This window comes from Molothrus aeneus, chromosome 10 (genome assembly GCF_037042795.1).
Source record: "Molothrus aeneus isolate 106 chromosome 10, BPBGC_Maene_1.0, whole genome shotgun sequence".
Lineage (NCBI taxonomy): Eukaryota > Metazoa > Chordata > Aves > Passeriformes > Icteridae > Molothrus > Molothrus aeneus.
In genome coordinates this window covers 6,898,010-7,019,905 of record NC_089655.1, presented here as the reverse complement: position 1 = coordinate 7,019,905, position 121,896 = coordinate 6,898,010, and the positions used below count along the sequence as shown (strand labels likewise).

Here is a 121,896-nt window from a genome sequence, read left to right as displayed (position 1 = left end):
GGGTGGGCAGGGAACCTTGTGCTTCTCCACACCTGGGCGTCAGGCTGGGGCTGCAGTGGGGCTGAGGCACTGAGTTGCCTTGTCCTTGCTTTGTCTCCAGCCATGCTTTGAGCAGGCACTTGGACTTGCGTCCTCCTGGGACGCCTTGCAGTCAAGTTCCTTGTGAGAGGGAAGAGTTGGCAGAGCAGGTTCTGCCCTCCCTGCTGTGCAGCATAGGCAGTGAGTGAAGTTCTTCCTCAGAGGAAGTGGAGGTCAGTCATTGGCGCGCCCTTGTTGTGTCACCTGTGCTTTGTCCTTGGTGCTGCAGCCCCTGTGCTGGGTTCAGCAGAGGGTCTTTGTAGAGCTTTGGTAGAGATGGGGCAAAGTTAGCCTCCGCATAGTCCTTAAGGAGCTGGAGGGGGTTGGTCTGGAGAAGAGAAGGCAAGGGGGCTTGTGGTGTGTGAAGGTAAGTTGGGAAGGTAAGTTTGCCTGCGTGAGAAAGGGCTTGTTGCAATTTGGGAAAGGGAAGATTTTGCGTGCTTTGAAGCGCAGCAGTTGTAAGAGAGGGCGCGTGAGGGTCGCAGGGAGCTGTGCTGCTGCGCTGAAGGGCGGCGCGATGGGAGAGGGTCTGTAGGGCGTGCAGGAAGGCTGCAGCAGGTGTGAGATGTGCAGAGCAGTGGAGAGGCAGGCAGGCTGAGCTGGGGCCATAAGGCTGAGGCAGGCTGAGCACAGGGGGCCCAGGCAACCTGGGCAGGCGGTCCTATGGTGTAATGGTGAGCACTCTGGACTCTGAATCCAGTGATCTGAGTTCAAATCTCAGTGGGACCTGAGCCTTTTGGTTGCCTCAGCTTGCTTGCCCTCACCATGCCTACACTCTCACCCCTCTCCTCTGCTGCTGCTTCCCTTCTGCACTCTTCTCGCAGCAAGCACACAGCACACACAGCACCTGAGCTGCAGAACTCCCACTCACAATGGGCCAGGCACAGGACTCTGCTCTGCCACCACTGCCTCCTCCTGTCTTGGATGCATCTCACTCCGGACACTGGGCTACACGCTCTGGGCACCTGTTTCCACCTTCAACCATTCCCACAGGAACAGCAGCTTACTCCGTGTGCCAGTACTTGTAGGCCCACTGCTGTGAATGTCTCCTTTCTTACTCCTTTCCTCTGCGGCTTCTTTTCCTCTTTTCCCTGCCTATCCCTTCCTATTGCTCTGCAATCCATTCCGGGAGCTCTACCAGCATTGGGCAGTGCCCCATCATTGGGGTTCCATTTGTTTCCATGGGAGAGGGAAGGATCTCCCTGGCAGAGCAGGTGGGAGGTGAGGGAGGAGGAGAACAAAGGACCACGACTCTCCAGCAGTGCTGCACAGAGGCTTTAATGAGAAGGAGCAAAAGCGGCGGCACAGAACAGAGACCAAGGAAGAGGTGTGGGGGGCCAGGGAGGGCAAGAGATGGGCCCATTTGCCAAGGAGAAGGGGGATGATGCCCCAGCCTCAGCAGATCTGACCTCAGCAGCGGGGGAAAGGCAGACACAGGCCTGAGCCCCCCAGGCCAAGGGAGCCCCCAGAAGAGATGGGAACCCCCGCGGTGCTGAGGGAGCTGCCCACAGCAGCTGACAGAGAGGATCCCACGGCTGTGCTCTGAGGGAAGGAGGTGAGGATGGGGCCCGGCATGGTCACCACCACCGGCGAAGGCTCGATGTACACCATGGAGTCAGCGCAGCGGGCGTTGCAGGGCTCAGTGCAGCTGCTGGCAAGGGGCGTTGGGCCACAGGGGCCGCAGGGCCGGGGGGGACAGGGTCTGCAGCAAGACATCTCTCGGTGCGGGAGGCAAGGCTGCAACACAGAGCAGGGAGCGGCACCCGGCCTCAGCATCGCTCTGTCTCTCTGTCCCTCAGCTCTCCCCAGGGACACATTTGGTCTCCAAAACACACTCTGTGCCCACAGCTCCCACCACCCTCCTGGTGCCCTCCCAGTGGCACGGCACGGGAAGGCCGCCCCACTTCAGCAATAGGAGCCAGCCCAGTGGCTTTAAGGGCCCTGTGGAAAGACTGGTCACAGCCCATCTGCAGAGCAGACATGGCTGTGTCAGACAATGTCCCGGCGTGCGCCGGCACATTTTGTTACACCACGGCAGGTGCAAATTCTGCTGGGCACATCCCCCTGAGGCTGAGCCCCATTGATCCCCTTCTGCTGGAACAAAGCCCCCTCTTCCCAGCTGGCCCCAGCCCCCAGCATGGAAAGGCTGACAGCCCTCCAACAGTTCTGTGCCAGGGCCACGCTCAGGCTGCCCAAGGATCAAGCCGGGCAGCCTCCATGAGAGCAGCTCAGCCCACAGGGAGGGATGGAGCGGGCTCAGGCTTACCTCGTTCCTCGAGGAAAGGGAGGCCAGAGACCAGGATGCAGAGCCTGCAGCAGAGCAGCCTTTTATGCTGGGTCCCAGAGCCCTGTGGGGCCACAAACATTCCTTGTTTGTGAAACATCCAAACTCCTGGGAGTGGCCACTTGCCAGGCCTCGCTGATGATCGGGTCCCTGCCTCTTTCATCTCAGGCACTTTTCACCAATTTCACAGCACCCGACTTGAAAATGATTCATGTGTGTCCCAGCTTCCTAAGGCAATTTCATTTGGAGGTCCCAAGCCAGTGTATAAGGTGTATTGAACAGTCTTTGTGTGGTGTCTCTAAGTTTCTGTTATTTGCCCTTTCTGATGTTTAATTGGGCTCCAGTTACAGTTAAATTCAGCCATGAAGTGATACCCAGCTCATCTCTCAGGAGCTTTCAGTGCAGACACTCAGGCTCATTGTGAGAGTCATTTCTTCCATGGGTCATCACAGACCTACAGAAGACTGAGGGTCACTTGAGGCACAAAGTCAACACTGCACAACCCCATAGTGGGGAAGGGACCCAACTCTGCAGGGAGGTGGCAAAGCTCAGTGGAAGGGAAGTCCATGTTCACCTGAAAGGATGTCCCCTGCAGGCCTGAGTGGCAGCCATGGGGAACTTGCTGACAGTCACAGGCTGTGCCACAGCCTGGTTTTGTGATCAAAGAGATGCTGTGTCCTTCCCTGAAACAGACCCACAGCCACACTGACCTGCTTTACTCAGTGTGCCCATCCCAGGGGCAGAGACCTGGCTGGTGGCTTTGGGGAAAAGGCTGAGGGCAGGGAGCCCATGGCTGTTTTTTCTGGGTCTGGCATGGGGTTTCCCATTCCATGCATTTTACATTTCAAAGGGACACTGGATCAGTCTCCCAGGGCAGAAGAGTAGGTGTCATTGTGATGTGGAAGAGCTGGGAAAATCCCTGAGCTCCAGGCAAACCTGAGTCACCCAGTGTGGACTTCAGTGGACTGGCTGCCACAGACTCAGGTGCTCAAGGGATAACAGAGCTCATACCCTCAATGTTCTGCTGCCATGAAGGATATTTCCCCACCTTGTGTTCCCAGTCAGGGATCGCCTGGTGCTTGTCTGCAATCTCCTGCATTTGCTGTCTCCCAAGGCAGGGTCTTTTGGTGGCAGCTCAAGGACTGTAGTGACCCAGAGTACCCCACATCAACCCCAGAAGGTCTGTGTGGAGCTCTGGAGGTCTTGTGCTCCTATCAACTGCTCTGGGCAGATCACACTGCCCCAGTTCCTCAGCAGACTCTGGGCCTTGTCCTGCCGACTTCTAAGCACAGACACAGCTTGCAAAAGAGGTCCCTATCACTTGTACAGCTCTCCCAGGCCTGTCCCTTGTCCTCCCCCAGGGAACTCTGGGATTTCCTTTCTTGTCACTCGTGATTGCTGCCTCTTGCCCTGTGACAGTGCAGCTCTCAGGAGAGTTTGGCTTCATTCTCTCCTGCACTGCCAGGAGGTGATGGAGGCGGCAGCTCCATGTCCCCCTCTACAGCTTGCTCATCAGTGCAGGCAGCCTCAGTGTCATCTCCTGCTGGTCCTCCCCATTGAGGTCCTGGAAGGCTCCTCTGTAGGAGCCCTTTCCATCTCCTGGTGGCCTCCTGGGGGTGCAGGGCATCCCTGGAAGTGCTGCTCAGGAGACAGGGACCTGTCTGACAGTGGCAGTGTTCAGAGGACAATGGGACAAGGCCCACCATTTATGGAGGCCGCTGGGAAGTTTGTTCTTCTCAGAGAGGGAGCAAAGAACTTCCAGAGGTCTCTCCCAGCTTCCATTATCCTGGGTCACCCTGCATCCCCTGGGCCCTTGAGCAGCCACCAAATGGCAATGGCTTTTGCAAAGCTGCAGCAGCAGCACAGGATTACATGGATGTACAAGGTGGTACCGGACTGGTCCTAGAAGGTCTGCAAGTGCCCCTGACATAGGCTGACATTTTGGAGGAAAGGGGCCATTTGCTGTGGTATCCCTGGAATGCCTGAGTCCAGGGCACTGTGTGCACTCATTTCCACATCAGCATGATTCAGGTCTGCCTGAAGCTCATGGATTTTCCCAACTCTTCCACATCACAATGGTTCCCACAAGCTCTGGGAGACTGATCCAATATCCCTTTGAACTGTGCTATTAGGTGAATGGGCAAATGATGCCTGCCCCAGGAAAAGGGGCCATGAGCTTTGGGCTTCCTGCCCTCAGCCTCTGCCCCAAAGCTGCCATCCAGATCCCGACCTCAGGGCTGGACACAGTGAGCAAAGTGGGTCAGTTTGTGTTTGGGAAAATGGGTCAATTTGTCTTTCAGGGAGAGATGTAGGCATGCCTTTGATCAGTGTCCTACGTGTTGAATTCCTTGTTTTCTGGAGGATCCCCACTTCCCAAGCTGAGGTCAGAGCTCTGGTTGTCAAATGCCAAGGTCAGGGCAATCCCAAACCTGGACACAGCCTTGTAGGCCTTGAGTGGGTGGAGAGCAGCCCTGTGGAGGGGAACGTGCAGGTTCTGAAATACTGAACATGAACCTGCCCTGCCAGCTAGCAGCCCAGTGCAAAAATCCAATCTTATTCTGGGCTGCATCTAGAGCCGTGTGGGCAGCAGGTTGAGGGAGGGGATTGTCCTGCTCTACTCGGCTCTCCTGACACCGTACCTGGGGTACTGCCTGCAGCCCTAGGACCCACAGGCTAAGAAACACACAGACCTGCTGCAGTGGGTCCAGAGGAGCCACAAAGAGCAGCAGGAGCTGGAGCCATCAGCCTGTGAGGACAGGCTGAGAGGGTTGGGGTTGCATAGCAAAGAGAGGACAGGGCTCCCAGGAGACATTCAATTAAGAAAGGGAAGGATACCTGGCTGGGGTGTATAGGGATGGCTCAAGGGCCACTGGTTAAAAATGAAAGCTGGTGTATTTAGATTGGACATTGGGAGGGCATCTTTTTCTTGGAGACGATTGATACACTGGATTGGGCTGTGCAGAGAAATTCTAGAAGCTGTTTCAGGGGGTTTGAGGTAGATGATTTTAAGGTCCATTCCATTCCAAAGTGATTCTAAGAGTTATCACAGAATGTTGGTTTCTACAAAGAGGAAGAACAACATTTGAGATGAAAGAGGCAGGGACCTGATCATCAGCGAGGCCTGGCAAGTGGCCACTCCCAGGAGTTTGGATGTTTCACAAACAAGGAATGTTTGTGGCCCCACAGGGCTCTGGGACCCAGCATAAAAGGCTGCTCTGCTGCAGGCTCTGCATCCTGGTCTCTGGCCTCCCTTTCCTCGAGGAACGAGGTAAGCCTGAGCCCGCTCCATCCCTCCCTGTGGGCTGAGCTGCTCTCATGGAGGCTGCCTGGCTTGATCCTTGGGCTGCCTCAGCTTGGCCCTGGCACAGAACTGTTGGAGGGCTGTCAGCCTTTCCATGCTGGGGGCTGGGGCCAGCTGGGAAGAGGGGGCTTTGTTCCAGCAGAAGGGGATCAATGGGGCTCAGCCTCAGGGGGATGTGCCTAGCAGAATTTGCACCTACCGTGGTGTAACAAAATGTGCCGGCGCAGGCCGGGACATTGTCTGACACAGCCATGTCTGCTCTGCAGATGGGCTGTGACCAGTCTTTCCACAGGGCCCTTAAAGCCACTGGGCTGGCTCCTATTGCTGAAGTGGGGCAGCCTTCCCGTGCCGTGCCACTGGGAGGGCACCAGGAGGGTGGTGGGAGCTGTGGGCACAGAGTGTGTTTTGGAGACCAAATGTGTCCCTGGGGAGAGCTGAGGGACAGAGAGACAGAGCGATGCTGAGGCCGGGTGCCGCTCCCTGCTCTGTGTTGCAGCCTTGCCTCCCGCACCAAGAGATGTCTTGCTGCAGACCCTGTCCCCCCCGGCCCTGCGGCCCCTGTGGCCCAACGCCCCTTGCCAGCAGCTGCACTGAGCCCTGCAACGCCCGCTGCGCTGACTCCATGGTGTACATCGAGCCTTCGCCGGTGGTGGTGACCATGCCGGGCCCCATCCTCACCTCCTTCCCTCAGAGCACAGCCGTGGGATCCTCTCTGTCAGCTGCTGTGGGCAGCTCCCTCAGCACCGCGGGGGTTCCCATCTCTTCTGGGGGCTCCCTTGGCCTGGGGGGCTCAGGCCTGTGTCTGCCTTTCCCCCGCTGCTGAGGTCAGATCTGCTGAGGCCGGGGCATCATCCCCCTTCTCCTTGGCAAATGGGCCCATCTCTTGCCCTCCCTGGCCCCCCACACCTCTTCCTTGGTCTCTGTTCTGTACCGCCGCTTTTGCTCCTTCTCATTAAAGCCTCTGTGCAGCACTGCTGGAGAGTCGTGGTCCTTTGTTCTCCTCCTCCCTCACCTCCCACCTGCTCTGCCAGGGAGATCCTTCCCTCTCCCATGGAAACAAATGGAACCCCAATGATGGGGCACTGCCCAATGCTGGTAGAGCTCCCGGAATGGATTGCAGAGCAATAGAAAGGAATTGGCAGGCCAAAGAGGAAAAGAAGCCAATGTGCGAAGCAGTCAGAAGGGAGCAGTGGACAGGGGTTGGGCTTATAAGTAATGACACAGAGTAATGGCACACGGAGTAAGCTGCTGTTCCTGTGGGAATGGTTGAAGGTGGAAACAGGTGCCCAGAGCGTGTAGCCCAGTGTCCGGAGTGAGATGCATCCAAGACAGGAGGAGGCAGTGGTGGCAGAGCAGAGTCCTGTGCCTGGCCCATTGTGAGTGGGAGTTCTGCAGCTCAGGTGCTGTGTGTGCTGTGTGCTTGCTGCGAGAAGAGTGCAGAAGGGAAGCAGCAGCAGAGGAGAGGGGTGAGAGTGTAGGCATGGTGAGGGCAAGCAAGCTGAGGCAACCAAAAGGCTCAGGTCCCACTGAGATTTGAACTCAGATCACTGGATTCAGAGTCCAGAGTGCTCACCATTACACCATAGGACCTCCTGCCCAGGTTGCCTGGGCCCCCTGTGCTCAGCCTGCCTCAGCCTTATGGCCCCAGCTCAGCCTGCCTGCCTCTCCACTGCTCTGCACATCTCACACCTGCTGCAGCCTTCCTGCACGCCCTACAGACCCTCTCCCATCGCGCCGCCCTTCAGCGCAGCAGCACAGCTCCCTGCGACCCTCACGCGCCCTCTCTTACAACTGCCGCGCTTCAAAGCACGCAAAATCTTCCCTTTCCCAAATTGCAACAAGCCCTTTCTCACGCAGGCAAACTTACCTTCCCAACTTACCTTCACACACCACAAGCCCCCTTGCCTTCTCTTCTCCAGACCAACCCCCTCCAGCTCCTTAAGGACTATGCGGAGGCTAACTTTGCCCCATCTCTACCAAAGCTCTACAAAGACCCTCTGCTGAACCCCGCACAGGGGCTGCAGCACCAAGGACAAAGCACAGGTGACACAACAAGGGCGCGCCAATGACTGACCTCCACTTCCTCTGAGGAAGAACTTCACTCACTGCCTATGCTGCACAGCAGGGAGGGCAGAACCCGCTCTGCCAACTCTTCCCTCTCACAAGGAACTTGACTGCAAGGCGTCCCAGGAGGACGCAAGTCCAAGTGCCTGCTCAAAGCATGGCTGGAGACAAAGCAAGGACAAGGCAACTCAGTGCCTCAGCCCCACTGCAGCCCCAGCCTGACGCCCAGGTGTGGAGAAGCACAAGGTTCCCTGCCCACCCGGCTGCATTGGCTCACCACTCTCCGGGAGTCTCTGCAGGATCCAGAGCAGCGCCTGCAGTCGGCTTTTGCCAAGGCTGACCTGGCTCACAACCAGCGGGTGCCTGCTGGGCTGGCAGGTCCCTGGTGTCCTGGGCAGGATCCCGGCTGAGGGGAGCAGGAGCAGCGGCTCAGCTGCTCTGTGGAAGAAGAACTTGTGGAGGGCATGGTCCGCGCTCTTTGGGACCAGGAGAGGCCAGGTGCTGTTATACAAGTTTTATGGTTTTACTAAAAGCAGGTAGCCGGTGTAGAGGCCAGAGGAAGGCTGTGGCCAGCGTTGGCCAGAAAGCTGGGGCCGGCCAAGCAGGGTCCAAGTTGTTGGGCAAGGCAGCCTGAGTGAAAAAAGCACCTTAGCAGAGGATGGTTTCGATCCATCGACCTCTGGGTTATGGGCCCAGCACGCTCCCGCTGCGCCACTCTGCTCCTCCCCAGGCCTGCCTGCCATTGCCCTCAGCCCAGCCTCATGCTGCCCGCCACTGCTGCCCCTCACTCCTTCCCTTCCTCTCTGATCTGCCTCCCCCACCCCACTAAATAGACACCTTCACCATGCACCTCCCTTCAGCCTGTGCTCGGCACCTCCACCGCCTGCCCTTGCCCTTCTCCCACACCTCCCGCACACACCCCTGCACACACCCTGCTCCTTCCACACCCACCCTGCCCCTGCCCCTGCTCAACACACCCCTGCACACAGCCTGCAGCCTTGCCATCCATCAGCCCACCTGACATCCACACACATCCTCACACCTGCAGCCCTCGCCACAAATACACATCTGCTCCCGGCACCCGGCAACACTGCACCTGCCCGACACTTCAGATCTTTGATGGCCAACCTGGGACATGGGTTGCCTTGGCTTGGAACTGCCACCAGAAACAATTCTCCTCTTTTTGCTCTGCAAATTCTGCTGCCTCAGCTCCATGCTCCTCATGGGTACTCTGAAGCAAAAGCTCGGATTTCTGGCCACTTGGTGCCAAGCAGGTTGTCAAGCTGAAGCTCCTTGCCTTTAACACTTGGTGCCACTGCGAGGAGATGAAATGCTCAGCTCCAGGAGGTGATGAAATGCTCAGCTCCAGGTGCCATCTGCATTTGCCCTTCCCTTCTTCATTGTTGGGGCTGCAAGTGCAGGAGCCCTGGGGCAGCTGCAGCTGCTGTCCATGGCACACGTGTGCCATGGTGCTCCCCGTGCCCCTGGTCAGCTGCCCGCAGCCCAAAAGGGACGCGTGCCCGTAGTTGGCAGGATTCGAACCTGCGCGGGGAAACCCCAATGGATTTCTAGTCCATCGCCTTCACCACTCGGCCACAACTACCTGCTCCAGCCCTGCCCGCCCTGCTCATCACCTGCCCTGGGCCACCACACCCACACCCACACCTACGCACTTCTGCACAAGGCTCCTCTGAACAAACACTGCTTCACATGCCTCAAAATCGCTCCCAAGGACAGCAGCAAAAAACACTTTTCATATTCAACCAAAAAAGACAACAAACTGCCTTGGCAAGACTCACTCTCCTACTTACCCAACACTTAAGGCACAACAAGAGAAAACAACCAACCACAAAACAAAACCAATTCCAACCAATCCAAACAGAAATCAACTGACAGCTATCGAGAGGCAGGGGGCGGGGGGGTGAGTGCATGTGTGTTTTATGTCTATGAGGATGTGTGTGTGTGTGTTTGTATGTCTATGAGCATCTGTGTGTGTCTGTGACACACGACCGTGAGGGCAAGCATACCAAGCATACAAAGGAACACGGCCTAAAAGCTTTACAGCACTCAAACTTAACAGTATTTTAACTTAACTTGTACCTTAAAACTATTTAGTATCTCACTCTTAAAATTTGACAGAGGAAAAGCACTTCATACCATTTACCCTAACTTACAACTTCAAAGTTATACTTAGCAACCTAGCAAAAGAACAACACTAAGCACCATTTAGGTAACTCTATAGCTGGAACTTAACCTTACTGACAGGCCTAACTTACTTAGATCTCCAAGGTTCTTGAACATCTAAGGAAGCAGTGTTTCTCCCAGATTTGCTATAGCAAATACATGCAGACGTGCATGCACACAGACATGAAGAGTCGGTACAAGCAACATACCTGTGAAAAATTCCCCTCAGTGGGCAGTGAAACACTCACTTTGGATGCCTTTGCATCTCCCAAAGGGGGAAGGCTCAGGCCTCAAGGAGTGAGGGTATCAGCCCGGGACTCCTCCTTGTTGGGCAATCCTCCAAGTACAGCGACCCTGAGAGTTCACTGGCTGTGAGAGCCGGCCCACTCAGGGCCATTGCTGGTCACAGCCTGCTGCGGTCCAGGACAGCTCAAATGGTCTCATTTTGGGCCACTCTTTATAGGGTTGTAAGAGAGTGGGCTTTAGTCCTATCAAGGTTTCATCCTGGCCGCAATTTTTGCTGGCACTTTCTTTGCAAGTGTGAGAATGGGGATGTTGTGTTCGGGAAACAAAAATATTTTCCAAGAGCGGTCATTTTCAAGGGGAATTTTAAAAAGGTATATTTACACCTAAATACTGAGTGTGTATGTGTGTTTGTGCATGTGAGAGAGAGAATTGATAATGGTATGAATGTTGTAACTTTGAGTTTGAAATTATTTTCTTGCTGTGAATGTGGACCCAGTGGTGGCCAACACTATTGCGCCCTCTTAATATTGTATCGATGATTGTTTGCATACTATAAATGTCTCAATGCACAGTCTCCCTATAAAACATTAAATATTGATTTAAAATCAATATTCTATTTATGCTTCATCCATTTAGTCATAAACAGAGTGAACTTTTCAGTAACACACTGTTGAAGCCACACTGCCGACATCCAGGCATGAAAATAAGAGCTTTTCTCCTTTCCAGCCCACAATCCTGTACTCACACCATTGACACATCCCAACATCACTAAGAGAAGAGAGAAGATTGATTTTGCTGCGCTTTTGTGAAGAAGCTTTCGCAGGAATGACATGTCACTCCAAATATCTGAAATAATTCTCACAGGGCACAAATTGGCACCGGGCCCTGCAGGGCTGTGATCTCCAGGTTCCAGACTCAAGCTCAGTGACTGAGGTTTGGTGCTCTGGTGTAATTTCTGGGAGTTCTTAGTGCAGCTGCTGGTAAGCTCAGGACAGCAGCCAGTGCTCACCCTGGCAGAGCAGGTGGTAGGTGAGGGAGGAGGAGAACAAAGGACCACGACTCTCCAGCAGTGCTGCACAAAGGCTTTAATGAGAAGGAGCAAAAGCGGTGGCACAGAACAGAGACCAAGGAAGAGGTGTGGGGGGCCAGGGAGGGCAAGAGATGGGCCCATTTGCCAAGGAGAAGGGGGATGATGCCCCGGCCTCAGCAGATCTGACCTCAGCAGCGGGGGAAAGGCAGACACAGGCCTGAGCCCCCCAGGCCAAGGGAGCCCCCAGAAGAGATGGGAACCCCCGCGGTGCTGAGGGAGCTGCCCACAGCAGCTGACAGAGAGGATCCCACGGCTGTGCTCTGAGGGAAGGAGGTGAGGATGGGGCCCGGCATGGTCACCACCACCGGCGAAGGCTCGATGTACACCGTGGAGTCAGCGCAGCGGGCGTTGCAGGGCTCAGTGCAGCTGCTGGCAAGGGGCGTTGGGCCACAGGGGCCGCAGGGCCGGGGGGGACAGGGTCTGCAGCAAGACATCTCTCGGTGCGGGAGGCAAGGCTGCAACACAGAGCAGGGAGCGGCACCCGGCCTCAGCATCGCTCTGTCTCTCTGTCCCTCAGCTCTCCCCAGGGACACATTTGGTCTCCAAAACACACTCTGTGCCCACAGCTCCCACCACCCTCCTGGTGCCCTCCCAGTGGCACGGCACGGGAAGGCCGCCCCACTTCAGCAATAGGAGCCAGACCAGTGGCTTTAAGGGCCCTGTGGAAAGACTGGTCACAGCCCATCTGCAGAGCAGACATGGCTGTGTCATTTTGTTACACCACGGCAGGTGCAAATTCTGCTGGGCACATCCCCCTGAGGCTGAGCCCCATTGATCCCCTTCTGCTGGAACAAAGCCCCCTCTTCCCAGCTGGCCCCAGCCCCCAGCATGGAAAGGCTGACAGCCCTCCAACAGTTCTGTGCCAGGGCCACGCTCAGGCTGCCCAAGGATCAAGCCGGGCAGCCTCCATGAGAGCAGCTCAGCCCACAGGGAGGGATGGAGCGGGCTCAGGCTTACCTCGTTCCTTGAGGAAAGGGAGGCCAGAGACCAGGATGCAGAGCCTGCAGCAGAGCAGCCTTTTATGCTGGGTCCCAGAGCCCTGTGGGGCCACAAACATTCCTTGTTTGTGAAACATCCAAACTCCTGGGAGTGGCCACTTGCCAGGCCTCGCTGATGATCGGGTCCCTGCCTCTTTCATCTCAGGCACTTTTCACCAATTTCACAGCACCCGACTTGAAAATGATTCATGTGTGTCCCCGCTTCCTAAGGCAATTTCATTTGGAGGTCCCAAGCCAGTGTATAAGGTGTATTGAACAGTCTTTGTGTGGTGTCTCTAAGTTTCTGTTATTTGCCCTTTCTGATGTTTAATTGGGCTCCAGTTACAGTTAAATTCAGCCATGAAGTGATACCCAGCTCATCTCTCAGGAGCTTTCAGTGCAGACACTCAGGCTCATTGTGAGAGTCATTTCTTCCATGGGTCATCACAGACCTACAGAAGACTGAGGGTCACTTGAGGCACAAAGTCAACACTGCACAACCCCATAGTGGGGAAGGGACCCAACTCTGCAGGGAGGTGGCAAAGCTCAGTGGAAGGGAAGTCCATGTTCACCTGAAAGGATGTCCCCTGCAGGCCTGAGTGGCAGCCATGGGGAACTTGCTGACAGTCACAGGCTGTGCCACAGCCTGGTTTTGTGATCAAAGAGATGCTGTGTCCTTCCCTGAAACAGACCCACAGCCACACTGACCTGCTTTACTCAGTGTGCCCATCCCAGGGGCAGAGACCTGGCTGGTGGCTTTGGGGAAAAGGCTGAGGGCAGGGAGCCCATGGCTGTTTTTTCTGGGTCTGGCATGGGGTTTCCCATTCCATGCATTTTACATTTCAAAGGGACACTGGATCAGTCTCCCAGGGCAGAAGAGTAGGTGTCATTGTGATGTGGAAGAGCTGGGAAAATCCCTGAGCTCCAGGCAAACCTGAGTCACCCAGTGTGGACTTCAGTGGACTGGCTGCCACAGACTCAGGTGCTCAAGGGATAACAGAGCTCATACCCTCAATGTTCTGCTGCCATGAAGGATATTTCCCCATCTTGTGTTCCCAGTCGGGGATCGCCTGGTGCTTGTCTGCAATCTCCTGCATTTGCTGTCTCCCAAGGCAGGGTCTTTTGGTGGCAGCTCAAGGACTGTAGTGACCCAGAGTACCCCACATCAACCCCAGAAGGTCTGTGTGGAGCTCTGGAGGTCTTGTGCTCCTATCAACTGCTCTGGGCAGATCACACTGCCCCAGTTCCTCAGCAGACTCTGGGCCTTGTCCTGCTGACTTCTAAGCACAGACACAGCTTGCAAAAGAGGTCCCTATCACTTGTACAGCTCTCCTAGGCCTGTCCCTTGTCCTCCCCCAGGGAACTCTGGGATTTCCTTTCTTGCCACTTGTGATTGCTGCCTCTTGCCCTGTGACAGGGCAGCTCTCAGGAGAGTTTGGCTTCATTCTCTCCTGAACTGCCAGGAGGTGATGGAGGTGGCAGCTCCATGTCCCCCTCCATGCCTTGCTCATCAGTGCAGGCAGCCTCAGTGTCATCTCCTGCTGGTCCTCCCCATTGAGGTCCTGGAAGGCTCCTCTGTAGGAGCCCTTTCCATCTCCTGGTGGCCTCCTGGGGGTGCAGGGCATCCCTGGAAGTGCTGCTCAGGAGACAGGGACCTGTCTGACAGTGGCAGTGTTCAGAGGACAATGGGACAAGGCCCACCATTTACGGAGGCCGCTGGGAAGTTTGTTCTTCTCAGAGAGGGAGCAAAGAACTTCCAGAGGTCTCTCCCAGCTTCCATTATCCTGGGTCACCCTGCATCCCCTGGGCCCTTGAGCAGCCACCAAATGGCAATGGCTTTTGCAAAGCTGCAGCAGCAGCACAGGATTACATGGATGTACAAGGTGGTACCGGACTGGTCCTAGAAGGTCTGCAAGTGCCCCTGACATAGGCTGACATTTTGGAGGAAAGGGGCCATGTGCTGTGGTATCCCTGGAATGCCTGAGTCCAGAGCACTGTGTGCACTCATTTCCACATCAGCATGATTCAGGTCTGCCTGAAGCTCATGGATTTTCCCAACTCTTCCACATCACAATGGTTCCCACAAGCTCTGGGAGACTGATCCAATATCCCTTTGAACTGTGCTATTAGGTGAATGGGCAAATGATGCCTGCCCCAGGAAAAGGGGCCATGAGCTTTGGGCTTCCTGCCCTCAGCCTCTGCCCCAAAGCTGCCATCCAGATCCCGACCGCAGGGCTGGACACAGTGAGCAAAGTGGGTCAGTTTGTGTTTGGGAAAATGGGTCAATTTGTCTTTCAGGGAGAGATGTAGGCATGCCTTTGATCAGTGTCCTAAGTGTTGATTCCTTGTTTTCTGGAGGATCCCCACTTCCCAAGCTGAGGTCAGAGCTCTGGTTGTCAAATGCCAAGGTCAGGGCAATCCCAAACCTGGACACAGCCTTGTAGGCCTTGAGTGGGTGGAGAGCAGCCCTGTGGAGGGGAACGTGCAGGTTCTGAAATACTGAACATGAACCTGCCCTGCCAGCTAGCAGCCCAGTGCAAAAATCCAATCTTATTCTGGGCTACATCCAGAGCCGTGTGGGCAGCAGGTTGAGGGAGGGGATTGTCCTGCTCTACTCGGCTCTCCTGACACCGTACCTGGGGTACTGCCTGCAGCCCTAGGACCCACAGGCTAAGAAACACACAGACCTGCTGCAGTGGGTCCAGAGGAGCCACAAAGAGCAGCAGGAGCTGGAGCCATCAGCCTGTGAGGACAGGCTGAGAGGGTTGGGGTTGCATAGCAAAGAGAGGACAGGGCTCCCAGGAGACATTCAATTAAGAAAGGGAAGGATACCTGGCTGGGGTGTATAGGGATGGCTCAAGGGCCACTGGTTAAAAATGAAAGCTGGTGTATTTAGATTGGACATTGGGAGGGCATCTTTTTCTTGGAGACGATTGATACACTGGATTGGGCTGTGCAGAGAAATTCTAGAAGCTGTTTCAGGGGGTTTGAGGTAGATGATTTTAAGGTCCGTTCCATTCCAAAGTGATTCTAAGAGTTATCACAGAATGTTGGTTTCTACAAAGAGGAAGAACAACATTTGAGATGAAAGAGGCAGGGACCTGATCATCAGCGAGGCCTGGCAAGTGGCCACTCCCAGGAGTTTGGATGTTTCACAAACAAGGAATGTTTGTGGCCCCACAGGGCTCTGGGACCCAGCATAAAAGGCTGCTCTGCTGCAGGCTCTGCATCCTGGTCTCTGGCCTCCCTTTCCTCGAGGAACGAGGTAAGCCTGAGCCCGCTCCATCCCTCCCTGTGGGCTGAGCTGCTCTCATGGAGGCTGCCCAGCTTGATCCTTGGGCAGCCTGAGCGTGGCCCTGGCACAGAACTGTTGGAGGGCTGTCAGCCTTTCCATGCTGGGGGCTGGGGCCAGCTGGGAAGAGGGGGCTTTGTTCCAGCAGAAGGGGATCAATGGGGCTCAGCCTCAGGGGGATGTGCCCAGCAGAATTTGCACCTGCCGTGGTGTAACAAAATGCGCCGGCGCACACTGGGACACTGTCTGACACAGCCATGTCTGCTCTGCAGATGGGCTGTGACCAGTCTTTCCACAGGGCCCTTAAAGCCACTGGGCTGGCTCCTATTGCTGAAGTGGGGCGGCCTTCCCGTGCCGTGCCACTGGGAGGGCACCAGGAGGGTGGTGGGAGCTGTGGGCACAGAGTGTGTTTTGGAGACCAAATGTGTCCCTGGGGAGAGCTGAGGGACAGAGAGACAGAGCGATGCTGAGGCCGGGTGCCGCTCCCTGCTCTGTGTTGCAGCCTTGCCTCCCGCACCGAGAGATGTCTTGCTGCAGACCCTGTCCCCCACGGCCCTGCGGCCCCTGTGGCCCAACGCCCCTTGCCAGCAGCTGCACTGAGCCCTGCAACGCCCGCTGCGCTGACTCCATGGTGTACATCGAGCCTTCGCCGGTGGTGGTGACCATGCCGGGCCCCATCCTCACCTCCTTCCCTCAGAGCACAGCCGTGGGATCCTCTCTGTCAGCTGCTGTGGGCAGCTCCCTCAGCACCGCGGGGGTTCCCATCTCTTCTGGGGGCTCCCTTGGCCTGGGGGGCTCAGGCCTGTGTCTGCCTTTCCCCCGCTGCTGAGGTCAGATCTGCTGAGGCCGGGGCATCATCCCCCTTCTCCTTGGCAAATGGGCCCATCTCTTGCCCTCCCTGGCCCCCCACACCTCTTCCTTGGTCTCTGTTCTGTGCCACCGCTTTTGCTCCTTCTCATTAAAGCCTTTGTGCAGCACTGCTGGAGAGTCGTGGTCCTTTGTTCTCCTCCTCCCTCACCTCCCACCTGCTCTGCCAGGGAGATCCTTCCCTCTCCCATGGAAACAAATGGAACCCCAATGATGGGGCATTGCCCAATGCTGGTAGAGCTCCCGGAATGGATTGCAGAGCAATAGGAAGGGATTGGCAGGGAAAAGAGGAAAAGAAGCCAATGTGCAAAGCAGTCAGAAGGGAGCAGTGGACAGGGGTTGGGCTTATAAGTAATGACACAGAGTAATGGCACACGGAGTAAGCTGCTGTTCCTGTGGGAATGGTCGAAGGTGGAAACAGGTGCCCAGAGCGTGTAGCCCAGTGTCCGGAGTGAGATGCATCCAAGACAGGAGGAGGCAGTGGTGGCAGAGCAGAGTCCTGTGCCTGGCCCATTGTGAGTGGGAGTTCTGCAGCTCAGGTGCTGTGTGTGCTGTGTGCTTGCTGCGAGAAGAGTGCAGAAGGGAAGCAGCAGCAGAGGAGAGGGGTGAGAGTGTAGGCATGGTGAGGGCAAGCAAGCTGAGGCAACCAAAAGGCTCAGGTCCCACTGAGATTTGAACTCAGATCACTGGATTCAGAGTCCAGAGTGCTCACCATTACACCATAGGACCTCCTGCCCAGGTTGCCTGGGCCCCCTGTGCTCAGCCTGCCTCAGCCTTATGGCCCCAGCTCAGCCTGCCTGCCTCTCCACTGCTCTGCACATCTCACACCTGCTGCAGCCTTCCTGCACGCCCTACAGACCCTCTCCCATCGCGCCGCCCTTCAGCGCAGCAGCACAGCTCCCTGCGACCCTCACGCGCCCTCTCTTACAACTGCCGCGCTTCAAAGCACGCAAAATCTTCCCTTTCCCAAATTGCAACAAGCCCTTTCTCACGCAGGCAAACTTACCTTCCCAACTTACCTTCACACACCACAAGCCCCCTTGCCTTCTCTTCTCCAGACCAACCCCCTCCAGCTCCTTAAGGACTATGCGGAGGCTAACTTTGCCCCATCTCTACCAAAGCTCTACAAAGACCCTCTGCTGAACCCCGCACAGGGGCTGCAGCACCAAGGACAAAGCACAGGTGACACAACAAGGGCGCGCCAATGACTGACCTCCACTTCCTCTGAGGAAGAACTTCACTCACTGCCTATGCTGCACAGCAGGGAGGGCGAAATTGAATACTGCATGGCAGTGTGGTGTTTTGCATTAGGGTACCTGGCTAACAGGTATGGACCGTGTCTGTACAGGTATGTATAGACAGTGATGGGCTGAACGACATACTATTTTAAATGTTTACTGTAGGGCTGAAAAATGAATTTGGACGCCAGAAAACACAGACAGCACAGACAGAGTTTCAATCCTCACTCTCAGAATGTAACAATACATGTAAGAACGGTGAGTCACATCATACTGGGCTATCTCACAAGATCAAAACCAAGTTTGAAATTGCTTTTCGTCAGAAGCTTCCTATGGTTTTTGGTGGTTCACTTTACATCAGAGTATGCTTGAACACGGTCAAGAAGTGATGACATGTTATCAAAAACGTCGCACTTGGAGGGGCCCTCCTTGGCGAGTGCCGTCCCTCATCTTTCAGCAGCAATGGTTGCCATGACCACTTTCTAGAAGCCTTCCAGCCCCCTCTTCTGCACCCGAAGGGTAAAACGCCAGAAAGCCACTTCCCCTCGCCGGGGGGCTGTATGCAGGGATGAGCAGCCCGCAGAACAGGCTGGAAGCGCGGCTGCTCCGATCTCAGGAACTAAGTCCCTGAGTCAGTGCGGTTTACGTGACTCCTCGCCAGGCAGCGCTGCCCCCTTCACCCCACACTCACAGCGCTGCCATGGGTTCACTGCCAGCTGGGGCGAAGCAGCTTCGGCGGCAGGGCAAGGGCAAACGCCGTGCCCGTGCCTGTCCCGCCGCCTCCCCCGTCCTTCCGCTCCGCAGCCTCGCCATTCCATGTTTCTTTGCCTTTATAGGAAAAGTATGCGCAGGTCCGGGGGGGCTGCCCTGAGTCACCGAGGGCTGCGGTGCCCGCCCACACCCAAGGGGCCGGGGCCGCCGCCGGGGCGGGGTCAGCGCTGGCCGCCGGGGCCGCAGCGCCGCGGCCGAGCCGCCCGTCCCGCCCCGGAGCCCCTCAGCGACAGCGCGGGGTTCGCCGCCATGACGGGCAGGTGAGGCCGGGCACACGGGAGCCGGGCGGGGGTCTGGGCCGTGTCCGCCTTCACCGCCCTGGCCCGGCCGTGACATGTGGGGAACAGCTCCTCCTGGCCCCGGGTAACGCCATGGGGGCCTGCGGGATGGGTCGGGGCAGAAAGCTTTGCTGCCGTGAGGCCTGGACGGAGCGGGGCACGCTCCGGCCTGGCGTGCAAGCGCGGAGCTGCTGGACTGTGCCTGAGCCCTGCCCGGGGACACAGCGGAGGGCAGGGCAGAGGCAGAGCTGGGCGAGCAGCTGTAGATGTGAGCAGCCGTAGGTGTGAGCTGTGCTTGCTCAGCAGCCGGGCTCTCTGGCAGCCCGTGCCCGGTGTGCCCGCACCGCTGCCCATCGGGACCCTCCTCACTGACCTACACGCAGCCCCTCTGCCCACAGATTCACTCTCCTCTTCTTCGAGCTGGCCTTGGAGTTAACATGTTCCAGGAACTGTTTAAATCTGGAGCTAGATTCTCCTCTCGTGCTATCTGACAGTGGAGAACTCTGTGAAGAAACTTAATTAACAGTTGTAAATGAGAAGAGGAGTGGGGAAGGCATTTTCTGGCATTTTGCGAGGGTTTGCACAAGTGCTGAAATGTCACTTTTTTGTCCCATCTGTAAAATAAAACCCAGACATTTTAAGCAGTTTGTGAAAATAAGCTTGCTTTTGTGAAATGTTTTGGAGATGAGAAGCGTGAAGATGTAATACTGCAATTAGTAAGGTGCCCTTTTTAGGACACTCATCCTTGTGAGTCCTACTATGTTACTGTAGTTCTGAAGGATTGTTCTTTGTGATTAGGAATACTGAGATGGATTCAGAGCACTTTGTGTATAAATATTCACTTTCCTTTTGTGTCAAGTCTTGATATTTGTATTAGGCATCTTTTTCTGATAAAAGTGGATCCTGATTAGTGGGTTGTTGGGTGTGAGAACAACCCACTAATGTGCTGAATAATTGTGTATGCTCATCTGTGATTTGGGAATGTATTATTTTTGGTCTCTGTGATGACAAATTTATGCTCTTGGGTGATTATACATGCTCAAAACTTCTGGGTTTTGCCTCATGTCTTTAATGGTCCATTTTTATTTTTCTGATGTGTGAAACAGGTGTGTATTTACAAGTTTACATTCATTTTCTTACAGGTAGAGGAAGACTCAGGAGCCTTAAATGCTCACAGGTCATGGGTACCCATCCAGCTCTTAAATGGAGAAAGGATGGAGAGGACTTGGAAAGAACTATGGCTATATGAAGCCAGCTGATTTTATTTTTTCAGAACTGTGGCATGGTACTGTTTAGAATGACAGCCTTATCTGGAGTGAAGGCACTCATGAGGACAGTGGGAAGTGCTGGTAGACAGTAATTGTCTTCTCTCCATGCTTCCTCTGAAATTTGCCTGTTAAAGTGTAATACTGCTCATTGGAAGCTCTGATGTGAAGCCTTGGCCTGGGTGGACAACTCCAGGGTACTGAGACACTGCAAAGTGTGCAGTTCAAAGTGATGCAGGACTTCTGTTCCCTTTTCCTTGGGTTTCCTTCACAGGTCTGTTAAAATGAGCAGGCCTTGGCTTTAGCTTGTGAAAAGTGAAGGTGGGTGTTATTTAATGTTTTTAGAACTGTTTGTGCTGGGAAGTTTGTCAGCTGTGAACATTTATTTCTAAAGTTCTGTCTGCTGTCATTCCCAGGACAGGACAGTTTACTGCAGTTGTTTGTCACAGCTGTAACTCAGCTGGCTGTTTCCTTGTTAATAGTATCATCTGTTTAGGGTCGTGGTTTCCCAGCAAAGCTTCACAGTGTCTGTGTAACTTGCACTGCTCAGCACCTTGCCTGGCCGATGCCATTGACAAACACCGTGTTCAGAGTTGTTTTCCAGGCTGGGACAGACTCCTATGGCATTGCAAAGAATTCAGCATTGAGAATGTTCTTCCTTAGATCCAGCTAGGGGTCACTCTGCTGAGTGGTACCCAGATGTTGTTCCCTCTTTGTTATCTGGTAGTTATTCAAGTCTGCTGACACTATGTAGTCAGATGTTCTCCAGCTTTTGGGACATGGGATTTTCAGGGTTCTGGGAGGAGATGAACTGTTTCACAGCTGGGGCATCCCCACAATATCCATCAGTGGGAGCCATCCTTAGCCAGGAATGGTCATAAATGTCCCTTTGGTCTTGGAACTGTTGACACAGGGACTGATTGTGTTGTTTTACAGTGTTCTAAAGTGAATAAGACTGGAAAACATGGGGTGCTGAAACAGTATTCTTTTTCACTTCACCTTTCTTATAAAGCAGAAATATGAAAGGACTCTCTTCTAGATACTGTGATTATAGATACGTTATTAATATTAAAATACATGAAAAATAACTCAATTTTCATTGTGTTCTGTTTCATTTGGCTGCAGAGAGCATCTCCTGAATTAAAAAAACTGCAGTGATTTGATTTATTGATTTTTAGCATTAGGGAAAAATATAAGTCCAGGAAAAAGAAGTACATCTTTCTTTTTTTTTACTCATAGTAAAAAAAATTACTAAAATTAGGTGACTATCTAGCAAATTAAATGCATATCTTAAACATATCACTAGTTACATTTTTACAGTGTGAGGATTATGCTTTGCTAGAGAAAACTGATAACTAGATAATTGGATCTTAGAAATAGTATTTGTGCCAGGTCTGGGCTGGGCTATTAGGGAAATAGAGGAGGAGAGTCACCTCCCTGACCTGCTGGCCATACTCTTTAGTTTTATGAGGTTACATGTTGTTTTAACTACATTTGAAAACTAATTCTGTGTAAGAGATAGTGTATTAGATGTAAGAACAGCGTGTTTCTAAGCAGTCTTTCTGTGATTTCCAGTGTTGCTAAATACAGTTGTTGTGATTTTTGGAGCATTTAGAAGTTAACTATGGTACTTCCTTACCAATAAATAAGGGAAGACTGCTTCTAGAATTGTATTTGATGTATTTAGTCCATCTGTTCATTTTGACTTTTGCCTTTTTGAGGATTGTTGGAGTTTGGGGTGGAGTTGATTAATTTTGTTTGGTTAGCTGGATTTTGTTGTTTTATTTTTCTTTGTGATGGGCTTATTCCTTAGAAAGAGGATCTGTGAATGACCAGTGAGCAAAATGTTGTCAAATGCCCAAAGTAGAAACTAAACAAGAATGGAAGAGAGTTTGCTTTGAGACTTTGCTGCTGTGATGTTGATCAGAAAACTCACAGGTGAAATATGCCTGGGCTGTTTTGTGTTGCCTTTAGAAAGTAAGCTAATACAAAGCCCAAGAAAAAATATTTCCCAAGTGCATGTTTCAGAGCATAATCATCTTCATAAGAAATTTTTGTTATCACTATACTTAGTCAAATTGGGATCTGGATACGCCTATGTACTTCCTGTAGTCAACAAAAGAAGAGCAGCTGCATTTACAGATATGCTTATTGATTGTTCTTAATCCAGTGAAGGTAAGAAATAACAGTATATTATTTTCAATTTGGCTAGCTAGTTAAATACTTTTTAATTCAGTAGAGAGCTGCTTCTGCATTGCATGAAGCAGTTGCAAGTAAAATGGGTTGAAAGAAGAGGGAGTATAAAGGACAGTATTACAAAAGGTTCTTGGTGCTGAATAGACAGTAGCTGCATTAAATAAGAGATGTTTTATCTCTCTGAGTTAGGAGCAGCCATTTCTGCTGTTTGCATTGAAAATGTGGTTTTAATCTTAATATTTCTTTCTAAATTTGCTCTCTGTTGCTCTCTAGATAGGAAGGTCCTTAGTGTATTCTGGGGCCATAGAGGTCCTTCTCTGAGGAAAACCTGAAATGTCTGAAAGAAGTCTGGCTGCTTTCTTCTCTGCTTTGGCCCAGAAAGTAACCACCTGTAAGAGTTTGGCATCAACCCTGTCTCTTAAAAGCAATCTGTCAAGAGGGAGAGAAAAACAAACCCATGCATTTTCACTCTGTGTGTAAGGTGGCAAGAGAGGAGTGAGTGAGTGAGTGAGTGAGTGAGTGAGTGAGTGAGTGAGTGAGTGAGTGAGCTTGTGTTGAAGGATGGGAAGACAGGAAATTTGCTGTTGAGATTTTGGTTTTTTTTTCCTTTAATTCCCTCATCTTCTCTTTTGAAGAAGACAGTCATAGTTTCCATGAAAGAGTGATTATTTGAAAAAAATAGAATAATGTCATATGAGTCATTTAAAATCTTAAGTGTTTGCGAGAGAAGGAGGGTTTTTGTCAGATTGCTTAAGGATGAGGGAGATTACTGTTGTGGTGATTTAATTTTTTGCTAGAAGTAAAAAGGTGATTTAATATTACATTTTTTAAATTGTTTATTGCCCTAAAATTTCAAAGATCAGCAGAGACACCCAGTATGGAGGACATTTTTATTTATTCCATTTGCATTCTAAAATAGAAATGGATAATCTACACTACAGTCTGAAAGAAATGGTAGTGGCAGATTGCTGTCAGGTCAGGAGCTGAAACTCTCAAGGAAATGGGGGGTGCATTGTAGATTTTAAGGCTGCTGATTTGTGATTTTAAAACTAATTTGTTCTTTATTCATGCCTGTTCTACTGGGCCCCAGTAAACCCTTCTGTTTTTCTTTAAGTATCAGAAGGGATTCCTGCTTGTTAATATTAATTTAGAACTCATGAAGTCATCAGTCTTCTCATTTTTTTCCTCTGTAGCTTGCCAAGTTGTATTTCATGCTCATGCTACAAAAATCCTTTCCCCTCCCTTTCCCTCCCCTTTTGTTTTCTTACAATTTACTAAAAAGTAATTTGTTAATAATGAATCTTAGGATATTTTTCATGGTAAGGCTTGAAGGCCAGAGAGCTCTAGAGCCTGGAATGCCAAGTATGTTCTTCCTCCCTGCTTCCTGACCCTCTGCTGCGAGCGGCTGCAATGAGGCCGGAGACCAGAAGTGTTTGCAACCTTGTTTCTTGGAATATGCTTTGTCCAAGTGGAAGGAACAGCTCTGTTGTTTACAGTATCTTAGGGCATGGTGTAGTACAGCAGCCTGCAGGGAAGTACTCGGAGATGCTAGGGTCAGATACTGATCTGCAGTAAACTGTAGTCTTTGCTATCAAAGCTCTAGTAATCTGCTTTGCCTTTCTCCATTTCGCTGTGTTTTTATCAGAAAGTTTTATTGGTTTAAGTGTCTTAATTATGTGAAGACTCAAGGTTTATTTTTTTTACCTCAGTTGTGACATTTATACAGATGCATTCTGCAAGGCTAGGAAAGAACGAGGCGCTGCTGTAGCCCCTAGTGTGCTGCATTAAGTAAATAATTCCTAGTGGAATACAGGAAAGAGGCTGTCACATCTTTAAGAATATGGCAGAATGGCAGAGAGGCAGTGCTTGATGGGGTGTCTGTGCATCCTGCTTCAGCTCTTCTGAAATGTAAACGCAGCAGCCCAGAGGAAGGTGACTCACTGAGTGTCGTGCTGCCGGTGTCGCTCCCGTTGTGTCCCTGCATTCCCTGCAGAGGGGCCGGGGTGCCATGGCCGGCCTCAGGCTCCGGGGGCTGGCAGCCTCCAAGCTCTACCAGCGCCGGCAGGATCGGCTCAGTGGCACGGGGTCACTGCTGAGCAGCAGGACAGACACGGCACCTGGCACTCCTGGGTATGTCTCCAAGATGAAGGGAATGGCGTTGTTAAAGCATTTTCCAGGATTTGGTAGATTTTCGGTTCTGGTGGTGGGGCTGCTTTATTTAAAGTGAGAATTGTTGGCACAGAGCCAGAAGGGAGGAGGTCAGTTTGTTTGCATTTCCAAGTAGATTAAGAAGGAAAGGACTTTCCTGATGAGAAAGCTTTCAGTTTTTAACAATAACAGGAAGGCAACAATGGAGAACCTTTCCCATTTCTGTGCTAGACTGCTCAGAACCAGCATTAGTGCTTGTGTTGGTTTTGCATGGCCTGGTTTTTGGTAGCGGGGGTGGCCACAGAGGTGGCTTCTGTGAGAGGCTGGTAGAAGCTTCCACCATGTCTGGCAGAGCCAGTCCCTGATGGCTCTGAAGATGGACATGGCCAAGGCTGGGCCACTTAGAACTATTGGTAATGCCTCTGTGATAACATTGAAGAAGAAAATCAAAAGAAAGTGGGGCACAATTTTTTTCTAGTCAGAGAAGAGAAGAAAGTGAGAACACGTGAGGGAAACAACACGGACACCAAGGTCAGTGGAGAAGGAGAGACAGAATGGGCTCCGGGTGCTGGAGCTGAGATTCCTCTGCAGGCTGTGATGAGGACCTTGGTGAAGCAGCTGTGGCCCTGCAGCCCCTGGGGATCTATGGGGGATGCAGAGATCCACCTGTAGCCTGTGGGAGAGGTGCCCATGCTGGAGCGGGTGGATGCCTGGAGGAGGCTGTGATCCAGGGGGAGACCCAGTGGAGAGAGGGGGCCCTGCTTCCAGGCTGGAGGAGGACTGCACCCCATGGAAGAGTGACCAATGCCACAACAGTTTTGGGAGGACTGCTTCATGTGAGATTGGAACCACGTTGGAGAAGTTCACAGAGAACTGTCTCCTGTGAGAAGGGACCCCACGGTCTCACAGGGGATGGGCTCCTCTCCCAGAGCAGTGAAAGAAACCATGGGTAATGAACTGACCAAAACCCCCATGCCCTGTGTCCCTACGCTCTCCATGGGAAGGAGGGAGGTGTTGGGAGAAAAAAGGTATTTTAAGGGCTTATTTTACTTCTCATTATCCTCCTCTCACTTTTTTAGTAAGAAATACACTTTGTGCCTCTAAGTTGAGACTGTTTTGCCCTTGGAATGTTTTCTCCCAGTCCTTATCTCAACTCGTGAACTCTGTTTAATTTTTTTCCTCTCTTCTGCCCAGCTGTAGCAGGGGAGGGTGAGTGACTGACTGACTGGGTGCCTGGTGTTTGTCCAGTGTCAAACTGTGACAGTGTTAGTGGTGTTAATGGTGAAGCATTTGGGCACTGTGGGAGTAAAATAAGGGTGAAATGCAGTAATTTTTCAAAATGTTGATAAAATTCTATCATTCTTTGGGTTTTAGGGTTCAGTATTCAATTCTTTACCTGTACTGTTAATAGCAAGTTCATTGATTTTAGGTTTTGTAAATAACTCTAAACCAGCTTCAGAAACCAAACCTTTCAACTGTAGCTGCTTCATGAGAACGTGTAAACCAGAGCTTCTTAAATCTGTCCAGGCAATTCCATTGCTTGATATGATCATTATTTTTTCCAGGCTTCACATTAAAATTTTCCCCTGAATTTTCATTAGCTACTTTTGTGCAGGAGGTAAGTTGTAGGTACACAGTTTGTGGTAATGGCCAAGCCTCATCCCCAGTGGGCACAGCTGTGAGCAGCACTGACAGCAATGAGCCATGGAGTGCCCAGGGGCACTGCCCAACCACCAAAGGGAGCAGAGGGCACACAGGTGCAGGGCATCAACAGGAGGGGATAAAAGGCTGGGCTAAAGAACAAGAAGGGCAGATGCTTGCAGCCTTCTGAAGAGGTAAGGTGTTACTGTGTATGGGTTGAAGCTTTCTGAAATTGTGTGGTGATACTCTGTGTATCATGGCCGTCTCAACTGCTGCATATGCTGTGGCAGTAAATTAGCAGGAGTTAAATCAAACTTAGTTTCTTCCATTTTGGCAGAACTGTGAGCTACAGCAGCAATATGGCATCTGAAGTCTGAGTGACTGGAGAGAGCAGTGAGTGTCCAGGAGAGATAATTTTCCTTTTCTAGCAGTCAGTTCTGACTTTTAGACTTTTCTTAGCAGTAAGTAGGCCTGATGCTTATCTGGACATGAGGAATTAGTTTGGCTGCTCAATATGAGTTGTGCATCCCTCACTAAAACCCTCCTTTTCCTGCTCTTTTCTTTTTAGCTAATAGCTCTTAGTTAGTTGGTAAGTTTTTTATTTTTCCTACAAGAAGCTGTGGGTGTGAATGTATGAGAATTTAATGAGGAGGGGGGCTAACAAGAGGTGAAGGAAATGAGGATGCCATTGAGTGGAGACAATGCTGGTCAGGAAAAGTGAGAAGCATGGAAGAGGCCTGTGAGAGGAAGGAAAAGCTCTGAAAAAGCAGATGTACAAGTAAACTGAGTATGTTTTTCACATCATAGTTCTTGAAGCACAGTAAGCATAGAGCCAATATATTTTGGTTTTATTGAGCAGGTCACAGTGCTGACAATTTTAATCCCTTTGAGATGTTGCTCTCCTGAATAATTTTATCCATGGGTTTTGAGTTAGTGATAATTTTTCCTTCTCCTTCCTGATAGGCCTTGATAGTTGATGTCTTTTCTTCAGGCAAAGGAGAGTCATCCAGCAGTAGTGCTGCTGCTAGTTGGTGGTAGTTGGTGAATACATGTGGGGAATGATTTGTGTTGTCAGTGCTGGTAAACAAACATCATAGTTAAGCTCCTTTGAGCTAGTGGAAGTGAAGAAGAGAAAGATTTAATGTGTGTAAGGAATTATTTCTCAAATAGACATTCTGGATGAAGTGGTACATGCTTGATAATAAAAGGGTGGTTTTCCTGTGTAAGAGGAATATTTTATTTAAAGCCTGTATATTTCTTTATGTTGTTGATACTTACCTGGGCTGAGTGGACTCTGCTAACTGTGTGTCTTTACAAGTAATTGGTCATCATTTACTGGCAATAAGTATATCTTGGTGTTGAGAGGGACTCTCAAGTGTCCATGGCATAGGACTTTTTTCTGTGTGAATACCAAGAGATTTTTGTTGGTCTCAAAAGTCTGCCTGATGTGCAGCTTCCTGCAGGTCAGCCATACAGACAGACCTTGTACTCTGGCCTCAGCTGCAATATGTGCAATTTTTTTTTAACCCCTCCAGTTTCTACTCGATTGCAAATTACTGTTGCTGGTAGGCCCAAGGAGAGATTGGGTTTTTTCCATATTGTGACCATAAGTTGCATTTGTATGTTTTTCTTAATTTTGGTTATCCCTGTGTTCTAAATAAGAAAGAAAAATGTTTATTTCACAGAGAGTTTGGTGGCTGCATCATCAAGGAAGATATACTGAGAGAAACATCCTTCATTTCTTACTTAGTCAGTGAAAAAGTATTCAGCATGAACTTAAAATTCAATGCAAGCATAAGGAGAAATGCTGAAAAGGTTAAGCTATGCACATAGTTTACCAAATGCACAACAAATCATGCATTAAACAAATGGGAAATATTTTTTTCCAACATTTTATGACAAGTTTAATAATAACCATACTAAAGAGGTTTATTCAGTTTGGGAAAGTTGTCCAGATAAGTCAATAGCAAAGAGATTTTGGAATGATAAGGGTAGCTGGGGGCTGTTTTTCAGCCCTAGTTCATGAACTGACACTCTTCCTCTTTCTTCTGGTCTTTGCATTAGTCATTATCTGTGAAATTAATCAAAAAGTCTGGTATTGTCTCAGCAGATTTCATTTGTATCTTTGGCAACATTGCGGGGTTTAAGTGAGTAATTCTCAGCTGTGCTGTGGGGGTGGGAACCATCCCCTCTCCTGGAGTGCTCTCATTTTTGTCTTGGCTGCTGCTGTCTGTGGCGCAAACAAGTGGCGATAGCTCTTCCAGTTTATCATATCTGTCTGTGCATACATACTGGAAATGTAATCATATTGTGATATTTTCTGTATACACTTGCTCCTACTGGTAGACCAGCATGAGCAGAAAACACATTTTTAGTGTTCCCCAGCATAGGTTTTGCTCTCTGCTGAGGTTTGGATAATGCCCTGGGTTCTTGTATCTCCAAGTATTGCCTTGCTTTCTTTTTGTAGTATCTGCAAGATTTTGAGTCGCTATTAAACAATTCTTCATTCAGCATTGTGAAGAAGAACTCTATGTGACACTTAAACCAAAAAGCTTTTGAAACCAATTAAAGAAACTTTTTTTTGACTGGGCTTTTCTGACAGAAGCGCTCCTCACTCCTGCAGTTCCTTTTCTTAGGCAAAATCTGAGACTGTTCATCTGTTCTCCTGATTGTCCAGTGTCTGGTTCATTGTGTCTTGTAGCCACGTTTAAAATAATGAAATCTGCAAGTGTGATGGTGAAGGCTGGAGATCCTCTTCTAATCTCTTAGCAGTGGAATTATTATATTTGCTTCTTTTTTCTTAATCTGTCACCAGTGGTAGATCCTAGTGAACAAATGTTTTCAGACAGAGTTAATATTGACTTCGGTGATAGAAGGAAGTAAAATGCTTTCAAATATTCCAGTAGTGTTTGTACCTGTGGCACAGAATGGATCTCCTAGATACTGTCCACTTCTTTTAAAGAAGGAATTTTTGTTTTTCTTTTTTTTTTTTTTTCTTCCATTCAAGACCTATGCTGGTACTTTAGAGTACATACTTCTGACAAGTCAAAGCATGAGAAACCAAGTTATAATGGTAAAAACATAATTTCTGTAAATCAGGTACCTTGTCAAAGATAATCTGTTTAAGATACAGCATGAACTGATGAAAGATTGGGAAAAGCATTGTTTCAATGCTGGTATTTTTTGGGTTTGTGCAGGACAGGATAACTTCAGGATGCTGATCTCATCGTGTTTTAACAGCCTTTCCTGTCTTTGTGTCACCAGTTTATTGTTAAAACAGAGGAAGATTCTTTATTTTACTGAATAGCAAAAAATCAGTGAGCAAACAGAATAGAAGAAGCACTTTATATTGGGGACTGTCCTTTTCCTTTGTGGGAAAGATTTGGGTGTAGATATCTGATGAGTGGCACAGCAAGTCAAACTTTTCAAAAGGATGGTTATGGTGTTCCTCTTCCTTTCCCTATGCTGCCCGCAGAAGTGCTTTTGCAGCAGTGTAGTAAGCTGAACCATAAAATTGCTGTGAATTAGCAAGGTGCTCCCTCTTCCTTCCAGCTTTGGTTAATTTTAACCTTGAGCTAGTTGAAAAAATGCTTGGTTTTGTATAAACAAGAGGGCATACAGGGGTGTGTACTTACTTAGGGGAAATTAAGAAATTGGCAAGTGTTGAAGTAAAACCTTTGAATAAATGCAAAGTCATATCTTTAGGGCAATGCTGAAGTGGCAAATTGTAGCTTGAGTGCAAAACAATAAAATGGCTTAAGTGAAAAGAGAAGCAGAGTTAAAAATGGAAAAAGAGCAAGGATGCAAAACCCTTGGTGTGGATTGTCAAAGAGCCACAGCTGCTGGTTTGCATTACAGGAGATACATTGGTCAGGAGCTGATGTGGTTCACTTGACTCCTGTAGTCTGGCTCTTCCCAAAAGTTTCAGCTGAGGCAGAGAACTGAGTTGTTATTTTTTTGTACTGGTTCTTTCATTTATATTTTCCTGGACTAATAGTTTCTCTCCTCTGCATAATGAGTCACACTCATTAGCTCATTTGGGTGGACAGCTCAGACTGTATCACAATCATCTTTCTAATGCCTTTGAGGAAATTTTGTCAGCAGCAGCATCAACATCAGGGGGAGTCCCTGTGTCATCATTATCTTTGTTACCAAGACAGTGGTGGGACTTGTGTGGGAATCCCTCCTGGGGTGGCTGGTGGGCAGTGTCTCAGCTGCACTGCATTTCATGCAGGAACATGGCTGTGTGCAGGTTGCAGGCTTGAGTTGTTGTGAAATGCCATTGTGGAGGTTGCTGCTCTAGCAGAGTTCACCTTGCATGTTGATACTGGCACTGGTGTGTCCCTCTGTAGGAAGAAAAAAAGAAAGAAAACCAGGGTTTTTTTAAAATGTTGACTTCACGTTTATAAAGGAAAAAACCAACAAACACAAGGTATTGCTTTGCTGTTAGTGTCTGAAGTGTAATACTTGCTGGTTTGCCTGGTTTTTTTCCTAGATGAGATTTTTCACTATGATGACATCAGTCTTTATTAATCTTGGCTGTTGGCTAGCTCAAGTCTTGGAATTTAGGAACTGAATTTTTCAACAGGGAAGAAGTACTTAAAGGGAAGATTATATTTTCAAATCCTGGTACAGATTTGTGTGGTGTAGCTGGAAGAGTGGTGACTGAAAACCAAGCTGATTAGGTGATGGCTTTGCTGCAAACACTGATGTTTTTGTGTTGACCCATTCCCTTGGTACTTTGTCAGAATAAAAAAATATTTCTTTAACCTATGATCTCTAGTTTATGGAATTACAGGATTTCCTCTTGTCCCTAATTCCAGTCCATGTCTGTTTTTTTACATATTCTTTGTACTGCAAGAAGGAAACAAGTTGTAACAAATTTTTGCTAGACTGGTACTCCATTCTTGAAACTATTGTGGTCTGTCTTGGTTTTTACCTCCCTTGGAACTGCAGCATAGAAAGAAAGTCTGGTTTTACTGAGAGGTGGCTCTAGGTCGCAGCCTAGGATGTGCCCTAGGTGTCCCCTGTGCAGAGGAGGGACACTTGGCTCAGCTCAGGCAGCTGGAGTCAGGGCTGGTTGTGCTGCCCCCTGCTCATTCCAGTTGTGCTCAGGGCATGAAGCCCTGGAATACAGACACTGGCCTGGTTTTGGGGGGGCATGTTTCTGAGCAGAGGAAAGAGAATCTGCTCCTGGAAAAGCTTCTTGAATTATTGTTCTCCGTGAGGAGGTGGGGAAAGTAGCATGTTGGGTTGTTGAGTAACATTAACGGTGGAAAATCAGTTCAGACTAACTTTGAATCTAAAAAGAAAGAAAAAAGCCTTGTAAAGCAAGCTGTCTATCATTTTATGCATACATTACCTACCTCAGCAGAAGTACTATACAAGTAGTTTGGAGATTTTTTTTAACATGGTAGCAATTTTTTATACTTCTACCTATAAAATTGCAGTCTTTCCAATCATGGAATTCAAAAGGTGTCCCGAAGGCATAAAACAATTTTTCTATAACTAAAGGTGTAATAATATTGAGGCTTTACACTATTGGATAGTCTGGTGGTTAAAAGAAAGATCACACTGCAACAAGAAACTGAGATGTACCTGATAGTTTTTCCCTCCTGGTTTGCACATGTGATATACATTTTAAAACTGCATTAACTTGCATTAGCATGCTGGCAAGCATGAGAACTTTGTGGGAGAGGTTAGGTTGATTCCTCATTCTAGGGTAGGTCGAGGAAATGTTATGTGATTTTTAAGTGCGGCTTGGGGAGGGGTTTAGCCTCGTGTTCTGTGGAAATGAAGCTGAGGTGTTGGCCATGCCAGCTAGAGGGACTTCTCCCTGCCCAGTTTTGTAACACTTTGACAGTTTGAACTAATTTGTCAGGAGGACAGGGGCCTGTAGAAGGGGAAATGGTTTGTTACTGCTGACAGTGAAGGGAAAAGTGCAGTGGGATATTAGTGCTTACTACACATCAGAAATCCATACCCTGAGACCAGAAGGCCCAAGAAGTCAGGATCATTGGGTTTGCTGCTCTCCAAACTGCTGATTTGTGAAAAATGGTCGGTATTTGCTATGAGCTATTAGCAGGATGATGTAATGGGGTGAAATTTTGGTGAAGTAGCCAAAAGCATGCAATAGGTACATCTGTTACTTGACCTCATCTGCCACGTATGAGCTGTCAGAACCTTATTTCTAACTGATGTCAGTGACTCATTGATCTTTTTGCTTTTCATGTAAAAAGGAGTTTAAAGCAGCTGGAATGTTGTGTTGGTAAATGTTCTTGCTCTTTATTGCAGTAACATGTCTGACGCTCTGGCGAACGCCGTGTGCGAGCGCTGCCAGGCGCGGTTCGACCCTGCTGAGAGGATTGTGAACAGCAATGGGGAGCTGTACCACGAGACCTGCTTTGTCTGTGCCCAGTGCTTCCGGCAGTTTCCAGAGGGACTCTTCTATGAGGTGAGTTCCCACACTGCTTGGAAGAGAAGAGAAATAGCTCTGGTAAAATGCAAGGAATTCTCAGCTTTCTTGCGTGTTTAATTTCTTAGCCCTAAATATTTGTCGCCATTTTTTTGAGGATCTTCCAACTTAATTTCCCTTTTTTTCTTCTCACATATTCCTTTCGTATTAGCAAAAGCTGCTCTTTGGGTAAGACACATTTCAAAAAGAAAATAAAAAGTGTTTTGTTAACCATCACAAAATGGTTTGGGTTGGAAGGGACCTTACAAATCACACAGGACCACTTTCCATTGGACTGGATTGCTCAAAGCACTGTCCAACCTGGCCTTAATATTTCATTAGACAAAAGTGATCTTTTATCTTTATTTTTAGACATATTGTACTAAACTGTTCCAGTTGGGCAACTGTAATAAGTGAACCCACTTAAAAACTGGGTTGAGTTTTTTTTACAGAATATGGACAAGCACATATTTTGACTAACACATTGGCTTAAACTTGCTGTATTTTATTTTGGCATGAGTTTTAGCCTTGTGTAGGAAGAATAGTAGTCCTGAACTAAACTAAAGCAAAAATGAAATAAAAGGCAACTATAGGAAAAGGATTGGGGTATTGTTCAGGATTTTTACCATATTGTAGCAACATTGCTATTAATTTAGCTGTGCAAGTTCACCACGAGGCTGAAGCTATATGTGGGTATTTCTTTAATGAGAACCTTTAGGAGTTGAAAAACACATGTATAGGGGGCTCGAACTGGAAAATGTGACTGACCTTGACTAAATGGTCATATCAATGGAAAATCATGCTGCACTGTCAAGGTGTAAAAGTAGTTCAGTTGTTCATGAGGGCTCCTTCTCTCTTGTTTTGTTTGCAGTTTGAAGGTAGGAAGTACTGTGAGCATGACTTCCAGATGCTGTTTGCTCCTTGCTGCGGGGAATGTGGTAAGAAGTGGCAAATATCAACACCAGGGCTTAACTGCAGGGCTGTGCAAACCTTGCAGCATTGCTGGAACATCCAGTCCCTTGGGCTGAGGTTGTTGGGGTTGTTTTAAGGAGTCAGGAGCTCTGGGTGAGAATAAAGCATGATACCAGCAGTGATTTTGGGTTACTCTGGTTGTGGGAATAATTTGGGGTTTGTTTTCCAAGTTAGACTGTAATAGTAATTATGGAATGAAAGTAGAAGGACAGTGGATTTTGATAAGACTGTTTTCTGCATGCATCTCATGGTTTCCTTTTGCAGGTGAGTTCATTACTGGGCGTGTTATCAAGGCAATGAACAACAACTGGCACCCAGAATGTTTCCGCTGTGAGCTCTGCGATGTAACTCTTGCTGACCTGGGTTTTGTGAAGAATGCTGGCAGGTAAGAGGGAGCAGGAGGTCAGAATGTTGTATTAATGTGTTATTGATGCGGCTGTGAGCTGCTGAGGGTGGTCAGCTAGTTTTACACTGAGAAGGATAGCTTGAAAAGGTACAGAAGAAAGTTTAGGAATAGCTTGTTAGGTGAGAAGTTCTTCATCCAATGAAACACGTTCTTGTTTCCAACAAGAAACTCAAATTTTAGTGGGTAGTGAATGGGTTCTGGAAAGGAATTTCAGGCAGAAGGCTGCATAATAAGTTAGAAAAAGGGATTAGGTGATCTCAGGCAGGCTGTTCATCAAGTAAGCTGCTGAGCAGGAAATCAAGTGTAGCAAAAGGCCACAAGAACAACACAATGATTACAGCAAAGTCTTTTCAGCCTGTGGTTCCACTGGTCTTCAGAAATCATTTATTTTAAATGCAGAAATACAAAATGAATCCTAGAGGTCGATTAATGCATTTAATTCAGAAACAAGAAATAAAAACACAAAAGAGAGCTTATACAAAAGCATACCATTATAAGAAAATAAAACAGTCCAGCAGTTAGCAGACAGTGTTGCGCAATTCAGAGTTAATTTTAGGCTTTCATATGTTATGAAAGCCATATGTTAGTAGTTTCCTAGAGTTTATATTTTCACTAACTAAATGGTGAAGGAAGGAAGAAAAGGTCATATACTTGTATCTGTCCAGCAGGGAGTCTTCTCAACTCCCTCTTATTTTTCATACTGCATGCAACCTCTGTGCCTTAGTTTTTTGAGCTGGGCATAATTGATTTTATTTTGGTGTCTCATCTTGCTAGAGTGGGCTGTTGGAATAGCACTTAGGGTGTTTTGGGGAAGCAGTCAGAATAAAAGCAGTTCAAGCAAGATAAAGTATGTTTGATTTTGTAATTTGTGGACCAAACCTCAAATGGTAAGGAACTCATCCCCAAAGCATAGCAGAGAGATAGGTGTGTGTATCTCTGTAACAATATATTTCACCTGTCACATGATTTCCTGTAACATTTATATCCATAGCATTGAAGCAGTCTTCTAGTAAATATTGGGGGAAACTCTTGTGGGTTTTTTTCCCTTCTCATTGTACCTGGTCTACCTGTCACTTCCAGGCATGTTCTGCTGGATGCAATTTGTATCAGTGAGAATAATAATAATAATCCCTACTCTATCCATAGTGAAGGAATAGTCTTATCCATAGTAAAGGAATAAGTCACAAAAAAGAACTGTAAACCATCTTAAAGCTAGGAATCTTTTCTGTCTTAATTCCTGTCCAGGTTGGGTTTATTGCTTCATTCTGATGTTTTTTGGGTTTTTTTTCTTGTCACCATTTAGTACCAGTTTTCTCTCTGTTACATATAAACACTTTGAATTCAGAAACTTGAACAAGATGTGCCAATGTGGAGGTTTTTTTTGTCAGGCAGGTCTGTCTCAGGAGTGGATCTCTACTGCTGGCACAATGTGAGATTTTAAATAAGGCTGTATGCATTGAGCAGAGGAAGCACTGAGTGCCTTGGGAATTAAGTTCTTTGAAGAAAAAATTCACGGGTCCATTTCCCTCACTGTCCCCCTTCCCTATTCCTAAGTGCTCAACCCTCAGTTTCATTTCTTGGAAACCAGAAGAACTGTCCTTCTCTTTGAAGTTTCAGCAACACAAACACATGTGTTCTCTATGGTCAAAGGGTTCTTGTTAATGGCAGCCCCAGAAAAACAACAGAACTTCCCCTTTCAGGATGAGTTTGACTCTGGTTGGACTGTCTTGCTGCATATTTGTGCTCTCAGCTGATTTTGGTGGAAGAGTGTTCTTAAAATGAAACACTGATACTGACAAGAGTCATGTTCACAGTTCAGATTTAGCACTTAGTGAGCTTTCATTTGTCTTACCCTCATATGTTTGAGGCAACATTATGGTCTTTTTAATACAAAACAGATTGCACAAAGCCTCACGGAATTTCTCAGCCACAAAAAAGTACATGATGGGGTCGAAGGCCCCATTGAGGCTGGTGAGGCAGGAGGTGACGCGGTTGCTGAGGGCCAGCAGACGCTGCGTTTCACAGGAAGCTCTGCTCCCGTTGTAGTGGAGAATATAAATGAAGCGATTGACGTGGTAAGGTACAAAGCAAATTAGAAAGATCATCAGGACCATGATGATCATTTTGACAGCTTTTTCCTTCAGGTGTTTCTCAACTCTGTTCCCACTCTTCAGGCTCTGGATGATGAGTAAGTAGCAAGTCACAGTAGTCACGAAGGGGAGGGTGAATGCCACGGCTAAGGACACGAGGGCGTGGCGTGAGGCCTTTTCTCTGTAGAGCTGCAGGCAGACAGTCGTGTTTTTCATCTGGACAGTCTGCACACTGAGCAGCAGAGGTGCCATTGCCACCCCAACGATGACCCACAGAAAGACACACGTCACGTGGGCATAGCGGGACCTGCGGAGCTTGATGGACTTCACTGGGTGCACGATGGCCAGGAAACGGTCAACGCTGATGCACATCAGGAAGTAAATACTGGCATACATGTTGAGGTAAAAAAGGAAACCAGTGAGTCTGCATGGGATCTCACCAAATGGCCAATGGTTACCAGAAAAATGGTACACCAGCCGCGTGGGGAGTACCAGCACAAAGAACAGGTCAGCCACAGCAAGATGCATCAGGAAAACGTTGGCAGGCGTGCCTGACTTCTGGTCCCGGATGAAAAGCCAAAGAGCCAGGGCATTGCCAGCAAAAGCCAGGATGAAGTCCAGAAAGTAGAATGTGGCAAAAATCATGTTCTCAAGGTGTGTTTCTTTGCCACATTGCTCTGATGTTTCCAAACTGAAATTTGATTGATTTGAGCAGTTGAAGAGCAGGCTTGAAGCTGCAGGCCCGTTCATTTTTCTCCACAGTTCTGAAGAGGAAAAAGCCCTAAATGTGAAAGAATTAAGACATTATATTACAGAAGAGCCTGGACTTGTGGAAAACAAAAGAAAAAAAAGACATTTAAAAACCCATGCATAAAAGTCAGGAATGTCTCCTGTTTGCTAGCATCAGTGTTTGGTATGACAGGTCAGTCTGAATTTAAATGTTATATTAGAACTCTGAATACCCTCTGCTCAGCTGGGTTTACCAGAGCAGTATCTCCCATGGAAGGAACTCCAGTGAAGAGCTGGCTAGCTGGTGATGAGCTTGTCTCTAGCCTGTGCTGAGGTCAGTTTTATAATCAGGTAGTGAGATGCTTGTGTGTCTGGTTAAGAGGTGTAGAAGTGAGTTCTGTATATCTAACTAGAAAGCACATTCCATGTTTCAGTATGAAAGCCTGATTCAGAACTTTAGAGTTCCTGATGAGTCGCTTTTCTGAGCACAGGTATCTGTTGCAAGGTGATCTAACGTAGAATATCTGTCTTGTTTTTAAAAGAGATAAAAGACAGGTCAAATATTGCTGTTATTAAAAAAACAACAGGGTTCCTGAAAACCTTAGAGCATTATTTTAGTTTAAAGTCCTGTGTTTAAAGCAAATGCACCTAGTTCCAATGTAGAAGGAAACTTTTCAGATGGGTAGCAACATCTCTTTTGACACCGAATTGACCCAGGGAAGATTTTAAAAAATGCCTGTGCTGTCAGTCACCTCTCAAAGTGTCATCCTTTCCTGCAGCTTTTATCTTCCACCACAGCTCTCTCTTTTCCTCCCTCAAAAACCTGAGCTCCACTGTAGTTTATCCAGGGCCTTTTCCAAGCAGAAGCTTAGCAAAACTGGTCTTAGCTTTGCCAGTCTCTGTTTGCAATGTCCTGAACAGCATCAACAAGAAGTGTGATAGGATTTTCTGAGCACCTGCCCATGGCTTTGGTTGTCTGTGGGTATAGGTGGTAGGGAAATGCAGGTGGTCTGAAATTCCAGCATTGTCTCTATTACTTGGATTTCTCATAAGTGTTCCAGTCTGTGCAGCAGTACCTCCACTTTGCTCACCCTTGCCTTTTGTACTGACTGAGCATTTCTCCATAATATTCAATACATCTTTAAATATATCCATTATGCGCTGCATCCAGCTCCCCAACAGAATTCATTGTTCACATGCCCAAAAATATTGGGATCATAAAGACCTGAAATGGGATTAAGGACAAACAAATATATTGGAAAATATAAGAAAATTCCAAAGTAATTAATATGTTCAGTTTAGCTGCTGTTAATTTCAGGTGAACAGAAAACTGGAATAACTGGAGACTAATGTGCTGGATCACTTCTGTTTGGTTCAAAATTGAAGAGACAAAGTCAACAGCAGGGAGACTGGATGAAATTCAGAAATTTGGAAGTTCTTCCTATGGCCACAGAGGGCCCTTCTTACTTCATGCATTGCCTGGATACCCTTCTGGATTTGAGTATTTTTGGCAAGATAGCAACTTGTTATTACTTGCAATTGCATGTGCAAGGATAACTGTACAGCCCTTTTGTTCTTATCTGTAAAAATACTTGTGAAATTGTGCTTTGACATACAAAAGGAAAATGCCCAGCTGATTTTTTTTTCTTTTGTGTGAAGGTCACAAGTTTACAGAGACCACAATTTTTTGTTTATATTATTCATTTGTCCCTTACAAAATAAAACCTGCAAGTATGGGTTGGCTCTTGTCTTACTGATAATGCTTTAAATCAATTCCCAAAGTGAAGGAGTAAGCAGACTTTTCCCTGTTTACAAGATGATTATTAGGGGTTTAACAACATGATACACTGAACCAATTCATTTGAATTGCTTTCCTAAGGTAGATCTTAGAAATTCAGATTCAGCTGCGTGTCAGTGCCAGACTTAGAATAGGCAAGACTTCAAAGTTAGGAGCTTTATGCTCACTGATGACAACATTGAGTTTGCTGTGGATTTCTATACAGACATGCTTTCAGTGCAGAATGCTGTGGGTTGGAGTACGAAGGAGAATGTCAGAGCTATCTGGAAGCCCAGTATGTCAGTGTCAGGAGGAGAGAGGCTTAGAACTAATGATAAAATTGAAATAGATTCAATCTTTGCAAATGACAGCCTTCATAGGAGACCTGCTGTTATCTAATTTACTTTTTAGAGCAAGGTGAAATTAGATGTTTTTCATTGTCTGATTAGAAGTTATAGAAAAACGAAGTGGTCCTCTTTCTAATTTTGCTTATGTTTTAAATTAAAAGGAAATTTTAATTACAGCTTTAATGGGTTTTTTTGTAATTCTAGTTAATGGGTGAAAATAGTGGTGTAGCACTTGAGTAGGTTGAGAAAAAAGCCAACATGTCACTAGAATTAATTGTTGGGCTTATTTTTAGACTTTACATGCTTTTGGCAAAATTCTACAGTTTTAGAAAAGTAATAATTCTCTGTGTGTTCTCTAGAATTTGTTGAAAGCCCTTTGCAGTTATTTGCAATTCCACTCCTATTCTCCTTGGGTTTATCCTATAGATTTAAAATAAATATGTTTAGTTTTTTTCTATTTTTACAAACAAATGACTGGGATTCCTATAGTCTGTACAAATGCTAAGAGCAAACTAGAAACCTTTACAAATTACCTATAATGTGTAGTCTCTGTTAAGCTGTATGGTGCAAGAGGCTTTCATTCTACAGACAAAAAACTCCTTTAGGAGTCTGGCTCATTATCCAGTAATTTCTGCTTGGACTGCACTCTTGATGTTGTGTGAATATTTAGTGATTTATGTATTGCTGAACAGAGCACTGTTCTGGAATGAGCCATTATCCCAGGCCTCCCAGGGCTGAGCTGAAATGGGGGTGTCACTGCTCATTTGAAATACATGCATGCACACTGACCATATTTCATGCCCTGTTTCTCTTCTGCTCAGAAACAAGCAAGAGAACAATCCACAAGGCTGGACATAATGCAGTCACTCTTTCAGCGGATGCTCTGTCTGTCATTAATGAAAGAACTAGCAGGAGAGAGCTTTAGCTCATTGAACACAGTTACCTGGCTAGTTTGGAGCTTTTGTTTGCCCACTGACCTGTATGTTAGGGTTTGAGGTAGGTCAGAAATTCCTGTTCTTGCTCTCAGCTAGAGCAGTTTCTGTTTGTGCATTTTTATGATTATGACTTTAGTGTCTTGTCAAATGAGTGTCTCCTATCCTTCACTCAAAGTACTCTTCATTAGAAATAGTCCTTTTCTGACTGAAGTTATTCTCCTGAAAATCACTCTCTGTTGAGCCTGTATTTCAGCTGAAATACTTGGTTATCGTGAGCATCAAAGCAGTGTCAGAGAGCACTAGATATACCATACAACTGGCACAAATGGATATACATTAGGTACAAAAGTTTGAAAACCTTTTTTGTTTTGAAAGAGTGACATAAAGATGAGGAGATTATTCTTTGAAGTTCAGAAAATGCTGCCTATTCTTAGATTACATTTCCATTATATTCATCCACCTCAATATGTGTTCTGCTCCTCATTGGCACCAGCTAAAACTAATGCCATTAGGAAAGCTCCTAAAAAAAAAAAAGCTCCTAGTAGCAAAAGTTGGTCTCTTACCTCTTCACAATGCTGTCCTGTGGGTGGATTATAGGATCCTTTTGGGAAATGTCTCAACGAACTCCTTCTGATGACAGCAGATTAGAAACAGCAGAGCAAACAAGATGATTCTGAGAGTTTGAAGTTGCAGAGTTGCTGAGAGCAGAGAGGGGAGCCCCTCTATATAGTGTCCTCCTTGCTCTGATAGCACATTATCAGCTCAGTCACACAGCAGAGCAGGGGAGAGGACACCCCAGCACTGAGGAGCTGTCTTCATCCCAGCTGACTCTTGGCACTGGGGCTGCTGCTATAGATATGAGTATCCTGCATGAATATGCCAGTGTTCGTGGTGCTTACTGAAGGCTGCTACTGAACCTCCAGCCCTAAACACAGAATCCTTGGAGTCCCCTGATTATTTTAGGAGGGTGGAGAGATGCATTGTTTGGGGGAAATCTAGTATTAACAGACACAACAGGAGACTTCAGAATGGGATAATTCCATAATGGTGGGAAGGGGGAGGGGGAGAGGGTTAGGGAGAGGGGAGGCTGCTATGGTAACAGCTTAGCCTGTCCAGCACTTCCCTTTGCTTCCAAAAGAGAGGGTCTGTGGGAGGGCAGAGGGTTTGTGAGTGGGGTGGGGGTTGATAATGGTTTATCAGTGCAAATGGCTGAAGGCATCTCATTCAGCTGAATGAGAGGGGTCTCTTTCAGGACTCTTGCTTCGGGGTCCCCATGTCCAGCCCTGTATAATTACTCTGCATTTGACAGTGCTGAGTAAAATTGATGCCTTTATGCTGAGATGAGCACAGCTGTGTGTTTCCTTATAATGGGGTGCTGTCTGCTTTTTCTGGACTCCGTCTGGGCGGACAGTGCTTCCAGCCCTGGGCAGAGACACTTGCTGACAGAAGGACTCAGATTTGGAGAGAATAATAATGATGTTTAGCACTTAGACAGGCACCTGCCAGCTGAGAGTCATAAATGTTTGAGGCCTCACAACAACATGTGTTGTATTCTTGTCCTCATTTCACAGATCTAAGGGTAAATAATTCGTCAGGGCAGAATTTTGGAAGGGGCCCTGTGAAGAACCTGCTACTTAATCTGTAAATCTGCCCTTTCCATTTGAACTTTTTCTTTTGTCTGATGTGTTTTGAGAATGACCTGTAAATCTCCATGAGTGTTTGACATATCACAGTGAGTGATACAGTGAAAGGAATGAAGCAGACTTGTTAGTTTTGGGACAAAGAAACCCACAGAAGTCATTCTCTGTCATCTTTCTTTTACCATGAATTCTTCCCCAGCCCACAGTGTTGCAGCTAGAGGGATAGGTAGTAGGCAACAGCTTCTCCTCAGAGCTCCTAAGTATGGGGATAAAACCGATGGCTTCCATCAGCCTTCACAAGTTTTTTTATGCCTTTGCCCAAGCTTTTCTACCATAAATTTGGTTTATCTGCCAGTTTAGAAGTGTACTTGTAATGTGTTCAAGAACATGTGCTAGGAATACAGCTGCTTTTACTACATAAAATTGCATCGTTCTTAATTTTCTTTGACTTAGGAGTAAAAGGAATTTGTAGGCAACAAGAGGTCTCTTGTTTTTCCTAGATACTGAAGACTAAGGAATCCAGCCATGGCAAAAGGCATTCAAGCAATGCACTTTGGTTTGATACATTTTATTCTCTTCTTGACTCCCTCCAGTGCTGTAATGCCTCTGCTATGGTTGGATCCATTAGTTATAGATAGAGGGTGTTGCTGCCTTTCCTTGCCCAGCTGTCAGAAAAGATCTGGAGGGTTGGAAAGGATCCCTAGAAGAATGACTGGGTGATACCTCTGATGGCACATCAGTCAGTGAATGCTGGAGTAGTCTTCTAAGGGAATACAACTTTGTGACTACTTTATGCACATTCTTCTCTGTGAAACTGGACACCAAACTTAATTATGTTTATTCTGACCTCATAAGTTCAGTTCTGTTACATAAAGTACTTCCTACAGTATGTATTATATGTTGTTTTAGGAGAAAGAGTTTTTTAATATTTTCTTTACTTTGTTCAACCAGGCACCTGTGCAGGCCATGCCACAACCGTGAAAAAGCCAAGGGACTGGGCAAGTACATCTGTCAGAAGTGCCACTTGATAATTGATGAGCAGCCTCTGATGTTTAGGAATGATTCCTACCATCCAGATCACTTCAACTGCACCCACTGTGGGTATGTTACCATACTGTAAACTCTGACAAAAAAGGAGGGAGACAAACAGTTGAGTCAGCAGTGCAGTCCTTCCCAAGGTCTAAACTTTGCTGCCTTCACATTGTTATTGTTGAGCAAATAGAAATTGTGTGAGGAGAAACTGAAATAAGTTTGGAAAAACTACAGGAATTTTAATTTTATTTTGCCACTTAATATTCTCTTATTCTGACACAGTTTATAATGAAAGTGAAAATAGTTCCTTGGCATGAGTTTATCTGAAAGTCTGTGTGCAGATTACCAAAGTAGAGTTTTCCAAAGATGGGAGTTACCAGGCTGTCCAAAATAGCTTAACTTTGAATTCCTGGATAGAAAAACAAAATGGCTTGATGAGCTGTGTCAGTCTTGTGGCACTGTCCATTGCCACACTGATACCTGTCTGACCTGAATTACTCACCATGCAGGCATTTTAACTGGGCACAGTGCTGCTCCAGAATGGATAACAGTGCAAGTAAATGTCTCAGTGTTGAGCACTGCTAGGATGGCTCTTGCACCTGAGCTCTCCCATTCAGAGATACCTCAAGTCTCAGCATGGCACTGTGGTGTCCGTGTAGGTGCACCTCGTGTGTCTGTGAGAGTATCCAGCTGCAGACATGATGGTCTGCATGCCTTCTTGTCTGGCAAACTGAGAAAGCAATTTTAGAAAGATGAGTTGACAATGACTGTATTTCACTAGCTAAAATGACTGTATTTGTCGTGTGAATGTTGCCTAAGTTAACTCTCAGGTTTAGTGTTGCAGCAGTTCCTCCTGGGCACTGCAGAGTTTCCCTCAGTGCCCTGAGCTGGGTTTGTTGCAGGAAGGAGCTGACGGCCGAGGCGCGGGAGCTGAAGGGGGAGCTCTACTGCCTGCCCTGCCATGACAAGATGGGCATCCCCATCTGCGGCGCCTGCCGCAGGCCCATCGAGGGCCGTGTGGTCAACGCTCTGGGCAAGCAGTGGCACGTCGAGGTGAGCCCTTCTGAACCTGAAACTGCCTTCAGCAGCTCCTCTGGAGCAGGGCTGGTGCTGCTGGGAAGCTGTTGACATGCAAGTCGTCTGTAATATATGGATTCAGACTACACTAAATTGCTTATGCTTTGGATTGTCTTCACCTTTTGTGAGTGAATGAGTTACAGCAGGGCCATCAGGTTTCCTAAGAAAGCTGTGTTCACAGCTATAATAATCTTAATTTTAAAATTTGTAATGATCTTTGCGGAAGAGGGCTCACCGAAAAGCATTTACTTACTGATAAATGTACATATTTTGTATGATGTACTCAGATATATCCTCTCCAATTTGAGTTACCAGGCACATAAGTGTTGGAATTTTTACTGAAAGCTGAGCAATGCTTGCTTTTTAAGTCTTTTCAGTCCATTGTTTCTATAACTTCCAGCTGAGTCATCACAACTTGCTCTGATGATTTTTAGTCATCTTTGTTTCAGTCATTTATGCCTCCTAGGGCTTGACCTGAGAGATATGCTGCTGCTCATTTGAGGTGTATTCATGCCAACTATGTTTATGTTCCTGCTTCTCTTCCCTGAAACAAACAAGATAGTAGTCCACAAGTCTATCAGGATAGACACAAGATGATTGCCCTTCCTGCAGGTCTTCCACCTATCCTTAATACAACTCTTAATCACTATAAATAGACTAAATATCTCCGTTTTTGGGGGGGGGGGGTTTGTTGTTTTTTTTTTTTTTTTCGCTTCCATAAAGATCTTTCCTGTCTGTGCTTCATTAAAACATTGGGATAACAGCTTTAAATGAAAAAATCAAAAGAGGTAGATTTAGGTTAGAGACTGGGAAGAAATTCTCCCCTGTAAGGCCCTGAGGCCCTGGCACAGGCTGCCCAGAGAAGCTGTGGCTGCTCCATCCCTGAAAGTGTCCAAGGCCGGGTTGGAACCAGATGAGCCTTAAGGTCCCTTCCAACCCAAACTGTTCTGTGATCAAGTATCATGTATTGAGCTAGGATTTATTGCTGTGTTTTTACCTGGTGATGGGAAAGTTGTTTTGCCTGCCATGGAGTGTTGGGGTGTTTTTTCTTCTACAGCATTTTGTTTGTGCCAAGTGTGAGAAGCCATTCTTGGGGCACCGACACTATGAGAAAAAAGGGCTGGCCTATTGTGAGACTCATTATAATCAGGTAAATTCAGCCATCTGTGATGTAGGTACTTGTTGTGTCTGGCAAATGCTTTTTCATGTTGTGTATATGCAAAGCTATGCAGATTTTGCATAATCTGAATTTGTAGATGCAATGGAATATTAAGAAATTAGTCAGATTTAACAGAAAAATAATAGTTTTTCTTGGCAGGAAAGTGATGCTGAAAACAGAATAGAAATGTCTTGGGGACATTGATTTTAATTTGTGCCATTGACAGAAAATCACTGACCATGGGTTGAGATTAAAATCCCTGTGGTTTTACTTCTAATGTATTTGTGTGGGCTTCTTTAATTACTTCTTTCTGTGGGCATGAGGCAACTGCTGTGTTGTCTAAAACATAGAAAAGTAGATTATTTAAAAAAAAAAACAAACCAAAAACAGAAAAATCAATCAAACCCTATTTTTTCTGTGTCATTTGACTGAACAATGTTTTGGTTTGGTATTTTCTTCTGTCAGATCAATAACTCTCTCATAAGAGGTAAGTGTTGCTGTTCTGACAGTGGCTGTATTTTAGCAATAGTTCTATTTTGGGGTTTGTACTTGAGCATCAGGAGATGTTTGTCTACACTAAGCATCTTACTCTACCCATCCTTTCTTCTCCACAGGACTTTAAGATCCCCTAACAGTGCTAGAGTGTGAGGCATCAACAAAAAAGGTTTTGTAGTGGTTAGTGGTATGAGATCCAAAGGAACATAGACTATTTGGCAAGTGTATGAGAAGTTATTCAGAAGATTTAAATTGGTATATTTGGGGGCCACTGCTGTATCTGGGAATTCTTTGATTATTAGTATTTAATGTCCACACCAGCTGTGTGATTTGGGGACCATGAGTAGTCAGCAACATGAGTTTGTATTCTTATTTCTTTTTCTGTGCAGCTCTTTGGAGATGTCTGCTACAACTGCAGCCACGTGATAGAGGGAGATGGTAAGAGTTGTTCTCTCCTTGTTTTGGGTTGCTGTCCTTGTTTCATTTGTTAGTGCAGCTGTTGCAGTCCCACAGTTGCAAGACAACAGTGCTTGTTTTCACATCTGGCCTCATTTGAATTTGGATATAAATCTGAATTCAAGCAATCCATCAGTTTCCTCTTACTTAGTGCTTTTACTTTTGCAGTGGTATCAGCTCTTAACAAGGCCTGGTGTGTGAATTGCTTCTCCTGCTCCACCTGCAACGTCAAGCTCACTCTGAAGTAAGTCAGTGTTTGTATTTTGGACCACGTGAGTGAGACATTTGCCCCTAAGGCAGAGTATCAGCCTGGAGGAGCCATGAGCCTCTGCCTCTCTGAAGGCCAATATACCTTTTCTTTGTGGGAACAGGTGCTTAAAATTCCACTGATTTCTGCACTGAAAGGGAGCTGACACTCAGCATCCTCTCTGATCTATTTTCCTTCATTAATCTATCCTGTAAGGAGGTTGGGTAAGAGGGGAGCTCATTCAGCAGTACAGAGGGAAGATTCTAAACTTTGAGGAACTGCCCGTCCTGAATAACCTGCAGCCTCCATGTCTCCTTAATTTTGGTTGCTCCCCTCAATAACAATGTTTGCTATTGCATAGATTATTTTGAAATAAATATTTACCTCACTTATGTATAGAAGAGGGACAGAAAAAAAAACAGTCCTGCATTTTTCCTTTCTCAGGTTCAAACCCTTATCCTACTCTGCTGGGTTGGCTCCACTGACCATATGAAGGAGCTCTAATTCATCCCAAAGGGGACCTCTGAAGTGACACTTGTATTCTACAGTAACAAAATTATTATTATAGACTGCTACATGTAAATATATAGCAAAATCTTGCTCCTTATTTACTTAGGAGTACTAAAGACCTCAGTTCACTGATAAGAACCCAATCTCTATGCTTGCATCACCAGATGAGGAAATGAGTTGTTTTATAAATGGAATAGAGCACTTGCAACAACACTGATGTAGCTGCATTGAGATTTTAATTAGTGAAGCATATAGTTTGCAAATACCATTTCAACAACTCTTCTTTGTGTTAAAGGAATAAATTTGTGGAGTTTGACATGAAGCCTGTATGCAAGAAATGCTATGAGAAATTCCCTCTGGAGCTGAAGAAACGTCTGAAGAAGCTGTCAGAGCTGGCATCCAAGAAGATCCATCCTAAAGCTTTAGATTTAAACTCTGCTTAAAGCAAACAGGTCTGTCAGTCTCCTGACTGCACACACAAGCTGCTACTCACTGCAGCTGTTGATTACAGAGGCAATTACTAAGAAGTGGAACCAAAGATAAGCAGTACCTTCCCCTGCTTCTGGTGATGTCTCTTGCATCTAGACTGTCCCTTTTCCCAAGCAATTGTCTACTAACACTGGCAGGAAGAGGAGTAGGAGTTCTGCTTGAGCAATGCACAGGCTGATTATTAATTTGCTACTAACATTGCATTTTGCCTTTGTGGAGCTATACACAATCTTTCCTTCTTCACTTGAGCTGTACTACTCTTTCCACTCCTCTAGTCCAAGGAATTTGGAAAGAGTGGTTAAATGTAGGGCTGAAAGAAATGTCAGATTTGCTCTTTCTCAATCAGAGTATCAGAATTTTTCTTCTTACTCTGGCTGAAGCAGTTTTTAGGTTTTTTAATATATAGGCAAACAGTCTGAAAGTTGTCATTCTTTACTACGTGCAAAAAGTTCTGGTCTTTCTCCAGATTCCTACAGAGAATATATGGGTGCCCTATCCCATATCCCAGTCCTTCTGGTTTGTAGGTTGACTGGGCAAGCCCAGGAACCAGTTGCTATGGCATCTGCACTGCCTGCTTAGGCCCAGTGTTAAGGCAGCTAAGAAGTTTCCTTTTGCTGCTTCTGTGCTCAGTACTAAGGAGATTTCAGCTGTCAAGGCCATGTCAGCCTCTTCAGAATAGTTGGGCTCTCCTTAAGGAGAAGGTGGCTATAGGAAACTAAACATTTTATTGGAACTGACCCTCATTTTCTCTGTTCTCTGTTACTACATGGCTGGTAGAGCTTCTGCTGGGCAACACAAAGCATGTCTTGTCCATTGACATAGCTGATATTTATTGAGGCAGTACGGCTGGAGCACTAGTTACACTTCTGCATAAGGAAATTGAATAAATAATATGGTACCAATTTAAGCACTTCAGTTTTCCCATTCTCACTTTATTTGCCAGCCAAGTATATGCTTGTTGGTCATGCTCCAGAAAGTCCACTTACATGAAGGTGTTTCTAATGTTTACAGTTTGTAGCAAATGTGTTATGCAGAAAAAACCCATTTTTCTTAAATTTTTTACCCAAATAAGAGTCCCATTCATCTTTCTTTTTGAGACCTGAGTTTACTTAAGGAGAGGATCTCAGACATGATGCTAACATCTCAAGCACATAGTTCTCCTCTGTAAGTTTGCCTGTCAGCAGTGAGGTTTCACTGGTCCTACAGTCTCTCCTACCACAAGCCAAGGTGCTGAGAAATTTACTGGTTTTGCATATTCTCAATACTTCTTTAGAGGTGAGCCATCAGCAGTGCTGTTCCTGAGCCCACCTGCACAATCTAAGATCCCAGTGAGCTTCTGAGTCCCCCAGAGGTGACCCCCATAGTTCCTTGTGCTGAACTAAGCTGAGCAGCCTGTAAATCCCTTTCCATGAACAGTTGTGAGAGTCTGCCTGCCCCTTTGCAAGGCTGACAAGCACTGGAGCACTACTGTCCTTTGCATGGTTTAAATCTTCCAAAAAGTGGCTGGTTTAGTCAGTCAAATGAACACAGCAGTTGTGCCTAGACAACACCCTGCAGCCACAGGTGAACTAGCTAGCAAGAAGTTCAAGCTTCCCCACTTCTTGTGTGTGTGAGCAGCAGTTGGATTGGGGCAGTACCTTAGAATTGTGTTACTGTGCTTGCTGGATCAGTACCCATGGAACTGCACCAGGGATACCAAAGCAGTGGTAGGAAATCCTGGATTGCTGATCAGAATCCCACACATGAGACCATCTCTTAGAGCTTCACTGCCTTTGGTAAATCAGTTTCCCTCAGCTGCTTTGCTTTTTGTTGCTGTAAGTCCATCATCTTTTAACTGGGTTATGCTGTATCCACTCTAACAATGCTGAGGGGTAGGTCTAATTTTAGCAGTAAACTCTTTCATCTTCTCCTGACCAGGTTGCACTGTAGATTCCAGTAACAGTAGCTGCTTGTGTCACTGCTTTAGGAGAACACGTGGCTATTCACTGTTCTCTTGTCAGCCTTAAAATGGTCTTTTAGTTAAGGGTATAAAGAACAGCAGGTGCTGTAGTGTGGCCCTGCCAAGACCCCAATTTTACAATCAAACCTGTTGTTTAGCATTTTGTCACAGCACAAAACACTTGAATTCTGACCTAGGTGCAGCTCAGTATGTTATGCAGATTCTTCTCAGCATAAAACATTCCAGTCTGTTCCTGTAATCTCAGTCACAGGCCCTGTGTAATGCTGAATCTGAGCAGCTGTGTATCCCCAGCCTCCTGGGAAGTGGTGGAGGAACACACAGCCACACATTCCTGGTAAATATGGGAGGACTAAGTAACTAGCAGCCAATAGATATTCTTTCAGCAGCCACTCACATTCAGCAATGGAAAATGCATGTATGTGAATGTGAATGACATTATTTCTGTACTGCCAGTGAAGATTGAATGAGTGCTTTCACCTTGTCTTGTGTTAGAGAATTGGCAGACCTAGAAAGCTTCAGAATTCTAAGGAGAGTTATCATTCTCTTTGATAAGCTGTTCAGTTCTCTAGGATTTGGAGTACATCTTTATCTTCAGGACATTTTGCAAAATTAGTCAGTGAACAAAATAATTGTGATCCCTGATCTCTATACTAATGGAGGGTGATACTCTCTTAAATTATTAATTTTTCACAATCATTTTTCTTATACTTCTGGTGCCCATAGCCTGCAATGTGCAGAGTTAAAGTAGTTTGTTACCAACGTCTTTTTTGGGAGAGTGGAGTTGAAGGAGTAGGAGAAATAACTATAAATGGCTTTAAAAAATGCATCTTCCTCTACTTTTGTCAGTCTATTTTTTAAAAACCAAGTAGAATATAGTGCAAACTCACAAGTTCTCCTTAGTGCCTTGGTAGGCTGAGAGGTTGGGTTTTGTTTTCTTTTTAATTAATATAGACGAGGTGTCAGTAAGAAATAAGCTGCATGCTTTTTCCATTGCTGTAAATAGACCTGCTGGCTAAATTCTTCCTAAGCATCACACCACTGGAGAGTAGAGATTTATATGAAGGTTGAGCTTCGCTCAGAAATCTACACTTAATAGAAGATGTCTCATACTATACATTTATATTTATACCTAATTCATATTTATACCTAATTAAAATCACTAACACTCACTGAGTACACTTGAAAATGGTTTTGCTTTTAGAAAGCATGGTGTGTGAAGCTTGTTTTCATGGGTATGCTAATCACTTGCAGTGTTTCTTTATGGCTCTAATCTTCTCTCTAGATTTGTGTCCTGGTGTTTTAACAGCAGTCTGTGCAATGCTGACAAACACTGGTCAGCCTTTTGTAGAGAGAATTCCTGATGTGGCATGGCTGGTATTAGATGATATGACTGACACTCTTTCAGAAGTGATTGGATGGGGAAGGAATAGATTGCAGGCAAGCATGTAATAAACATGGTTCTACTAGCCTGTAAAGCACTGTTAAGTGCTGAGGGTATTAGACTGAGAAAAGAATTAGCAGCTCCCTGCCTTGGTTCAGGCCTTGATGGGTTCTGCACTGTGTAGAGCTCTCACTTTATCACACATTTTTTGAGCTGTCTAACCAAAGCACATGATTGTGGATTGAAATGCTGTAATACTGTGCCTTTGTATGTTCTTGTATTAAAGTTAACTGTAATACATTTTAAATCTTTACACCAAAAAAAAAAAAATTGTACAGTGTGCAGTTAATGCCATATTTTCGGTGCTTAGCCAGAGACTGTTACCCACTCTGAGGAATACTGGGAGTGCTGAAACCTGAGGTGCTGTTGTGGTGAATTCATGTTTTGGACCTGTGCTGCTTCTGTGGTGATGTGTTGGTTGATGAGGATGTGCAGAAAGGGGTATCATCCTTTTAGTGGCTGTGTTGTACAAATTGTGTTGTGTAGGTAGTGAGCAGATGGGATACTATGATAATTACAGGATATAGTGGATATTTGGTTGATTTAGGTTACATTGATCTGGAGCAAACCTTCACTTGGTTAGAAAAGAGACATTGTGGTTGATTTTCTGCAGTCTTTTATTTAAAAACCAGAAACAATACAGTTTGGCTGCAAGATTTCTTTTTGTACAGGTGAAGTGTTGAACATTTCTCATCTATAGCTAGTTAGTTAGATCAGACACTGGGTGACAAAACCACTCTGGGTAATTAGACTCCAGCATTTCCATTGCCAGCAACGGACATTACAGCAGGAGCATCCAACTGCTTGCAAAAAGATCAGCTATTCTGACAGGTGTGGCACTCATTTGGATGCACAAAGAGTGGGCTCTTCCCTGCCACCATATACAAAACTCCCACCAGCGTTTGAATTTTGCACGCACATGTCTGAGGGAACAAGAGAACCATTGTGCATCCATTGGCAAAGTTGAGAGATCAGGCAGAGCTGCTTTCCCAGCACTGCCAGATTGTGTCTCAAGGAACTTGGTGTAAATGCTTTAAGACATGTTCTTGTTTCACTGGGAGTGAGGGAGGAGTACTTGATCTGAGGGTGAAGCAGCTAAGCTTGCTCCCACCATAGTCTGTATCTGCTTTACACACTCAGAGCACACTCTGCTTCCTGTGGCACCAAAGCTGTGTTTCTACAAAGCTCTTAGAGATGAACAAGTGCTGAATCGAATTTTACCACTCAAGCTGTCTGCTAAACAGGAAGCAGAAGAGATCAGGACAAATTAAAGCTATTATTCTTGTCTCTGAGGGAATGTCTGCATAACTCCAAACAGAACATTCCTGTGGAGCAGAAAAGTCTCTTTTCAACAGACCTCTGTTAGACTGAGTTCTTCAGTTCTGATTTGCACTGAATAGCTCATCTATATCTTGAAATAGGAGCAACTAAAAGTGATGGACCCAAACCCCAGACTAATTTCAGAGCTTACTAGAAACTGTACAGTAGAAAGTGGTTGTTAGTTTCCAAGAGCATTATAAGATGTAGAAGAAAGAAGACTATTTAATTTAAGCAAGGCTGTAGTAAGTCAGGGGACAATATCTTACCTTTCAAACTGTCCAGTTATCTACTACTAAAGGGCATTTCTCCCATCTTAGAATTACCAGTAGGAGGGAAAAAATTACATTACCTTTGTTTGCAAAGACTCTTGGGGTTTGTACATTTGGTAAGAGTATATTCAATAAGGGGCATTTTCTTTCCAAAAGGAAGACAGCTCTTCATGTGTGTCTGTCTTTGGATGGAGGAGATTCAGGCTATTAGAAGGGGCCCTCACTGGGATTCCCCACTCCCATAGAACATTAAAGTCCATCTAAACTTTCTTTAAATCCAGTATCTGAATGGAATTCTCATACTACATCTAAAACAGAAGTGTTACAGATAGTTGAAAGCACATGCTCACTTGAGTTTCTCTTGTTGTAGTATTTCAGCAACTCAGTTCATTCAGTGTGTGTTCAGAAGATTGATCAACAAGATTAATATTTTTTAAATGGCATTTCTTCTGGGATATGAAGTTACAGGTAGTTTGGCACAAGTACAGGTCATGGGCTCTATTTCCACTCTCAGGCTTGGAGGTTCTTTTGCTTGTTTACAGCATTCATGAGCAGGCGTACGTAGGATGTTAACAGGTCATCCATTTTGTAACCCTGTCAGGGAAGAAAAAGTCTTAAATCTCTCAGGGAGCTCCAGAAGCAAAAATAACTATCATTTCCTCCCTCATTTATCATCTTCTTAGGTTATTCCTTACATGGACATCTTTTCTTTCAATATCTGTCACTGGTTTAGTTATAGTTTATCCATTCCTTCCTCTGCTTTTTATAGATTTCAAAAACTTTATAGACCATAGCTCTGCTGTCTCCTTGGTATTCACTCTGTAGCTTGACTTGTACTTAAGATTCTTGCATTTAAGAATCTAAGCTTTTCTGTCAGAGTAGTTAGTCTTTAAATGTTTTTGTTATCTTTACAAACCTACCTTTAAATATGAATACAGTGATCTTACAGGGCTGGCATTACTGCATTACTGTAGGCAGATATGCAAGACAAAACACTCCTTATGTAGCTTTGCAGTCTTCTCAAACTGATAGAATTTTGATGTATGGGAAGAATTTGGGAAATTACTACTTTTCCATGTCTCCTATGTCATGCATCTTTGCATCAGATAGCATTATATATGAGCTGAACCAGTTCTAAATGGCAGCTTTATTGCCACAGCAGTGAATGCTTTTGGTATTTATGGTATAATTGGTATAATTATCATATATATGGTACAATTATTTTGGTATAATGCTGAACTGGTATTTATGTTTTCACACCATCTTTTGTAGCAATCAGGGTTGGAAAGGAAAAATTTGGATTTTGTTGTGTCTTAGTTGGCAAAACTCATCTTACCAGAGATGTCTCACATAAGAGCCGGTTTCCTCGTACCAGGTTCCCTATGGTCATGTGAAAATATGTGCTCCCACTGCTCCAGTTGGAGATCTTATTGAAGGGGTAGACTACTAAAATATCCTGTAAGGGGAAACAAAGTGATCCATGGAACATTTCTCAAATGAAAAGAGGCTGTTACATAAGAAAACCTGTAGAGCCAGAGAATTCTTGTTCTTTCCCACTTCATTTATAAAAATAATGGATCAAGGTAGTTCTTGAATCCAGGTTAGTGGTACATTGTATTTTCACCAAACAGGTAAATCCTAATCATACTAATGAGACTTCCTTTCATTATATATTGATCTTTGCCTTAGCACACTGCCATTAGATTTACAATAATCTAAACCTGTCTTTTAATTTGTTTGGTTATTGAAACCAAATAGTGATACTCCCTTTTCCTGAGACCTGGGTAAGACCAGACTGTTGGGGTTAGACTGCAGCTAAACATGGCCATTCAGCCTGATCTTTTAGACAGCTGGGGCTTCCTGCAAAGCATTTTTCTGAAGCAGGTCCCTGGGTGCACTGCCCATCCATCTTCCTGATCTTACCACCTTGCCAGGTCTATGATGATTCCCATGTCTTTTTTCAGACATGCTCTATCCTATTCCTTTCCAGAGTAGAAACTGCTAAGTGATTTGAAGCAGTAACATTTTCTTCAGTTTCCCACAGAAAATGAATAGAGAGCCTCTATTCTCTCCTACCATTCCTGGGCAAGGTCCTATCACTGTCCCTAAATTAGCAGGGTCTGTTCCATCCTTCCTTAGATGGACTTGTGAGAAGCAGCTGTTACCTTTGTCTTCTGATGTATCAGTGACACTCCTTGCTTGTTGATTGCAATCAGTACAATCTCTGGGAAATTGGGCTCCGAGGCTTGCTGTAAATGAGTAACACAGCCAGGTAAGCAGAAAATTGAGAAATTATCTGTATCAGGGGCCTAGTGACCTCTAACACTGTCCAGTGCTTCTTGTTCTCTTTCCCAAATGAATACTGAAACATTTTGGCTGTATATTGATGACTTGAGCAAATGCTACACAACAGCAGAATCAGGTCCATTATTTACTATGCTGTCTGATAACAAGTTTAATGAATGATTGCAAACCATTTAAGAGCCTAGTGAGGAGAAATCAAAGGTAACACATGGGAAATTATTCTTGGGTGATACCCACTCTAGAATGAGAGGATTAGTACCATTGTGTTCTAAAGGAAGAGCACCAAAGAGGTAAGATTTGGCAACATTTTCTTGTGGAGAGCAATGACAATTTAGCCCCCTACAGCTACTACACAATTGTAGTAGAGGTATTACAACTAGAGCAACAACATTGCCAGTAAACAACAAGCATAGTTTAGAATGGATAAAGAATCCATCTCCCAGTTTGGAAGGAACTGAGTTTTCCTCTATAGATTACAGGAATTCAGCTTTATAATATATTTTTACTTTCAGATATGGAGTCATAGTCCGTCTGTATCCCTTGGTACTGATCTACTACCAAATCCATCAGACAGGCCTTCAAACCTACCTTCACCTCAAAAAAGGCTGATCCAAATGTTGGCCACCGGTGTATCATTTTCAAGAAAGCAATCTTGGCCTCATCCACAGTTTTTCCTTCATGTTTACTATATGCTGCAATAATGCTCTGTTTAGGAGGAGAGGATACAAAGCCAGCTGAGTTGGAGACAGGCAGGTTTCCAAGGCTTAGCCTTAGAACTAAAGACAGCATCAGCTCATCACCACAATCAGGCTTTATGCCCCAGCAGCAGAAAACTGAAAATGAAGACAGCTGCTATGCCATGGGGCAAGGTGAAGCCAGAACCCTCCAGTGTTCCTTATTCCTCTGCTGGGTGAAGGAAGCCCAGCAGCCTGAGGAAATGGACTTCCAGGCACAGGGGCAATGTGAGATAAAACTCAGAAAGCCAGTGTTCAACACCCACAGACACAAATTATATCTTTGGCTGAAAAATGGAGGGTGAATTTTCCCTTTGCATTTGAAAGAATGTCCTGTGTTTTCCTCAGCAGACTAAGTGGTAAGTACTTGCTGAAACCTCGTTGCCCTTTTTGAGGATAAAAGAGCCTTTTGCTGTAAGTATCATGGACATGGTGCAAGGAGATTGATTTGCTGCCAAGAAATACTTATGAGACATCTTAACTTTCTATTTCTGTCCAATATCCTCAACTTCCAAGTCCCATCACTGGCTCTCCTATCTCTAACTCTTTTTCTGGGCACTAGAAATAGATTAGTATCTCCAAGAAAGATGCACACTTCAGATAAGCCATCCAGGCCTGCGGATATCTCTCAGAATTTTGGTAGAGTATGTAAAATTTGGATTGTAAAAAGCAAATCCTCTTGCTATCCTGCTGGCAAATCCAGCAATATCCAATACCATCCCTCCAGAGTACTTTCAAAGACCATCAGATCAAAAATGTAGTGTGGCTCAGCGTGTTTTCTCTACTAAAGCTCTGTAACTGTAACATGACTAATGAAGGCTGATGTTCTTACCTTCTTCCATTCATCTGGTGCCACTGCTCGGAGCAGATTGTCTGGCACCAGCTCCTTTAGGATTTTGGGGATGGCTGCCAGCTGCGTGCGGTCGTTGTTGAAGCGCGCTTTATAAATCAGCCCTGCCAGCTGCACAGCTTCATCCTTGGAGCACTTGTGGTAGCCTCTGAGGTACTTTGGCAGCTCCTGCAAGAGACCAGCTCTGAATCCAGACAGAATAGACTTAAACATTCTAAAGTTGTGAGGTCAGGACACAAGTCTTGCCAAACACAGTCCAAGGACATCCCAAGAACTTTTAGCTCCTTCTGAAGGTTCTCTGGATGATCTTTAAAGATCCAACCAAAACTTTCTGTGATTCTCTGATTTATGGAGCACAATGAGCATTTCCACAGTAGAGTGAGATAAAGGAGCTGTACTCTCCAACATGTTCAGTATATCTCAGGTGTGAACACTGGGAGAAATAAATCTGTTCTGAGGCTGAGCTGTGCCCCACTCTGGAGGAGGTATTCCTCTGGAGGCTCCATAATGCAGGCTTTCAAGAGGGAGACAGTAATACTCCTACAGACTTAATTTCTCACAAGAAATTAAGATATCACAAATACCTCTTCTTTAGGGAGCTGCTCACCTGGTGGTAGTGGAAAATGGTATCAGCTTTCAGATCCTTGCCAGGAGTTACATTCAGCCACAGCTTTCTCATGAAATACACCTCATAGGCCACAGACAGAGCAGCCCCTAAGGAGATCAGACCTTGTTAGTGTTCTCTGTGTCACTGATAGTCCTACAGTTTTTAAATGGCTTGTGAATTTCTTCATAAAAGTAATTATGGTTTTAATAGTAATGAACAAAATTATTAACAAAACAACACGAAAAGCCATTTTAGATGACAAAACGAATCAGTTTTCAGTTCCTGGACACTGCTTACACAATAATCAGATGGAGGAGAAGTTGAGGGACTACCATTGAGTGTTACGGGTGCTCATGACAGCTGCCTGCTGGTGTACAATACACCCAAATTCTCTTACACAGATGTGAATACATCTGATGGCTGTGCTTCTACAAATGAATTGTGATTTAGTGCACCCACATCTTTATACTGTGATTTTCAGAGCTCCTAGCAGCTACATCAGCTGAGGGAAGAGAAGTTAGAAGGTCTTAGATACATAGACAGAGCTTCATGGAGTTGAACCTCATCTGTCCTGAAATATGCAAAGGTGAGGACAAATTGATACAGAGTTTGATATTGGTTTCAAAATATGTAGTATCCATGGGTGGGGGTGGGATGGTAAGTGCAAGGAATTGCTATTATTATTATTATTCTTACATCGCTTTATTCAAACAAGTGGTTCCTTGACAACATAATGTGTCTGGGTATCACCAGGTAATAACCTGGTTAAAAATTTTCTAACAACTCAAGAAATCTGAGTCACACTCTGTAAAGAACCTATTTGCATGTGTCTGCTGATTCTTGGTATTTGAGGATCGACCTATCTAATTTGCATATATCCAGCTGTGTGTTTTGGATACAACAGGTCAAAAAAATCTTCTGTACCAATTTCAAATTTCTGGAGAGTTCCCCCCCCGCAGAAATGTTCTGGTGTTTTTGATAGCCAGTGCTTGGCTGCATCAGGTCACTGATCTTGCTGCTGGTGCAGGCATTAACTGTGTCTGTACAAACAAAAATGATACAAGACTCCACTAAACACGTCCCAAGATGGAGTGAATCCTACTGGATGAATCATCTGCTTTCCAGTTCAACACAGCACCTCATGCAGCTTCTGGTCATGCTGGCATTCTCCTTACCATCTTTTCCTGGCCTGTTCCTTTTGTTCCAGTCTGTCACCTGCCTTAGTGAGTCAAAGAAGTAGTCTGCTTCATTCTGACTGATCACCTGCAGAGGCCACGGAATGACAGAGAGAAAGGACGGGTTAGCGCATCATAAAATACTGCCTGTGCCACATACCCATGTATCAGGCTGAATTTTCTTTCCCTGTCTGCAGTGAGAGGGCAGAATTATAGCAGGAAAGAAGTAGAAAAATAAGAGGAGAAAGGCCCAATTTATTTATATTTCATATGGGGATCTTTATTGCATCTTCTGTTGCTTTTTGCTTTCCAGGTTGTTTATTGAAGTCAAGCTGAAGATGCCTACCTTATTCCCAGTCTTCTTCCCTTTGTAAAGTGTTGTTACATACTGGGTTTCTCTTTTCAGGAAGGCAGCACACCAGAACCTCCCTGTGCTAGGGCTCAGTGCTGCTTTTGCCTTAATCACAGTTTCAGAGAGAAGGGACCTATCAGTGAGACAGCCAGCCCAAGCTTCAGCTCAGGCAGGGCAGGCTCCCAACAAACCAGAGAGTGATTAACTGGTGCTGGTTGCCCCTCCTTTCCCTAATCCTAGTGGGCACTGTACATGTGCAGCACATCTGGGCAAAGTCTGGGTGAAAAAGGGTTGAATCCAGCAGTATGCAACCATCCTAGCAGCTGCTGGAAAGCCTACATCTCTGCTTTTAGTGCCACCTGGGCACTGGCAGAATGATAGAAGCTCTGCATCTCCATCCAGCTCCTTCAAGAGACTGAAAATAATTGTCAGGTGCTAAAAGTTCAAGTTTAGGTTGTATCCCCTCAGTAAGACAGAAGCAGTAATCATCTGCTCTGGTCCTTGGCTTTGTATGGTTGTTTAGGTGGCCTGGTAATTAAATACATATTACCTGGTAATAAAGATATATTAAGAGAGGAGGGGCAGCCTGGCTACCCTGCCAGAGTGAAGGAGGAGTTACCTTGTCTGCAATCTTCACAAAGAGGCTGAAACCTTCCCAGGAGTGCAGCTGCAATTTGGAAGCGATGTTCTGACACAGAGTCTGGATTTTGGTGTTTGTTCCCACATCAAATGTCTATGAGATAACAAGACTCTTGTTACACAGAGGAGAGTAAGAAATAAGAATATTTAATGTCTTCAGACATGCTCCTGGATGAGCACATCATGGCTGGAATAATGGTCAAGGCTGGGAAAACAAGTAAGTGCTCACCAGTTCTGTTTCGTTGGGGAAGCAAATCTTGTGTGAGATCTTAGTGTTGTTCTGTAAGATGGCCTCAACCTCCACAGGATGAGGTGCCCACTTCCTGCAGCCACTCCTGGAAAATGCCACCACCATCATAAGAGACATTAGTCTAATCACTGAGGAAATGAACAGCAGTATTCCAGCCAAACAGCAGGCACCCTCCAAAGTGCCAGTACTCTGTGATGGGGCCGGCTCCAATGCACCTCCACCCCAGTGCAAATTCAGTGTATTAACAGCAAGAAACTGAGGGTCTTATTAGCACGTAAAGTGAAAGTCTGTTCTGCTCTGCAAGGAGGTTGCATGAATAAGACACCTTCCAAACCAGCATCATGGCCTCTTCTGTGGATTCAGCATCATTTTTGCTTATATAACAGCTACAAGGAGAAATACATTTTATTAAATTCCTGCATCAGTAAAAAGATATGTGTTTGGATACAAAATGACTTGGAGCCCAAGTACCAAAAAGGTCTGGAGGGCTGCTTGAAACCATCTGATATAAGAGCTGGAGTGCAATCACTGACTTGGGAGGTGCTTAAGCTGTACAAGCCCAGTTCTTTGAAATTACACCTCAGAGCAGAGCTGCCTTTTACAGCAACAGAACTGGCCCTGGAGTCTCAGTCATGCCAAAATCTTGACATTAAAGATGTCAAGTTAAATGTTAAAGTGAGTTAAAGTGAGAACAAATCTGGCAAATTACCTCCTGGGGCTGGTAAGTTCCTGTCCTCAGTGGCACAGAGCAAGCTGCTCAGGTATTTTGAACACCATTGCTTATGGGCCTCTCACACAGGGTTGGTCTTTTAGGAGGAGGTTGGTCTGGATCCAAGCTTTAATTGTGTGCATTTGAAAACTAATTATTTTCCATCCAATGAAGAAGCATTTCCATTTGGAGAAGGAAGATTTGACTGTGACCAAGCTGAACAGCATGTGCTTTGTACTGTGCAGGCACTTACTAAGTGTGGAGCTGTCCTACTCAGTCACCTGTTCCTGACCTGGCATCAGAGGGAGGCCCTGGGAGCTCAGGGCATTGCAGCAGTTTGGCTTCAGAGGCACAGGGCTACCCACCTCTCCTTGCAGCCTCAGCTAGGAATTCACTGCCAAGGTGAGATCTGTTTAACACCCATCAGGGTGGTTCCCTGGCCAGGATTCTGGGGGTGAAGCTGTAAAGTGGTTTATGGCAGGAAAGGTGTGTTCCCCAGGGCTCAGTTGGGTTCCCCTGTGTGTACTTAGGTCAATCCTTTGAGCTGCCTGCTCTACCCTTTCCAAAGAGACCAGGTTACTTACAGGGAGAAGTTGGACTAGATGATCATTGAAGGTCCCTTCCAACTGAAATAGTTTATTCTGTTCTATTCTATCCTATCCTAAGCAGATGCAAGTTTAATCTTAGGAAAAGAACTGCTCTTAGAAGATAAGATCTGTCTTTGTTCCACTTCCCATCCTCCAGGCTCCAGATCTGGGGCAGTTTAGCAAATAAAATCCTCCTTCAAGCAGCCCATTCTGCTTTCCCCTCCCTCTTTGCTGTCTCTAAAGAAGCTCTGTACAGCTCAACAGGGCTTAGAGCATGAATAGCACATGATATAGGGCAGCAGGAATTTTTAAGTCTTCTCCATAGAAATAAACAATGAATAGCATTCCTTGCCATGCATTTTTCAGACACTTCAAAAGCGAGTCCAATGTGTGGTGACATTTCCCCAGCAGTGCCAAACCCCATCCACTGCAAGGGGGATATACACTGTGTTAGTGTTCCCCTAGAGCCTGACCTGTGGGGCTCACAGACAAACATGTGGCCCAGCCTGAGGGAAAGGGGAAGATGCAGGAGCTGGAAGGAGAAATCTTTGGGCAGATTCTTTACTGATGAGGTCTGTGGCAGGCAAGTGGTAAATCACAGCACCATCAAAAGGGAGAAAGCTGCAGTCAACCTTGGTGCCAAAGCTTTGTTCTCAGAGGGGCAAGCTGGGGTTATTCCAGTGCTTGGAGGAATCTAGGGAAACCTTTCCCCTGCAGTTGAGTTGATCCTTCCTGAAATCCTGTTAGCCCTTCTTCTCTCTCTGGTTTTGTAATGTCCCTTAGAATGACAACTCATTCAGAAGCTCAGGAAACACTGGGGTTTGGGGGTCTTGTTGCTTCAGCCTAAGTACATGGAGAGGTGCCTTGCTGTGAGCAGCCAGGTAAGAGTCAGGGCTTTGTTCATTTGGGGTTTTTTAAATAGGAATTGATTGTACTGATCCTTTCAACAAGGACATGCTGCCTCACCAAAAGTAAGGTCAGGCTAGTATCAGTGACATCATTCCAAGCTGCCTGCCTTTAGGATGTTTGAAATATCCAGCTCTGGGAGGCAAGTGATTATATGTGGTGGTTAACTTTTCAAAATGCTACTAACTCTGAAAGAAAAAAGTGAAACTGTGACATAGACCTCTCTTCAATGGTTCAAAGTCCATAAAGAAAGTTAAAAATAATGATCACTTAAAAACCCAAGATGTAAAGAGGAAAAGGAAAGCAACAGTTGTACTGTTTTAGTCTGTGTGTTTTTTGGGACCTGATTTTGCTATTTGAGCACTTTGAGCTGGTTGTATGCCAGATTATTTACCTCATTACTGTCTGAATCCTCCGACGGCACCCCAGGGCCAGTGTTTCTTTCTGGCGTGTCTCTATGAATTTCTGGGCGTGTTTGAGCAGTGACTTGCTGGGTGGGAAGAGGCCAGTGCAGAGCCAGAGGAGCTGCCAGCCCTTGGTCTCGCTGTACCTGGGAACACAAACCAACAGTTCTGCTACAGCCACATAGAATTCTCTGTTTGACCACACACCAGCTACAGGGAAGAGAAATGCACGCCAATCGTGGTCCCATTGTGCAGAGCTGCAAATCAACAGAGCCTTCACCCAGGTTCTGGCATTCATTTGCTGTACAGCAACCACAGCCTGCATGTGAAGATAATGCCAAGTCCTGCACGAGAAATACTCATGACAGATGCAAAACTTATGGATAAATATAAATTCCGGTTTAGAAGAAAGCAGCAGTGACCCTGGTGCCATCCTCTTAGAAAGCCACTGTTGATTTCATGTTCAAGCTCATATGTATTCAGATCCTGGTTTCTCAGTGGATGTATTCACCTGCCCTCTGCACTGGCCAGCTTTGCTCAGAGCATGAACACTCTGCATGCACTGGCTTCCCCTTACAGGTACTCCTGTTCTGAAAAATGAACATGTTGATAGCATCATGTAGTGAGGTAGATGCAGTTCTTAAATGTTCCAGATCAAGCTGGTACTATTTTTCAGGTGGAAATCCAGTTATTCCAGCCTGTGCATCTGTGAAATCTGCCAGTTGAAGCTCTTCTGGCACCTTGCCCTCACCATTAAGAAGGGCTGTGCAGCCCTGAGGTGGTCAGTCATTCTGCCTCAAAGCCAGGAACAGAACACACTTCAGCTGTGTGCAGAGATTGCTCTGAAATGCTTACTGGTGTGAAGTGGTTTTGGTTGGGAAAGTCAGCATGTCTGGCTCTGAAAGGGCATGAGACATTTCTGAATAAAGAGGTTCTGGCTTCTTTATTCTCACTTGCTGTTCTAATTTTGTAGATGAAGACAGACTATTTTAATCCCATTTATACTCTATAGAGTGGTGTTTGTGTCTGTGTGAGAGCAGGACATGGTCCACAACACAGCAGCCTGGGAAGGATGAAAGATTTGTTGCTCTGGCTGTTCTAATGAAAGTATATGCAAATAGCCACCTTTCAAGAGTTGTTTTTTCCACATCAGTGATCCCGCTCACATTGGTGGAACACATCAGGCATGGCACTGGCACCATGGTTACAGACTATGCATTAAATAGCCTGTAAGATTCACTGCCTGCAAGGGAATTTGCCATTCAACACTGGCACACATGATCAAAGTTCCACTACATGTAATAATTGAGGAACAGAAGAAAGAAAATAAATAAACAAACAGAATGCATCCAGAAATGGACAAACAATTTTGTTAATAATTAATACTATTTTAAGCTGCTTTTTACAATTCATTTTTTCCTGGAAGTAGATCAAATTATCATTTTGTGAATGGGGAAGAAAACACCAGCCCATTTCAGAGACTTTTATGTGGGCAGGTGCCTCTGTAACCAATCTGTTCTGCAAGGCAGTTTTGTAACCTAATTAATATAACTACTCAAAAGTGTTTATTCACTGGTGGTAAAAATCCAGTGTAAACTATGTTTTTGTGGGAGGGGAATGCTGCTGTTGGGAAATTTAGGTGGAGAGTTGCCAGGGCAGTCAGTGAAGGGATGCAAGGACTATGCAGTGCCATGTTTCCCCTACAGACTGTTTTGGGAGCAGGAGAGCCTCAGTGACACCTTGCCTGCCTCACAGCACAAAGAGATGGGCATGGAATGCTGATGGGAGCAAAGCAGCAGCTCAGGGGAGAAGATTGATGGTGTTCTCTGGCCTCTCCCTGCCAGGGAGTGGTCCTGAGCACTCCACAGAGGTAAGCACTGCCTGGCCAAAGGGAGAGGGGAACCTGTTACTCCAACATTTGTTTATCCTTCCCCTGCCCCCACTGCATCACAAATGCAGCAAACGTTCCTGATGCCCCCTGCACTTGAGGCCTGGCTCTGCAGGAGCAGGGTGTTTGCACCCAGGTAAATACCTGTTTCTGTTCTCAGTCAGTTGTTTCATAATCTGACAGTAAATCTCATCCCTCAGGACCTCCTCCTGGATAGCTGGCACAAATATCTGGTCAGTGACTTCCACAGAGGAGTGTGCCTGTTTTGAGGGGTAGTCTCCCATGAATTTCATGATGGGTGAATGTGCTGTTAAGGAGAAAAGCAGAAATTTTGGAAGGCAAATGGGAAGTTTCATCTGGATCCTAACATGTTAGTGACTTGGTTGATGTCTAAGTGGCTAATGCTGGGAGGAAGGTATGGAGCATGTTCCCTGTCTGTCCCTTACCCCCTTTTCCTTTGCAGCAGCAGCTCCTTGGCTGTGATTTGTACTGTGCTAATAGCTGCATTCTCTGGGCATATGCAGTAAATCTCTCTCACTCCTGAAACCAGGTTATTAGTTTAGTGAGCCATCAGTAGCTGTGGAGTACTGGGAGGAAATTGGAACATTTCCCTATAGACAAGGGAAACAGATTTGATCCACTCCATCTTTATGTGAATGTATCCCCTGTAAGGTGGCTGAGGCATCTCAATAGAGGTAATTTAGTGGACCTGGCTAACTCTTCCTTCCCCTTTAGTGTTCTCAGATCCCAAAGAGAGGAGAGAAAGGATATCAATGAAGGCCTGACAGGCCAAATCTCGAAGGTCAGGGTCTGTGCATGCTCTCTTCAGCAATGGCTGTTTCAGAGGCTCCTTGGAATGTGCCCACAGTTGACTGTGCCCACGGGATTTCTGGAGAACAGCTTTGCTGATGGATTCTTTCTCAGGAGTCCTGAACAAAGACAAGCACAAGCAATACAAAATTACTGGATCAGTATGCTTTGAACAAAGGAGGTCATTATCATAAAGTCATATCTCTAGACCTGTTCTTTCACAAGACAGTGATCTCAGATCTCCTGTGATTCTGTAGATCAAGAAGAGCTGGGAAATGTAGTTTCCTGTATATCCAGAAGGTAGGAGGCTTGCAAAAAACAGGTGGGTTTTTAGAAAACTAATTTTCCCCTTACTTTCTTTTCTCTCTGAGATGTTGTATATCCTCACTAGCTGGTAAGTGCTGAAGAAAGGGTGAGAAGTAAGAATAGAGCCTGCTGGAAGAAGTCAGCCCAGTCAGTCCTCCCTTTGCATTTCTGCAGACTTAAGATACAATAGCCATGGGCCAGAATCTCTGTATCCAAAGTCACAATTACAGGGAACAAAAAGAAGAAACAATCAGAAGTGGGAGATGCCATTGCATAATAGGTTTAAGGATTACTGATCAACAAGACCTTTTCTAGGGCATACTCTACACAGAGAGCTTCACCTGAAGTGTTCGTAGGAGAACTCCTCCAGGGTGTAAGGCTTCACCTTGATGTCCTCTTCATCAGGTTCCTCCATGAAGGAGTTCTGTGAAGCTGTCCTCCTCTGGTCTGGAGACATCATCAGTAAACTCTGCAATAACACAGCCACACAGAGATGTCACATGGAGACAGGTCTCTGCATGCACTGTCAGGGGTTACTCAGCATATCTGTGCAGGCAGCCCTGTGTGCTGCCTGAGATCTCCTGTCTCAAAAGCAGCATCTCCAGAGACTCAAGAATGACCTGGGAACAGCTGACTCAAAGAACCAATTTACACAGAGGTAACAGTAGTGGACATTGAAATGTATGTGATTATCCAAAGCACAGCACATGTTTACAATGCACCTGCTTCTCTCTAGTGTGTTTTCCCACCAGTTTTTCTGCTTTTTATCTGTTAGCACAGAGTCCAATATACTGAATCCTCATAACTGAAGACGAAATTATTAGCAGTGGTACTAATGAGAAACCTTGGCTCCCTCAAAGACTGTATTCTCTTTAAGTAACCTGATGCACTTAGAGGTTCTCTTGAGGCATTATGTGATTACCACTCAAGCCCAGAGTGAATGCAGGAAAATTCAGCTGCACACTCATACTCCTTAATTGCTACCAGTTCCAGGCACTGAAATCTCCCATGGTGATAGAGTGGTTTTTGGGGGTTTTTAAAGCCATTGCCTTTGTGCAGCTGCAGTCTTCTCCTTAGAGTCTGGGCTAGGCTTAGTTTTGTTTTGAGACAGGACAGAATTAAATGCTTTCTTTCAATGGGAGGTATAGAACTTGTCTGACTTTGGAGAGACAATTATCTTCCAGTTATAAATTCAGCCATATTAACATTTTTATCTTCCAGTCTTTTCACATGGAGTGCTTAGCTTTCCTTACCAGCACTTGACTAGAGGGTTTTGTGAGGGAAGGAATGATGTAGATGTCTTCCAAAAATACATTCCCTGTTTTGCCTGTCCTTTCATTCTGGGCACAGATCCAGCCAGAGTCTGCATCCAGCCTTTTGTCTTCGGTGAAGATTAGTAAGTCTCCCTTCTTGAAGGACAGGATGCCAGGATCATCTGGAAAACAGAATAAGGGGGTACTGTTCAGGCTTGACAGTCTGAGAAAATGTAAAGCAATGTGAAAGACAAGAAAATTGTATTTTGAAGGCCTGAAAACAGTTAGCAGTAGAAAGTGATTTGTGTAAATATGGCTAATTTTCCAGTAACACCAGAGAAATCACTTCTGTTTCCTCTGACACCCTGACTTTGATCCAATGAGGGCAATGGCACAACTCAGTTTGATTCACATGAATGCTGACTTTGTGTCCAGACTGGCAGCAAAGCATGGAAAGGAACTCAGTAGTTGTAAGTAGCTGAAGTTCATGTTTACATTTTAAACATGCATGTCTGCTTGAGCCACCTCTATTCCACAGGAAATTCCAGTTTACTGCTTCTGTGAAATTCTTCTGCAAAGTATTTCCAGAGAGCCCAGATCCAACTTCCTACTATAACCAAACTGAGTTCCTGGACACTATACTATCTAAATAAAATACATAAAGAAGGAGGAGGAGGAAGGAAAGGTTATTTGTGTGCAAGGGTACTGAATCCCATTGCATTATGCTTGGCATTGCTGTGCTGATGCATCCCCCCAGGAGCAAAGGGACTCTTGATGAAGTTCCCCTCTCCTCTTTGAGCACCTTCAAACAAGTGCTGCAAGTGCTGTGGATTCTTGCATGATTTCTCCACACCCTGTAGAAGAGTTATGAGACTCACCCTGGGATTTTTTCTCATGCATTGCCACAGCAAATTGTGATCTTTTCTTCAGTCCTTCCAGGAACATCACCACTAGTTCAGCAATGACAACGCTGTTTACAGATGTCAGAACAAACTCCTCGGCACGAAGCGTGATGAGAGTGCAGCTCTGTCCAAATGACTTCACTGCCCTAGGTATTATTGAACAATTTGTTACCAGAGCATCTGAAAAACTTACAGACCCATCTGTAAACACAGCCAAGGCACCCACATCTCCTTGCATATAACTCCCTTACAGTGAATATTGGTAGTTCCTAATTTGCCTTCCCATGACCTGGCAAGTGTGAAGGACTGAAGTGGTTCAGCTTTGTTCTGGACTCCACCATGTTTTGTACAAAAGTGCTTCCATACAGACACAAGAACACCCTTCTTTTCAGTAACTCAACAGCTAATTAAATCTCTGGCAGTCCTCACAGGGGGCTTTTTGTGTTTGTAAGACCCTTTTCTCCAAGTAACCTGATGCAAGGATGTGTGCCATGAGCAGGCAGTAGTTAACAGCTTTTCTCAGTGATCCTCTTCTGGTGCATGACACCTGAGAAAGATGTCAACTCCAAGCATGCACAACAGACAATGGCTTAACTGTGTCATTTATTTGGGCCATTCTTGTCTCAATGCCTGCCTTTGCTTCCTTACACCTTTCTGACTGAATAGGATCACTTGACACCAGCTGGAAGGATCCAGTCTTTTCAGTATTTCCTTTACAGGCTGCTCAGTTTTCCCTTTCTGTTTCTTGGACCTAGGCTAAACCACCTTTCCAGGCACAGATCAAATCACCTAAGGAGGTGGCAGAGAAGGTACACCCTTTCTGAGTATGGAAGAGATGCCATCTTCAGATCTTGTCTTTCTGGGGCCCTCACCTGTTGGTGTGGATGCCAGTTATCTCTGGGAAGGTCAGCTCAAGGAGCCGCTTTTCTGACTCATCCAAGAAGCAGATGCCTTTCCAATTTATAGCAATAATGAAGTGGTTCTTAGGCAAGCTGGGCCCTGAAAAGACAGAAAAAATCCTTATCAATGCTATGCAAGTCTTCTCCTATTGATCTTATATCTATCCTCTACTCCCAGGCTCCAGATATTACCTGAAAACTTAGTGACTTCAAAGAATCTGGAAAAAAGCAAAGGCCACTGAAAGCGAGCAAAATCTACAAGTTGCTCCTTCACAGTCTGAGAGGAGAGATGGTCCTGTGTGTATGGGGCCTGCAGGAAAAAAACACACCCAAGGTTTTCTCAGTAAAATCTGGTTTGCATGATCTGCAGACAATAAAGAACAAGCCTGATCCCAGAGATCCCAACAATCCTCTGCTGTTACTAGTGTCAAGGGAACTTGGAGAAAGTAAATCAGGAATGGTCTCCAGGGACCCACATGCAGCTAACAGTGCCCACAGGCATCTGGATTCCAAATTTCCCTCAAATCCCCACCGACCTATTCAAAGTCTAATGCACCTTGGATGCCATGGAAATAATTCAGGTAATCCATTTCCAGATCAAAAGCCAATACTTCATGCCATGCCCATCCTGACTTGGTTTTCAGATGGAAAATAGAGCCTTAAAGCTACTCTATTCAGAGATTTAAATGTACTTTTTCATTCTTCCCCCTTGCTCTTCATATGGAAGTGTGAGCAGAAAGGCTTTCTGCTCCCCCAGACCTAATGAGCTATTTGGGATCTCCAAACTGAGCTCGTTCTCCTTCTTCCCCTGCAGACTACTAATAAATAAAAATGGTGAAAGAAGCAGAAGCTGGTGCTCAAGAGTGGGTACCCAGCAGTGCCTGACAAACCTCTTACCTTAGCATGTGCATAGGTTACAAGGCTCACCCACTTTTCCAGGGGTTTGGACTTCAGCTGTTTTACTGGAATACAGTCATGAAGCACCTTCTGCACAAGTTCATTGTGGATGGTATCTCCAAATTGGATATAACAATATTTTGCACCTATCTCCACCAAATCTTCCTCCTGAAACAATTAATCCATTAAAAGAGGCCTAGAAGGATGTCAGAAAGGCTAGATAGCGTCTTTCAAACTTTGAACCATTTAGGAATTGGGTTTTCTCAATTTTTGTCTGGATAACTCTTAACAGTCTTCCAGCATGAGGAGGGATAAACTTCACACAATCATAACATCAGAAAGATTATTAGCAAAGATATTTTAAAGTACAACCCAATTTGGCCCTTTGGACATGCCTTCAAGCTCCCACTGAACTGGCAGCTGCATGGAAGGAGAAAGTATTAATTAAAACTGTCAGTGTGACAGCTGGCACAATCACCTGGACAGGGATTGTGCGTTAAGAAGGGAAGGGTCGTTCACATCCCTTGAGAGGAATAGTGGATTTGTCTTTACAAACAAGCTGTGGGTCTGCTGGTAGATAAAACTAGCACTGGGAGATAAAAGAAACAATGGGAAGGATTCCACTGATTGATGAATGGAAAAATATATTTGCTTTTACAAATAAACTTTAGGTTGCTGATAAATGAAATTAGACATTGAAAGATGAAAAAAACAATGGGGAAGAAAAACCCCTAAATTCCATAAGAATTAAAAATTGAAAAGGAGGGTTATATATTGGAGGGAAGTCTTTGGTATCGGGCATATTGGGAAGTCTGTACCTCTCAAGTACCTCAGCCAGTGGGGAAAGAGAGAGGGAAATGTGGCCAGGAAATTGGGATAAAAAGGAGGCTGCGTCCTCCAAAAATCTGAGAGATCCCAGGGGAATGCCCCATGGCCTCTCCCTTTATTAGAATAAAGTAACAGGACTCCTCTGTCTCCTTTTTGGACACAACCCTCGGGTGTTTGTGGATTAATTTTCCTAACACACTACAAACTCAATTCATATTCCTGCTTTGTAACGTGGGAAGCACTAATCCAGTTTTGTCTCTTTAGGAGGCTGAATCAGGAGCCCCACCTTGTCACAGCGGTACTCTCCAAAGCGAACGCCCCGGATGACCTGGTGGTAGATGAGGTCGGTGCTGACGGGATCCTGGCGGGAGCTGTGCCAGGGGGTGAAGATCTCCTTGCGGAAGTAGAGGCGCCAGGGCGCGTGGCGCTCGTGGGTGCCGCGCTCCTTCACCAGCTGCTCGCACTGCGAGATGGCGTCCAGCACGTGCTCCCGGCCCCCGCCCAGCGACCACACCTGCCACACAGGGACACTGCATTTACTGCCAGCCTGCCTGAAGGACAATCCACACAAAGCTCCTGGTCTCCTGAGTGCAAGGAAAACTCCAAAAAGGTAAGCAGATGAGTATGCAAGTTGTATGGGATAAGTGGATATATTTTTACTGGTCAGCTATGTGGCAAAGGAAACCTTACAGGGCTGCAGCAAGAATTGCTGAGTGATGAGCCAATAGAAAGGCAGAATAGGATTATCAGGTCTTGAGATCCAGCTGGGATTCAGAGCTGATTTGGTTTCAGTGCAGGACTGGGTTGAGGGTGTTCCAGAACTCAGGAATCCTCAGTGAGGCTGGGGGGCAGCAGCAACTCCACAGAAAGAGAAGGGAGCTTTCATTCTATTTTTCTACACTTTACCTTATCAAACACAGCAATGTAGAGTGAAAACCCAAAGATATCCTTCAGTTTGATTTTATCTGCTATGAACTGACAGATCTCTTTGGCAGTGGAAGCAGAGTCTGCAGGGACAGTGATGCTTTGGCCATTCATCAAGGTGACATTAAACATAATGGGTTTCTTCTGCTTTGTTGCCTGTAATTCAGAGTTAAATGAGAGAAAAAAAAATATGGACAAAACTTACTTTCTTCTGAAGAATGAAATAAGCTTTTAGATCTAAGAGCTACACACCCTGTACAACCTGATCAACAGTCTTTAAGTGAATCACCAACACCCACATAGTTTCTTCAAAGCATGGTGACTTGTAAATATAAATTACATCCCTGGAGCCCACTGGACTCAAGTTTTCTCCTCCTCACAGCTCAGTAGAGCTGATAATCACATAACAGTGCCAACTGATAGACTTTTCATGAGCCACATTTGTCCTGATGACTTCTGTGAACAGCAGTACATACATCAGTGGAGAGATGGCCTGCAGCAAGCACATTGCCCAGGAAGATGTGTGTTAAGCAAGAGGGTCCCTGAGATTTAGGGAGGAATTGAACTAAGGTCTTTATTTGAAAGGGGATGGGGGACAGATTTTTAATTGCTAGGGTGACATTTAAAGGAAGTGGAGGACAATATAGCACCATCATACTCCCTTCTTCCTTTCATTTTAAAAGCATAAGCTTTGCTCAGTTCTTTCCAAAAGTGATAGTAAAAGCTTTCCTCAGGAGATTGTTTCTGGCCTGTGGTTCCTGAGTGGATGGAGGTACCTCCCTGCAAATCATCTGCTGCTGCTTACGTACTTTTCTGCATTTAGGGTAACTGAATAGCCAGAAGAGGTGTATCCAAGAACCTGCCCCAGACCAAGGTGGCTGGTCTTCAATCCCCTTGTGCAATTGATTTCCATTATTTGATTTAGGAACGCCTGCTATTACAGGTTAGTGAATGTAGTATAACTGCAAAGTAAGCAGTATATTTAGAAAAAACAGTACAAAATATTCCAGATCAATATAATTAAGCCAAAAGGGAGTTGCTACCTGAAGTTCCAGCCAGCTGGGAGGTTCAGTCCGGGCCCCATTGCTGTAGGTGCGTCTCAGACGCTCAGCACAGTACGGAGCGTAGCCCGTAGGCCCGTGGTGGATGAAATTCAACAGGTACTGCATTCACAGAGCAGGAGAAGGAGTTAGGAAACATTAATCCTCAGAAAACATTAAAAACCTTCTGCAGCTGATACACTAGATTAGAGTGATCCATTAGCTTTCAGTTCACCAGAAAATATTAAAGATTAGGGTTGGAATTAATGTGTTTAAAAAGGAGGCTTGAGACAGTTTTCAATCATTCTTCAGAACTTTCAGTCCAAAGGGAGAGAAGATTTGTGTCAGTCTATCCACCATGTTTAACTACATGAGTAGTGGAGACTCTGTTCTTATGGTTAGGTTAGAGCAAGAGTTAGTGTTTTCAACCCAAGAGCCTGAAGTTTTATGACATGCTGTACAAATGGAAGAGCTGGGAAGAGGGCTAGTGGCAGATTAGCTCTAATGATGATTGATACTTTTAGTTCTACCAAGTTCTCTGGCAATATCAACTGAAGTCCATGATTAAGATGGGACATTTGAAGAGATGAATGGAACAACCTGACCTTTTGGAGTCTGTATGGCTCTTGGATGACACGGACTTGTATTTACGTATCTGTACTTAGTGCAAGCATGCCTCATTCACCTGGTTATTTTAGTGACTAAAAATATTCCTAGAGGTAGGGTATGGTCATGTCTTTCATGAATTCTGCATGCTTCCAAGTCTTTGGATGAAGACTGGTGTCAAAATATGCCTATGGCTTGTGACTGGTTTGTTCCAAGTAGGGCCCATTTAACAGCATTTATGATTAGATTGATTATTTGAACTGTAGTAAAGCAAGGCTGAAGTTTCATGCTCATCCATGGATCCTCTTTGCCTCTCAGATCTAGGAGGAAGCCTGATGTCAAGTTGGAGCCACAGGTTGAGTTTTTATCCTGTGGTGAAGTGGATTTATCATACATCTAAACTTGGAAATTAATAAATAATTAAAAAGTCCAAGTATCTGTTGGACTTTTTAGGGCCTAGAAATATAGGGTAAGGACTGATAAAACTTTGGGGTGTGATTTTATACTGGCCTCCTGAATGTATTTGATCACAAGGGTTGTAACTAGAGACATCTTTTGGTTGTCTTTGGCTGGAAAGGCAGAATTTGAGAGGTTAAAATTTGCCAGATCCCTTGCAGATTATAGATCTAAAATGAGAGCTGTGATGAACCACAGAATCCAAATTGTATGATGTGTAATGAAAAAGATAAAATATGAATGCAGCAATAATTTATTTAAATTCCTGGATAAGCATATGAGATGAGAAAGCTTCTGCTGAAACCGCAGCACCAGCTGCTCTGGAAGTCAAACATTTTATGTGGCTGTCAGCATCAAAACATCAAAATACACAAGACACCAGCTGAGCTGAGGTGTGTGAGCTGCTGTAGGAAGGGTTAACAGTGTACCTTCACAAACGTGTCTGAAGGAGGAAAGCAGCCAAGGCAAAGTGACAGAAGGATCCAGCCACGAGCATAGCTGCTCCTGTTGCTGTTTTCTGTGAGTTGTTTGCAAATCTGGCAGTAAATCTCATCTCTGTAACGAAACATGTGAGAGCAACAGATAATTCACTGTCTGAACTGTCTTTGGCTACGTTTCGACTGCAAGCTTGGCAGAATTGCAGCATGATGAGGTAGATCTGAGCTAGGTTCAACCACAACAGCTAAGATAGCACCTGTAATGCACCTCAGGAAATAGCTTTGATATGGAAAAGGCTCCAGGCATGCTTAGGACCTTTTGCTATCCCTTCTGACTCAAGTGCAATTCCCATGCTGAATTAACTTCTGTGAGAAGCAGGAGGCTGTGCAGGAAAAACAACTGGTGGGTCATCCAGCTGTGAAATGGCATTGCTGTATAAGAACCTTGATGTGTAACTTGCTCTGAGCTCTCTACAGCATGTGGGTTGTAGCTCATGGCTCTTGTCTGTCTGCTTGTAGGTGGATTTGGGGATAAGGATGGGGGACACCCTGCTTAATTTTATATCTATAAAGTCATTCTCCAGGACTGTGGAAAAAGGATGCTGGATTTCCTTGATGCAATGGGCACCTGGCCCTAGGAAGAGGGTACAAATTTCCTACCTGATGGCAGGACGCAGAATTGCATTGCCAATAATGAAGTGTACTTTTTCTAGGTTGGACATAGGTCTCTGAGAGATCGAGATGTCCTCTTGGAAAGCCTCTTCTCCACTTCGTAGCTGCTCTGTCACCTGAAAGAAACAGAGTAGAACCCCAGAGTGCTCTGGAAATCTCCCCTCTTAGCAGGCAGCTCCCCCATAAATGAGAGACATTCCTTCTCTATCTTACTGGCTAAAACTCTTCCTGCTCAGTGCAGGAGAGCCAGGCCATATTACCCCCTTCCCTCTAAAGGTAACTTATTAAATGTGCTGTTACAGCACTATCTCTGGCTAGGAGAACTTTTTTGTACTCTCCTGTACAGCCCTAAGCACATGGTTCTCAGTCTGCTCAGGCCTCTGGGCAAGCTGTTCTGTAATGCTAGCAATTCTCAGTAGTAAATTTCTCCTGGTGTTCTCTGCCGGAGAACAGACAACATGGGGATCATGTCCAAAGAACACTGCACCATGTATCCCACAAAGGGCTGCCCTGGCTTGGCAGGGGAACAAGTTCTCAGCTGGGAGGTTGCTCACATAACATCTATCAGAAGGTGAAGACAGGGTTTCAGGCAAGAAGAAAGGGAAGCAATTTATTTCCACCTCTTACCTTCCCTGTCAGCTTGGATGACCGTTTCAGTTTCAGGGATGAAATCCCCTTAGAAATCTTATTATCCCTTCTGCCTTCTCTCTGCAATACACATTACCATTATAGGAAATCAGATTAATGCACAGCAAGAATGATTCATTAAGGACAGAAAGATGCTCAAGTGAAGATGTTTTTGTTTTTTCTTCTCCTGCCAGAAAGAGCTGAGTGTCCTGCCAGGACTTCTGCACTTGTGGCATTTCAAGTGCAGCAGCATGAAGGAGTTCCTTTGCTTTTCTCACTCTTGGTAGAACAGCACAGAAACCAAGGAAAGCAAATGAAAACACAGACAAAGTCTGCTTGTCTCACCATATTTGGGCTGTCATTCTTCAACTGGACCTGGTTTTTCCTGCCAAGTGTGTCATATATCTGTGTCATCACGGAGCTGCTCTTGGTGGTGGCACTCTTGGCAAACATTGCTGGCTCTGGCAGGTCCCCCATGAACCTCAGGATGATCACCCACACAGCTAGAGAAGCCTATAATAGCAAAAAGCACAGTCAGACAGTGCCAACAGGACCAATGGCTCCATGCCATTTCTGCCTGTTTAGATTAAGAGCATTTTCTTCCTTTACTCAGTCCAAATTGTTAAAATTCCCATTTCCTCTGGCTACCTACATGAAGAGTTTAGTTTCATACCAAACAACAAGACAGCAAGACACACAAAACTTTCCTGCTAAAGGAAGAGGGTACAGCTCTGGTGGAAAGGTCAGATTTCCTCTGTGATTGCTGAGCCCTCACCATTCCCTTTACTGACACCTGGAGATGTATTGTGGCTGGAGGGAGGTGGAGAAGCCTTGGCTGAACTGCACTCTGCATTTGCTGACCTGGACAGATAAGCAGTGGAGTAGAGTCTGCCAGGACCCTCCATGCCCAGAACTATAAAGCCAAGTAATAGCAAAGTTCTTGATGCATGGGGTCCTCCATTCTGCCAGGCTATTTAGAATTAAGGAAAACACCCTCCTCAATCCCCCTCTGGTTCAGTGGGATATTGGAGGCCTGGCCCTTCTCCTTCTGTCCTATCTCACAGACCAGCAACCCTAGCAAGAGGAGAGACATGGGTAAGCTCTCATGCTTCTTCTCTCCAGTCGATTTTTGTCCCCAAAGAGTGTCTGGAGAAGTCAAAACACACCTGAGTTCCCTCTTTGGGTAAGAACAAAGTTGACCAGAGATCCTGCATTGGGCAGGTGTTTGTGTGACGTGTCTGCCAGCAAATTGCCCAAAAATGCTGATGGGAACTGCTGCTTTGAATACCATGGCTCAGGACTATCTCCTTGGCTCTGGAGGCTCTGGTTCCCAGGGCTGTGCCAGAGCCAGGACCCAGGGATGATGGGAGCTGTGAAGCCAGGGCTGTGGAGAGGGCAGGTTCAACATGAACAACAAGGAGCAAGATACCAGGACATTGTCCTTGTCATCATGGTAGAGCAGCGGGTGCCGCAGCTGTCTCCGGACGTGAGTATGTGTGGAAGACCCCTGGAAATAAGTAGCTGCAAACTTGGGGAAGGTGTACTCTTCCAAACCATGTGCTTCCTCTTCTAGCTCCACACTCATGGGAACCATGTCCAGGTCCACTTCCTCCAGCTTGTTAGGCTTTGTTTCCAAGTCCTGTGCAGAACATGAGGAAGAAGCATATTTTCTTTTACTGAACTCTGATATGCTTATGTTTAGTTTTGCCTTTTTTTCCCCTTGGCCATAGGTCTTCCAGAATTTGCCTTTCCAGCTAACCCCAAAGCCATTTACAGTTGCTACCAACAGATCATTTGGACTCAGAGCTTGTCCTTCTGAGATGCATCCATTCCATATGGTCTTCCTGTCTTGGTCCTCAGCAAGAATATTGCTCATGGAGAATCCAGGTGTTACTGTTCACATCCAGTACTTAGCCATACCATTCTATTCTGCCCACCTCTTCCTACAAAATTCTAACCTTCACAGCTATCAGGACAAGTATATCACAGATTTTGCCTTTAAGAATATGGTATAACTTGGGTCATGAACTTTCAGCTTGTTTCAGGCAGAAAATCACTGAGAGCACTGTCAGCAGAGCGTAAGATTGGTGCCAAAATGCAGAGGGTGGTACTGTTGGGCTGGGCCAAAGAAACAAATGCAAAGTTTGAAGCCATATAGGTCCTTAAACTGCATGTGACCAAAAACCTTTGGGAACTCACCTCTGCAAGAGATGCTTTAGTGACTGGATGAATAATTTGGGGGATTCTTTCACTGTACAGAAGTTCACTAAACAGAACTGACCACTGATGGAATTCCAGCAATCAATGGGCTTACACAAGGGATAATGCAGATTACCAGTCTGCAGCTCAGTACCTCAAAACCCAGAGGAGCCTGTCCTTCTTGGCCTCCAATCATAGAAGGTAAAAACCCAAAAATTTTGTCCACCATTTCTTGGTCGCTGATAACATCATGATTTGTTGGTTTATTGCCAAGCACGTTCCTCCCTTGTCTTGCTTCTGCCTCCCCTCTCTCCTGAGTTGTCTGGTGGTCCTTTAACACAGAAATAGGCATGACTTGAACATGAACATCATGAATGAACATCATTCTGCTAGAGTGAAGGGGTATGAAGATGAAACACTTTTACAAAGGTGTGTGACTGTGAGGTCCAGCTCTGCCAGTGCAGTGTTGAAACAGGAAGTCAAATGTTGCTTGTGTCACAAAGACCTGGCCCATGAGCAGCAGGGCCCTGCTCCTACGGCTGTCTTTATGGACTGTTGGCCTATTGATAATGATGTGCAATTATACAAGAACTTAATCAACAAGAGATAATACAGGAAAAGCACAGAATTTCTAACAGAAAACCCCACAATATTTAAAATTTTAAAATGTTTTGTGTCAGAAGACTTGTAATAGCATTGGGCATATTTGGCTAAAATGTCACCTTATGTTGCAATGAGAAACGTGTATGTGTTTGCCTTGTTATATTTTCAAACAATTTTTACAAATAGGGTTACGTCTTATCTTTCTTTAAATATAGCAGTGCTCAGAGGTTTGAGCAAGTCCACAGGTGTGAGCTGGGTAATGCTGGCCAGTTTCCTCCACCAGCGTACCTACCTTTCGTAATCTCATAGCTTCTTCCCTTCCTTTCAATGGTCCCAGGACTTGGATATTCCTGGCTTCCAGCTTGTTCTGTGGACAACAGGACTATTCTGTGACTGTTTGTACAACTGCTAAGCCAACTCCCTTCTGCCTTTAACTGACTGTCCACAGCAGGACTTTGTCCCAACAGAGGCTTAGTTCAAGATGTGACATTTTAGGGAACGGCCCGTAGGCAGAAATCTGCAAACTGGCTTAGTCTTGTTTGTACAGCATTAGTACAGAAAGGAAATCAGGGAGAGGCCTCTCCAGTGCTATGGACTGCCAAGGGTAGGACCTACCAAGACATACTGCATTGGGATTCCCTTCTGAATTGTTCCTTGAGTGCCACCCTGCTGTAGAAATTGATCTCCCCTTGCAGGACGGGCTGATAACACCGATCTTATATTTTCTCCCTTCTGTCACAGCCACTGCAGCTGTATCAGAGAAGTTTTGATCCATGATAATGATCACATAAAGCAAATGTAAACAAGATCAGTCTGCTGAACACTCTGCTTTTGTACTTGGCAAGAGTTCAAATTACAATACCCCAAAATGAATATCCACACCCAATGCTACCTTAAGCCGACACTTGCTGGTGATAAAATCTCCAGTGGAATTTCATAGAAACAATGTGTTCACCAGGTATCTGTGAGCATTACCTCCCTCTTCATCCTCTGGTAGGTCTGGCGAGTGAGCATGCCCCTTGCATAGGCCTGTATGACGCGTGCAGCTCTGTGCTGCTGTGCCAGGCTCTGGCGCAGCAGGAACCCGCGGCACCGCGCCTGGAAGGCCACGATCCGCGCGCGCGTGGCCTCGTAGCGCTGGGCCAGCTGCCGGCCGCGGTACAGTGCCTGCAGCCGCCCGAAGCCCAGCAGCACCTGGGGGTGCAGAGAGAAAAGGCATCATGGCTCAGAATCTCTGCTGGTCAGAGTGACACAGAAATACATACAAGTCTCTTTTTCCAGCCCAGCAGTCGAAGAAGGAGTCAGGATTCTTCTGTTCTCGTTCTCAAGGTTGTTTATAATTTCTTATCTAGAACATTCTTTCTCTGACTCGCTGAGGTCTGTCTGGCTGGTCGGGTTGAGGCATACTGACCACCTTGGGGTGGTGTTATCTTTTTATACTAAAAACTACATGTACATTATTTATAATAACTTCTAAATACTTATCACTTATGTTAGACAGTGAGTTTCTACCTTAAACTAATCTAAAAGTGCTACTACCACAGGAGAAGATGGAGGCCAAGAAGAAGAAGGAGAAAGACTGGACACACTTAGATTCTTCTATCTTGCTTTCTGAACCCTTATTCTAAAATCACAAAAAATCTATTTTTCACCTCATGACAAACTATTACTCTACTTAAACTCTCTTGATTTGTAATTCTTCATATAAAGGTGGTAATTTGCTTTATGGGTCAAAATCAAAGTCACAGGTGTCCTGGGCTTTGTGCCAAGGTCTCTGAGCCCCTTGGCAGGGGCTTGAGCCATCTAAGACAGCCAGAGAGATGTCTTGGCTTCCGACAGTTATGGTTCCAAACCATCGAGACAGGTAGGGATGTAAGGTGGGATGAGTAGAAGACAACAAATTCTGCTAACTGGATAAAGACACTGGAAGTGGCTAATGTAATAATACCCATTATGTTTTGTTTTCTACCAGTAATAGGCCTTTAAAACTAGTATATAGAGTTATTTGGGGGATTTGTTCTAGGGAGTGGCTCCAGAAACTGACAATGGTAGCCTGGGATTACGTCAAGAGAAGGAAAAGAGCAAAAATGATGCCAGGTGAATGGAAACAATCAGACAGGAATTGCATCACTGATGCAGAATATAGAGTGTTTCTGACTGAAACTGGCAATTTCTCCTCCTTCCCATCTCAAATGGGATATTATTATTATTATTATTATTATTATTATTATTATTATTATTATTATTATTATTATTATTATTATTACTACTACTACCACTATTACTACTACTAATAATAATAATAATAACAATAATCCCTGCCACACAAATATGTAATCTGTGAGCGGCCCCAGTTTTCCTCACCCAGAAAATCCACCATCTACAGAAGATCAGCCAATATTTTTCACAGAGAATCACACATAATCATCAAAGTTGGAAGAGACCTTCAAAATTATCTAGTCCAGTTGTCAATCCAGCAGCATCATAACTACCCCTAAACCATAGCCACAGGTGCCCCATTCAGATGCCTCTTCAACACGTCGCAAGATGGTGACTCCACCACCACCCTGGGCAATTTATTCCAGAGCCTGACCACTCTTTCAGTGAAATTTTTTTCCTAATATCTAATCTGAATCTGAATCTCCCCTGGCAAAATTCTTAATAATGTGAGATTGATTTAATGACTTTTCTGGTAATTTTTTACAAATTCCCAGTTTTCCTGCAGCTCATAGCATGGTGATGATGCACAAAGGCTAGACTTGTGTTTCTGATTATAAGAAGTGTGGGACCACTTTTATGTCAGGTCTCTGGATCTAGGCCTGCCGAAGGTGAGTTGGGTCCTATTTCATCAAAAAGCAGAAATGTCACAGGTTTAGCAAGCCCTGAGAGGTCCCAGAGCCCTCCTTGGACTTTATACCCTCCTTTACACCCTGTCATCTATTCTCCCTTCAGTTGAGAATATCTTAATTCCTAATACTCCACTCTGTCTGGCAGGGTGCAATATATAAACACACACACAAATGTAAGTTCATTGATTCATTCACCTTCACCTTACCATTCTGAACTCCTTCCGGCAGCAGTAGCCTCTCCAGGCTGACTGAATGGCTACAGCAGACCTCCTCTGGTTCAGGAACTGCTTCCTAAGCAGACAGACATGGGAGGTGACAAACAACAGGTTATCTCTGTTGCTTCTTACGATAGTAGTAGAGAATAAGGTGGCTTTTTTTCCCTTTTAGGGGATGTCCACAGTCTGATGTCAGCCTTGTTTGCTGCAAAAATACTCATAGCAACTACAGACCAAATTAATTGCTGTGGTCAGAGAGCTCTGTAAGAACTGAAAACCCCTCACATCAAGACTGTTAACTTCCCCATCTAGTAACCTCTTTCTCTCTCTTTTGCTGCCAGGACAAGGAGCCCATCTGAGCAAGATGAACCTCAAGATGGTGCAAACTGTCACACTGCACCTGAAAAAGGCTCTGGTGGATTAAAAGTAAAAGCAAGCTGAGGCTTTTAGTTTGGATACTCTGTTGGATAGCAGGCAGAGTCTGAAAAGAAAAGAGGGAAGTTTTGGGGCATTTGTGTCATATTTTTTAGTTCTTCCTTCACTATGGTCAAGAGTATTTCTAAACCAAGCCAAGACTCAGTCCTATATCATGGTTCTGGTTGAGGGGTTACAAGATCCATGAGTACAAATCATGATGTAAAGTGTGTAATGAGGACAGACATTTATTTGACAGTGACTAAATTTCACTTCTGAAGATAACTAAACCAGACACAATGCAAGGATTAGGCATCTTTGGCAAAGAGGAAGACTAGTTAGTTTCCATCTGATTCTTGTCAACATCTTGTATCCAAGAAGCACCTAAATAAGAGAATTCTTGTAGCTCTGAGAAGGACACAGATTCCATAGGGATTTCCTGCTTTCCAGATGTCTACTGTTTACTAAAAATATTAGGAGCAAGTCCTCCTTTCAAACCTTCCTTTACATACATGCCACAGCCCTGCATTTTGAAAAACATCATGAAAATAACAAAACTGAGCCAAAACAAAATCTTTGTCCAACATCTGTGTAGATACACTGTGCTTTATTACATGATAAGCATGTAATTTAGGGCTGGTGGAAGGTATAGCCTGATACATTTCATACTCAAAAATGCTGCACAGAGTGTGTTAAGCTGCACCACAAAGATTAGCTACTTCAAAATAACATGAATCCCCTTCTGTAAGGTCACTGACCTGTCCTTCAATCCTCTCATCACCTTCTGGATAAGAAGAACCTTATCTGTGAGTACATTTTGGAGTTGCAGCTCCAATAGAGTGTCATGATGATCCTGTTAAAAGAAAGTGTGGATATGCCAGCTTAGCAGACTCACCTAAAACCTCTGGAAATGGGACATATGGTATGAAAGAGACCCAAAATCAGCATGATGTAGCATAATGTGACTAAAATGCATTTATGGGACTGCAGGAGGAAGAGTGCATACCACCCGACCAGACTTGGTCTAGCTATAGCCATAAACAAGCAAGAATCTGCCTGCAGCAAGACTATTTTCAGTTGGGGTTATGCTACAGGCAAGGTGGTCCTCAGCAACAGTGCACTGGTATCCTGTTCTTTTTTATGCTTTAACACATTGCACTGTTCTGTTTCAGCTGCAACCCTGTAGCACAGGAACAAAACCAGCCTCTCCTACATCAAACCCTCTCCACTGAATTATTTGGCTTTCAAGAACAAAGACCCACCCTCAGATTCAAGAGAGAGTTTGTAAGTCAACCCAGTCCTCCTTGGTTGCTCCTCTTGCACAAGCAGGCCAAGCTGTACTGTGAAGCATCCAGTTTTTCATGAGAAAAGACAATAAACTGTCTTTTTTACTTACTTTAAGGAAAATCTTGGTCCTTCCAACTTGCCAGCTTTCATCCTTGCCCAGCACTGCTTGGGAGATGCTGATGCAGCTCTGTCGAGTATCGTTCTTCAGCTGATGTGCAAAAGCATCATGATGTTAGGGCTTGGCTGTGAAACACAGCAACTGCTATGCAAGGATCTACTGCCCTGCATTCCAAAGGGTGAAGAGCAGAAACAGATGAGGTCTTGCACACCTCTGGGCTGGCAGTACCACGAATGAAAGTGGTTCAACTTAAATGGACAGGAAGAGGAGGGATGTGATTGCATGACTAAACATTCCAGAGTCAAGGTGTGAGGAGGACATCAGAGGCCTGAGAAATGTGTGATCACAGTAAAAAGCCATCTGAGGGCAATGGGAATGGGGATGGTGCCCTGCCTGGGATGTCTGTGAGGAGCAGGCCAAGGACAGCTGGACCTCAAAGCAACTCTGTTTTCAGCTCAGGTTGAAGGGAGTATTTAACTATTTAGCTATAATTACTGTGATAACAGTTCCTGTGATGACTTCTGTGCTGACAGCTCCTACAACTCTGCCAGCAGTAATTCAAGAACTTTCTACTGTGGGAAAGACTAAAGCCTCATAAGGAAAAGTTAGATTAGCCCTACACCATGTTTTTGCTTGCACACCTTTTGTCGAAGAGACCATGGCAGAAGAAATCTGTATCTCTCAAAGAACTCCTCAAAGCTGTAGCGGATGGGGTACCCAGCTTTCCTGATCTGAATGGTCTCCATCATCCCCGAATAGCGCAGCTGCTTGATACACAGCTCCCGATCAAACAGCTGAAAGGAAAACAGACAGGGAGGAGACTTAGCACTGAGAAAAGGTACACATGCACTATCCCTCAGAACATGTCTATTAACCTCCAGCCTCAGAGGGCCTGCAAAATGGCATAGTGTGCTTTTTCAAATTGTATTTTTCTTCTGTGCACTAAATTAATTCATTACAAGCATAAACAAGTCACCCCAAAGGATCTTCAATTTTGTGTACGTCAGCAGTAGAAACAGTCTGTTAACTTCAGTCTGGCTACCATTTTTTGTTCTAAAACTGCAATTTCAGTTGAATAGTGAATTCATCATATAATTCTGTAGGTGTGAATAGATGCATTAGCAACTTAGGCCCTTGGGCATACCATGCCAAGCACAGCAGGCATGCTGCTCTTTTCCTCTTATTATTGTTTAATCTTATCTGAGTTTAAAAGTTGGCTCACTAAGCCACATGCAGTGCTTCAAAAATTTTTAAATCACTTGACCGACACCATACAAGGTTTTAGAGTAGAATCAGGTCGAAATCCTCCAAGTCCCAGCCACATGTCCTAATGACAAATGGACTCTTCCTGGTATGTCAGATTAAGCCAAATCACCCCTCTCACAAACTTCCATAGCTCTCCTGTTCTCTCTCAGGCTATTTCATAGTATGATCATTGTTGATCCTGATGTTTTTTTGTTTGTTCCTATGTTGAGACACTACAGACTTTTCAGTTTTATCTTTATTGAAAAGGTGTCCATAACTCTACTCAGGAATACACCAGTGTGCTTTTTTGCAATCCATTACTCTATGGTGCTTTTTTGAGATGCTTTTGTAAATTAACTATGCTATATCCTCCTATTATGTTTATTGCAGGAATACCCTGTACTCCAGCTCTCCTTAGATGCAGCCAAGTACAACTATAAAATGTTACACAAAAACTGAGAGCCTTTTCTCATAACAAACTTTAAAGGTAAGACTTTGTATTGTTAGAACATTACCAGTGGTTTCTTGTAGTCATTTGGCTTGATGCAGCGGATGAAGTATGGCTGGCACTGCTCCAGGATTTTCATGAGCTTTTCCAGGGATTGCTTGAACTGTCCTCCCAGTGTCGAGAGCCGCTTGGTGGTATCCAAGCCCTGGGAAGAGAAAGCACATGCTGACTGCAACATCATTCACTCTCAGAGGCTAATTAATAAACCTGTGTATTTTTGTAAAATCTAACAGCATCACACAACCATCAGGAAAAAAAATATTTACCTACATGGGAGCTACACTGGTCACCTGCACCGTATTAATTTATGTTTATTCTTGTAAAGAAACCCCTCACTAAGTGCTTTCACCTACTTAGGCACTAAGTTCTAGGAGCAGGGGTGGCTGTGGTGGAAGTAATTCCACCCACAGGAGCCCACATGCACCTGGCTGTTCCAACCAAGGCTGTGTTTAGTGCCAGGCCTGGTTGCCAAGCTGTGATTCCTGGGAGTGTGCCTGAAAGCTTGGTGAGAAACAGCCACTCCCAAAGGAGGAATAAACTCTAGGCCAGATATTTTGCTGCCATCATAGCTAGGAATGCTAAAGATCCAGAACAGCCCATTCCTTAGGGATTAGGATGGCTGATCACCTTGTTCATTAATACTACAGCAAGCAGTGAAAAGGCAAACTTTTACTGGAGTATAAGTTTTGAGGTACTCCAGACTTCCCCAGCCTCTCTGACAGCACAGTTCCACCTGTCTTTTTCACACAAATTAGGCCAAAGTTTCTACATCTCAGTATGGGCACATTAAATTGCAGTGACAAGAGTACAGATTCCAAGTAACAAAAGGACTGCACTGGCCTTTTACATACAGGCAATGTGCTGATCAATCAGGGCCTGTTTGTTCGTCAGTTTGTTTGGGGGGTTTGGTCCATTGTGGGGTTGTTGGAATTTTTTCAAAGTAAATAATTTAAAGTCCAGTGGCTCCCCCTCACTTCCACGATCGTTAGGGTACCTCATCCTGCTGTTCTTGCTTCTAAAGTGCCCTTTTGAATACTCAGATTTCCACCCTCTGCTTTAGCAACAGGGCAAGGCTGCCCTCCAGTGATCAGTCATTTGTGTCTTTGGAAAACAGCTCCTGTCTCATTGCAGCTCTGATGCATCTTAGGGCTAGCAAGCACCCAAAGTGGGTATAATAACAATATATACATATTTTAGTGATTTTTACTCTCAGACCTTAGAGGCCTTTCTGCTGTACCATCAGTGGGATGGCCACACAAGGTCAAAGCCCATGCCCTCATGATCTCACACATGCAACATTGTTACAGCTGAATTTGTTGTTATGTTAATGGTGACTTTTCTCTTGTGGTGTGTCAGGAAAGGAACTCTGAGACCTCAGGACAAAAGAGTGTTTTCTGGCACATTGCTCATTATTCTTTTTTTGTAGCCTGCTTCTTAGGCTTCCCAATGGTGGTCCCATTTATTTGAACACCAACAGCTAATTTCTGTGCATTTTGACATAGGGTAGCCCACATTTGGTATTTCCTTTCTTGAGATGCTGCTTTAATTTTTTTCAATAACACAGCCTTATTTATAGGGACAAGGCCCATTAGAGCAATGTAAATACACCTGATATTTAATCTGGAGGTATTCATAGCATTTAAGAGATGCTAAGCCAGTTATCTGCTGCTTATACCACTTCTGACATTCTTTGCCCCCAGGATGTTTACCTGTCCATGGCCAGGTGTTCTGGACAGCAGAAAGCCACACTGGGACAAAGACAGAGGAAGAAAGGACAAGATCAGAAAACAATGCCAGGAGAATAGACAGATAACAGGTAAGATAGCAAGCTGATAGTTCTGTATCCTGACAGAAAAACTCAAAGATGTAAACAAGCAAAAGTACCTTCACATACTGGTGACACTACATAGCTAAATGTTCAGAAATCAAGGTATGTGGAAGTTGGAGCAGGACAGAGAACCTGAACTGTGCCCCACTCTGTTTTCTAGTCCACTGCACTTCACATCCTTATTTTCACTAGGCACAGACACAACAGGCTCAGTGGAGTCTGTGATAGTGACCCATCATGAACTCTGTCACACAGTGACATCCAGTCAGTGACAACATGTGGGGAGGCATCAGGACCCATGGTTCTGAAACAACTGCAGGCATGGCTACACAGCTGTCCAGGGTGCACACCTGCCTGACAGGGCTGACACTGCACTTGTTTACAGCATGAACACCAGACCCTGACTTTTCCTGCAGCCCCCTTGGCAGAAACAACTTGAATGAAAGAGATAGGGATTTGCAGAGAGAGTGCAAAAGAAAGAGGAGATCAAGAACAGCCAGAGGTGTATGGAAGGCAGGGGAAACTGGTTGTTTCTGCAAGACAGTGCCAGTAAACCAACCTTGTAGACCTGGTCAGATCCAAGATGCCGAATGGTCCCACGTCCCAGAATAGGTGGGGTTGTTTCCACCTGGAAAATCTCTCTCAGGAATTTGTTTTTGGAGGAATGGACCACTTGCATTACATTAGCACTCAGTGTGTCACGATTTTTCTCCAAGAAATCTATAGGATGGAAACAAAATTAGCCTGTCACCTCTGCTGCCTGGTGGCTCTAGCACCACTGTCTACCTAAAATCCACTTAATTTACACTAACTTGCAGATTGGTTTAGAATAATCCTTCTGACCTCCAGATCAACTTCAGATCAACACTACCCTGGAGAGCTACATATCCAGGTCATGCACCCATCCAGGGCAAGTCATGCCCTTCCCTTCACCTTCTGTATCCAGCAGAGACAGACTCACCTTTTGATTCATAAAAGACAACCCCAGCAAAGTGGTTGATGCCAAACTTGGTATCATGAACACTCTTAGGTGGGATGTAGACATTACTTTTACCATGGAGGGAATTGATTTTGACAAGCATGGTGGCATCTGTGCCCTAGAAACAAATACAGGTAAAAAAGGATGGTTAAGCAGATTGTCCCCAGCACTGACCTGTGCTCAGCAAACAAACAGAAGTGGTGCTCAGAGATAACAGAAGCTCAAATTCTGCCCTTATGTGTGTAGTAGATCTGGAGAAAGTGCCAACAGTATCTTTCCTTTTACATAGATCCCTGTCTCAAGCATCATGACAGAACACACCATCAAGCACAGGGCCTGGTGTTCTAGGGCTGTACACAAGTCCCTATAACATTACCAACATCACCAGATGGGCTGAGAATTTACCAGATCCTTGGACATCACAAGCAAAGCCCCCACCAATCTTCTCACACCCTGCTACCCAGGAAGCTGTAAGGGATGCCTCCTCCTCCTCCTGGGCAGGCACAGTTCTTCTTGCACTCCCCAGCTGGTGCAAGACTCAGAGATCCCTGGAGGAATCCCTGAGCAGATCCCAGCCAGCATGCCCAGACCATGAGTTCCAGAGGCTAGGCAGTCAGCTGGGTGCTTCTCTTCAAGGGGTGCCATCATGATGCCATCCCCTCATGGGCCATGTGAGCTCTCTGCACTCACCTGCACCCAGAGCAGTGGGGGCTTTGCTCTCAGAAGTCATGTGCTCTGGGAATCATGGAAGAGGAGCCTTCCTGATCTGTGGGACCACCCTCTTCTTAGGGAAGAAAGGGGAAAGCTGTCTGCCTGTACATGATCCTCTAGTTACCTGAAGGACTACAAATGAGCTGAGGCGGGGGCTTGCTTTTCTGGACACCCTCCATTGTCATCTGATTCCTGCACCAACACTCCAGTTTAGCCTCACCATGCTCTGCAGACTATGAAAATGCTCTACAGGGATGTCTGAGATCAGACCTCTGTTCTTCTGTTTGTGATGACTGACCTCTGCAGAATAACATTTCACAGAACCACAGAATCATGGCAGATAACAGCCACAGCCTTTTCCTCATGCACTAAGCAGGTCACCTTGTCATGGAAGATCAGATTGGTCAAGCAGGGCCTTTGCTGGGCCTGATCAACTTGTTGCTCTGTACCTGCCCTGTGATGGTGCTCAAATGATCTGTTTATGACCTTCCCTGGCACCAAGGTTAGCTGCTAGGCCTGTAGTTCCCCTCCAGTTCCTCACTATGGTGACATTGCTCAATTAAGTCTGTCAGCAAGGGGAAGAAAGAGCAAGCTGCAGCCCAGACCAACAACAGAACAATACTCAAACAATAAACAATTTCAAAGATTTCCCAAGAAGTCCTTGTAAAATGATCCAGACTCCTTCCCTTCTCTGTCTGGAACTGTAAGAGTTTCAACAGCAAGGCACCAGGAAGAGCACATTCCAGCAGAGAGTGAAGCAGTTGTGTAGTGAGCTAATTTGAAAGAAACATCTATGGGGAGACGATATTGCCTCTCCTAACGTATCTCAAAGCCACTTCTGCATTTCTGTGTGTCTAAGCCCAAGTGTTACCTGAGAGCTGTGTGCAAAGCCAGGCATTATGAGTGAAACCAGGAATTTACCTTTGGGAACCTGCTCTCTTCATCAATGAGGGAGATGATATTCATGGGCTTGAGTGCAATGACTTCCAGAGCCTGGTGGTTATCAGTGAAGTCAATGTTGTTCCAGGCAATGTGCTCTGCAATATATTCCTCTTGCTCCAGCTTGAAGACATGGTGCACAAAGAACTGCTGAAGGTGCTCATTTGCAATGTTAATGCACAGCTGCTCAAAGCTGGGGAAGAACAAGATGAAAGAAAGCCCATGGTCATCCTTGGCCAGTGCTGCACTGCTCTCTGTTACTTGTTTAGCCTCTGCATTAAATGCATTCCAGATACAGCACTGCCACATTCCACAGTGCTGTGACCACCATCACTGCACATTGCCAACCTCAGCAATACAAGGAGGCATTTTCTGCTGTGGCAAAGACCAGCAGCAATGAGCCAGCTGATGACTGATTTTTGCTGAGTAGACAAGAAAAAATCTTTATGTCTTTCAAGAAGCTCCAGAGATAAAGGGGAACATGTAACTGTGAAAATCACTTACGAGCATGTGACATGTTTCTGCTTGCACTGGCACTACCACTTGTTTTATTATTTACTCCTTTATGCTGCACCTGAGTATCATAGCCTCATACTTGCTGTGGCACACTGTGTGTGCCTCTGGGATGCTCACCACAGTGAGGACCCATGGGGACTGCAGGTCTTGGGAACAGCACAAAATAACGGGAGAGAACACAAAAGATAGAAGACAGACTGTAGAGATCCTAGATTCTGTTCCAGAAGTCACTGAGGAACATTATGTGGCTGAAGGCCAGAAAATTCCTCGGGATCTGGAATAGACAAGTGCTATGGCTGCACTAAAATGAAGGCTAGGGAAGGAGGCAGAAATATGATCAAGACTGAAGAAAAATGGAATCTGCATGATCAAAACTGGGAAAATCCAGTAATGGAATTCTCTCCATTATTCTGAGAATCAGGATAATGATTAAAGAGCATGTGTCTGTTTTTTTGTTCTTCCCCTTTACATCAGCTGCTTTTCAGCTTCCTATTGCATTGCATCTGGAGCTTCCTACCTGTTGTTGCTGAAGTTTTCAAACCCAAAAATGTCCAGCAGTCCAATGGATTGATGTCTGTCTTTAGGCTTCTGAGAAGCTGGGTTGAAAATGGCTGAGTTGATTTTGTTCACAATCCACAAGAATATCCGTCCATATATACCCTGAGAAAAAAAATGAAAGAGGAATTGGAGCCCATCATTGGAGAGTTTGGATGTAACTTACTGCTTGCTATTGTGCTGTCAAGCTGTGCCTGAGAACTGCAAGGGCCTGGAGCCCTCTGGGTTAATGTTAATCACATAGGGCTCCTCAGCCAGGAAGAAAGACAGCTCTGAAAGCATCCCCAGTGTTTAAACAGGGAAGCTGTGAGCACCAGTACCTTCACAAAGGCATCCTTCCCATTGGCAGCTTGAACCACATTCAGAGGCCTGGACACACTTTCTCCTCGGACAATGATGGAGAGGTTTGTGAGGCTGTTCTGGAGTTCACTAGAGTCCACCTGGAGAAACAGTCATGGCAACCTGGTCATTCCAGGTGAACAAAGGAAATCCAGCAAAGTCTGTATCAGGAGGAGGACTATGACAAACTGCTTGTCTAGCAGCATCCACTGGCAACTTGCTGTCCCATTTAAAGGTCTCCCAGCTTGGAGAGACATCTGCAACAGCATGACTGGAGTGTCAGCAGGACAGAGGCAACATTGCCTGTTGAATGTTCATTCCTACATAAACTCCAGAGTCGTGCTCTGCCAGTGAGCTGATGGAACAAGGGAGGAGGAAGAACCAGCAGCAGAAGATGAGAGTCCATTACCTCGAGCAGCTTGGTGGCGATGGAGAAGTGCGGGGAGTCTATCACATCAGAGCAGTCCAGGTTGTCGTACACGGCCGCTGCAAGGAAGAAACAGCCAGTCTCAGGGAGAACCATCACTGTTGTTAATGTGGCTGTATTTCTGTGACCCCATAACACTGGGAAGGTACTCAGTTCTTGTTTGAAACTGACAGGTTTGGTGGTTTTACCAAGGAGGGTCCTGATTTCACCTGGATCCTGGGATCTTCAGGGCTCTCTCATGCCTAGAACGTCAGGCTAAAAACAGCAGCCAAGCTGACAAGGTTATTCATTTAAAATAGTAACTTGGGGATCTGGGGAAGTGATATCTGACTCCAGAAAATATGTTTCTGGAAATATTTTTCCTGCGTATCTGACTTGTGGGAAATCAGACAACGAAGAGGAATACTAGAAATTCCTAATTTTAGTAGTCAGGATTAATCCAAAGAATCCACCTGTAATCTCTGTATTGGGCCTGCTGCATCACAAAGTGAAGAGTTCTTTTCTAAAATGTGAAAGCTTTTGGCATGTGCTGGTGGGTCACACTGCCACACTGTGCCTGTCCATTCCTATGCAGGTGAGTGCACCTATGCATGTGAGTGTTCAGCAGACTTAAGCAGAGGATGACTGCTATTATCTCCAAGGCAAACATCACTCCTGTGTTCTCTGGCCTGTGAGGAACAACAATCAGCAAATGTAGCATGGGATTATATTCTGTTGTTTCATTTGTGTGATAAGGGCCATGGAGACCTGACGGTATGACAAAATAATAATACGATGCTGTTTTTCAAAACACATAGCAGTGGAGTCACAAATCAGAATTTCATGGTGCTTATCTGCCTGCCCTTCCAACTCTGTTCACCTGTTAATACAGGTCAGAGCAGCACAACCTAATCTGTGCAGGGAAGTACCTTTACCATGAAGTCTGAGGAAAGGTAAGCCCAGGCAAGGCTGAATTTACCTTGGAACTCTACATTGCCTAGGTGCAGGATGGCAGCCAGCAGCTTGCTGATGTCCCAGTGCTCAGAGTCTGAGAACATGAGGATCTTCATGGCCGAGCGGATGTGGGCATAATCCTTGGCGTCGTTCCGGCTGTCGCAGGACGTGCAGTTACCCTGCAAGCACCGCACCAGCAGGTGAGGAACATCCTCCTGCTACCCGGACAAGGACGAAAGCACGTGCAGACTGACAAGCCTTTGTACACAGGGTGGCTATCCTGTGAGTCCTCAAGGATACAAGGTAAAAACCTATTTAGATGTTCTATATCCTCTTCCTGTGATTGTATCTTCCTTCATATTTTCTCTCAAAAAGATGCATTAACAGAGGGCTCAGTAATGCATTTATCCAGGGTAGGCTGAATACTGAGGAAGCCAAAAGGAAAAGCTGATGGGAAGGCTGCTCTAGAGCATAGAAGGACAGGAAGCTTTGACAAGGTTATCTACATTTACAAGGCCATGCCTGTTTCTTTGGTTTCTTCTCTCTGCCATGTCAATGGAAAATTAAGAGCCCTAATCCCGAATGAAAGCAAGTCAGGTTGGATAAGTACTAGAAGGCAGATCTCAAAATAAAAATATTAGGTCCTAGTGGAAGGCAAATGGAAGCATCCAAGGCAGCATCAGAAGCTCCTTCATCAAAGCCTGCACAGCAGGTCCTATGATGCTGCTCCTGATAAAAACTATTTTCAGCCATAACAGAGATGAGGAAATGCCTTTTTTACCCCTGCCATTTCTGACAAAATAGTGTGATGATTATAAAAATGAAATATTCCTAGTCATTTCAGTTTACAGTATGTAAAGATGCCAGCTTGTACCAACAGCTGATCTTTACAAAATCATGGGTATGTTCTCCTTTAATCCAATCCTCTTATTTCAGTATCACAGTGCCCTACTGCTGACCAAGGGGCCTTTTCATGGAATGGCCAATAGGCTAATTGCACTAATGGCACTCATCAGCTTTGCTGCAAGATCACTGCTCTTTTGAAAACATTACATTTGAAAAAAATCTCTACAACTTTATTGGTTTTGCTTTTGAGACCCCAAAACCAGACTTGTTTTCATTTCCTAGAAATTAGATGCCCACCTCCATCTAATTTCAGTAGAGGCAGGACTTAAACATATTCTTCCCACAGCTGTAGAACAGCCCAAATCTAACCAGCTGGCATATTTAATGTGAGGTATATACACAGGCTAAAGGATAGGCTTTTCATCGTGACTTTCATGTCCTAAACCATTCAATTAGCTATTTTCAAAAACCTCACCTATGAAGATCCCACTTCTGCCACAATGGCATCATAACTCATGGTCATTAGCATCAGTCATAGGAGGTTATGCTGAATGCCAGCTGCCTGCATTATGTATATAAGATATATTAGATATAAGGAATAGGATTCTTATTAATTTCCTCTAAGGTATGTATATGTGATTACTGTTCTCCCTGGCATGAGATCCCTTGCATTCCTTTGAAATCTGAGTGTCTGTGAAAGTGGGGGATGTTGTCCACATTGTGTTTTAAGATGTCCTTAATATTGCTTAAGTCTGACTTTGACAGAAAGCTTTGACCTGCCACAAGCTGCTTCCCACTGGTGGACAATACAATAAGTGTCTGAAACTGATGCTCACAGCACTTTTGGCATTACTGTTTCTGGTACTTTAAGGGAAGGACTGTTCATGTTTGGTAACTACCAGCTGCAACTCCTAGTGATTGTAATTGCTTGCTGTAAGAAGCAAATGGCATAGGGATATTAGAAAATAAAGCAGAGATTATTACCATAGTGAGATAAGTGTACTCTGAAGCAGTGCCCAGATTCAGCATCTTTTTCTGCTCTGTATTCATCCCCATTAGCATGCAGTAGAAGATGTGATAGTTCCTCTCCTCTGGAGCCTAAAAATAAAAGAAATAGGCCAATGGGCAGCCTTTCCAGGATAAGCTTCTAACACAAGAACAGGCAGAACATACCCCTGCCAGTGCCCTCACCTGCCGGCAGACCCGGGACTTCTCCAGGAGGAACTGTTCTATCCGGGCTCCTTCTATCACACCACTCTGGTTGAAGTGGATATCAATGTATTTCCCAAAGCGGCTTGAATTGTCATTTCGAATTGTCTTGGCATTTCCAAAAGCTGATGGGCAAGGCACAGAGACAGTATCTGTATTGCAGTTCATGAACATCAAGCCTATTTTTTTCCCCTTCTAATTTGCTGTTAGTATTTTACACATTGTGTTCCAAATGACAGCGCTGAGAAGCACTGGAGAATGTCTTGTCTCAGTCTGTCTCCTGAAGAGAGGGGCAGGCATACTGTGCACCCAGATAATTGGGTCCTAAAAGACATATTCAAATGATCCAAATGTGGTCTACATCTGGCCAGCCAAGAGATCTGGGCAAGTCTGAAGACCTCCAGAATGATTTACTGGGAACATGTTGATCCCTGTACAGAGAAAGATGGGTGTCTCAGGGAGCTCCCCTTTAGATACACCTATGCTTGGCCAGTCACTTTGTCACTGTCTAGGGCAAATGCCAAACCAGGGGGCTTTGCCTTGGGCTCTGCAGTCCCAAGGACTCTTGTGCTCCTGGCAGTTCCAGGGTTATACTACAGAGGCAACTCCTCCTACAACATGAGAGCAAAGCTGCTGTGGACTGCATGGGAACATGGCAGAAAAGTATAGAGAACATCTACAGTGCATCACCAGTGTTTAAGGGGGTTACCAGTTAAGCAGATACAATGGTGCAAGGATCTGTTTCTGATTCATTTTATCCTGCGAGAAATGTGGTAAATCAGCCATGTTTGCTAAGTAACCCACCTTCCAGAATGGGGTTGGCCTCTAGGATTTGCTGCTCTATCCAGGAATGCTGGCCACTGACAGCTGCCAGAAACTGAAGTATTAGCTTTGTACTTTCAGTTTTACCAGCTCCAGATTCTCCACTGCAGTAAGAAAAAAAGATCATTACAGGCTTCCTAATTTTTTTTAGTAATGTGGCAGACCAAGTTAAAAAAAAAAAAAACCAAAACATTTCCATTTAAGTTTATCCTGTGAATGGCAGATAAGACTGTCTTTCACAGAGGGCCAGAAAATTTGAGTCTTTCATCATCTTATTTGCTCAAATTTAAGTTGTCAAACTTAGGCTGAGAACTAAATTCTCCCACCAATTAAAAACAAGCAAATCCATGGAAGACATTCTGTACCTATGCAAATTAAATGACCACTTGCTTATCTTCTTTATTGCACTACCAGATTGTCACTGCTAGCGTTAGCACATCAGCTGAGTTGACTCAGCTATAATCAGATACTATTGCAATGAGATAATCTGGTTCTTCACATTGATGACAAAAAGAAAATGGATTCTTTATAGGAGGAAGAAATCTTCCATCCACCTTTGGGTTAGCAGAGGTTATTTCTCTTGAGGAAATGTCTAGCCTTGGAAAATACATGTAACATAAATATTCTGTCTCCAAGGTAAAAGATAGCCCTATATCACACACACTCAGGTGTTATGTTTCTGTATGTAGTGACCACATGCAGAATGTACAACCACATTGAAAGACTCTGAGGGAAAACAATGGGCTTTGGAAACTCTTTGATTTTCTTTTACCTTTTCCCGTCCTAACTGAAAATGAAGGAGCAGGGAAGAAAATATTTCCTTCCCATTGTCTCTAGTTTTATCTGTGCCCTTCCATTTGGAATGTCTGGAGACCTTCCTGTGTCCACCTGTGTCCACAAGGTGCCCCAAACCATGCCAGACTTGGCTTCTGCTATTTGTCCTCTACAAGTCCATTCACCTGATCACACAGCACTGGTCTCTCTTATTCCTCTTCATATTGAAGTAACAGTTATCTGCAATGGCAAAGACATGAGGTGGAAGCTCTCCAATCCTCTTGTTACAGTAGAGTCTGATCTGATCCACCGTGTAGAGGGGCAGCAGCTGGTATGGATTCACTGCTACAAGGATTGATCCTGTGTAAGTCTGGAAAACAGTTGTGAGGATTATTGCTATAGCCAACGTGCAAACAAGAATACAACCAAAGCCACTTGCAGTATAAATCTAAACAGAGGCAGGAGGGAAGCCTGGGAGATGATAGCACTTGGTGAGGCTGAGAGCCCAGTTCCTCACTATCAGCTGCTGTTGAACACCCCAGGATAAGGAGGGGTTTACCCAAGGAAGAATGCTAGGTGTAATCTCCTTGCTAAATGGCAGCTCAGTTCTCTGTCTCAAGCTGAAGCACACAGAAGGCCAATTTAACCTGGCACTTTGGTGTTCTCATGAGGTGTTTTGCAGTGTTTTGTTAAGCTGCTTTTGTATTCTAATGCAGATGTAGCTGAACTTTGCTAATGGGCCAAGTTATAGTTGTGCTATTCATACAATGATTTAGAAACATTTGTATACAGCAACACCAGTGAAATGAAGGAGGCTGTTGAAGGCTGTGGAGATGCAAGACAATAATATTGTTTGAAAACTAAATGAAACAAATGCAGGCTGCTAGAGTTTATTATAATAGGTCTATCCACACACCTTGTTAACTGTAACTGTAGGATATATAAAATCAGTCTTTTTTAACACTAAATATCATCACACTTATGTTGTAAGAGGCAGCTTCTCTCCAGTACTGTAATGGGAGGCAATATATAATATTATATAATACAATATGGGAGGCAAAGCATGGAAAAACCTGAATATTAATTATAATATTACAAACTGGAAACTGAGGAAAAAAGAAAATAAAATTGCCAAATTTCCCAGTTACAGATAAAACCTGTAATGGACAAAATATCCAGATTTATTCATTAGCCATCTTATTACATCAAAATCAAGTAAATGTTGGCTTGAACTGGGGGACAATTGAAATCATGTCACTGCATACTAGTTAGGCTGATCCTCCAGGTAATAGCAGCAGTAAGCTGTAACATGAGCTGGATTTAGTTCACTCTCAGTGGCTGGTGGCAATGATTGCTCTGGGAGAAAGTAAGTGAAGTCACTACCTGTGCCAGCACTGTGACTGAGGGGCAGCCAAAGTACTTGAGTGAAAGAAGAGAACAACTGTGTTGTGTCTCCTTGGCACCCTCAGTCATTAAAGAAGTCAGAGGGCCCTGTGTGTGAAAGGCTCACAGGCTGCTCAAGTCACTTGTTAAATGTAGAAGCCATTCCTGGAAGTGACCTGGCTGTCCCTGGAAGTGACTGTGGCACTCACATAGATTTTGTGCTCCTGGTGTCGGATGAGGAGGTTGTGCACCATGCCAGCTTCATGGAGGTCCCCGAGGCGGATCATGTCCTCTACCCCCTGCACAGAGGAGGGGTGCATCAGGTGCACCATGTGCATATTCCGAGCTGTGATCCAGTGTTCCTGACAAAGGCAAGGCACAGACTTTAATGTGTGATGCTGTGGCTCAGAGACAAACAAAGGAGAGCTGGGTAAGACTAGAGTGAGCTTCAGCACAATACATGCTCAAGCAAGCATGTTCCAACACACAGGGGACTGGCCTACAGGAATTAACTGGTTTAAAACAAAATGATTTAAAACACTGAATTAAACCATTCAGGTGAGTTCTGAACAGCACCAATTTTAACACTGCTCACAGTGCAACTCTGTCATCACAGGCAGAACATTGTATGAGGTAGGGATGAACTGATTTCAGTGGGATGATGTTTCCACCTAAAACTTCACCAAATTTAGGGATTGGAGCCCATCCATTTCCTTTTCCTAGCCATGTAGATATAACCTCTATCTTAGGAAGCTCCAGGATGGTCACCTGGAGATGCCAGGTGACCATCCTGTACTTGCCTTATTTCTGTAGTCTTTCTTTCAGTATATCCTACCTATATCAAAGTCAGACCACCTGGATAGATGGAGCTTTGGTCTGACCCAACAGGACCTTCTTTTGTATTTTGTACTTTTACATTTCATGTTAATCTTTTACAGAAGGTTATAGCATAGCCCACCTTGCCTTCATCATCCTCCAGCAAAATCCGTCCTGAGTCAGATTCCTTCACAACTGCCCCAATTGGGACATTAAATTCACTGTTTGGTTGAGTGTCCAGCCACACATGATCACCCTGGGGAGAAAAAAGCTACTGTCAAGTACAGTGACATACTTGATGCCATATAGCTCACAGGCAAACACCTCTTGGTCTTCCTTTTTTAGTTATTTGATTTCTACAGCAGTGTTTAACTGGGTAAGTTCTTACTGCTTGCAGGCAGTACATTCACAGACCTCTGAATTCTACTCCCAGCTCCACAACTGATCTGGAACATGACTTAGGACAAGTCATCAAACCCAGCTGTCTCACAAGAGGAAATGAGACTTTTCCCAAGGACAGCAATAATGCACTCCAGTACCTCTCAGAAGCTGTTGGGGTCTTAGTGAATGCTGGGGAACTGGCTTGGCAGCCTCACATGAGCTATGATATTTTCTCAGAAGAGATTCTTGAGAACATAGACTTTACCAGGAAAGAGAAAAACAAACAAACATATGTACATACTGGATGCCTGGAAATGTGGAGGCCTCCATTACGATAAATTTTAGATATATATTTTTCCTGTTATAGCTGAAATGTGAGTCCATCCATGATCTCTCTTAGAAAAGAAAGCCACCAACATTCTTTATCCTGCCCAGTTCCTCTCTTCACATAGGTAGAGGCTTGTCAACATCTGGCACCTCTGCAGAGCAAGCAAGAACCTGCTCTGCTGTGCCTGGAGGAAGGGGTGAGCCACAGCTGCCCTTTCCTAGGAATGAGCAACATCTTGGTGTTGCCTGTACCAGTGTCCTCGTTATACTTCCCTACTCCAGGCCCTCAAGAACACCTTCTCTTGCTCCAGTCCCTAATGCAGATTCAAACAGAAAGAGGGAATAAAAACTGAACAGAGTTGTAGATCAGTGCACTTTGTAGCTGTGTCTTGTCATATACAACTTTTGTTACACACCATAGCACTGATTGTCATAGTTTCAATGTTTTTACTGAAAAAAAATTCTTTTTCCTCTCAAAATATTTTTTGGCTTACATTTAAAACCAAACAACCAATGTAAAGCATCCATAAGCATTGCACAAGATTATGAAGAATGTTGCAGACTATCAGCTCTTATTTGTGTTGAATAAAACTCCAAAGGTAATTTGTGCCACACCTTGTGACAGAGGTCACCTCTCAACAAGAGGATAGCCTGGTGAGGCAAGACATCTGCTGCCCTAGTCTAGGCTGAAATTATTTTATACCTTCTTGATACTGGGTTATTGCAACTTTCTCTTGATTGAACCATGATGGTAAGGTAATCTTCCTCCTCTGGGCCTCAGACTAATCACTCAATCAGAAAAAAGAGTAGGACTTACCTTTCTGAAAACCACCATTATGTTTCAGATCACTGTATGTAACCTGCATGCCAAGAACATAATGTTAGGTCAGAAAAGGGCTTTGATGAGAACAGACAGTGGGGTTTCCTTGCAAAAAAATAACATCAAAATATCTTGAAATAATTTTGTTAAAGCAGAAAAGATCATTAAGATAAACCCAGTGTAGAAACAATGACACCATCTGCAAAGAACCTGCAGCACTGGGGTGGTGCTCTGAGTTCTACCACATAACTCTTAGCTCTTAGCCCTAAGGATTTCACTGGGCACATTTTCATACCAAATAGTTCTCTCAGTCAAGTGCTAGGCACAATAATTGTCTGAACTTCAAGGTTGGCCTACTAATAAAAAGACTCCACAGTGCAATGTGATTTGATGCACAAGAGTTACCTTTAGCTGTTCTATTGACCCAGCAGTTCAGTGGCTATCCCAGACACACAGGTTTAATTCATACTTTGCAAGCTGAATTCCCTCAGACCCTCCAGTTTGAACCCACCACCAAACAGAAATGGAGGCCTAGAGTTCACGTTCCTTGGCTGGAATGGGAGGGATTGCAATCAAGGCATGAACAGCAAAATAAGGGACTGGAGGGAACCACAATAAAATTAGGAACTCACTACCAAGAACATAACAGCCAAAATATCAGCAACCAGAGATCTACAGCAGTGCTTTAACTAAGGGATGATGCAGTTTAGGCTGTCCTAACCAAGAAACTAATATCTTCAAAGCAACTTTCTGTCGCACAGAGCTGGATTTTGGGAGTGATTCCACAACTAGGATGATTTGCCAGCTGGTCTTTCATATTCTGTGATTCTTATGGCAAAGTCCTCACATTCTTATTCAGGACTCGGAGGCAGGACCTATGTATCAGCTTCAGCACTGAGAGGGCCTGTGGCTGTGAGTGGTGCAGGGTGGCACAGAAGCACAGTCCTTGGGAAACATAGGCTAAAGATGGGCCACAGTCACTGATTCACAACTGACAAGCAGTTTTTCACCTGCACCAGAAAGCAGAATATGGCAAAAGAGGAGAAATGTTGCCCCCGAACAAGGAGGGAGTGGCAGATGCAAGCACAGAGACAGCCATAGAGTGTCACACCAAAGGGACAGCTGTCTCTGGATCCGGTCTGACAGCAGCCACAAGCAGACGTGTAGGGAGGAGATCCCATATAATCCCAGGATATGCAGTTCCAACATTTCAAATTCTTATTCCCAGAGAAGCCATAAGTGGACACCCCCTGTACCTGGTTGCATGGCCACTTCCTGGCCAAGCCTGGCTCTCTCTTCTGTTTCTCTTGACAAAGTAATGCTGCACTATAAACCAAACTGCACCCCACAGGATGGGAATTTACCTCTCCAGAAGAAATCTTCACTGTGTGGCTTTTGCAGCTCAGGTCCCTCTTTTTCATAAGCGTTGACATAAGAAGGGAAAGGAAGGTGAAACTGGCCCTGGTGCCATTAAGTTCCAGTTCTCCACTGCACAAAGGAGGAAATGACTGAAGCATGGTTATTTATTACAGGACTTTGCTCCCAGTTCAGTGTATATGTCACTTCCAGGTCAGGTGTTCCAGTGAGCATGAAGGCTAACACTTGCTTGAGTGAAACTTAAACTTCAGTCTCTCCACTGGGCCTTTCAGATTTCTGGAAAGCACTCCCAGAATAAAATCCTTTAGCATCTGGTCTTATCCTGCTCCAACATGACTGACTTCCCCAGGACTATCTCTCACCCTGTTGTGTATGAAGAAAATCAGACCCTCATCTCTTCACCAAAACCTCTCCTTGGTTTTCCATAGCTCTTTTCTGCAAGAAAATGCCCATCAGTCTGTGTTCTGTCTGGTCTGTGTTTCACAGTACCTCAGACCAAAACTAACTTATCACATTTAACTGAAATTCATACACACACCCATATAATGGGACAAAATGTCCTGGTTTCAGTATCATTAATTTATGTCTCAACAAATGCTGTCCCTGTGTTCCAGAATCTAGGTGCATGTTAACTCCCTATTTTTCTACTTCTCTCTTCCCAAAATAGGAGAGGATGAGCAAGAGCTTTCTTCTTTCTATTGGCTCCATATGTACTCTCTGTGTCCTTCTTGCAAGTCTGGTAAAATTCCAGTATGGGAAAGAAACAGAAGTGTAGTACATCTGTAGAGAGGCAGATACAGGTTTTCTCCAGCCAGAGCAAGAACTCAGGAATCAAGCACATTCCAGCCCTCATGATGAGCCCAAACACTGAAGATGAGATTTTTCCATGCACCTTAACTCAGCAGTGTCACCTTCCTCCAGGGCCCTGTGCACAACACTGTGCACTAGTCTGTGTACTCACTATTGAACATGCAAATGTAAATGTGGAATAATTGTGAGCATGTGCTAGCTCACCTAACACCCTAATTCTTATTTTCCTGTTTCCTGGGTTCACTGTATAAAGGGACCCCTGCTGTAACTCCACATCCAAGCCAGAGGTAAGTATTCATGCATGGCAATAAATAGTTGGGAGTAGCCTGTGTTTATCAACATCACATATTTGTGTTTTAATGTCAGCCTCCTTACCTGAGTTTTTGTTTAAGTCTTACAGCAGCAGATACAAATGCAGAAATAAAATGTAGGCCCTTTAGAGCTCAGAGACTTTTGGAGAGAAGCAGAAAGCCACAGAGAGCTTTCTTCAAGTTTCTACCTGTGCAAGTCATTCCTACTCAAAGATTTTGTTCTTTGGCAGACAGCAAACATTCTTTTTTGATACAGCTTGTGATTAACATAATTCCAAGTACTGGTTTTATTAGGTAAAGGTCAAATAGTGGCAAAGAAATCAAAGTACATACCTTTATACTACCAAGGCAGATATCTAAACCCAAAGCTTTTTGTATAATTGAACAAAAAAATGCCAAGCATATTTCTTCAGAAAACAAAACATACCTGCTGAAATTCCAAATGGAGCCTGTTTGGGGGCAGAGAATCTCATTCTAAAATTAAATACATTTTTAACACTTTTGCCCAAGACACAGTGTGTGTGCTACTTCAGAGAGAAGTACAGGATATATTCCTATAGACACTGTACTAGATGGAATCATAGGGAAATCAAGGTCATCTGAAAGAAAAGTACAACTCGTTGTACAGCTGAAATATGCACTAGAAGGAGATGTTGATTTCCACAGCTGACATACTGAAGAGGTAGAAAACAAAAGCTGAGGGAGCAGGCACTTGATATACCAAGGGGAAGCAGCCAAGATGCTCTGTGCAGCACATGCAGCTAATGAGATGAGCAGGCTAAAGGTGCCTCCAGAGAAGGACCTGTGAGTGCACAGGGGCAGCTCAGGTTTGGCAGGCACTGAGCTGTGCAAACGGGGAAAGACAGGAGAGGAACTTGCCAGGAATGAGCAACGCAATGTACTGCTGAACACAGAGTTTGGTGAGGGACTGTGCAGGGCACAGGAACATTTGTAGTGGTAATTAGGGATAATCTGTGGCATGGTCTATGCTGATCAATTGTTGTAAGCTTTCCTTTAAGCAAATTGCTGATGGTGAAGATTGTGACATTACAGCTTAAGTAATAAAGCTCAAAAAATTATTAAGTACGTAGCAAGACACTGCCACAGGCTGCCCAGAGAAGCCATGGCTGCCCCATCCCTGGAAGTGTCCAAGGCCAGGTTGGACTGGGCTTGGAGCAACCTGGGATATGGAAGGTGCCCCTGTTACAGTGGAACTGGATGAGCTTTAAGGTCCCTTCCAATCTAAACCACTCTGTGATTCTATGATGAATGCTGCACCGAGAAAAGCAACAAAATAAAATTGGATGAACCCTGGTGAATTTAATCCTGCTGTTGTTCAAAGTAATAGGTCTGTCCGGATAGACATGTGTTAACAAAACTGCCTCTTCCTGACACTTCCGAATTAAGAGATTGATGTCAGGATCAAAGGGTTTAATTTGCACATGGCATTACCTTTCATATTTTCTCTCCAGCTAAATCAAAGTGGCTTTGTCACTTCTGCAGCAGGTCCTGGGTACCAAACATCATTTTATGTTAAACTAGTTATTTCTCTGAGGTTTCTGAAGCGAGGTGGATTGGGTGTAACAATTTGCAATTTAAACTGTTCATTCAGCAGTCCTCTTGCCTACATTAACCTGCTTCCCTTCCTTTAAGCAGATTTGTAGCTCTAAGTCACTGATGTCTGTTAACCCTGAAAGGGGCAGTGCAGGAAACAAACTAAATAAGAAGTACATACCATTAAAGGATTTCCAAGGGCATCGCATGGTTTTCTTGAGCATTCTGTTCCTCAGGGAAAGGCTTATTTCATTCCAGCCTGTTCATGGAGTTGCACAGTGAGGCAGACTGGCAGGGCTCTGGGATCTGTGTCATTACACACCTTCACACATGCCAAGTGGGCGCTGCTTACGCTGCTTGGTAGAAGACAGGTCATTCTCCCCCACTGTGCAATCCCATTACGGTCTGACTGTCACTCCATCCTTCCTTTTGGAAAGCAGCCAGGATGGTATTACAAGAGTATGTTACAGACTGCTGCTGCCAAGCTCTGGCTCATGAGGAACAAAGGCATGTGCAGGTTAGTGTGCACACACACGTTACCTGCAGCACGAGGGCTGGAATGGAGGCACAGTTATTCAGCATCCATGAGGTGAGGTTGTTTCAGACCCAGTGCTCCCTCTCCTGGGTGATGCATGTGGCGTGTCACAAGTAGATTAGGAGGTTTCATTTCAGAAAGATTGGAATTCATAACAACTAGGAAGAAACCTCTGTGCCTCCTTCCACTCTCAGTAAATGCACAAAATCTCTAATCTTTTATCAGTGCTGCCTCAGTGCATCTGGAATTTGGGACTCACCATCACTGCAGAACATGACACATATCTATAAAGGACTAATTTCCAAGCTAGACTATCATCATACTCTGATCCTCTTGGAACTTTAGTATGGGATAGATTTCTGTGTTTTCTAGGCACCTTGGTACACTTTTCAGGTACCCTGGTACAGATTATTCAACAAGGATTTTTGGGGTTTTTTTTGTTCGCTTCTATTTATGTTCTCCCTTTTCAATTATTTTCTGTTACACTACTCCCATGTTATTTCCTTATTCCTTTATTTGTTGTGTTGTAAAGTTTTCATCCTGCCTTCTATTTAGTCAGTTGTGTAAAGTCATTCAATTTCTTTATGGAAGTCAGAGAAGTGCAATGACAGGAGCCTCCCATCACATACTGCTACATGGGCCTGCTCCTTCCAGAAAAGATGTCAGTGAAACCACACAGTGCAAAGATCTAAAAGAAGTAAAAATCATATGGGAAGAGGAAAAAAGGACATGATACCATTAAGAGTGTGGTCCTGAGACTCACTTAAGGATCTTTGTGGCTATCTGGAAAAGACCAGAGCAGTAGAGCTGTAAACAGAGACATTATCTGTGTTTTATGGAAGCTTCTTTCAGGGGAAAAAAAAAAAAGGTTTCCTCCATTTTTGCTAAGAATTTAGAATTGTATCTGAGAAACATCTGACTCCACTGCCACTTTCTCCTTCTAGGTGTTTCACTGTAGAAGATGTTGAGTAATGACTCAGTCCTGAGAGTTAGCTGTCTTTAGCCTGGTACACTGAACTCCCTGCGTGAAACTGTGCTTGTTGCTGGACAGAAAATGTTGGTTAATAATGGCTTAACCTCTCTGCCATCTACTCCAAGGTGCCTCTAGCACAGAAGAATTAGACTAATTTTGCCTGAATACTCAACTTACTAAATTTTGATGGCTCTGAACAAGGGTGCATCATGCAGAATTAGAAAGGTCACTGTTGTTATGAAATAGACCAGATGACAGGGGCAGCAATTTTCTATCTGTCTGATATTGACCTGTATTTCCCTAAAAAATGAAGGTGCTTTTATGACAGACTGAGGGGCAGGTCACCAGTACCATATGCAATTATTAGACTCATCATTTTGAAATGCTGCAGGAATGACAGCAGCCATCCCTAATAACCCTCAGCTAGCATATCATGTGCATGCCAAATACATGAGTAATGCTACTATTCAGAGGATAGGGGCTATTGAAACAGAACACAACAATCCCTGAAAAACACCAGCCTTGTTTTGCCCTGCCCGGGTTTACTCCGGAAGTCACCATCCCCCGGGAGCTCAGGGTGAACTTTCAGTCAATCCTGAAAGGCTAAATCTGGAGAAACCACCCACACATGAACTAGATTGAACTGGAGCTCAGCCAGGACAGCCAGGCCTCAATTTGCTGTGAGAACCTGTCCTTCCTTTCCATGGCCATGGTGGGTCCCCTTCCAGCCAGCTGCAAACATGAGCATTGCCAGCCCCCTCGAGGGATCAGAGCCCACTCGTGTGCCTGAGCTCTGCTCTGCTTCGCCACCTTCTTGTGGGGATGCGCGTTAATCTTGCTGACTTGGCTTGTAAAGAGCACATAAATTTACCTATTATTTAAATGGCAAAATCTTTTCTGCTCTAAATCACCCTCCACATCTCCCACCCTCAGTCACGGTGGGAAGCCTCGCAGCAGATGGCCCTTTGTCTGGCAGAAGGGAGATGTTGGAACTCTTGGGTGGCTCAGGGCTGTGGCTCCCAGCAGCCATTTACAGTGTCAGGGGCTGGTTTGGTCTCCTGGGAATTCCCGCAGGGCTCAGACACGGCAGCACCTTTGCCAGGATCACAGCCAGGTCACCCAGCAGCTGAGCACTGCCAGGTCACCCAGGGGTTACAAACAGCCTTTTATCCTCCAAGGCTCCTTCAGTTTCCCCAGCGCTTCAGCTGTCAAGCTGAAACCAAGCCATATTCGAAGGGTGGCGGTGTGGGTTGGGAGGGAAGCGAAGCGGAGAGGCCGAAACGTTTCCGGGTTTGTTGTGGCCGAGCCCGAGGGCACAGCGCGCGGCCGGCCGGAACGGCCAGCGCCCCCTGGCGGCCGCTGCCAGAAGTCTCGCGAGACCCGGCGCGCCGTGCGCGCGGGGCGGGGGCGCTGCTGGGCGGGGAGGCGCCATCTTGTTCCTGTGCGAGGCGGCGGGGCCGGGCCGGGCCCGCGCTGAGGGAGCGCCCGGGGCAGCGCCCGCCGCCAGCCCGGGGCGCGGCATGGACACCCACTACTACGGCGGGGAGCAGTCAGGTAGTGGCGCGGCGTGCAGCACCCTCCGGGGAGGGCGTCGGGCACGGCAGGGCCCGCGGGTTCGGGGGGACAGCGGCGGGGGGCCCTGCCCTGAGGGCAGCACTGAGGGCGTTAATTGCAACAGTCCGGTGTCCGGGCAGCGCAGCAGTCGCTGCCCGCTTGGTGCAGGAGGATTTGTGCGCTCCCGGGGGTGGCTGGGGTGGTTCGTTCGGACAGCCCTGTTTCCCTGCCCCGTTAGAGCGGGAACCCGCCCGGTTCCCGTACAGTTCCTTTAAACGCTGAGTTTTACTTTCTTTTTTAAATCTCGGAATAGATGATGGAGGAGCTACTCCAGTGCAAGACGAGCGAGACTCAGGATCTGATGTGGAAGATGAAGGAAACGAACAACATTCTGGATCGGAGAATGGAAGTGTAGGGCACCATTCAGAGGTACCAAGGGAGCTTTATCTAGATAAAGTTTACTCTTCTCTGAATTCTTTTTTGTTGTTGTTTAAAGTGGCATTCTCTCGTAACCGAGACATACGTGTTTATTGAGTTCCTCTTAAGGGTTCCATCGGGTAAAACTTTATTTCCATAAAAAAGCCTTGGTCTCTTGACAAGTATGTTGGCTAGGGTTTGTTTGGTTTTTTTCTTGTTATGGTAGCACACACTGTTCTGAACTTGAGTAAGTTGTACTCAGTTAGCCTCGATTTCACAGAGATAAAATGTTGGGTTATGAGGAATTTTAGCTGAAATTCTGCACAGTGTTGTAAAACCACACGCTTTGGAGGTGGTGATTTCCTTAAGAGAGAGTAAATGCTCTTCCTGCTTCCATGTCAGATGAGGACACTGACTCTTGAGTCTGCTGTGTGCTGGTTTCCACCTTGTCATTCACAAAGGAGCAGGTGTGCATGTGGAGCAGGTTCAGGTTCCTAAATGGGACCAGTTTTTCCTCTGAAGTGGTTCCCCTCTTGGAGAAGTGTTCAGCATGGAAAGGCTTTGGTCCAGTGTTGTTTCTGGAGAGTCACTTTGTGGACTGACTGGGCTGAGAAGAGATTCTAGTAAAAGAGAAGGCTCCCTTTAGACTTCTAGGAGAGTTTGGGAAGTTGAGATTTAATTTTTAAGAATTGTTTGTGACTCACAATAGAGCTACATCAGGTCTTAGTTGGAAGGAATAATTTTGGCCTGTGAATTCAGGTCTTCTGCTAGCAAAGTTACAGAGAACTTTTTGATACTTATAAAAACTGTAATCAAAGCCACTTCATAGTGTTCTGCTATTCCTGTATTGTATGTAAAGATCAGGATTTATTCTGACTGGGTTTTTGGTGTTACACGTGTTAGAAATTGCTTAAAATGCAACAGGGGCTGATGTGAGAGAAGGCTTGACTCCACTGTGGCATAACTTACAATCCTTTTTTTTAAATTATTTTTTCTCTTTTTTTGCCCTGCCTTTATTGAATTCATACTTCCCTCAGAGTTAAAAAGTAGATGAAGATTGTATTTTATAAAATGAAAGTTCTTCCTATGTATTTGAACTTAATTGTAAAGCACATTTGGAATTTACTTTTTTTATAGGTGTTGCTGTTTCCAAGGGAAGAAATAGATTTGGTGTGAGGCAGTATCTGCCACTGTGACAATTGCAATTTCAGTGTGGCAGGAAACACATTTCTCAGGCTGGGAAAAATAACTGTCTGTCTGGAGGAATTTAGTACTTCTGTTTTATGAAAGAAAAGTGTGATGAGTGTGTGAAGTCATGCTGCTGCTACAATGATATTCATCTTTTTCTTCTGTGTCATTGCTTTATGCTTGATTATTGGTTCTTACTTTGCTGAGCACTTCTCTGAGATTTTAATTTTATTTACTGTGGCAAGGTAGCTGACTGTTGTTTACATCTGCAGCATGTCTTCTTCAGATTTAGGTGAGCAGAAAGTACCAATTATCACTGTTAACTGGGCCTCTTCATGTGTGAGGTGTCTGTATTTTAAAGACTTTGTTCTATGATGGTGGTTGAATATTCTTCTGTGGATAAAATACTTCAGAAAGTCAATTAAAATAAAAGAGCCAAGCTAAGCCACCTTTTTGACCAATACTAAATGAGAGTTGTCAAGTCTTCATGCTTTATTTGATTCAGCTCAAATCAAAATTCAAATACTTTGTTTTGCTATGAAGTCTTAATTTTTCTTTCCTTCTGTTGAGTTCTCTTTGCACTCAAAAGGCAATAATGTGGAGCAGCCATCTCTGAAAGGAGTAGCTTTCAGTCATTTGTCATATTATTTACTCTAAATATTCTCCCATCCTCCTATATTCTTCATCTTTAGGAGTGTGTGGGAGAAATTATACTCAAAGGTAATAAAACCTTTTTAGGCAGCCTAATCAGTTAAGTCAATTTAATTACTATTTTGTCTCTAATTTAGAACTCAGATGTAAAGAACTGAAGTTTTAAAATTTCAAACTTTTCTTTCAGGTTTTTAACTTTAAAGAAAAGGGGAATCCTGAGGAATTACTTATGTAGGTCTCAGGTATGTGGGTTTTTCTTTTCCACAATTCTTTTCTGGCTTTCCTTCCCCCAATCCCACTTTATCTATAAATGTTCTCCTTGATGTCCTTACTGATTCTGCTTTAGACAATTAGAATTAGTTTTAGTACAGTAATGAATCTGAAATCACGTTTACAGTGTTTGTCCAAGTCAGGCTCATACAGAAATCTGTAATAACTTTGTTTTTACACTTCCACCAAGTTGCTGCTGTTTCATGAATTAAGTTGTGGTTAGACTGTGACCGTTAACAAACACAAATATGTGATACCTGAAAAAAGGAGGAACTTGCTGATATGCCCATGATGGTTGTGTAGGTCTTAGTTTAATACTCATCTCTCATGAAATTGTAGTGGATGGGTTCCATTTTGTTGAAGTTACTAAATTATCGAGGAAGTAGCTCTTAAAAGTGGCTGCATGTTGATCCAATAAACTGCTTGGTAGCTGTAATTTTTATGTAGAAGGGTAACACTGTAAATTTGATTTTGATATATTCCTTATTTTATACTGTACTAAAGCCTCATGTTATAGAATTCTTTCATGAAACAAAAATCAAGGACATCTCAATTAAAATGTTTATAGATAAAGAGGAGGAAGAAAAGAAAGCAAAGGAATTAGAGAAAAATGCAGTAGCAATTACCTGAGACCTACTCCATTTTGAGGATGTCTGATCTTTCAGTCAATCATTTGGAAAATGAAAACTAGAAAACTCAAAAATGACATACTTAATTTCTTTGAAAACAGCTTTGTAGAGATGAACAAATAAAAAAGGGAAGGTGAAGAGTGTCAAGCATAGCCAGCAGCATTTTGTCATTTTACTGGGAAGTTGGTCACTTTTTATGTCAGTTATATTCCAAAACATGCAGAGTGATGAATTGTGTGCAGCAGCCTCTTGCACTGCGGGCAGCGGGCAGGTCCTGCCCAATGAGGGTCTCAGCTGTGCTGCAGAGGGAGCTTTGTGCTGCTGCTGGGGCTCTGGGGCAGCGCTGCCCTCGCTGGCACTGGTGCTGCCTGCCTCAGCTCTCTGAGCGGGCCCCAGGGGTGGTGCCTGTGCCCCGAGCGTGCAGGGACACCCACCCGCGACACCTCAGGTGCTCACACTGCAGCAGCTGAGCTGCTGGGACCACTGGCCGAGTCTGAGTGCTGTGTGTCTGCTCCCCCCACCAAACATCTTCATTCTCAGCCGTGATTGTCACTTTGCAGTAACAGGGTAAAGATTCGGGATCCTGGCATCATCTTCCGCAATAATGCTCTGTAATTACAGTGTCTTCTCACCACGGTTTTGCATAAGAAATTCTTTGTAATTTAGTGATTAATTCTGAACAGGTGCATATATAACCTGCAGCCACACTTCTGACCTTAGAAATACGAAGAATCATTACTGATTCTTGTTGGTTCTTAATTTTGTTTATTTGTTCACCAAAGAATTCCTAAAGTGGAAGCTGGGAAGGTGATGGTCCTGATATCTTAGAGAGGACTATTTTTATTAATTTCCTTGGGTTTGTTTGGCAAAATCCTTTATTACTGCTGACATAATTATCAGTACTATTCATCATTCACCATCTGACATTGAGAGAAGACAGACAAACCCACACAAAATAAAATGGTAGAAAAACAAGGATTAAATAATTTTTGTTATTGTAGATACCAGTTTGATTTCAGTGTTTCTCAATAACCTTACCTGTAACTGCTGTGCAATCTGCTTTCTGTTCTGTCTCCAGCTGCAGTTTTCTTTACTCTAAAGTAATACAGCCAGGGAAGATCTGTCACATACACCTGTGATAGGTTTATGTGGGATATACCAGGCAGGAGAAGGGCAATCAAATTGATTTTTTGGTAAGGGAATAAAATATTAACAAGCAGAGAGCAGTTGAGTACATCCTCAGTTCTGTCACTTCTTAATATTAATATTTCTTTAAAATTCCAGATTCAGGTTTTAATGGCACCACGTTTCCTTTCTGTGAGGGGAAATGAAAATTTCTGGATACGAAAGATGCAAAAGATGTATTGCTGTAGAGACAGGAACAACCAGCAGAGAGAAAACAACTTAGATGGTCACAGCAGCTGTTTGTAGTTAGCATAAATAACACGGAAATAGTGAAGTAGTATTTGAAGTGCATGTTTTAAAATTTCATAGTCTTGGGGTTTTTTTTTTCATTGCTCAGTAACTTTGTTAGTCGTTCTGCAGTAATTTAGAAGATCTTTATCAAGTGCTAGCAAAAGGAATAAGTATATAAAGTCCAAAGTCTTAAGAAGCAATGCTCTTTGCCACTTAGAATAATTATGGAGGAAGTAGTTCCTAAAAGCAATTGAAATTAATTTTGTTTTAAATTCTTCCTGCATCATGCATTTTAAAGATCAATAGTATTCCTTGTTGTAGGTGTAGGGCAGTTACACCTACATTTTTTATGACTCTGAATGTGGGAGTAGAAGGACTAGAGAAAATAAAAATAGATAGAAAGTCTGTTTCCAAGGAAATTAAATTGCAGAAAAAAATATTTGGAAACTTCAGGACATATAGGTCTTAAAGCATCTCCTGTCACAATAAATACTCAGTTTGCAAGTAGAAGAAGTTTATAGCTGAGACAAAATGACTGAGAAAAGCCTGATTGAGGCTTTGAGTATGCGAAAGAGAAGTTCCTTGTACAATGTTGTTGTTTTCAGCTGAAAGCAGGATTATGGTGACAGTAGCTGTGAGAGCTGAATTAATGGAATGAGTTTTCAAGTCTAATTTCATATTCTCAGGTAAATGCGATTAAGATTTTTTTACCAAGTAGATTTTAGATGTTGGAAAGATAAAAGATGATGCTGTAAGTAATTATACTTAGTAAGGTGGCTTCTGAGATGTTCTCTTAAAAATGGAGCATGTGCCTCAGTATTTTGTGGTGTGTAGAAAAGTCAAAGGATTGTTTCAGTTCTGAAGTTGCCAGATGGGTGGGTTTGTGCGTGGGTTATCTTGGGTGTCTGGACAAGCATGGGAGCTGTCAGCACAGGGGAGAGAGTTGTTGAATCTGAAACACAAAGCTGGTCAGCAGTAATACTCTGAAAGTCTGACTAAAACTTTATTCTTGTTTTTTGCTAGGCTTTTGATCTTGGGTTGTTCTTGAATAGGTTTCCTCAACAAAGAAGGAACAGGCGCTAGCTTCATTTGGAGAGTAAGGCGTGTGCTGTTTCAGTAAGATGTATTTCATACAGGAAATGTCTGTTTGAGATCTTCAGGAAAATAAAATGACAAATGCAAGATACTCTTTCTTGCTTTGTTATTGGGAATTTCAGCTAAACCACTTCGAAGGCCTGACCTATTAAAATAAAAGTACTAAGCCTTTACCCTTGAGCAACTGGACCCTTCTTAGACTTTATGCTTAAAGTGTTCTATGAATTCTGTTACTGCTTTCAGAATACCATGGAGCTGCAGGATGGACATACTTCCATTGATAATACTTTTTTTGATGTGAAGTATTTGGTAGTCTTTTGATGCAAATTGTCTAATTATTTCTACGTAGATATTATTTCAGTTTTCAGCACCTTGGGTAATCACATTGGAGGAAAGACAAGCAAAAAATTCAGAACGTTTTTCTTTACTTTTTAAGGTGTTTTTGTGTAGTTGTCTGAGATTATTTTTTTGTTTCAGAATGAACACAGTGATGGAGAAGATGATGGGCAAGGCGGAGAGCCTCATATGACAGACTCTGAAAATGAAGATAACCCAAGGCAAAAAGAAAGTGACTCAGATAATGAGGAGCCCCCAAATCACAATGTCAGTGATTCAGAAAATGAAGCAACTCATGGAGAGAAAGACAGTGACTCTGATACTGAGGACCGTCCAAACCGGCATTTAAGTGACTCTGAAAATGAAGAGACCTTAAATCATCGAGCGAGTGATTCTGACAATGGAGAACCTCCAAGGGATCACAGCAGTGATTTTGAAAATGAGGAATCACACAAGCAGGCAGCCAGCGACTCTGAGAGTGAGGAGCTCCAGAAGCAGGCAGCCAGCGACTCTGAGAGTGAAGAGCCTCAGAAACAGCCAGCCAGCGACTCAGAGAGCGAGGATGTGTCCAGACACAAGCAGATAGAGTCTGAAGACAGCGATGGGGAGGACAAGAAGGAAAAGGTGCAGAATGACTCTCATCATTCAGATAATGAACATGTAAGGAAAGGATTTCAGGGCTCTGACAGTGAAGACGAAGCTCCTAAGAGACGTAAAATATCAGACAGTGATGAAGATGAAAAAGAGGAAGAAAAGACAGTGAAGAGGAAAACAGCCATCCTTTCTGATAGTGAGGATGACAATGAGAAAACACGTAAGAAACTATACTGTGCTGTGACAGGTAGTGGTGTGAAAGTTAAATCATTGCTTTTGTGTGAATAAAGCATCTTAAGTTGAGAAACCATAAATCAGATTTAGTTTTGGAGCAGAACTGCATTTGTAGAGGCTGTTGTTCTGACTGCTTTGCTGTGCGAATGTGTGTCTAACACTTCTGAGTAATAAGTAGGTCTAACAGAAGACTGTAAGGATCTAAGTGGCATCTGTTGACATGATAGTTTGTTATTTATTTACTTCATTGCTGATTCTCTAGTAATTTTTTCCTGCGTGTTTTTTTCATATACTGGGGGTGAGAGATTTGAAATTACAATTTTTTTTCATTAATAGATGTGGTGTATGGAAGCTCCATTTGCTGATTTAATGAAACACATCAGAATGGATATGCTTTTTAGGAAATGGCAATGGTCTGGTGTTGGAAGACTAGTCAGAGAATAATTTGAGAGTAACAGTTGTCCCCTCTGTTCCTGGGACATGTAGTAATGCTCCTTTCTGCTGGCAGCTGCAAAAAAGGTACGAATCCTTTCTGATGCCGAAGAATCGGACAGTGATGCTGCTTCAGAGAAATCTGACAAAAGGAAGAAAAATGTTGTATCCGACAGTGAGGAGGAGGAAGAAGAAGGAAAAGAGAATGCTGGGAAGAAAAAAGGGAAAGATCTGTTTGGCAGTGACAGTGAATCTGGAAATGAACAAGAGTAAGTGGGAAAGAATATGAATTCTTTTGGGGTTTTAGACAGGGGGAGTGATGGTGAATGGAAAATGGATAAATCCCAACCAGAGAATTCACCTTCTTTGGTGGCATGAAGAGAAAGGTCAGCAGGAGACAGAACAAAAGGGCAATCTTCATACAGTCATAAGAAATTTTGCAGAAAAGGCACATGTCATTGTTGTAGTCCAAGTAGATTAATGTTGCTGTTACCTTCACAGGAACCTGATTGCAGATATATTTGGAGAATCTGGTGATGAGGAAGAGGAGGAATTTACAGTAAGTGTTACTGTGGATGTCTCCTGTTGACTTGCTAGATTTGAAGACAATGTTTGTGCTGCATCAGGTCAGTTTTGTATCTGCCAGACTCACTGGGGTACTCTTTGGGTTAAATAACATTTACAGCTCATCTTTTGGGAGAATTGTTGGTGTGACAGTAGTTACAGGGAATTAAAAAGACTGTTCATCTTTCCAGATCCTCTGAAGACTTACCTGAAGCTTTTTTAGTGTCAGGCAGCTGAGTAGATGCTCAGTCCTGATCCATACACTGATTTGCACTATCTGTACTCATCAGGGTTTTAACCAGGAGGATTTGGAGGAAGAGAAAGGTGATGGAGACATGAAGGAGACAGCAGATGAATCAGACTCTGATGATAACATCAAAAGAGGGAAGCAGTAAGTCATTGTGTTACATATTCCTTTGTTAATGCCATATTTTGGTGAAAGGGCATTATGGATCCTGGATATTACAGGTGTGCATATATTGGGTCTTACAGCAAGGTCTGGAGCTATTGGAGCCCTTTGGTAGTTCTGCATTTTGCATACTGAGGATAATTAATTATCTCACAGGGACCTTGAGACACAGTGTTTGTGCACTAGAGAAACACACAATTATTTCCTACCAAGGCCCATCAGTTAACACTGTGGTTGTGTTTCAGCATGGACTTCATGTCAGATTTCGACATGATGCTGCAGAGGAAGAAGAGCATGAGCGGCAAGCGCAGGCGGAACCGTGATGGGGGCACTTTCATCAGTGATGCAGATGATGTGGTCAGTGCCATGATTGTGAAGATGAATGAAGCTGCTGAGGTCAGTTTCCCAGGCTCCAAATATGCCTTGAAATTCCCTTCTATGGGAAAATTGTGTGATTAATAAGATACAAAAATCTGGCTTGTATTCAGCAGGAGTAATCTGTACACTATGGAAAGCTTCTAATGTCTGTATAACCATCTAAATGTTATTTTGCTATTCTAAGTGAAAACATTCTGTTGAAATTTTGATAGAATACTAATTTTTAAATATTAAAATTAGGGAAATTGCTAAACTTCCATCAGCTGAGATAAATTTCTTTCAAAAGGGATATATAGGTGCTCTATAAACCACCTAGTAGTATGTTAAGTACTGAGAAAGGGACTATGCTTTCATTTCATCATGATGTTACTGGCATGTGTCATACTTTGGTATTTGTTTCTGAGAAGAGTCCTTTTCCAAACTGTTTGAATTACAGTGCTGTGGTAATGACATCAGAGTAACAGATTCATGGGGCCTTCTTCCTTTTTCTAGGAGAAATGTTTAATATCTTACTGTGGAAGGTTTTTTGGGATCTTGCTTTTTGTCAGGTGTCTTCTGTTTTGTTGGAGTAGCAAGCAAATTAATAAACAGCACAGCAAAACACATTAAAACCAATTGAGGGATATGCATGACTTTAGAAACTAGAGGAGCTTTACAAATAGCAACAACAAAAGCATCTTTCTGAGAACAAGATCAGGATAATGAGTTCAGAAAGATGGGGAGAGTGAGAAAGCAATCTGGAAGGCAACTGAAACTTCTTGGGCTTGACAGGAAAGCCTTTCTCCGACAAGATGACAGCCAGATGTTTCAAATGAGGTGTCAAAGTTTGAAGTACAGGGGCAGGAAGAGGGAAGGAGATGCATTAGAAGAGTCTTCTCCCTTGCAGTAAAACAAACATTGCACAGAAAGAGCCTTCAGTGGATTAGGACAAATAGAAAGGAATTACCAGAGCTGGACAGAAATCTGTTGATTGCATTGAGTGGTTTTGGTATGGGTGACAAGTTTTGAATAGATAGTGACAGTCAGGCCTTGGATGGGAGTAATTTTGAAATGACAGAGGTGAAAATACATGTTCTCCCTTCCCATTGTTCTGCTTAGCTATTTTTCTGTTCTCAGGTGAGGCTTTACTAACAAAGTGTTATCTGTGCACAGTATAGAGGACCTCCAGTTACTGTAGACAGTCTAAGTCATGAAGTGAAAAAAAAAGTAAATTTAGAAGCACTCTCCTAATGTGATGTCTTATTGGGAAATACTGACTAAAGTGATGACCCTTTTTTCAGAGAAATTGTTGCATAATTGTTGGTGAGCTGTGGAGCAGGGGACAAAATTAGTGTAATCCCTCCAAAGTTGCACTTCTAGTTTAATAGACTAGTCTTTTTCTTGTAAAGAATGGGAGTTACTGATTTCTTTCTTTGATTAACTTGTGCTGATTCTTCAACTCTCTACAGGAGGATCGTCAGCTGAATACGCAAAAGAAACCAGCACTAAAGAAATTAACTTTGCTACCAACTGTAGTTATGCATCTTAAAAAGTGAGTTGTCATTCTTTCAGTTAACTGCAACCCTGGGCAATAGTCAGAATTTGTAAGATTTCATGGAGTTACACTACAGCTATACTGAATATGCAGTAATCCACTTTCTTTATTCCAAGTAAATGCTGAAGCTAGGTGACCTCAGAAACATAAAATTATACATAATTTTCCCTCTTAATTTAACATGAAACAAACTCAAATATGCTATTTTCCTGAGGGGACATCACATCTTAAGATGTTGCTATATTACATGACTTTTGGGCTTCTCTTTAAACCTTTTAGGCAGGATCTCAAAGAAACTTTCATCGATAGTGGTGTTATGTCTGCCATCAAAGAGTGGCTTTCTCCTCTTCCAGACCGAAGTCTGCCAGCATTAAAGATAAGAGAGGAGCTTCTGAAGATCCTGCAAGAGGTTTGGACCTGACTTTTCACATTTGATTTGGAGCTTGTCCACAGTTTTACAGTCATGTGCTTTAGGGAAATGTGAGGTGATAAATGAACTGCAGCTCTGCCGATGGGCCGTGCAGTGAAACACGCAAGGAAGCAACCTGCAGAACAGGTGTGCTTGTGTAAAAGAATTCAGATGATTTGCCCCTGCCTTCCTGTTTCAGGTTTATATCCAAATTTAAGTGAAGAGTTACTTGCTGTGCATCCCTGAATTTTCTTCCCTTGTGGTCCCTTCTCTTTTCTGTTCTGTTAAAGTGTGCAGTGCACAGGAAGGTCCCTCACACTCAGTGTAGGCTTTTAGTGTCTGTGGCTAAGCTGATTGCTTGAGTGTCTTTGCCATGTAAGTTTTTATTTACAGAATGAATGATTTGAAGGCAGTAGCATAGTTTTGGGGTGATATAAACCAGAGAGCATTTGGAATAAAAAGTTCTAGACAGCTACCTAATTTTGTGTATAAACCAAGAATGTTATGGCAGATTTCTAGATTTAGGTGTTTGATTCTTTACACAGTTCCCAGTGGGACAACAAAAACATTTAAGTTTTCCAAGCTGATTTAAGTGAAAGGTATTTCTGCAAAGTTCAGTGACACCATTAATGTTCAGACATAATTTATTGCTGTATTCTGACTTTTCCTTTTCTCTGCAGCTGCCCAGTGTGAGCCAGGAGACCCTGAAGCACAGCGGCATTGGACGGGCTGTGATGTACCTGTACAAACACCCCAAGGAGTCGAGACCGAACAAGGACATGGCTGGGAAGCTGATCAGTATGTAAACCTGCCTGTGCCTCTCTGAGATCCCACTGCTGATGAATGGAACTTCTGCATCGGTTTCTGATGCACTACTGTTGTCTGTAGAAAAGATTCTGCAGTGTAGGAACCTCACTGATGTGTTTCATGACTTTGTAGAGCTGTTAACAAGCACTGTTACATTAGCTTCTGCATGCACCTGTTCCATTGTCTCAAAGCAGAGGATGGCATTTGTTTTGCTGCAGTTCTCTCTTGGCTCATTGTCCAGATCTTTTGTATATGCTGAAAAGGCAGGAAGGTGCTGCCAGAATGCTGTTTATTCCATGGACTTCAGAGGCAACTTAGCTGACTGAATGTTTACTACTCAACTGTACTCCATGTGGAGTGCATTCCCTTCAGAATGGCTGCAGACTGATGATAAACTTACATTCTTTAGGACCTTTTCTGCATATTTTTAAAACAGCATTCCTGAGTTGTGCAGGAGATCCTGACACTCAGTATTCTTTCTGAGAGCTTGGAGATGTTGTAGAAGAGCAGGCAACAAAGAAACTTGGGGGATGAAAGCTCTTGCTTTCTGTTCACAAGGCTGATTTTCCATTAAATACTAAGGGCTCAAAAATTGTTTGGTTGAAAGGAGGCATAAATACTTGCCACAGACTTTCAAAGCTGTATTTGATCACCAGAGTGGTTTGAGAGAAACAAAAGCCTGGTCTTAGTTAACCAATCATTTTTTTAATAGATGAGTGGTCTCGACCCATCTTCGGCCTTACCTCAAATTACAAAGGCATGACCAGGGAAGAGAGAGAACAGAGAGATTTGGAGCAGATGCCTCATCGAAGGAAAATGAGCAGGTAGGAACAGCAGGCAGAAACATGAAATTCTTCTAAGGCTCCATCAAGAGAAACCAAGTGGTGTGTAAATACTAAAGGAAATAAAAAGGGTAAAAGGGTTGTCAGTTAAGGTCTCTCTACTCTTTTAACATACTTCATTGTCTTCTAAAATTGCTTTCTCTGTGTATAGATGCCTATAAATATTTATTTTTCTTACAGCTCTGGTGGTCAGACTCCCCGTAGGGACCTGGAGAAAGTATTAACAGGAGAAGAAAAGTAGGTTGGATATGTAAATACTTTGGTTTTTTTTAAGTGAAGTATTGTGATGGCACTACCACTGTGGAATTTCTGTAAAGGTTTTAGAGGCAGTGGTATATAGTGTGTTTCAGAGGAGAGCACACTGGGTGGCTTTACTTCTTTCTGGATAAGATTTGTCCATAACAGTCACATCCTTTTTTTCCATAGGGCTCTCAGGCCTGGGGACCCTGGGTTCTGTGCCCGTGCGAGGGTCCCAATGCCCTCCAACAAAGACTACGTCGTCAGGCCCAAGTGGAATGTGGAGATGGAGTCCTCCAGGGTAAGCACTGGCAGTGTCCTGGTGACTGTTCCTAGGCCTGGGATTCTGTCACCATATCACCATGGTTACTGTACAGGAGGGTAGCTCTTTTGTAGAGAGTGTGGACAGTAAATTCTCCAATAAGTAGGCTGCTCTAAGCTCATCACATGTTTTCACAGGAAAACATCTCTGACCAAAAAGAGATTTTTGAGTTAACTTTTCTAGAATTTCTCTCTCAGGTGAGGATTACAGGCCTCTTGCTTTAAAGCATTTCGAGCTAAAGCTGCAGTTCAGTACCTGTGTCGCTGCACTGATGTTTTTATACCTCTCCCAGCTTTTGTATCATGTTCTAGTAATATTCCAGTTAGGGAAACCTTTGAGATTTTGGTAAACATGAACAGCTTCGGTGGAGGCCTTTGTGTTGCTTTGTCTTCATCCATCTACTCATACAGTTTCATTTAAAGGGGTATATGTGGTAGAATATGTGTAAGTGGGAGAATAACAATTGCTGTGCTGTCTGCTGTTCTTTCTCCTTCTGTCCATTAATTGAGATGTTGTTTCTAGCCCGGGACTATTAAGAGAGGTATTAGTCGCTTGGAAAAGCACAAGAGACGGTTTGCTGAACAGAAACGACTCAGCAAAGTGCATCGGGCCATCAAGTTCAGCATTGAAGGCAACAGGATGCCCCTGTAGCCATACCACTGCCTTCCCAAGTTGGAGAGGTATCCCTCGAGGGAGGTGTGAACAGTGCATGTGCTCCAGCTGTTGGCAGTTTGCACATGCAGGACAGGAGTGTGTACACCCTAACTTTAACCTGGAAAACTCTCCTTGAATTCTCTCATGTCTGTACTGTGACCTACAAGGGAACTTGTACAGGAGAAAACAGGCTCTAGCACATAACCTCTGCCATGGCTCCTGCCTGCACAGCTTCAGGGTACCCAAATGACAGGAGTTCAGTGAAAATACCTGTGCTCAAAACCAGCTTTGCACCACCTGTGGTTTTGAATGCTGTTCTGACACAATTAGGTTTTCCAGATTCACCTGAAGCAACACATGGGCATTCTTAGCCCTTGGTACAGGAGCTCGTGTCACTGCATGCAGTGTCTGTGGCTGACCTCTGACTGGGGCACAGTGAGGTGTTTTTCACAGCTGCTTGTTCAAGGAAGTAGAATGATGTGAGACAGTAGGGGAGGTTGATGGGAGCTACAGAATGAGACCAGGGGGAGAAAAATCCTCTGCTGTGAGTGTGGGTTAGGAGAACATGCATCAATGGGAATTGCTTTGACAATTCCTGGTCTGCATTTCAATGCTGTGAGCAGGGCTGCCACAAGCTAACAGTGACAGAAAGAGGTGAGCACAAGCCATAGATAACTGTTGAGTTCATATTAAGCTTCATATTTATTTGTTTTTAAAAAGATATTTTCTTAAACATCACTGTGAAATTTTAGGTATAATTTCAATGAATAGTGAACAAATTTATGAATAAACGTTATTGAAAATCAGCATGTCAGGAGCACTTTCCTTAGCCATGGGAACAAGTTTCTAATGTATGTGTTTTTCAGATACTAAGTAGCATGTTTTGGATATCACTGTTTCTCCCAAACTTAAAAGTGTCATGTTTCCATCACTTACAGTTTCTGTTGTCTAGTTAAAGAAAATTGCCTTCTGGGAAGCACTGGCTGTGGCTTGGAAGGTCCTTGCTGTTTGTCTTCAGTGGCATTTCAGCACACCATTACTGAATTAATCTGTGCAGAATAACTGTTATGCCACCTGCTTTTCATTTGCAGTTCAAACACAGATGAAATGCAATGCTTGTATGGTCAGCTTAGGCATTTCTTTTTGCTACCCCCTACACTGCCTTTGTTCAGTAAGCCTTTGCTTTCTCAATACTAATCCCTCTGACCTTTAAAATAAATGGCAGCCTGAAATTGATGTCACCTTAGTCACAGTGTATCCGTGTCTAACTCTCCTGCAAGAAGTCCAGAGTGCTGACACTGGTGCCCTGTGGTTCTGACAGCTGCAGCCAATAGATACAAAATTTCCAAATGGTATCCAGCTCCACAGTGATTGACCCTGCACTGTGAAGGCTGTGAGTGCCACTGCCTCCACCTGGGCCCTGCAGATACTGGGGGGGCATTTTCCCCTTCTGGGAAGAGAACAGACAGATCAGCTGGGCCCAGTGGCTCCCCCAGCTCCTTGCCAGGCACAACCTCGCATGTGCTGCTTGCCTTGGACCTCTGGGGCGTCTGCTTTTTTTCAGTGGTAATTATTAGTTTTATTTTTTAAGTTCCAGGGGACCTCTAAGAAAGGGGTGAGTCGACTGGACAAACAGATGCGGAAATTCACAGATATCAGGAAAAAAAGCAGAACGGCCCATGCAGTGAAAATCAGCATTGAGGGCAATAAGATGCCATTGTGACCCTTCACAGAATGCCCCATGAGCTCTGCTGTAAGACAATACACCCACAGACTCTTTGGAGACCTTTAAATTTTTTTAACTTGTTTGGGGTGGGTTTGGTTTTTTAGTTTGTTTTTTAAGTGAATCCTTAAATTGTTGGTTCAGGTTCTGGTAGAAGATGTTGTCTGAGGACTGTGAATGTGGGGACTCCTTTCTCCTGATTGTATTTAAACTGGCCCTATTGTGTCCTTTGTACAGATCATGTATTTGTTGTATTGCAACACTTTAAAAAATAAAACATCTTCTAGGTTTTTTTTGGGAGGGGACTGCCTGTTCATTGCTCAGATGAAGGTATACACAGACCACCTGGGATGTGGAAAAACTGAGGGGGTTAATTTTTTGTTCAACTTTGTCCATTTTCTTTTTATTCACTGCTTTATTAATCAGTTGTTATGTCTTTGGAGATCTGCATCTATTGCTTTTGATTTAGAAGTATTGATCGTGTTCCATGCAAAGGATTTTCTTTTCATGAAGACTAATGTAAAAAGAAAGCCAGTAGATTGAGCACTAAAAATTCCAGCAGCTTCCAGCTAAAATGTCACTGTGGCTTACCAGTGACTTTGCAAAAGTCTGTTTTACCAGTGGGAAGGAGAACATTCTTATGTTAAGAGGGGATTATGCTGTTTCTTTGGTCCTGCTGCTACAGACTGACAGTAGAATAACATCTGGTACTCTAGCTTCTTTGCCTCTATCTCTGAAAATGGCTGTCTCTGCTGAGCTTGCCTCCAATAAGAGGAGTCTTGCACGGGTAATTGGCAGCTGATGTTTTTTCATTAAGAAAAATCACCTTCGTGCTACAGGAGCAGAGTTTTGTAATGAGTAGTCTGTAATTCTGGGGATTCTGGTGTTGACTGAGTTACTGCTGGCACCAGTCATAGAGAGACTGCGAGTTTGTGTAGGGGTCACACGTTGAATTTGCTCCTGTGAGAGCGGAGGGAATGACAGTAACAGAGCTGCGTGCTGGGACACCAGCTTGAAGTGAGGAGAACACCTTCACTGAAGGACACCTGTGCTGCCTGGGGCACCAAAGAGCTCTGCTCCTGCTTTCTCCAGGTATGTGTATAATGCAGTAACTACCTCAAGTGTGTGTTTTTAGCATGCTGAGCCCTTCAGGAGCTTAGGGTTTTATTAGTTATAATTAATTTCTTGAAAGCCAGGACATTCTTTACTGCCATAGTGGCAGGTGAAACACTGTAAAAATTAATTGAACTGTGTTGAGCTGTTCAGAGCCAGTCTGTTTGATCTGGGAGGTTCAGGGGTTAGAAGGGATTCTTTTTTTTCATCCCCCAGCTTTTTTTGTAGTTCTGGTGCTTCAGTCCAGTCCTACTGTTTATGGGGGTTGCTGCCAGTTACTTGTACATCCTAAGAGGTGTAAAACAGACTGAGGGTAACATGAGGGTCAGAATTTCTGTGCACAATCTCCCACACAGCACTAGGACACTGACCAGAGACACCAGAGTGAAAATTAGTAACAAATAAGGACATGCACCAAAAATGCCCCAAACCACAATTTAAAGTCCAAAACAAGACAATGGAAACAAACACTTCAGTTGTCCCTGCTTGCCACATGCACTTGCCTTCACCTTTGAGCCCTCAGTTTTACCTCCCTTACCATGCTCAGCATTCTAAGGAACCTCACCTGGCCCTGGAACTTACCTTGTAAAAATTACCAGCCTTCCAAAAGGGGGCAAAGCCTGGCTTTCCCCCAAGGACATGCAGACACAACCTGAAAGCACAGATGATCTGACTGACTTAATAGAGAGGGTATTAAC

At 44.7% G+C, this 121,896-nt stretch overlaps 4 protein-coding genes and 5 non-coding genes across 11 annotated transcripts; 3 read left to right on the top strand and 6 right to left on the bottom strand.

Annotated features, from left to right (window-relative positions):
• The first annotated feature begins 735 nt into the window (after positions 1–735).
• Positions 736–807, top strand: TRNAQ-CUG (transfer RNA glutamine (anticodon CUG)). The gene has a single exon. It is a non-coding gene; the product is annotated as a tRNA-Gln (tRNA).
• A 6,374-nt stretch (positions 808–7,181) lies between these two features.
• Positions 7,182–7,253, bottom strand: TRNAQ-CUG (transfer RNA glutamine (anticodon CUG)). The gene has a single exon. It is a non-coding gene; the product is annotated as a tRNA-Gln (tRNA).
• Positions 7,254–8,376: 1,123 nt separating this feature from the next.
• TRNAM-CAU (transfer RNA methionine (anticodon CAU)) lies at positions 8,377–8,448 on the bottom strand. Its single transcript has one exon. It is a non-coding gene; the product is annotated as a tRNA-Met (tRNA).
• An 800-nt stretch (positions 8,449–9,248) lies between these two features.
• On the bottom strand, positions 9,249–9,330 carry TRNAS-AGA (transfer RNA serine (anticodon AGA)). The gene has a single exon. It is a non-coding gene; the product is annotated as a tRNA-Ser (tRNA).
• Positions 9,331–17,040: 7,710 nt separating this feature from the next.
• TRNAQ-CUG (transfer RNA glutamine (anticodon CUG)) lies at positions 17,041–17,112 on the bottom strand. The gene has a single exon. It is a non-coding gene; the product is annotated as a tRNA-Gln (tRNA).
• A 1,439-nt stretch (positions 17,113–18,551) lies between these two features.
• Positions 18,552–47,650, top strand: LIMS2 (LIM zinc finger domain containing 2). Its single transcript, XM_066556416.1, has 10 exons — positions 18,552–18,652; positions 32,215–32,374; positions 33,246–33,312; positions 33,611–33,731; positions 42,222–42,371; positions 43,205–43,355; positions 44,437–44,529; positions 45,423–45,471; positions 45,658–45,733; positions 46,542–47,650. The coding sequence occupies exons 1-10, from the start codon at positions 18,642–18,644 to the stop codon at positions 46,687–46,689; spliced, it is 1,026 nt and encodes a 341-aa protein (XP_066412513.1). The 5' UTR covers positions 18,552–18,641; the 3' UTR covers positions 46,690–47,650.
• GPR17 (G protein-coupled receptor 17) lies at positions 32,304–40,347 on the bottom strand. Of its 2 annotated transcripts, XM_066556415.1 has the most exons (3): positions 40,194–40,347; positions 35,605–36,623; positions 32,304–32,387 (listed from the first exon to the last, which is right to left on the bottom strand). In XM_066556415.1, exons 2-3 carry the CDS (start codon positions 36,590–36,592, stop codon positions 32,368–32,370), a joined length of 1,008 nt encoding a protein of 335 aa, XP_066412512.1. In that variant the 5' UTR covers positions 36,593–36,623; positions 40,194–40,347; the 3' UTR covers positions 32,304–32,367. The 2 variants fall into 2 exon arrangements, with proteins under 2 accessions (XP_066412512.1, XP_066412511.1); XM_066556414.1 differs by lacking the exon at positions 32,304–32,387 and having other exon boundaries at positions 34,098–36,623.
• Positions 47,651–52,235: 4,585 nt separating the features above from the next.
• Positions 52,236–97,845, bottom strand: MYO7B (myosin VIIB). Its single transcript, XM_066556580.1, has 48 exons — positions 97,828–97,845; positions 96,445–96,558; positions 95,696–95,848; positions 94,289–94,473; positions 93,312–93,433; positions 92,490–92,632; positions 92,283–92,396; positions 90,478–90,631; positions 89,502–89,578; positions 89,074–89,193; positions 88,716–88,858; positions 87,665–87,875; positions 86,015–86,150; positions 85,613–85,773; positions 83,233–83,370; positions 82,114–82,266; positions 81,464–81,562; positions 80,826–80,920; positions 79,645–79,729; positions 77,565–77,783; positions 76,882–76,956; positions 76,141–76,317; positions 75,217–75,426; positions 74,133–74,300; positions 73,788–73,868; positions 73,149–73,276; positions 72,480–72,606; positions 70,993–71,112; positions 69,932–70,105; positions 69,312–69,539; positions 68,198–68,365; positions 67,493–67,610; positions 67,274–67,400; positions 66,378–66,547; positions 65,500–65,681; positions 64,588–64,715; positions 63,902–64,059; positions 63,275–63,428; positions 61,233–61,388; positions 58,616–58,721; positions 58,367–58,480; positions 57,396–57,483; positions 56,221–56,327; positions 55,596–55,781; positions 54,618–54,734; positions 53,891–53,974; positions 53,062–53,181; positions 52,236–52,319 (listed from the first exon to the last, which is right to left on the bottom strand). Exons 1-48 carry the CDS (start codon positions 97,843–97,845, stop codon positions 52,236–52,238), a joined length of 6,495 nt encoding a protein of 2,164 aa, XP_066412677.1.
• Positions 97,846–104,824: 6,979 nt separating this feature from the next.
• On the top strand, positions 104,825–120,385 carry IWS1 (interacts with SUPT6H, CTD assembly factor 1). Of its 2 annotated transcripts, none has more exons than XM_066556563.1 (14): positions 104,825–104,944; positions 105,258–105,373; positions 111,088–111,760; positions 112,283–112,475; positions 112,708–112,765; positions 113,061–113,161; positions 113,425–113,575; positions 115,006–115,088; positions 115,371–115,500; positions 116,181–116,298; positions 117,020–117,131; positions 117,330–117,386; positions 117,576–117,687; positions 119,954–120,385. In XM_066556563.1, exons 1-14 carry the CDS (start codon positions 104,911–104,913, stop codon positions 120,083–120,085), a joined length of 2,070 nt encoding a protein of 689 aa, XP_066412660.1. In that variant the 5' UTR covers positions 104,825–104,910; the 3' UTR covers positions 120,086–120,385. The 2 variants fall into 2 exon arrangements, with proteins under 2 accessions (XP_066412660.1, XP_066412661.1); XM_066556564.1 differs by lacking the exon at positions 119,954–120,385 and adding an exon at positions 118,231–119,598.
• The last annotated feature ends 1,511 nt before the right edge of the window (positions 120,386–121,896 follow it).

What these genes read in the sequence shown, in the direction of transcription:
- LIMS2 (XM_066556416.1), top strand. An exon ending in TTTGTGAAGAATGCTGGCAG is followed by an intron (nt 33,732 to 42,221) that starts GTAAGAGGGAGC and finishes TTGTTCAACCAG; the next exon opens with GCACCTGTGCAGGCCATGCC. An exon ending in GCAAGCAGTGGCACGTCGAG is followed by an intron (nt 43,356 to 44,436) that starts GTGAGCCCTTCT and finishes TTTCTTCTACAG; the next exon opens with CATTTTGTTTGTGCCAAGTG.
- GPR17 (XM_066556414.1), bottom strand. Translation starts at nt 36,592, where the DNA reads ATGAACGGGCCTGCAGCTTCAAGCCTGCTCTTCAACTGCTCAAATCAA.
- MYO7B (XM_066556580.1), bottom strand. An exon ending in GGACCAAGATTTTCCTTAAA is followed by an intron (nt 80,921 to 81,463) that starts GTAAGTAAAAAA and finishes TTCTTTTAACAG; the next exon opens with GATCATCATGACACTCTATT. An exon ending in CATCCAAGCTGACAGGGAAG is followed by an intron (nt 73,277 to 73,787) that starts GTAAGAGGTGGA and finishes TGTTTCTTTCAG; the next exon opens with GTGACAGAGCAGCTACGAAG.
- IWS1 (XM_066556563.1), top strand. Translation starts at nt 104,911, where the DNA reads ATGGACACCCACTACTACGGCGGGGAGCAGTCAG. An exon ending in GTAGTTATGCATCTTAAAAA is followed by an intron (nt 115,089 to 115,370) that starts GTGAGTTGTCAT and finishes TAAACCTTTTAG; the next exon opens with GCAGGATCTCAAAGAAACTT. An exon ending in TGGAGATGGAGTCCTCCAGG is followed by an intron (nt 117,688 to 119,953) that starts GTAAGCACTGGC and finishes TTATTTTTTAAG; the next exon opens with TTCCAGGGGACCTCTAAGAA.